The sequence below is a fragment of the Chelonia mydas genome, chromosome 23 (genome assembly GCF_015237465.2).
Source record: "Chelonia mydas isolate rCheMyd1 chromosome 23, rCheMyd1.pri.v2, whole genome shotgun sequence".
Classification (NCBI taxonomy): domain Eukaryota; kingdom Metazoa; phylum Chordata; order Testudines; family Cheloniidae; genus Chelonia; species Chelonia mydas.
This window is the reverse complement of record NC_051263.2, coordinates 5,808,393-5,949,175: the sequence shown is the minus strand read 5'-3', so window position 1 is coordinate 5,949,175 and position 140,783 is coordinate 5,808,393. Positions and strand designations below refer to the sequence as shown.

The 140,783-nt window shown below is 53.2% G+C and overlaps 3 protein-coding genes and 1 long non-coding RNA gene across 6 annotated transcripts in view; 2 read left to right on the top strand and 2 right to left on the bottom strand.

The window, feature by feature from the left end:
* LOC122463685 (maestro heat-like repeat-containing protein family member 7) overlaps positions 1 to 10,176 on the bottom strand; it is a 20,241-nt gene extending 10,065 nt beyond the window's left edge. Inside the window, exons 1-9 of the mRNA XM_043534865.1 lie at positions 10,041 to 10,176; positions 8,930 to 9,030; positions 7,131 to 7,256; positions 5,881 to 5,960; positions 5,181 to 5,304; positions 4,471 to 4,557; positions 4,060 to 4,164; positions 2,738 to 2,873; positions 1 to 17 (exon numbers count right to left, since the gene is read on the bottom strand). The exon at positions 1 to 17 is cut by the window's left edge and continues 93 nt beyond it. Of these exons, the coding sequence (XP_043390800.1) occupies positions 1 to 17; positions 2,738 to 2,873; positions 4,060 to 4,164; positions 4,471 to 4,557; positions 5,181 to 5,304; positions 5,881 to 5,960; positions 7,131 to 7,256; positions 8,930 to 9,030; positions 10,041 to 10,176 (912 nt within the window). The remainder of the gene's footprint in view (positions 18 to 2,737; positions 2,874 to 4,059; positions 4,165 to 4,470; positions 4,558 to 5,180; positions 5,305 to 5,880; positions 5,961 to 7,130; positions 7,257 to 8,929; positions 9,031 to 10,040) is intronic.
* A 6,435-nt stretch (positions 10,177 to 16,611) lies between these two features.
* On the bottom strand, positions 16,612 to 26,392 carry LOC119564341 (peptidoglycan-recognition protein SC2-like). Its single transcript, XM_037884310.1, has 4 exons — positions 26,376 to 26,392; positions 21,555 to 21,758; positions 19,962 to 20,158; positions 16,612 to 16,838 (listed from the first exon to the last, which is right to left on the bottom strand). Exons 1-4 carry the CDS (start codon positions 26,390 to 26,392, stop codon positions 16,612 to 16,614), a joined length of 645 nt encoding a protein of 214 aa, XP_037740238.1.
* A 5,462-nt stretch (positions 26,393 to 31,854) lies between these two features.
* On the top strand, positions 31,855 to 34,573 carry LOC122463707. The gene is made up of 3 exons (XR_006287273.1): positions 31,855 to 32,119; positions 33,533 to 33,534; positions 34,563 to 34,573. It is a non-coding gene; the product is annotated as an uncharacterized LOC122463707 (long non-coding RNA).
* A 7,427-nt stretch (positions 34,574 to 42,000) lies between these two features.
* LOC119564389 (peptidoglycan recognition protein 3) lies at positions 42,001 to 137,948 on the top strand. Of its 3 annotated transcripts, XM_043534761.1 has the most exons (6): positions 42,023 to 43,079; positions 44,625 to 44,850; positions 132,494 to 132,565; positions 134,297 to 134,498; positions 135,926 to 136,044; positions 137,426 to 137,948. In XM_043534761.1, the coding sequence occupies exons 3-6, from the start codon at positions 132,511 to 132,513 to the stop codon at positions 137,530 to 137,532; spliced, it is 483 nt and encodes a 160-aa protein (XP_043390696.1). In that variant the 5' UTR covers positions 42,023 to 43,079; positions 44,625 to 44,850; positions 132,494 to 132,510; the 3' UTR covers positions 137,533 to 137,948. The 3 variants fall into 3 exon arrangements, 1 of the variants encoding a protein (XP_043390696.1); XR_006287241.1 differs by lacking the exons at positions 132,494 to 132,565; positions 134,297 to 134,498; positions 135,926 to 136,044; positions 137,426 to 137,948 and adding exons at positions 45,739 to 45,810; positions 46,985 to 47,438 and having other exon boundaries at positions 42,001 to 44,850; XR_006287242.1 differs by lacking the exons at positions 44,625 to 44,850; positions 132,494 to 132,565; positions 134,297 to 134,498; positions 135,926 to 136,044; positions 137,426 to 137,948 and adding exons at positions 45,739 to 45,810; positions 46,985 to 47,438 and having other exon boundaries at positions 42,025 to 42,319.
* Positions 137,949 to 140,783: the final 2,835 nt, after the last annotated feature.

Sequence of the window (140,783 nt, the reverse complement as noted above, 5' to 3'; positions counted from 1 at the left end):
CTTTGCCAGCGTGGTGCCTGAACCAGGGAGGGGAAACAGACAGCAGGCAATAGAAATCAGAGGTTAACTTTGGAAATGGGAGTTTTGCAAGGAAGTTTAGAGACAAGTACATCTAAGAAACATACTGTAAATTCAGGCCAATAAACTCCGCCCCCCCCCCGCCCCGAACAAAACTAAACAAACTAACGCCCCTGGAAGAGTCAAAATAAACCAGGCAGAAGTGCAGCAGCAGTGTGAGGCTCTCCAGTTGATTGCACTGAATGCAGCATGTAGGATTACCAGCCCTGTGGGCAGCTAGCACATCTGGGCATTTGGCCCAAGGAGCTACTGCCCTCAGAGACCAGGAGGCCAGAGGATCTGAACTGGTGGAGCCAAGGAAGACAGCGAGGTACATAGAGGAGACTTTTAGGGATGCAGTAGAGTGGTCCCACCCCCCGTCTGACAGCCTCTGTGCTGCTGAGGAGGGTGAAAGTTTCTGGGAAGGAGAACATCGAGCTGGAGCAGAGGGAGATGATCCCATAGTTGGGACCCACCTTCCAGATGAAGTCAGGATATTCTCTCACACTGAGGCTGCCCCTCCTGAGGCGGGAAGCCCAGTTACAAAGAAAAGCCAGGTAACAGTAATGAGGGATTCAATCAATAGACATATAAGCAGTTGGGTTTGTGATGAGTGGGAGAACCACATGGTAAATTGCCTGCCTGGTGCAAAGGTTGCAGCTCTCACGAGACATCCAAACAAACTTATGTGCAATGCTGTGGTATGTAAGCTAATGTTTAAATCGGCCTCTGTACAAGATAGCGAATGTGACAGTGAAGTTTATAAAAGTCTCCAGATGTGATCCCTGGCAAGCCTGACTTCAGTACCAGGTAAATTGTTGAAATGATAGGAAAGAACAGAATTATCAGACACATAGGTGAACACAATTTTTTGGGGCAGAGTCAACATGGCTTTTGTAAAGGGAAATCATGCCTCACCAATCTACTAGAATTCTTTGAAGGGGGTCAACAAGAATGTGGAGAAGGGTGATCCAGTGGAAATAGTGTACTTGGACTTTCAGAAAGCCTTTGACAGGGTCCCTCGCCAAAGGCTCTTAACCCAAGTAAGCTGTCATGGGATAAGAGGGAAGGTTCTCTCATGGGTCAGTGGTTAAAAGATAGGAAGCAAACAAGAGGGATAAATGGTCAGTTTTCACAGTGGAGAGAGGTAAAGAGCGGGGCACCCCAAGGATCTGTGTTGACACCAGTGTAGTTCAACATAGTCATCAATGATCCAGAAAACAGGGTAACCAGTGAGGTAGCAAAATTTGCAGATGATACAAAATGACTCAAGATAGTTAAATCCAAAGCAGACTGCGAAGAGCTACATAGGGATCTCACAAAACTGGGGGACTGGACAACAAAATGGCAGATGACATTCAATATTGATAAATGCAAACTGGACACCACAATCCCGACTATACATACACAATTATGGGGTTTAAATTACCACTCAAGAAAGAGATTTTGGAGTCATCGTAAAGAGTTCTCTGAAAACATCCACTCACCGTGCAGTGTCAGTTAAAAAAGCCAACAGATGTTGGGAACCATTAGGAAAGGGATAGATAATAAACCAGAAAAATGTCATAACGCCCCGATACAAATCCAATGTGCGCGCCCACACCTTGAATACCGCGTGTAGTTCTGGTCGCCCCATCTCAAAACAGATATACCAGACTTGTAAAAGGTGCAGAGAAGGGCGACAAAAATGATTAGGGGTATGGAAGAGCTTCCATATGAGGAAAGATTAAAAAGACTGGGGGCAAGTCTACACTTAAACCACTCTATCGCCATAGCTGCACCGGCGCTGTAGCGTTGAAGAGAAGATGGTTCTCTGCCAACAAGCTCTGAATCCACCTCCCGGAGAGGCGCTAGCTATGTCAGTGGGAGGGGTGCTTCTGCCAACAGGGGTGTGGATTTTTCACACCCCTGCGCAATGGAGTGATAACAATATAGGTCTGCAGTGTAGACCTGGGACCATTTAGTTTAGAAAAGAGCTGACTAAGGGGGGAGAGGACAGAGGTCTATAAAATCATGACTGGTGTGGAGAAAGTGACTAGGGAAGTGTTATTTACCCCTGCACATAACACGGGAACTAGGGGTCACTTTCTGAAATTAATAGGCAGCAAGTTAAAAGCAAAGAAAAGAAGGTATCTCTGCACACAATGCACAGGCAACCTGTGGAAATTGTTGCCGTGGGATGTTGTGAAGCCTAAAAGGATAATTGGGTTCAAGATAATTAGGCCGTGCAACCCCAGACTCTGCATGTCCCTAAACCTCTGACTACCAGAAGCTGGGACTGGATGAGAGGGGATGGATCACTCCAAATTTCCCTTTTCAGTTCATTCTCTCTGAAGCATGAGGCACTGGCCGTTATCAGAAGACCCAATACTGGGTAGATGAACTGATCTGAGTCAGTATGTCCATTCTTATGTGAGTTATGAAGAGTAGAATATGGACAGGGGAAGCTAAAGACATCAAGGGAAACTCCATGGCTTGAAGGACTATGGATACTAAGGAGGTTTTTTCAAAAAGTGTATTAGGAACAAAAGAAATCCTAGCAATGGTGTAGACTCCTTACTAGATGGAGACTGTTTAAAAGGATGCAGAAAAGGCAGAAGTGTTCAATAAATATGTTTCCCATGTTTGGAAACCCCATGTCAGTGTATTTAGGAAGGACAAGGGTCTCCAGTGCTCTTACGTTTTTGCCACAGCAGGAAGGCGTAGAGGTGATGAAGTCCCTCCATAGCCGATCGGCAGATCTCCTGCTCCTGCTCAGCACAGCGCAGAGTGAGACAGCCCACCAGCTGGCCCAGGACTCTGAACTCCTCCAGTCCCTGACGGAGAGAGGGAGCAAGGGGAGTCACTCGCCCCTGCAGGCCCAGCGCAGCATGTCCCCCTGGCATTGCACTAGCAAGGGGCTAGAACCGGGGGAGGCAGAGCCCAGCGCAGAGAGACTGGGGACAATGAGAGCAGGAGGAGCCATGGGGCCCATCACCAGGGACTGAGGGAAGCTCAGCAGGGATGGGAAGTCTGGGTAGCAAAATCAGCAAACGTTGCCCTCGAGTGGGGACCTGGGTAAGGAATGAACTAACGTCCAGTCTCCATCTCAAGGGCAAGCTCCTAATCCCAGCCCCTTCTCCTATCCCCCTCCCTCCACTGACCTCAGGTCCAGGAGCGTGAGGTCACCTTGGACTCCTCTTCTCTGTATTGCGCCTCTCTCACTCCATCCTGGAGCTCCCCACAACCCCCACTTTCTGCGCCGCACCCAGCCTGCCGGCTCTCTCCTGCTGGCTCTCTCCTGCAGCCTCCCCCTCTAGCCTCCCCCTCCTGCCAGACCTTCCCTTGCCCCTCCTGCAGCCCCTGCGCTCGCTCCCTGCTCTTCCCCACATTGTCGCACCAAGCCCCTTGCCCTCCTCTCCTGGGGTCTGCACATCCTCCCCTGACCCACTCCCCATTGCTCTGTCTCCTTTGGCCCCTCCCATCCCTTTCACTGTGTCCCCTCCCACCTCCCTCCTTCTCTTCTGCTGCCCCAGCCTCTGGGGACATATCATCCAAGCACCCCCCTCCAGCTGCCGGAGGGGAGGCCCTGCCACAGGGGGGATGGAGCAGCTGGAGCAGCTCAATGGCCCTGAGCACCCAGAGCAGGGGGTGTTCATTTGGCAGCCTGGCAGGAGCTGATGCCAAAGCATCCCGGGGGCAACTGACAAAGGGGGTGAACAGACACCTGGGTTCAGAGGGTGCTCTCAGGGCGATCCTGTGTAAATCCGCTGACCCTGCGGAGCAGACTTTGGTCCTAGGGGAACAGTGGGGAGAGTCCTTGGAGATAGAATTATGGGGCTCCACCCAAGGCCCACCGGAGTCAAAGGACAGACCCGTCCACATCAGGGCTCATTAGATTGGACTCCTACCGAGGATCTTGCTGAGTCACTATTCCAGGCCCGGGTTTTCCCTGCCAGGGAGCGCTGCACCGCGAGGCTGCTCAGTGCAGTTAGGAGACGGCCAGAGTCACAGGCTGCTCACCTTGAATTTGTGTTGACCAGAGATGAATTTGGTCAGCCAGGTGATTCTTCCCACTGCCCTCAGCCGCACATGCACCTCCTTGGATGCGGTCCAGGGGAGCAGGACCTGAGAGAAACAGATTGGGACAAATTGCGAAGGAGAAGTACCAAAAAATAGCACAAGCACATAGCGTGAAAATCAGAAAAGCTAAGGCAAAAATGAGTTCTAACTGGCAAGGGACATAAAAGGCAATGAGAAGCAGCTCTGTAAATGCATTAGGAGCAAGAGAAAGACAAAGGAAAGTGTGGGGCCACTACTCTGAGGAGCAGAAGGCACGGGGGTGTCCCTTGCTTGGGATTAAATGGAGCCTTGGTCCCAGAGCCCCACCCCAGCTACAGGACTCGTCCCCTTCCTGCCCCCATGCCTCCACACCTCCAAGATGTTTTGCAGCACCACAAGGTTGGGCTTCTCCTCCTCGCACACCAAGGCCTTCAACAGCTCATCCATGGTGTTCAGAGTCTGCGTGCAGAGCAGAGGAGAAACCACAGCAAGTGGCGTTACCCAGCCAAGCGATGAACCAATGCCCTGGCGTGTGACCTGCCCCAGGCCATGGCAGCCCCTGCTATTCCAGCTCACCCTCTCACTTGTACCCGCAGGGGACCTACTGCAAACTCTCCTGGCAACAGGACCCCACCCGCTTTTGCTGTCCCCAGGGAGGCCACTGCACACAGTCTAATGCATTAGAAGAGTCAGGAAGGACTCCGCATTTGAGGGGGAGGGGAGATTTCCAGCCAAGCTTCACTTCCCCTGGCCTGTGTGCGTCTCAAGCAGCCGATCTCATGGCCCCCAGCCATGCACTGGGGTGAATGTGCTTGTGAAGGGAGTGTCTGTTCCCCACTAATTGCCGGTGCCTGTGAAGGAGAAATGCCTACTACTGCTACCCTATGAGGGAGTTACTTCTTTATCTGCGGCGGTGGGGCTTGTGCTTTGGTACTGCAGGTCCTGAGCTGAAGCGCTGCCAAGGAGCTGTGATCATTACACTCTTATGCCAGCGCCAGGTAACCCAGGGGGCAGGGACACGAGCGACTTGCAGGATTCTCCCTCGGTTTGGGGCAGCTCCTCATGGCTAGTTTGGGGCTTACGTTGTTGTATAGAGCAGCCTCCACGCCCTGGTTGGTGTTTGCTGGAGGCAGGGAGAAGGTGCTGGCGAAGCAGACGGTGAGCAGGCTGGATAGCTCCATTCCCTGCAGCAGTGGCTTCACTTTGCTAAGAGAAGAGACACGCGCGGATTGGAGGGCTGAGGCGAGACTGATGCACTGATGTTGGCCTCAGGCTCCCAGGACATGCTGGGCAGGCTTCTGGGAAGCTGAGAGCAGGGCGCCAGCGGCACTGAGAGAGAGCCCCCCATGGCGCAGGCTGTGCCACGTGCCAGGACTCAGCCTGCCCAGCCTCTGAGCCACAGGGAGTCGCTGAGCTGCCGGTGTGATGCAGCTGGCACAGCTGGCGGCGACTCCGGTGGCTCCGCTCCAGCAGTGCCCAACTGCCCCTCTCCCCCCGGAGCCATCGCCTGCGGGTCCCAGAGGGGACCGGTCCAACCCCCTCACTCCCTCCCCCACATCTTCACATGGCCACTTGGAGAGGTCGCCAGGCACCGAAGGATACTCCACCACCAACCCACGGGTGCCAGCGCACATGCACCAGCTCCATGGCCTGGTGCCACGTGCCCGGGGGAATCAGAAGACGGGGGAGGAGCAGAGGGGGGGGGAGAACTGGCCATGCCAAGAGGCTGGCGTGTCTGGCTGCACACAGCACTAGCTGGGGCTGCGCGGGCAGGCCGGGTACCTCAGCTCCATGATGGCGAGCATCGCTTGCTGACGCACCCCGCTGGTCAGGGAGTTGACGGACTCAAGATCAATCAGCTCCTGGGGAGACAATGTGGGGAAGTGCCAGCCGGGCTCCGAGCTCCCGTAAGGCTCCGACTGGGGAGCAAAGCGCAGGGCCTGCAACACGTGGCCTCGGCAGACAGGTCGTCCTACTGTGGGCTTGATGGTGTCCAGGGCTCCAGCTGGGGAGCGCAGTGCAGGGCCTGTGGTCAGTGCCCCAGCGTCACGCGCCAGTGCACTGCAAAGGCTCCATCAGCATTAGCACCCAGGGACTCCACCTGAGACCAGGCTCCTTGTGCCAGGTCCTGCACACACACAGTGAGAGCCAGTCCCTGCCCCAGAGAACTCACGAGCTAACTGGACGAGACAAGGCATGGGAGGGAAACTGAGGCACAGAGGGGGAAGTGATTTGCCCAAAGGTCTCACTGAGGAACTGAGCCCCAGCCCACTGGACCACCCACCAGCACACGCTGTCCCACGTTCAGGGAAGGGAGGTAAGCTCCGGAAAGCTTTCTGCAGCGCCGCAGAGCAAAGACTTTCCCAATCTACGGAGCAGATTTGTTGCTAGTTCCCTAGTGGGCACTGACTGCGGAGTTGGGGCTCTGTGCAGGGAGACTGGTGTATACAGAGCGACCTGGTGACTTGGGAAGCTGCGTGCAAGGGAACAATCTACGTTTCAATACAGTGACATGTTCAGGAACAAAGAACGCAGGCCACACTCACAGCATGGGGGGCTCTAACCTGGGAAGCGGTGACTCTGGAAAAGACTTGGCAGTCATGGTAATCAGCTGCACAGGAGCGCCCAGTGCGAGGCTGGGGCCAAAAGGGCTTATGCCATCCTGGGCTGGACAAACAGGGCAATCTCCAGTTGTTAGAGAGGTTATTTTCCCTCTGTATTTGGCACTGGTGCGACCACTGCTGGGATCCTCTGTCCAGGTCTGGTGCCCACAATTCAAGGAGAATGTTGATAAATTGGAGAGGGGTCAGAGAAGAGCCACAAGAGTGACTGAAGGACTGGGAAACATGTAACATGTAACATGTAAGTACCTACACAGGGAGCAAATGCTTGAAAATGGGCTCTTCAGTCTAACAGACAAACGTCCAACACGATCCAGCGATTGGCAGTTGAAGGTAGACAAATCTGCAGATCTCTCCAGGCCAATCACTAAACCCCCCAAGTAACATAGCCCGAGTGTGTGTTTTACTCACCTTTATCTTTTTCACAAGGAGGGCTTTGCCAAGAAAAGCTGCCAGGTTTCTCTCTGGGTGCCTCGTGAGGACGGCCCTGCTGATGGTGATGACACAATCCAAGAATTCAAGTTTCTTGGCCTCCTCCTATGCCCCGCAGAGATTAGACAAAAACAGGAAGGTTAGCGTGGAAAGGAGCTGCCAGCGGGAGAGATGTCAGAAAGCTTCCCCCCAGCGCTGCTCAGGCTTTGATATGCCGAAGGCCAGAAGGCCATTCATCTCCCAACAGGAGTGACTATGTGGGTTGGGCAGGGCAGCTCTGTGTGAAACCAGACCAGAGAGGGAGCAGATCTCACGGGGTAGGTGTCCAAAGAGGAACTGCAACATGGGGGCTAAGGAGCCAGACAGTCTTACTGGGGGGCTTGATAGAGTGGGAGGAACATCTGGGTGTGACACCCTGACACCCCAATATTCGCCACTGTCATCTAATTAGGATATGTTTGGTACCAAGTATGTCTTGTAAGGTATCATTCTAAAAGTCTTTCTCTGCTAGACATTAATGTCTCATTGGATTGCATGTGCTATCGTTGGATGTGACGTTCTGAAGTTCAGCTGTGTATGTGTTCCTGAAAAACACTGTGAGGTTCACAACAGCCTTTCAGGTAGAACAGCAAAAAAGCCAAACACTGGCTCCTGGAGGAAATGCACAAGCATTAGGGCTACCCCAGGAACTGCGTGCAATAGAAACCTCCCCGAGATAACGCGACACAACGGGACCTGTTGGACCCAGGTCACAGCAAAAGAGTTTTCCAGCAAGTGGGAAGAGAAGATAAAAGGGGAACAATGACATCGCGGGGGGGACGGGACGGGACCTCAGACTCCCTGCAATAAGATACCTGGAAACACCTGAGGGACAAAGATTGAACCATGAGAAGTGATGGTCTCAGGCTAGAGAGAGAGATTCCTAGCCTGTGCAAGAAAACCTGGGAAATCCAAGCTGCAAAACCAAGGCAGCTTCTGCCTTAAGAATCTGCCAACCTGTTTATCACTCAGGGAGAATTTGCTAATGTCTATCCTATCTATCTGGTGTGTAAAGCTTCGTTTGTGTGTTTTGTTTATTTACTATGGTAATCTGCTTTGTTCTGTTTGCTATCTCTTATAACCGCTTAAAATCTACCTCTTGTAGTTAATCATCTTGTTTCTTGTTTATACCACAACCCAGTTTGTAGTATAAATTAGTAAGTGGGAGGAGGGGCAAAGAGTTGTTCATACCTCTCTCCACACCGAGGGAGGGGGCGAATGTCATAAAACCTTTGGGTCTGTACTCCAAAGGAGGTGGGCACCAGAGGACTGGGACAAGGCCCTTCAGCTGAGTCTTCCCAGAGCTGATCTCAGTGTCTGTGTCTTTCTGCAGCTGGGCGTGGCCCTGCTTGTGTGTATGGCTGGAAGAGGCTTGTGAGCCGAGCCCAACAAGACAAGGTAACGGGGGCCCAGGCTGGCAGAACAGGCGGGCTCAGTGATAAGCCAGTACATCAGGTGGCACCTCAAAGGGGGGCAACCCATCATGCTGGGGACTGGCCAAATCCAGTGGGCACAAGTGGGCAAGGGGCATGGTGGGTGCCTTTTGTAACTCAAGAGAGGATGTTTTTAAGATGCTCTAGTTTCAACAGGAATTATGTGGGGGCAGGTCTCTGTCCTGTGTTATACAGGAGGTCACAGTGGTCCCGTCTGGCCTTAGAATCCATGCCTCATGCGGAGAAGGACGGATGGTGCATGTGGACAGGGCAGTAGCTGAGAGATCAGAGGAGGGCTCTTGGTACCTGTTCATTGCCCTTGAGAAAGGCGTTGATGTACTCTAGGGTCTCTTTCTCCTGCGAGTCTGGCCCCATAAAGCAGGAGGCATTCCCAGGTGATGGTGAATCTGATCAAAAACAGAGCAGTGATAATACCTGGGGCTGCCAAGCTGCAGGCTGGATGACAGAGATCTTAGCAGAAACCCTTGCCCCCTGCTCCCACCCCAGCAGGGTAGCAGCCCCGATGCACAACAGGGTCTGGCACAGCCATCCCTGGTTTCCCCAACTCTTTGCTGCTCAGCCCAGCAAAGATCCAGTCAGAGCCCTGGTTCCCAGCGGCCACCCCACTTCCCTGCCGCACCCAGCATGCAGGCTGAGCCTGGGGATTTGGGGAGCGCCACACCTGGAAGGAGGCATGATGTCAGGCTGTGAGTGGTGTCCCCGCTCTCCGGGCCATTGCTGGAGGGGGCAGAGGGACTGGCAGTGAATCGGTCTGCTCCCCGCTGCGGGAGAGGGAGGAGCTACCCAGTCTGCACGGGATACGGGGACCCAGGGCCTGCCCGTTCTGCTTCCTCTGACTGCCTCTCTTGCCATTGACAGCCACCGGGTGTAACCTGGGCAGGCCCTGGGCTCCCATCATCAACCCCCCCACCCAAATGCCCTGCGCTGTGCCATGTGTCACTCCCCTGCAAAGGAGCCAGCAGATGGGGCTGCAACATCAGGGGACATCTCATGCTTTGGCCGGCGCCCTGCAATCCTAGGCTTAACAACCCACAGTGCACAGAGCATCCCCTTAGACCGGTGGAAACATCTTCCGACCCCGCAGTGTGACGGATCGGGGTGGGCAATTCAGTCAGTCTCCACCTGATGCTTCTGCTGCCGCCCCTAATGCCCCGATCAGATGCAGGGGCTGCAGCTGCTGCCAGCAGGAGGGGCCATTCCCCCCTGCCTGGGTTTTCCTGTCTCTCCATCTCATGGCAGCCCAGAGTTGTACAAAGGTGATGGAGTCTTCTCCCGCCACTGACACCCTGGTCTTGCAACCCCAACCCCCAGAGGGGCCAAGTCCCACCGCAATGCAGGGCCATGGCCCCTGCCATTTTTGCAGCCCCCTCCGCCCACCCAGGAGGCACCCACTCACCAGCATGGAAGGGCTGAGGCACACACAGCTCCTGCTGCTGCTGTGGCCTCTTCCGCGGACTCTTCCTTCGAGGAGGTCTCGTCTTCTCCCAGGCACGGATGGGTTTCAAGGGGACCTTGCGGACTTCCTCAGCCATCCTGCAAGAAGCCAGGACAAGGCATTGCTTGTGAGGGATGAGAGGCGACTGCCCCGTTCAGCATTAGGGCCAGTCCACGTATTGCCGTTCCACCAGCGCCCACAGCTGCCAGCTGAGATCAGGGCCCTGTTGCCCCAGGTGCTGCAGACAATCCCTGGGCCGTAGGGCTCAGATTCTAACTAGCCAAGGCAGCCAGCAGGGAAACAAGCCAATGGATGTGCTCAAAGTCACCCAGGCAGTCAGCAGTACAGGCAGGATTAGAACCCAGGTCTCCGGACTCCCAGGCCCATCCCGCAGGCCAAACGGCCTCCCCCGGGTCTCTCCCGCCTCTCCTTTTGCTGGTTCACAAACTGCCCAGCAGACAGGCTGCATCCAAGCACTCAGGATTCTTCCTGCCCAGGGAAATTACCCTGATCCCTTCCCCCAGGAATATTGGGGCCGTGGCAGGTCCCAGGTGGGGGAGGCAAGCGGGGTGGGGGAGCGGGGGGCGGGCTGGTGAGCAGCAGGAGTTGCTCTGACACCACCGTGAAGGGGAAGGAGCAGAAGGCGGGAGAGCTAGTCCCCTCCAGAGCTCAAGGGGACTGGCCTGGCATCGGACTGTCCTGGTGAATGGAACAATGGCTCCGGGCAGTCGGAGAATGCCTGTTCCCCCGGCAACCTCAGTGCCATTTCCTCTGGAAGTGATGGTGTCAGCAAAGGTGCTGGAGGTGGTCAGGCCTCGTGGTTGGAGCTGGACTCAGGAGGCGAGGGCGTGGGTGGAGCGAGGCTGGAGCGAGAGCAGGGCTGGAGTAGGACGAGGGGCAGGGCCACCAGCTACCTCCCGGTCTGGGCACTTACCTGACCCCACCATGCCAGTGGCTGAGCACACGGGTGTTGTGGTATTTAGGCTCTCAACCCCCCCGCAGAGCAGGGACCTGTTCTCCCTAATTAGCTGAGGCCCGGAGCGGCGGGGACTCACCTGATCTCACGCAGAAGACTTAGAGAGGAGCGGGGAACTGAACACAGCTCTCCTGGGTCCCAGCCCAATGCCTCATCTAAAACCCTGTGCCGCCTTCCCGTGCCTTCCCACCAGCCCTGCCAAACCCTCCTCCTTGTCTCCGTCCCCTCCGGGCTCGACTGGTGCGACCCCTTCTGTCGAGCCACCCCAGACTCCCTCCTGTGCGCATGCCGCTGCCCGCTTCCTCACTGGCACCAGGCTAGACAGCCGGGACCGGGGCGCTTGGCAGACGTGCGCCGCCCAGCCAGGAGCTCGGGGAAGGCTCGGTGTGGTTGGCGATGCAATGGAAAAGCAGAGGTGGACACTGGAAGATTCTCCTACCTGGAGTCAGAAGTGGGCAGAAGCCTGCGTGTAAATGGGCCACCCACTTTCTGCTGCCGGTGGTGGAGCTGGAACTGCTGGCTCAGCGTTCCCCAGCGGCACGTGCCAGCTCTCGCTCTGCCAGAGCCAAGCCTGGCAGTGAGGGGATGAGGCTGTGCCAGCCAGCAGGGGCGTGTCACAATGGGCAGGCGAGTCACAGGCCAGCCACTGTGTGACTCCCCAGCCCTGGGATGCCCCAGCCCAGACTTGCTCTGGCCTTGCCAAGGCTTTAGAGCCCGTCCTTCCCCACCGGGGTCATGGCAGGGACCTTCCGCTCCCCACAGTCACAGACGTGAGGCCGGAAGGGACCGCTGGGCTCCTCTAGTCCCAGCTCCTGCAGACCCCAGGCCAGAGCCCCTCCCTGCATCCATTGCACTGGAGCCAGGGGGTCTCTGGATCCCCGAGTGGGAGAATCACTTCCATCCCGGTTCCTCCTTCTCATGGCAGTGCAGAAAGGGGATTCATGAACTCTCCCCACCCCCAGCTCCCAGCCCACACGGGAGGCTCTTTCCACTTTCCCAAGCTGCCGGGTGCTTTGGCCATGGGGTGTAAAATGGTCCCATCTCTGCTTCCTCTCCCACCGCTGCAACGACGCAGAAGTTGCTTTAATAGCAGCCCCCCGCCCCCCCGCCCCCACGCCAAACTGAGTCCCAGGCCTTGCTAACGCTCAGTGCCATGACAGCCCCAGGAGATTATTGCTGCGGCGTGTGACGAAGTGGGACTGTTCTTAATGTTTCCTCTGAATAGTGTGGGGGTGCCTCAGCTTCCCCTAGGCAGTTCTTAAGTCTCTAGGTGGTGGGGTAAGGGTGTATGATCCTTGCAGAGCCCTAGAGGGCAGGTATGTGCAGGGGCCTGGACACAGAGAATGGCCGACACCCTGTTTCCTGGGTGCTGATGGCCTGGCCCTTCCCCCCTGCAAGGTGAGAGCTAAAAGGGTTGGAGAACAAAGGAATCAGGTGCCCTCCTGGCCCGGGAAAGGGACAAAGCCCAGAGGAGGAGGGGCTGGAGAGAGTTTCAGTTGAGGCTGGCTGGGGACATGGAGTGAAGTACAGACGTGGTTGTCTGGCTCACTACCTCCCAAAATGGACCCAGCTGAGGGGTCCTGTTCTCTGCACCTACAAGCTCTGTGTTAGACCATGTTCCTGTCGTCTAATAAACCTTCTGTTTTACTGGCTGGCTGAGAGTCATGTCTGATCGCTGAATTGGGGGGCAGGACCCTCTGGCTTCCCCAGGACCCCGCCTGAGCGGACTCGCTGTGGGAAGCGCACGGAGGGGCAGAGGATGCTGAATGCTCCGAGGTCAGACCCAGGAAGGTGGAAGCTGTGTGAGCTGTTTGCCCTGTAGACAGGCTGCTCACAGAAAGGAGACTTCCCCAGAGTCCTGCCTGGCTTCATGGGGAGCAGTTCCAGAGCATCGCCCAGGGACTCCGTGACACGGGGGTCTCGGCCCAGGGGGAGGCAGTGATTCCTAGAAGCAGGGAGAGCAGCAGCACTGTAGATCAGGGAGCTCTGGCAATGCCAGTGGCTGCCTGGGGTCTGGGTCTGCTCAGAGCAGATTGTCAAAGACCAAACCCCTCTCACCACCGACTCTGTAGCTCCCCCTTGCTTTCGGTCTGTCTTAGGCACCATCCTGGCCCTCATCCCCCTGGCATTCGAGCACTACCCAACCTTGATAGCATTTATTCTAACTGCCCCCTTCAGGGCAGGGTCTGGCAGCTACCCCCACTGTACAGACAGGGAACTACAGCACAGAGGGAAGAAGGGACTTGCTCGAAGCCAAACAGAGCATCTGTGGCAGAGCTGGGAAATGAACATGGGTCTCCTGGGTCCCGGGCTGGCACCTTCTCTTCCAACCTCCTGCCCCCTTCGTCCCTGGTTCAGTGGGAGCTGTGGGAGCTCTCTGGGGCACAGGAGCTGGCTGGTGCCCAGATGGAGCTACGTTGCCTATTGCACAGATCTCTCTTTTCCCGAACATTGAAAATGCTGCTCCAACCTTACCAGAGTCTGCCAGGATCCTTGCAGCTGGTCCGTGCTAAATTGTGAACTGTGCCCTGGCCTCCCAGAGCGGGGCAATGGGAGAGGGTGGGGCTGGCCCAAGGCCCTGCTGGATTGCGGCTCATGGGTAAGGAGTCCAAGTGCTACAGACCTCTGTGCCAGGACGGCGCTTTGTGGGGGGTTCGCAGCTCCTCTCTCCAAGGCCTGTGTGGGAGCAGCCGCTGCAGAGAATCCCAGGCCTGATTCCCCCCACGCTGGGTCTCCTGAATGGCCCCTGCCCTGGGGGGCTCCATTCCTCACCCAATGTCTCCTGCTGACTCTCCAGCAGCTGCACGGCAGGCGTCCTAAGGCACCTCTAGTCCTCTCCAGAGCTCAGGGGGACTGGCCTGGCATCGGACTGTCCTGGTGAATGGAACAATGGCTCCGGGCAGCCGGAGAATGCCTGTTCCCCCGGCAACCTCAGTGCCATTCTCTCTGGAAGTGATGGTGTCAGGAAAGGTGCTGGAGGTGGTCAGGCCTCGTGGTTGGAGCTGGACTCAGGAGGCCAGGGCGTGGGTGGAGCGAGGCTGGAGCAAGAGCAGGGCTGGAGTAGGACGAGGGGCAAGGTTTTGGTATTTAGGCTCTCAACCCCCCCCTCTGCAGAGCAGGGACCTGCTCTCCCTCGTTAGCTGAGTCCCAGAGCGGCGGGGACTCACCTGATCTCACGCAGAAGACTTAGAGAGGAGCGGGGAACTGAACACAGCTCTCCTGGGTCCCAGCCCAATGCCTCATCTAACACCCTGTGCCGCCTTCCCGTGCCCTGCCACCAGCCCTGCCAAACCCTCCTCCTTGTCTCCGTCCCCTCCGGGCTCGACTGGTGCGACCCCTTCTGTCGAGCCGCCCCAGACTCCCTCCTGTGCACATGCCGCTGCCCGCTTCCTGACTGGCACCAGGCTAGTCGGCCGGCACCGGGGCACTTGGCAGACGTGCGCCACCCAGCTAGGAGCTCGGGGAAGGCTCGGGGTGGTTGGCGATGCAATGGAAAAGCAGAGGTGGACACTAGAAGATTCTCCTACCTGGAGTCAGGAGTGGGCTGAAGCCTGCGCGTAAATGGGCCACCCACTTTCTGCTGCCGGTGGCGGAGCTGGAACTGCTGGCTCAGCGTTCCCCAGCGGCACGTGCCAGCTCTCGCTCTCCCAGAGCCAAGCCTGGCAGTGAGGGGATGAGGCTGTGCCAGCCAGCAGGGGCGTGTCACAATGGGCAGGCGAGTCACAGACCAGCCACTGTGTGACTCCCCAGCCATGGGATGCCCCAGCCCAGACTTGCTCTGGCCTCGCCGGGGCTTTAGAGCCTGTCCTTCCCCACCGGGGTCATGGGAGGCACCTTCCGCTGTTATACCAATAAAATAAAAACCAGCAGGATCTCATGAAAGGGAAAAAGGCAAAATACCACATTTATTGTGAATACAGAAAGAATCATAGTAAGCAGTTAGTTATAGCTATAACATTCCATTCAATCTCATATTTATTCACACATTCATTCATGCAAACACATACACACAGGTTCTGCAAGGTTGTTATCATAGTTACCAGCCTTAGAGTTGCTTATGCCAAGCCACTGGCCAGGTGGCCTGGACATGAGGAGGGAGCAGGGCCTTGTCAGATGCTCATCTGATGCTCCTGGAAGTTGGTTTGCAGAATCAGACCCCAAAGTTCTCACTTTTTAGAGTCTATTTTTATAGGAATTTCTTCCTATGCCAGTCTATGGGAATTGCTTCATCATGCTGTTGCTGAATCAATCAGCAGACAGTACATTCCTGACGGCTCCGTGCTGCCAGATGTTATCTTGTTCTTTGGTTCTCCCATTCTTGAGTCTGTTGGGTGGATTCCAGTCTGCCCTCCGGGGGTCCTCTGGTTATTTCCACTTGACGCCTTCTTCAGCTGATGGACACTGGATTCTTAGGCTGGCACCTCCCTGATCATTCAGTTATTATCCACACCAAGCATCCATCCACATACATCCTCTATCTCTATTTCAATCACAATTGTTAATACAACAAAAGGGCGGGGAGTCTCTTGGTGCTGTTTCTGTTGTTAGAGTATTGCTTTGAGTCTCTCTCTCTGTGAATTGCTTTGAGAACAGACTCAGTCTTAGAATGTACTAACAGAATTAGCAGCTTGAAAGTTTCACACATAGAGGGAGAGAAACAGCACCAAAAACCAAGAGACCTCTTAATTAGTAATACCCTGGAATTGAAACTATGGGGAATCAAACTCATTTGTGATTTTAATACAGAACTTCTTTAATATGATCCAACATAATCCCCCTTTTGACACTAAGATTTATAATCATCATTGTAACTTTCTATGTAGCCTATTCAAGAGAAAGTACTGTGAGGCAATTTGAGTTTGTGATTCCAATTCATGCCACATACATGATTCTAGTGATGTATCTTTACTACAAGGTTCTATGGCAACAGGCAAGGTGAGGCACACCCACTTTTGAGGAGTCCATTCGGTACAACCTCTAGTGTCCAATAGCTTCCCTCCCTCCCCAGCCCACTGGCTCAAGGTCCAGGGTAGCCAGAAGGATCCCATGTGCAATATGGGGAGTGGGCTAACCTTCAATACCTTTACCTCCAGGGACTGTTGGTGTGCAATTTTGACAACAATTTCTCCCATTAACAAGTCTGGTTTACAATACTGGAAACATATTGCATCCATTCATATTGATAAGTGTCAAACAATGATCTCTTTCTTTTTTAACAAATGCATCAAACCCTTAATATTTCCCAATTTTGTGTTCCAAAGTAGCTAGTGCAAGAAGCCAGCAGGAGCATTGCGGCACCCTGTGCTGCAGAGGCCCCCTCGCTGCATGCAGGCTCAGGAATGCATGTCCTTCCTCAAGGGGAGCCTCGTCCCCGGCCTGCCCTGATCCTTGTCAGCAGGCCTGCAGGACACCAGGGTTCCCACCCTTACTGCCATACGCTCTGATGGAGAATGGGGTAGCAGAGGAAGGCAGGAATGGGGTCACGTCATTTACGACAATCCTTTTTCTGGCTAGGGCCATAGCATAGGTCCCGCTAGCCCACCCGCCAGCCCCCATTCACACGTCTGTGGCTTGCAGGGTGTGCTGCGGGCCGCCAGGCCTTACATCATGAAAGAACGGCAGGAGTTTCTCAGCCACTTGCATAGCCACGGGGCTGGCGCTCTGCCTGTCCATGCCGGCGAGGATGTCTCTCAGCACGGTGATGGCATTGGAGATGATGCCCCTGTCTGCCTCGTGTAGCCGCTCCACGACTGACTGGCTAGCTGACGCTGGAGTTTCCCCACCTGTGTGAAAGGAGGAGCTGCTTTACGAAACACCCTCCGGTGACCCAACAAGCCATTTCCAAAACAACGTCTGCCTCCCCTGGAGACAGAGGCACGGGAACTAGGAGTGCAGGGGGTGCCTGGCCTTTGTCTGTTGTTCTGCAGGGCAGGGCCTGGCTCCTGCGGGGTGCATCTCTGGGTGTGTGCAGCACCTGGCACAGCTGGGCCTGATTGTGTCTGGGGTCTCTGGGATCCAAAGAACCCTAGCACTAGAGTAGCAGCAGAGCTGCGGACTCTAGACCCCCAGGGAATGCTGGCGACACCAGTGATCAGGGACGCCCGGACAGAGCCATTTTGCTTCAATTAGGAACCATTTTTTCCTACGAATCCCCTTTTTAAGCCTCGTATGTTTTAACTGTTGATAATGGAGTGGCTGGTGTAAGATTCAATTAATAAAGAATTAAAGAGGATAATTTAATTAATGCAAATCAACATGGGTGTATGGAAAATATTTCCCGCCAAGATAATTGCCATCTGTTTTTCGATGAGATTACAAGTTTGGTAGATAAAGGAAAGAGCATTGGCATAATGTATACAGACTTCTGTAAGGTGCTTGAGTTGGCCCCGCATGCCAGTTTGATCGGAAACCTAGGACGATACAAAAGTAACGTGGCCCACAACAGCTGGATTATCAACTGGCTGATAGGTCTCAAAATGTAATTGTAAGCTGGGAATCAGTATTGCACTGGTGTGTTTCCAGTGTGGTCCCCGCAGGGATCGGGTCTTGGCTGTATGCCATTTAACATTTTTATCAATGACCTGGAAGAAAACATAAAATCATCACTGATAAAGTTTGCAGATGGCACAAGAATTGGGTGAGTGGTAAATAATGAAGAGGACAAGTCACTGATACAGAGCGATCTGAATCGCTTGGTAAACTGCGGGGGGGGGGCAAGGAAACAGTATGTGTTTTCATATGGCTCATTGTAAATAAATACATCTAGGAACAGGACAGGGGACTCTGTCCTGGGAAGCAGAGACTCTGAAAAGGACTTGGGAGTCCTGGTGGAGAATCAGCTGAACAGGAGCTCCCAGTGTGGCGCTGTGGCCAAAAGAGCTCATGTGATCCTGGGATAAATAACAGAAGAATCTGGAGTGGGAGTATTTGGCACTGGTGTGACCAACTGCTGGGATCCTGGGTCCAGTTCCGGTGCCCACAATGCAAGACAAATGTTGATAAATTGCAGAAGGTTCAGAGAAGAGTCCTGAGAATGATTAAAGGATTAGAAACCATGTCTTATAGTGAGAGACTCAAGAAACTCAATCTATTCAGCTTAACAAAGAGAACGTTGAGGAGTGCCTTGATTACTGCTTATAGGTATCTCCCTGGGGAACAAATATTTAGTATAGTCAAGAAAGTCACACTAGGCATGGATCATTCCTGTCACTGGTAGACCACATCGGTTGCACAGCAGGCCCCACCTCCAGCCTAGGGGCTGAACCCTGGAGAGCGGGGATCTAGGGGTCACAAGCCACACCCGAGCTCCCAGGGCGACGCGAGGACATGCAGGGCTCATGGGATCCTGAGCAGGACAAACAGGGGAGTGGGGGCTAGGGAGGGGATTTTCCCCCTGTGTCCGGCCGTCGGGAGACGGATGCTGGATCCTGCGCCCGGTTCTGGGGCCCATGTGATAAAAGGGACGTGGAAAAAGAGCCACAAACACAATTTGTGGGCTGGAGAAATGGCTGCCAGGGCGGGACAGGCAGAGCTCAGCCCATCCAGGTGATCACCCGGGGAGGAAATACAGGACCTGGCGGGTGCGTTAGCTGCGCGGAGAAAGGCAGAAGAGGAGCCAGGGGCCGAGAGCTGAAGCCAGACAGGGTCCCCAGTCCAAATGTCGAACAGGGAGGGTGATTAGCCAGTGGAGCAAACTCCCCTGGGCCCCCAGAGCCAGCCAGGGGATCCAGTGACGGGCCTCGTGATGCCGTACACAGGTGACCGCCCCCCCCACCTGCTCCTACTCGCTCTCCCCCTCCCTGTACCGCCAAAGGTCACTACAGCTCCAGGGTCCTATGGGCTGCTCCTGCTCAGCTGCTTTCCCTGGCACTAGATCTTTTCTGGGTTGCTGCTTTCCAGGCTCCAGGCCGTAGGTCTGGCCTGAGGTTCTTGGGCCGGATCCCGGCCCTTCTGCTTGGCTGGATTAAACCCCCACCTTGTTTGCTCACAGCCAGCCAGGTCGCTCTACAGCAGTGACCCCTCGTCATTAGTCACCAATTCCTACATCACCGGAAATGGTCCCTGCAGCAGAACCCCCTGTCCCAGGTGTCAGGTCAGCAGGGGAGCACAGGTGTATGGCGGGAGCCCTGCAGACGGGATTCCCAGCTCCCGGCAGGGCCTAGCAGGGAAAAATTGCCAACTTTTCAATTCCAGAAAACTGAACATCCTTGCCCCGAGGCCCCGCCCCTGCCCCGCCCCTTTTCTGAGGCCCCTCCCCCACTCACTCCATCCCCTCTCCCTCTTTCGCTCTCTCTCCCTCACCCTCGCTCATCGCTCATTTTCACTGGGCTGGGGCAGGGAGTTGAGGGGCGGGGAGTGTGAGGGCTCGGGCTTAGGGCTTGGGCTCTGGGGTGGAGCCAGGGATGAGCAGTTTGGGGTGCAGGAGGAGGCTCTGGGCTGTGGCCGAGGGGTTCAGAGTGTGGGAGGGGACTCAGGACTGGAGCAGGGGGTTGAGGTGAGGGAGGAGGTGTGAGGTGCAGGCTCTAGGAGGGAGTTAGGGTGTGGAAGCGGGTTCTAAGCTGGGGCAGGGGTGTGGGAAGGGATTCGGGGTTCAGGCTCCAGGGGGTGCTGTCCTCAGGCAGATCCCGGTAAGCGGCGACATGTCCCCCCGTCTCGGGCACAGCCACGGGGCTCCACATGTTGTCCCCACCCCAAGCACCAGCTCCTCAGCTGCCATTGGCCACGAACTGCAGCCAATGGGAGCTGCAAAGCCAGAGCTTGGAGTGGGTGCAGCGTGCAGAGCCCCGTGGCTGCCCCCAAGCTGGAAGGACATGCCAGCTGGCTCCTGGGAGCCGCACAGAGCCGGGTAGGGAGCTTGCCAGCCCTGCGTCAACTGGACTTTTAATGGCCCAGTCAGCAGTGCTGACCAAAGCTGCCATTGTCCCTCTTCAACCGGGCACCTGGCAACCCTAGCAGGGAAATCTGTACAGATGGGACCCACGTATTGGAGAAGTTGCCCATGAAGCTGATTCCCAGCGACTTATGGCTCCAGTTTCTGGCATGGGCCCGTCTCGTTCTCCAGCCTCTGCCCTTGTAAACTCTGCCGTCCTCGCCGATCAGGAAGCTGCAGGCAGAGCACAGTGTGAGACCCTCACGGGCACGTCGGCTGCACCCTCCCCTCCCCATCGCTCCTGGCAGCTCCCCCAGAGTCGTCGCTGACCCTGCCCGGGTTTGAATCGGGGACCTTTGGAGCTAGAAGCTCAATCCTCTGCCATGCAGCTAAAGACCCACTGAGGAAAGGGACTGGACTGGGGGGGCTAACCTGTATTGCACTCTTTGGCCATTAGGTGGCGCTGTGTGTAACACCCCTTATGGAAGCAGCCCTGGGTCCCTCCTGGACAGAGCCGGGGGGCAAGTGAGGGCTGTAGCAGGCGCCGATGTGGGGCAGGAGAACAGTGCAGGAACCCGCTGCCCAGCAGGAAATTCCCAGCTGAGTTTCCATCCCCCGACGTCACCATCTCAAAACATTTCACAGAGAAAAATCTCCAGCCAGGTTTTCGTTCTGGGCTGTCAGGCTGGCCGCAGGGAAAGGCGTCGAGGACGCCAGCATGGGGCGGTGTCACAGATGAGGAGGGCGCAGGCCATGCGGTGTCTGTCGGCCGAACTCGTGGCACAACCCAGGGGCTCCCTGCGGCCCTCCATCCCCCAACCAGCTCCGTGACTGCCCCCTTCCCATCCCCCGCTCTTCAGGGACTCCCTCAGCCCCCCCCTCCCCCCATTTCCCCCTGCCAGGGGCTCTGTGCCCCTCATCCCCCTCCAGGGCAGGCAGGGCGGGCAGAGCTGTGGGTGCAAACACATCTCTGCACCCGCCATGTTTTCCATCTGCCCCCCCACCCCCAGTGCCTCATGGGGGTGATAGCAGGATGCGGGGGAGGGTCTCGAGCAGCCATCACAGAGCTTGAGGCTGGGCCGGCCCCTGGGAAACAGGCCCCAGCCTAGCCTGGTCCCATTTCCCAGCCTAGGGGAGGGGCAGGAGCATGTGCGGCAGCTGCTGGGGTGGGGCGGGGGGTGGGACATTGCACCAGCACTTGGGCAGGGCTTGCGGGGGCACACAGGGTGCCAGCCGCCAAGGAACTGCCTGAGAAACAGGATCAGGAACTACTGGGTTGGCCCTTCCCAGCCTAGATCTGGTTCCCCACTTCCAAGTGTCAGCACCTCCCCAGGCTCCCCATCATCCCTCAGCCCCCCCTTCACAGGGTGCTTCCCCTCCAATGGAAGGGGCTCTGTATAACCCCTATTTCACCTTCCCCCTGCCAGGGGCACTCTGTGCCCCCTCACCACCTCTCTCCCACAGCTGAGGTGCTGGGTGCACCCCTCCCCCATTCCCACTTTTCAGCCACCCACCCTGCCTCTACCCCTGAGTGTGGTTACTGCTGTCCCCCTGTGGCTGCTTGGGGGCAGTAGCCCCGAATCTGCCCCTCAGCTCTGGGGAGGCCCCCACCCCACCCTGCCGCACTCACGTGTAGCCGATGTCGGGCCAGCGCTGGTAGTCCATGTGGTAATTCTGGATGCCCCCGACCTGCCGGCTGCAGGAGGCTGGTGTGTAGCAGCGATTCCCTGCCGTGTGGTGGAGGATGACGTAGGGCACTGGGGTCCTCAGCGGGACCCTGCTTTTTGGGGGCCGGGCCCCCCACTGTCGGCGTGAGACAATGTGGGGACAGCCTCTGCCATGCAGGGGAGGGGAGAAAGGGCTCGATTAATGTGGGTGCCCCCCACCTGCCCCAGCCCACGCAGCAGGATCGGGCCCAGGGCTGGTGCTCTGAGTGGGGTCGGGGCCACGGCAATGGGGTGGGGTGGGGGCCAGCAAAGGCCATGCACGGCGCAGGGGGGACGCGCAGCCCTGCATTAAATGTGATGGGGCTGGAGAGAGGCCTGGCCGGGAGCCTGCTCGCCCCCGCAGCAGCACCCGCTGCTGGCAGCAAAGGGTTGAACGGGGAGCCAGGCCAGGCTGGAGGGAGGCCAAGCAAGGGCTGGGCTGGAGATGGCGGGTGGGGCTGGTGCTCCGAACTCAGCCCGGGCTGGGGAAGCTCCCGCCCAGGTTGTGTGGCTCAGCGCCCGTCTGTCTGCTCTGCCCCCTCCGGTCATTTGCATCCCTCCCGCCTGTCCCCTCCGCTCTGCAGCCTTTCTGCTGTGTCTGCGTATGGGAGGCCCCTGATCCTTCTGGCCTCCCACTGCTGACCCCCCTGCTCCTCTGCCAGATCCTTTCAGAGGTGGGGGGACCAGGATGGAGTCCAGTGCCCCAGAAACTGGAAGGTCAGAACATCTGACCTGAGAAAAGGCTCATTGGGCACAATCAGCCTGGGGAACTCCCTGCCACTGGCTGTCACTGGGCCAAGAGCAGGATCCAGCAACGGATCAGAGGTTTCTATGGAGAACGAGGACAGCCAGCGTCACAGTGGGTGGGACTGGATGGGTTCCTGCCCCGGGGCTTGGGGCCACTACTTGGGGGGAATAGAAAGGAAATTCCCCTGTGACTGGGTTATTCCATCATGGGCCACAAGGGGGTGTCTGGCAGCTCCCTCTGGAGCATCTGGCACTGGCCGTTGCTGGAGCCGGGACACCGGGGTAGATGGGCCCTGCTCCGATCCAGGGGGCGATTTCTAGGCTGCAGGGACATTCCCAGCACAAATCTTCCTAACAGGGCCTTGGTGTGAGCCAGGAACCAGCTAGTGTTGTTACTGCTTCCCCCACCCCACCCCTCTGTCCCTGCTCTCCACCACCCCAGCCCCCTTTCTCCTTCCCTCCCCACACCGCCTGAGCTCGCTGCCCCTCTGCATGCTGGGAGCTGGCACTTTCTGGCTCTTGGGTGCCCCAGAGCAGTTCGGATGGAGCTGGGCTGGCAGGGGACACGGCCTGGGCCGAGGGTGTGTGACACTCTGGGATCGGCTCCTCGTGGGCAGGGCCAGGGGCCTCATCCCTTGGGCCGATGAACACTAGGACTCTGGGGAACGGGCAGCAGGGGACAACCCAGCCCTGCCTCGTGGAGGGATGGGCTGGATGGGAGCAGAGGACATCTCCAGCTCTGCAGGGGCAGTTCCAGCCCTGGGCGCCAGGCCAGGGGGCATGTTAGTCAGCATGTCTCCGTTGTTAATTTTCCAGGCCTGTGTTTCCACCCCCTCGGTTCTCAGCTGCATCAGGGATTCCCCAGACCAGCAAGAAGAAAAGGAGTTCTTGTGGCACCTTAGAGACTAATAAGTTTATTTGAGCACAAGCTTTCGTGAGCTACAGCTCACTTCATCGGATGCATTCAGTGGAAAATACAGTAGGGAGATTTATATACACAGAGAACATGAAACAATGGATGTTAGTGGATCAGGTAAGATGAGCTATTACCAGCAGGAGAGTTGAGGGCGGGAGTGAGGAAAAAACCTTTTGTAGTGATAATCAAGGTGGACCATTTCCAGCAGTTGACAAGAATGTCTGAGGAGGCGGGGGAGGGAGAAATAAACATGGGGAAATAGTTTTACTTTGTGTAATGACACATCCACTCCCAGTCTTTATTCAAGCCTAAATTAATTGTATCCAGTTTGCAAACTAATTCCAATTCAGCAGTCTCTTGTTGGAGTCTGTTTTTGAAGTTTTTTTGTTGAAGAATTGCCACTTTAGGTCTGTAATCGAGTGACCAGGGAGATTGAAGTGTTCTCCAACTGGTTTTTGAATGTTACAATTCTTGACATCTGATTTGTGTCCATTTATTCTTTTATGTAGAGACTGTCCGGTTTGGCCAATGTACATGGCAGACGGGCATTGCTGGCACATGGTGGCAGATATCACATTAGTAGATATGCAGCAGCATCTTCCTCTCGCTCGGCCCTGTGGGGACACGCGCCCGTCACAGCCGGCCTGCCACCTCCAGGAGGGGGCGCTGCTGGGCCGGAGCCAAACACCCCCAGAACCCCTGGGTAGCAGATCCCCCTGTGCTCAGGCTGCCCCGGGCTCCAAGCCCGGCCTGTCGCCTGACGGCAGCGTCCCAGCCCCACTCAGATCCCCCTTCCCCATGAGCTTCCCGGTCCCTATGGTAGCCCCTTGAGCAGCAGGCTTGGCGGTGGCTCTGGCTGTACTAACAGCCCCCTGCCCAGCTGGAGCTGCGGGGAGAAGAGCCATGCTGGGGGGCAGAGCTGGTCCATGGAGACCGGCGCCCCGTGGGGTTCAGACAGGGGCTGGCATGTGCCCTCCTGGATTCCTGCAGAGCTGGGAGCAGAGTGAGCTCCGGACGCCGGCACCTGCTTCTCTCTATACGTGCCTGGGAGGGTAGTGGGGGCTGGGGTCAGGTAGTTGGTCAATAAATCGTCGTGCTGATGCTGGTGGGAGCCCAGCCACCGAGGAAGGGGGGGGGATTTCACCAGGGGGCTGCAGTTGCTTAAGACAAAGCCAGGCTCGTGCAGCAGGGCTCAGGGGTCTGTAGCAGCATCCAGGCTGACGGACTGCGCGCCAGGTGGGAGGGAACGATTCTGGCCTGGCAGTGCGACCCAAGGGGCAGAACCTTCATCCCAACGTGGGCAAGGCTGGGCACAGAGCACAACCCGGCCTGGGGAGCTGGGGAACGCTGCACCGGGGGGACAGCACGTCAGCCACTGTCCGGGCCGCCATTTCCTGCTCCAACTGATCCAGACACACCGCCTGCCCCAGCTCCCCTGAACTCCAGCTGCAGGGCACTAAGGCAGCGCCTGGAGATCCCAACCTAGCGTTGCCCAGACACACAGTGACCGGGATCGGGGCCCCGTCACGCCAGGCGTCGTTAAGTGCTGAAGGCTGGAATGTCGTTGCCTCAATAACGCTGTTTAGGCTGCCCAGAGTTTCTGTTCTTGGAGCTCAAATGTTACCAACACGAACAGCAGACAAGGCAGGATGTGAATCCAGCAGACCTCAGTGGTAGTTACAAAGAAAGCCCACAGCACGGTCTGTCTGGGGAGAAAGGCCCTCGGCCAGGTTCACTGCCCTGGAGGCACAGTCCTAGCGCCCGGCTCCGTGGTTACCGGTTCACTGACGCGAGTGCCCCGTGGCAAGGAGCGGCTCCGTCAGCAGCGGGAGTCGCCGCTGTCCCCTAGGCCACGCAAAGGCTGACGGCGAGGTTCCCCGAGAGTAACAGCCTGGCACAAACAGCTTACGTCCCCCCTTCTCTGTGTCACAACGTTTGTCTGTTACCTCCCCTGGGTCCTGAGATCTTGGGCAAAACCTTCCTCTTCATTATTTTGTCCAGCCATTTTATCTGGCACTAAATTGACTGTATTTGTCCCAGCTAAGCTACATTTACATAACTCTCTAGTGCCTAGGACACGAGCGACAAGTTTGCCAAGTACCTGAACTGCACAGCAAACTTGTCAGCATTTGGTTTAACCCATGGCCTGACTTTGGTTCACTCACATCTTGCCCCAGGCCCAGTGCTCCCGGCTCTCCGTACTACCCCGGACGCTGCCCAGACACACAGTGACCGAGATCGGGGCCAGGAAGGGATCTGTCCCCACAGCTCCCACCTAGTGGTCAGGTGAGGGCATGACAGACACTCTCTGACCAGGTGCCCCCATAGGTAGCCGCTCCCTCCCTTCGGCTGTCTGTCCCCTCCTGTCTCGCCTTCTGGCTGGGTCACAGGCCGGGTCCAGCCCCTCCGGGGTACGTAAAGGGTCCAACAAATCCTACTTCCGCTGTCCGGCAAAGCGCTTCGGGCATTGCCCGGCCAAAGCCCCAGAGTCAGGACTCTCTGGGATGGGGGATCTGCCTAGTCCTGAGTCGCTAGTGTCAGGGACAGGCCGCGTGCCTCCAGCCCTGGTCGGGGAGCCCTGGGCCATCCTCTCCCCCGGGCTCCAGCAGGGCCCCAAGGCGGGCAGCTGAGACTTGTGTCTGGAGTGCTCTGCATCATCCCCCGCCCCTCCCCGCCCTCCCGGGTCACTTCCCACCGACCTCCCCAAGCCAGAGGGAAAAGCAAAGACTGGAATAAACCCGAGGAGACCTCTCTGACCCTGCAAATGTCCAGAGTCCTTTCCCTTCAGCAGCTCAGGTAGAGCATGAGCGGGGTCTGCCACTGGGCTCCTTCTGCAGAGCTGCGAATCCCAGCCCTGCTCACCTCCGCTGGCGCCTTTCAAGGGAGCTGCTCTCGGCTCCCTGCCAAGCTCCTCCTCCGGCCGGGCAGGGCCCTGCGGGTGTGGCAGGGCAGAGCTGCCCGAAAGGATGGCTGAGGGCTCAAGCCTACATTTTATTTACCAAACAAGGGGTGTTTTCTTAGCACCCCGATGCCACCTCGCCTCCTGAGATTATCATCAACATCATCGACACGCAGGACTCACCTGCCTTCGCTAGGCATCTTTCTTGCTGCATTTTGCAGCACTCAGCAGCTCCCGGTCTTGTTGGATGGAGATGGAAAGATAAGGGACGTCCCTTGTAATAAGGGACACTTGGCAACTCTGCCACCAGGGCCCAGGGCAGTTCCCTAACCCCTCCCTCTCTGGGAGTGGTTTGTGCACCAGTCACAGGGCCCTGTCGTGCCAAGACACACAGTGACCAAGATCAGGGCCCCGTCGTGCCAGGCGCTGCCCAGACACACACAGTGACCGAGATCAGGGCCCCGTTCCACCGGGCGCTGCCCAGACACACAGTGACCGAGATCAGGACCCTGTCGCGCCGGGCGCTGCCCAGACACACAGTGACCGAGATCAGGGCCCTGTCGCGCCGGGCGCTGCCCAGACACACAGTGACCGAGATCAGGGCCCTGTCTCGCCGGGTGCTGCCCAGACACACAGTGACCGAGATCAGGACCCTGTCGCGCCGGGCGCTGCCCAGACACACAGTGACCAAGATCAGGGCCCCGTCGTGCCAGTCGCTGCCCAGACACACAGTGACCGAGATCAGGACCCTGTCGCGCCGGGCGCTGCCCAGACACACAGTGACCGAGATCAGGACCCTGTCGCGCCGGGCGCTGCACAGACACAGTCCATGCCATGGACAGTTTACAATCTTAATAGGCAGGACAGATTATTACCCTGTTTTACCAATGGACACTGAGACACCTGAGACATAGGGAAGGTTAAGTTACTCAAACAAGGAGTACATTTCAGAGCCAGGAAATTGGCCCCAGCTCTCCTGAGCTAGGTGGATTGAAACAATTCAATGTGATTTAAATCAAGAATTTTATTCGTGGTTGAAATCATGTGGGAGAAAAACCTGGTTTGAATCACTGATTTTAATCTTGTTTTGCGTTAGTATCTTTGAGCTAAAAGAAAAGGAGTACTTGTGGCACCTTAGAGACTAACAGGTGCCACAAGTCCTCCTGTTCTTTTTGCGAATACAGACTAACACGGCTGCTACTCTGAAACCTCTCTTTGAGCTATTTTCCGAAAAAAAAAGGGTTGATTTTCATTGCGGGGTAACCATTAAAACATGTTGATTTGCAGCTAAGTATAGCCTGTACATTACATTTTGTACCTTTTGTCATAACCAGGAGGACAGATTATATCTATATGCATTTATTCAAGCAATTATATAGCTGGATAAACATTTATTCAGATTCTTAATTTTTTTATATTATGGCAAATGACTCATTTCTGATTGACTAGATGCTTACTTTTTTTGACAAGCTGCATTTGGATGGAAATTGGAATTCAATTAAAAATGCACAAAAAACTCGCATTTTAAAATTGCTTTCCATTAGTTAAAGAAAACGTCATTAAGTGTGCTGGTTACACCCCCCCAAAACCCAGTAACTTTGTCAAAACATATTTTGCATTTTAAATTAACTGACTTATTGAGCAAAGGAAGGCTTAGCTGTAGTTAATGAATTGTATTGATTGTTTCTGGTGCCCAGGTCCTTCAAGAGTTTAAGAATAGTAGATGTCACCCTCTCCCACCTAGTTTATAGTCACACGTTTGTAAGGAGGGTCTGAATGAGCTCGCCCCTGACATCTAAAGATGGGCTGGTGGAAAAGACTTTGGGAACCACCCTTGTTTGCGCAGACACATGTCTGCTCTGCCTAGGTGCGCAGCATGATGGAGCTGCTTTGCCCAAATGGTCGCTGTTGGATTGCAAGTCACTTTGGTGGTGGGTGCAGGGGTGATGAAAGCGGTTGTCCTTGTTATGTGAGAGGGGTGGGTTGCAGGGCTGCGCTTGGCCTTGATCACTCGTCCACTGTAACCCCTAGGTCCTTTACTGCAGAACTGCTGCCGAGCCATTCGGTCCCTAGTCTGTAGCGAGGCATGGGATTCTTCCGTCCTAAGTGCAGGACTCTGCACTTGTCCTTGTTGAATCTCATCAGATTTCTTTTGGCCCAATCCTCCAATTTGTCTAGGTCCCTCTGTATCCTGTCCCTACCCTCCAGCGTATCTACCTCTCCTCCCAGTTTAGTGTCATCTGCAAACTTGCTGAGGGTGCAGCCCACGCCATCCTCCAGATCATTAATGAAGATATTGAACAAAACCGGCCCGAGGACCGACCCCTGGGACACTCCGCTTGATACCGGCTGCCAGCTAGACATGGAGCCATTGATCACTACCCGTTGAGCCCGACAATCTAGCCAACTTTCTATCCACCTTATAGTCCATTCATCCAGCCCATACTTCTTTAACTTGCTGGCAAGAATACTGTGGGAGACTGTGTCAAAAGCTTTGCTAAAGTCAAGGAACAACACGTCCACCGCTTTCCCCTCATCCACAGAGCCAGTTATCTCGTCAGAGAAGGCAATTAGATTAGTCAGGCATGACTTGCCCTTGGTGAATCTATGCTGACTGTTCCTGATCCCTTTCCTCTCCTCTAAGTGCTTCAGAATTGATTCCTTGAGGACCTGCTCCATGATTTTTCCAGGGACTGAGGTGAGGCTGACTGGCCTGTAGTTCCCAGGATCCTCCTTCTTCCCTTTTTAAAAGATGGGCACTACATTAGCTTTTTCCAGTCATCTGGGACCTCCTCCGATGAGTTTTCAAAGATAATGGCCAATGGCTCTGCAATCACATCCGCCAACTCCTTTAGCACTCTCGGATGCAGCGCATCCGGCCCCATGGACTTGTGCTCGTCCAGCTTTTCTAAATAGTCCCGAACCACTTCCTTCTCCACAGAGGGCTGGTCACCTCCTCCCCATGCTGTGCTGCCCAGTGCAGGAGTCTGGGAGCTGACCTTGTTCGTGAAGACAGAGGCAAAAAAAGCATTGAGTACATTAGCTTTTTCCACATCCTCTGTCACTAGGTTGCCTCCCTCATTCAGTAAGGGGCCCACACTTTCCTTGACTTTCTTCTTGTTGCTAACATACGTGAAGAAACCCTTCTTGACAATGCACCCCCAGCCCCCCCGGACAATGCACCGACCAGCCCCATAGGAGGGCGGAGCCCGGCTCCCGTGGGGCGCGGCTCCACCCAGCCTCTGCCCCGGATCGTCCCAACTCGACCCCCCTTCAGAAACCTTCCCGCGGCCAGGCCGATGCTGATTGACAGCTGTCAATCACACTCCAAGTTTCCCGGACCCCCGGGGCTGGGGAAGCGCCCGAGACTCTCCCCGTGGGCTGCTGCCTCCGGGCCCGGCCGGGGCTGGGCTCCCGGGGCTGGGGCTGGGGTGGGTCCGGGTCCCGCCCGGCTGAGCAGCCCGGGACAGGTTCCGAGCATCCCGCCGGCTGCAGTGGCTCCAGCATCGCCAGTGGCGACCCCCCGGCCCCTCCCCTGCTTGGGAACCAGACTCGTTAACTCCTTCAGCACCGGCTGCACCTGTGGGGGGCAGGGACGAGGGACCTGGCGCACGGGGCACCCCCATCCCCGCAACACCCTGGGTGGGGCAGGGACCGGGCCAGGCTCCGGGCCGGATGCTCAGCCGGGGTTATTGGTATTTACCACCCGTATCCGGCAGTGCCCGGGCCGGGCGGCTGTGCCGGCGGGCAGCAGCTGGGCATCGGGGGCTGAGTGTGGGCGAAGGAGGGAGAGTCCCCGAACAGCTGGGAAACGGAATTGTTCCTTCTCAGTCATCTCACAATCCCCTCGCCCCCTCTGCTGGTAGAGTCAGGCCGGCCCAGGGGGAACACGGAGACCAAGGGGCTGGGGATGGCTTGTGGGGCTGCAGTGACCTGTCCGGAGGGACAGACCCTCCCCTGGGCCGACATTCTGCCCAATTTACCTCTGGCACCACTTACGTCCCACTTCACCCCGGTGGGGTTAGAAGCAGAGGAATTCCCATGATACCTAAATGCCCCACATTAGAACAGAGCCCCGCGTCGCGCCAGGCGCTGCCCAGACACACAGTGACCGAGATTGGGGCCCCGTCACGCCAGGCGCTGCCCAGACACACAGTGACTGAGATCAGGGCCTTGTCGCACCGGGTGCTGCCCAGACACACAGTGACTGAGATCAGGGCCCTGTCGCGCCGGGCGCTGCCCAGACACACAGTGACTGAGATCAGAGCCCTGTCAGGCCGGGCGCTGCCCAGACACCCAGTGACCGAGATTGGGGCCCCGTCGTGCCAGGTGCTGCACAACAGCTCCTGGCATGACAGGGCCCTGACCTTGATTGCTGTGTGGCTGGGCAGAATCCAGCACAGTGGGGTTAACGTAAGAACGGCCACACTGAGTCAGACCAAAGGTCCATCCAGCCCAGTATCCTGTCTACTGACAATGGCCAATGCCAGGTGCCCCAGAGGGAGTGAACCTAACAGGTAATGATCAAGTGATCTCTCTCCTGCCTCCATCTCCACCCTCTGACAGACGGAGGCTAGGGACACCATTCCTTACCCATCCTGGTTAATAGTCATTAATGGACTTAGCCTCCATGAATTTATCCAGTTCTCTTTTAAACCCTGTCATAGTCCTAGCCTTCACAACCTCCTCAGGCAAGGAGTTCCACAGGTTGACTGTGCGCTGTGTGGAGAAGAACTTCCTTTTATTTGTTTTAAACCTGCTACCCATTAATTTCATTTGGTGGCCCCTAGTTCTTATATTATGAGAACAAGTAAATAACTTTTCCTTATTCACTTTCTCCCCACCACTCATGACTTTATATACCTCTATCGTATCCTCCCTTAGTCTCCTCTTTTCCAAGCCGAAAACTCCTAGCCTCTTTAATCTCTCCTCATATGGGACCCGTTCCAAACCCCTAATCATTTTAGTTGCCCTTTTCTGAACCTTTTCTAATGCCAGTATATCTTTTTTGAGATGAGGAGACCATATCTGTGTGCAGTATTCAAGATGTGGGAGCACCATGGATTTATATAAGGGCAATAAGATATTCTCTATCTTATTCTCTATCCCTTTTTTAACGATTCCTTACATCCCCTTTGCTTTTTTGACTGCTGCTGCACACTGCGTGGACGTCTTCAGAGAACTATCCACCATGCCTCCAAGATCTTTCTCCTGATTAGTTGTAGCTAAATTAGCCCCCATCATATTGTATGTATAGTTGGGGTTATTTTTTTCCAATGTGCATTACTTTACATTTATCCACATTAAATTTCATTTGCCATTTTGTTGCTCAATCACTTAGTTTTGGGAGATCTTTTTGAAGTTCTTCACAGTCTGCTTTGGTCTTAACTATCTTGAGCAGTTTAGTATCATCTGCAAACTTTGCCACCTCACTGTTTAACCCTTTGTCCAGATCATTTATGCATAAGTTGAATAGGATTGGTCCTAGGACTGACCCTTAGGAAACAGCACTAGGTACCCCTCTCCATTCTGAAAATTTACCATTTATTCCTACCCTTTGTTCCTTGTCTTTTAACCAGTTCTCAATCCATGCAAGGATCTTCCCTCTTATCCCATGACAACTTAATTTACGTAAGAGCCTTTGGTGAGGGACCTTGTCAAAGGCTTTCTGGAAATCTAAGTACACTATGCCCACTGGATCCCCCTTGTCCACATTTGTTGACCCCTTCAAAGAACTCCAATAGAGTAGTAAGACACAATTTCCCTTTAAAGAAACCCTGTTGACTTTTGCCCAACAATGTATGTTCTTCTATGTGTCTGACAATTTTATTCTTTACTATTGTCTCAACTAATTTGCCCAGTACTAACGTTAGACTGACCGGTCTGTAACTGCCGGGATCACCTCTCGAGCCCTTCTTAAATATTGGGTTCTGATTTTGGTTCTTGTGGCCCACGTCCACAAAGGTATTTAGGTGGCTAAACCGCAGACTGAGATGCCTAAGTTCCAGTTTTGCCTTTGCTGAGATCCATGAAACTCTGGCCAAAGACTGTAGGGGCCTAAACTCACTCATCGCCTCAGATTTTAGTTCTAGCTCCCCGGCTCTAACCACTAGACCCGCCCCCCAGCTAGGAATAGAACCCAGGTGTCCTGGCTCCCAGCCCCCTGCTCTAACCGCTAGACCCCGCTCCCCTCCCACAGCCAAGCCCCTGTATTCAGGGGCCAGACCGACGCAATAACAGCAGAAGGCAGGGCGGTGGCAGGGCCACAAGTTTTCCCCTGTGGATACAGATGTCAATAGCCTTTGGGCCAGGGAAAGAAAGAGTGCGCCTGGCTCTGTAGCCCAGTGGCTAGGGCACCCCTGGGAGGTGGGCGGCCCAGAGTCCAGCTCCCCCCCCCCCCACCTCCAATCCTTCTGTCGTTATTGAGCGCCAGGGGACCGGCTCCAACAGGAGTCCCACGGCTGACAGATGCCCCCTCTCTCCACATGCCAGCCATTTCATCTAGCTCCATGGTTCTCAGCCAGGGCACATGGACCCTGGGGACACACAGAGGTTTCCGGGAGAGGGGTGGGGGGGATGTCATCGAGATATTTGCCTAGTTTTACAACAGGCTCCATAAACACCACTAGCAATGAGGTTTATGCTGCGCTAGGTCCTATATTCAGCGGTTCTCAAATGGTGGGTTGTGACCCCAAAGTGGGTCCTGAGCTCGTTTTAATGGGGCCGACATTAGACTCGCTGCTGCCCGGGGCAGAAAGCCAAAGCCCCAGCCCCGCTACGCTGGGCTGAAGCCGGAGCCCGAATAACTTAGCTTCACGGGGACCCCTGCTTGCCCCCCCCAACGCCGGCCCTGAGCTCAGAGGGAGGATACTGACCTTGGGAACCAGGCTTTGGATGATCTGTTACCTTTTGGGTCAACATCTCTGTGAAGACTCTTTTTCGGCTCTGACTGCCAGCCAGCCAAAGAGCAGGAATAGACTCATTGTTGCTGTCACTCCACCGCCTTGTAAGCAAGTTTGTGAGCTAGTTGTTTGACAGTGAGGTGAAACTTGGGGTACACAAGACAAATCCCCAAGAAAACCTGTTTTATGAAAGGAGACTCAAGGAGCTTGGCTTGTTTAGCTTAACCAAAAGAAGGTTGAGGGGAGATATGATTGCTCTCTATAAATATATCAGAGGGATAAATACCAGAGAGGGAGAGGAATTATTTAAACTCAGTACCAAAGTGGACACAAGAACAAATGGATATATACTGGTCATCGGGAAGTTTAGACTTGAAATTAGACGAAGGTTTCTAACCATCAGAGGAGTGAAGTTTTGGAATAGCCTTCCAAGGGGAGCAGTGGGGGCAAAAGACCTATCTGGCTTTAAGATTAAACTCGATAAGTTTATGGAGGAGATGGTATGATGGGATAACATGATTTTGGCAATTAATTGATCTTTAAATATTCATGGTAAATAGGCCCAGTGGCCTGTGATGGGATGTTAGATGGGGTGGGATCTGAGTTACTACAGAGAATTCTTTCCTGGGTATCTGGCTGGTGAATCTTGCCCACATGCTCAGGGTTCAGCTGATCGCCATATTTGGGGTCGGGAAGGAATTTTCCTCCAGGGCAGATTGGAAGAGGCCCTGGAGGTTTTTTCGCCTTCCTCTGCAGCGTGGGGCACGGGTCACTTGCTGGAGGATTCTCTGCACCTTGAAGTCTTTAAACCACGATTTGAGGACTTCAGTGGCTCAGACATAGGTGGGAGGTTTATGACTGGACTGGGTGGGTGAGATTCTGTGGCCTGCGTTGTGCAGGGGGTCAGGCTAGATGATCATAATGGTCCCTTCTGACCTTCGTATCTATGAGTCTATGAAATCAGGCTCCTGAAAGGGGCACAGGAGCCTGGAAAGGCAGAGAACCACTGATCTAGTTCGTCTCATTGTTCTCCAGTTGCTCAGGCAGCAGCAATGGGATCCAGATTCTGGGCCCAATCCTCAAAAGTATTTTGATGCCGAACTCCCACGGTATCCACACAGCTAGGGGCTGCCAGGGGACAGGGCTGAGCAGTGGGAAAGTCCCCCCCCTTCCCCTCCCCCAGCTTGGCTTTTTCTTATGCTAATGCAATGTGCCCGTAGTGAGGTTCACAGTTGATTGGTGCCTGAGCTTAAGTGCTGCATTTTAAGGAAGTGAAAAAAATGAAACTGTTTTGCACAAATAAAATAATCAAGGAACGGGGAATCCTTCCACCTGGTTTTTCATACCAATACTTTGTAAAGTGCTGTGGGGGCGGGACGGGAGGAGACAGGTGTGACGTTATCTGATTAAAATCTGACCATTGTGACAGGGTCAGGGCAGATGGCTACAGGAGAATGATAGAAGGTAGATATATTAGCTCCAGATTAAGCAGATCCCTTTTCCCTTAGTAAGATAATGGGCTGTTCCAGAACAATCAGGACATTGCTGGAACCAATTAAGGCAGGCTAATTAGGACACGTGGAGCCAATTAAGAAGCTACCAGAATCAATTAGGACAGGCAAGCTAATCAGGGCACCTGATTTTAAAAAGGACCTCACTTCAGTTAGTGAGGTGCGTGCAAGGAGCTGAGAGTGAGTAGGCGTACTGCTGGAGGACTGAGAAGTACAAGCGTTATCAGACATCAGGAGGAAGGTCTGGTGGTGAGGACAAAGAAGGTGTTGGGAGGAGGCCATGGGGAAGTAGCCCATGGAGTTGTAGCTGTCACTCAGCTGTTACAGGAGACACTATAGACAGCTGCATTCCACAGGGCCCTGGGCTGGAACCCGGAGTAGAGGGCAGGCCCAGGTTTCCCACCCCCCACCCAAGCTCCCTATTTGATATAAGAGGAGTTGATCTGGACTGTGGGTCCCACCAGAGGGGAAGCTCTCTGGTCTGTCCCCTGACCTATTAGATGGGCCAGCAGAGACCGCGGGGATTGTTCTCCTCCTTTTCCCCATGCTGGCCAGTGATGAGGTTAGCCCAGGTTTGTGCCACTAACAAAAGGAGCCAAACTGAGGACTGCTGTAAACCTCTGAGGAGAGCAAATCTGCCAGAAAGCGCAGAACCCGCCAAGGCAGAGGAGGAACTTTGTCACACCATATAGATCATTGTTGCAACCACTGTTATATATTTGCAGCAAATCTTGTACAAAGGTTGTCAAGTGAGGTGTCTACGACGAGGTTATGATTTGCTGGTTATGATTACACTATCTGTATGCAGGTATCGTTTTTTGTATTTGAAGTTATAAGTGTCACGTTGCACTCAATATGATTTTATAAAAATATGCTAATGAGTGTGAATATATGTAACTGGAATATGCTTCATGCAAAAGGTCTCTTGTAAGGTGTCATTACAAAGCTTATAATCTACTGAATGTGGTCATCCTGTTTGTATAAATGTATCACTCTTGTATCTGAAGCTAGAAATATGAAATATAACTCTGTGGTCCTATTGTAGTTATGCAAAGCGTGGGCCATTAATGGTGGTTTGGAATCTTAATGACTTCCATTAACCAGGACAATTGACTGTAGATGGCTCTGTTTACTTGTAAGTCTTCCTGTATACGTGTGGGCTGGCAAGTGGGTAATGAAGTTTTACAGTGACATGTGATCATGTCACCTGAACCGGAATCCATCTTTAACCTGGTGCTTTTCCACTGAGAAGGAGGGGTGGGAGCCCAGAGGGACAAAGGATTCCCGCCTTATACAAAAGATATATAAATGGGTGGAACAGAACAAAGGGGGTGGCCATCATGAGAAATCCCCTAGCTACCACCTGAGCTGGAACAAGGGCTGTACCAGGGGAAAGGATGGTGCCCAGGCTAGGAAGCCATCCAGTCTGTGAAAGAAATGTATTGAAACATCTTTGAGGGTGAGATTTTATCTGTATTCAGTTTTATTACTGTACTAGACTTAGACTGATGTGTTTCATGTTATTTTGCTTGGTCATTCACTTTGTTCGGTCTGCTATTACTTGGAACCACTTAAATCCTACTTTCTGTATTTAATAAAATCACTTTTTACTAATTAATTAACCCAGAATATGTATTAATACCTGGGGGGGGGGGAGGAACAGCTGTGCATATCTCTCTATCAGTGTTATAGAGGGCGAACAATTTATGAGTTTACCCTTTATAAGCTTTATATAGGGTAAAACGGATTTATTTGGCATTTGGACCCCATTGGGAGTTGGGCATCTAAGTTTCAAAGACAGGAACACTTCTTAAGTTGCTTTCAGTTAAGTCTGCAGCTTTGGGGCACGTGGATCAGACCCTGGGTCTGTGTTGGAGCAGACTGGCGTGTCTGGCTCCACAAGACAGGGTGCTGGAGTCCCAAGCTGGCAGGGAAAGCAGGGGCAGAAGTAGTCTTGGCACATCAGTTGACAGCCCCAAGGCGGCTTCTGTGATCCAACCCGTCACAATAAATATTGGCTCTGTACGTGGAACTCAATGTTTGCTCATGGGGTAACGCCCATGGGGTAACACCCAGCATGTTCTTGGAAGGACTATTTGAATTAAGTGGCTCATCAAAAGAACATTTAACTGACAATGGACCATGGGAGACGCCTATCTACACTCACTGAAATGTCCTGATGCGACTAGGCAAAATGCATGAACATGGGACTTGCCCAGGTGACTGCAAACTCCATCTTGTTGCTGTAATTTTCCACAGTAAGAACAATGGGTTGCCCTCCACATGGCAAAAGCTATAAAAGGCCCTGGAAACCCCTCCATTTTGTCTTCAATCCTGCTTCTTATCTCTCCTACAAACTGAAGCTCTGAACAAAGGACTGAATGACTGTGATGAAGTGGGACTGTTCTTAATGTTTCCTCTGAATACTGTAGGGGTGCCTCAGTTTCCTCTATGCATTTCTTAAGTCTCTAGGTGGTGGGATAAGGGGGTGTAATTGTTGCAGAGCAAAGGGCCAGGGTACATAAATGGCCCACACTCTGTCTCCTGGCAGCTGATGGCTTGGGCCCTTCCCCCCTGCAAGATGATAGCTAAAGGGTTGGAGAACAAAGGAATCAGGTGACCTCCTGGCCCGGGAAAGGGACAAAGCCCAGAGGAGGAGGGGCTGGAGGGTGAATCAGTTTGGGGCTGGCTGGGACGAAGAGTGAAGTACAGACGTGGCTGTCTGGCTCACTGCCCCCCAAAATGGACCCGGCTGAGGGGTCCTGTTCTCTGTACCTACAAGCTCTGTGTTAGTCCATGTTCCTGTCATCTAATAAACCTTCTGTTTTACTGGCTGGCTGAGAGTCACATCTGACTGCGGAGTTGGGGGGCAGGACCCTCTGGCTTCCCCAGGACCCCACCTGGGAGGACTCGCTGTGGGAAGTGCATGGAGGAGCAGAGGATGCTGAATGCTCCGAGGTCAGACCCAGGAAGGTGGAAGCTGTGGGAGCTGTGTGTCCTGAAGACAGGCTGCTCACAGAGAGAAGACTTCACCAGAGTCCTGACTGGCTTCATGGGGAGCAGTTCCAGAGCATCGCCCGGGGACCCCGTGACAATGACCCATCCCAGCTGTGGATGTTCTCCAGAGACTTGATTTGAGCCTGAAGTTTATTCCGTCTCTGCTACAAGCCTGAACCAAGAACTTTGCCATGACTGTATGTCATTGATTCCATTTAACCAATTTTAACTCTCACCTTTCTTTCTTTCTTTCTTTCTTTCTTTCTTTCTTTCTTTCTTTCTTTCTTTCTTTCTTTCTATAAATAAACCTTTAGATTTTAGATACTAAAGGATGGGCATCAGCATGATTTTGGGTAAGATCTAAATTATACATTGACCTTGGTTTGTGGCTGGTCCTTTGGGATCAGAAGAACCTATTATTTGATGAGACTGGTTGTAAAGAACCACTCATCTCTGAATCCAGTGTTTTTGGTGGTGATATAAGAACTGGAATGCCTGAAGAAATTGCCTTTTTGTTCTCTTGTTAGCCAGTGTGGTGAAAGAGGAGTTTACTTTTGTGGCTGGTTTGGTATATCTTATAAAAGAATAAGCACCTGTTGTGGGTTGTTTGCCCTATTTCTCGCCAGTTGGTCCTGAATTTGGCATCCTCAGTTGTGACCCACTAAGGCACAGTTACAACTGGGAATTAGGACTAAAAATACGTCTACACAGCAAAAAAACAAACAAACCCCACAGTGGTGAGTCTCAGGGCTCTGATCAACTGTCTGTGACTGGCGGGGCTCACAGAAGCATTGTAGATGTTCGGGTTTGGGCTGGGCCCCAGGTTCCGAAACCTGCCCCCTTGCTGGATTTTACAGCCCCGGCTTCAGCCCCAGCGCAAATGCCGGACTGGCTATTTTAGCCCCAGCTGACTCTGAGACTCACTGAGTAGATGTACCGCCATTGCAGAGTGTCAGGCCCCGATCCTCAGGTGGCCGAAATCAGCCTTGCTCCTTTGACTGCACAGCAGCAGATTCCCCCAGCTGCAGATCGGGAGCTTGGACTTTCGCCTCTGGGTCACTGCAGGGATCCAGCATTGGCCAGGAGAGGCAGCGTCAGCACCTCGTGGGAGCTGTTATGCGGTCTGTATGAAATAAGTTGGTCTAGTGGTTAGAGAAGAGAGCTGGGACTCCTGGGTTCTATTCCCAGCCCTGGGAAGGGAGTGGGGTCTAGTGGTTAAAGTAGGAGGGACGGGAAGCCAGGACTCCTGGGTTCTATCCCCAGCCCTGGGAGGGGGATAGGAAGCCCCTACCTGGATACGGCACCATATCACAAAACCCACCACCCCTGGCTCAGATTGAGTGCCCCGGTGTGGATGCTGCCTTGGATTTGCACTCACCAGGGCGCCATCTCACTATTATCTCGCATCACTTGCATTTGTCACTGCACCAGCACGTGGGGGCAGCCCCAGCAGAAATCCCCTTCCGCACGCGACACACACAAGAAGTGCTGGGGGCCGTGCCAGGGGCGATGACAACAGGGGCAGGCATCAGGGAAAGTGGCTGTTGGGTGCTTTGCTGTATTCTGGAGAGACCTCCCCTTCTGCCACCAACCTGCCCCACGGGAGCCCAGCACAGCACCCTCTGCTGCCCATGTCTGCCACCGTCTCTCCGCTCCGCGGAGCTCCCACCATCTGCTAGCCTGGGGCAGTGACAGACCCTCTTGCTCCCTAGTTATAACACCTGGCCCTGAGCTGGCCCCTTTCTCCAGCAGATCTCAGTGTGCTTCACAAAGGAAGTTGGCATCACTATCCCCACTTTATAGATGGGCAAACTGAGGCATGCATGGGGGGACTGACTTAACCAAGGTCACTCTGCAGGCCGGCCATGTCTGTTGGCAAAAGCCTGAGGACTTTAACTGGACCGGTCTAGTTAAAACATTACAAACCTCCGCCTCACCCAGTGGGGATGCTGTTATACCAGGACAAAGGTTTGTTGACTGGTAGGTCAAATTACTATCTGACCTCAGGCCTACTGGTGACCCAGACACCCAAGATACTTTGGGAATGCTGCTAAACTCTCACTGGCTGTGAAAAATGCCAATTTGCTAACATTTTTAGCCTAGCGCCCTGTTATTTGCGTTGCCACGCGACTGTGCGAGAAATGTACCAACTGCAAACAAATGGAAATGTATAAATAACATAGTGATGGTAAAAGTTTATGTTTAAGCAGCAGATGTGTAATGGTGTGCTGGGAAGTCTATGAAATTTACCAGACACAGATGGATTTGTAGCCTTGTATTGGGAAAGAGGAAGTGATAAGCTGGAACTAAGTTACCTATAAATAGTCCAAGCTGTATGCAAGCAGTGGCAAAAGACATCACGGGGATCAGTCTGTCGTTTACATCAACGGCTGCAAGGTTTGGTTCAGCAGACTTGGTAATGGATCTGCCTTTCTGTTTGGGCGCTGTGCTATTAACTAATAAGATGTAAGCAGTGTCAGGATGAGCTCCAACTTGACATCTGGTGGTGAGGTGTGGCAAGTTGTGGAAAAAAAAAACTTCAGGGGCCGATCTCATTTGCATAGGCACACCCACCCCGCCTAGAATGAGGCCATAGCTGCCCAAATGGTCACTTTGGCTGCTGTGGGATCCCCAGTGTCTCTGTTATTGGGGCAGGAAGAATAAATTGTTATTACCCTGATTATGGGAACTGTGCTTGGAACTGTACTTGGCCTTTTGTTATGATGGAGGGACTCACCATCAACTAAGTAGCACTCGCTAGGCAAGGGTCATGGGTTCCAAAACTCTGCGAACTGAGAGAGGCTGGGGATAAGTATTAATACTTGGTGGCATGGGCCCCTTGGTGAGGGCCTTACATGCTAATTGCACTTCCTCCTCTCTCCACTGTGGAATATCAGAGCTAATTTTGATTTCATTAGAAGTCTAGTTACAGGCTGCTGAGCTCACTTTGGGCTAACAGTGCACCAGCACTGAGGCTCCCCTACTACAAGCTGAATTCACCTAAGAGCTGAAATCACTGAGCGTTGTGTTAAGTAGTGGGGGAGCCTGAAGATATATTGTGGAGCAGTTTGCGGGATGGCTGGATTGCCTTGTGGACAGGCTGGTGGAGCAGTTCGTAGGATGGCGGGAGCTGCTGGTGGGATGCGGAGCAATTCGTGGGCCGCGAAGCGAAGGAGTTCGTGGGGCGGCTGGCGGAGCGGAGCAGAGCGAAGCGAAGGCCTATGGAGCTGTGGGGCGGTCAGCTTCAGATCATGTAAGGTGCCTCTTACCCCCGTCCCATCTCCACCCAGGGTGGGAGGTAAAGCTCCGTAGATAAACTTTTGAACTCTGGGGCTGCCCTTACCAGAGACAGAGACTTTTGGGTCATTGGACTTTTGGGACTTTGGGTGATTTGGGGTTGCTGGACTCAAGAACCAAAGGGAAAGGGGCATGCCCCAAATTGCTTGGGGTGGGGTTTTTTTGCTCATGGATTGTGTTATGAATCCTGTTGGTGGTGTTTCCCCAACATAATGCCACATTGTTTCTCTCTGTTATTAAAAGGCTTTTTGCTACACTCAGACTATGTGATTGCGAGAGGGGAAGTATTGCCTCTTGGAGGCGCCCAGCGGGGGTGGTATATATTTGTCCCAGGTCACTGGGTGGAGGCTCGAGCCGGTTTGCATTGTGTTATTGGATTGGATCCCCTAGATATTGAACCCGGCCCTTGTTGCTGCCAACTCTGACGGGCAGAAGGGTTACACAAGCAGTGGCAAAAGACATCACGGGGATCAGTCTGTCGTTTACATCAACGGGTGCAAGGTTTGGTTCAGCAGACTCGGTAATGGATCTGCCTTTCTGTTTGGGCGCTGTACTAATAACTAATAAATACTGGCCGGGGCTTGGGTCCTTGAGGTCTCTTTAAGTAGGAAGTAAGATTGAAGCTGAATTGGTAATAAATCTGCTTCCCTGGGGGATCCTCCAACCCAAGTTTACTGGCTGGAACCGGACCGGGCAGGGTCACAACCTCTGTGTCGGGAGTAAAGACCTAGCCGTGTGTGGAGACTCTGGCTGGGACGGTCTAGGGGCCTACAGGGGAGGGGAAAAGTTTGAAGAACAGATGTAAGATTAGATCCAGCAAAACGTTAACTCCATCAAGAGTAAAATGAGGGCGAAGAATGGCCCAAATAGTAAAGGAGGGCTTGGATTGTTTGTAAAGAAACGTGCTGTTACGCATGGAGGTTCTGGGGCCGCACCGCGTCCGGCCGGCCCGTGGGATCACACGTGTGCGCTGCTTGTCTCTGAGGCTGGCCAGAGAGTGGAGGGGAAAGCGTGACCCGGGGCGGCAGCTCAGCATCGGGCGCGCGAGGCTTTTAATCAGCAGCTTAAGGAAGTGACAGAAAATGCTCAGAAAGGGAAGCCGCAGAATGGGGAAGTCAACGGGCGGCTGGCGAGCGCCACAAGGAAAGGGGAAGGCGGGCGAGGGGAAGGAGCCGAGGAGACGGTGCAGACGTGGGGTTGTCAGAAACGGGCGGAGGACGGTGGAAGGGCTCATCGGCCAGCACAGGAGCAATTGGCTGCGGAGACACTGGGAGCACCGGGGAAGCCGGCTGAGTGCAAGGAGGACCCGGAGGATGTGATGGAGCAGGACAAGCCTCAGCGTTAATAAGGCAGCCGAGCCGTGTCGGAAGTTAAGAAAATGAACTGCGTGCTGGAAGGAAAAGGTTTGGGGGCACCCAGGGTAAGGAGGGGCGTGGAAGAGATCGGCCCAGGGGCTCTAGAGAGAACTGGGGCAGGAGGCTGCCAGCCGACCGGGCGGGTTTGTGAAGGCCAGGTGCTGGCGTGATGGCAGAATGCTTCTTAAACACAACATTGAAACGTGACATTGTGACAGGCCATGGCAGAAAGGCCAGGCAGGGGAGAAACTTGTCCAGGCACTAAGTCAATGGGTTCCCCAAGGGTGCCGGACAGCACCTGGTTCCACCCAGTTCTGTAGGGGGAGATGGGCCAGAGACAGCAGTTTCCTCCCAGACCCTGCACAAAGCAGGTTGGACGAAGTATGGGTATTTTCGGAGTTCACTGTATTCCAAATGCGAATGGGTCTGGAGTCTGGGACGTGATTCCTCTGGGGGAGACGTGACTCCAGCAAACCCTGGGAAGGGTCAGGACTGTCACAGGACACTTGTAAAGCAACCGACCAGCCAAGGAGGAGCTGTTGGGCCAAACAAAGCAATGGGTTTCTAGGAAATCCCTGTGGGGTGGGGATGCAAATTCCCACCTCTGCCCCCGGCCTTTCAAAGTGATGCCCTGAGGAGTGAGCCAGTGGCTGCGAATGACCTGTTCCCAGATCGAGGGACCGGCCTGCAGCACTCACAGATTCCCAGGGGACGTGTTCACAGCAGAAGCTGTGCTGAGCTTGGAAGCACTGAAAAGCCCCTGGGTGGGTTTGACGGTCTGCATCCCAGCCGGAGCCCTGGCTGGAGTCAGGGGAGGGATCCCTGGTAAGCCTAGTAGCAGGCGGGTGGGTTCACTGATTGGTTTAACCCGTGTTCTCGACAGTGCTGTCACCATAAGCACCGAGGTGCTGCTTGGGGGAAGCTTGGTGGGGCCGAAGCTGTGGGGCTCACGGGGCTTGTAGCCTTGGAGGGGGCAGAAAAGCGGCCGGCTCGGCCAGTCTGATTTGGTGGGGATATCACAGTGCCAACAGGAAACCGGGAAGCCTGGAGCACCCGGCAGGAGGGAGAGCGAGACGGGTCCTGCCCATGAGAGGTGGCGGCTGGCATGCCAGGAGCCCAGGGCGGGTGCCCTGGCTGGCCTACGGAGGCGCAGGACCGGTGCAGTTGCCCTGAGTGGCGACACCGTCATCGCCCCTTCCTCAGCTACATGGAGCTCCGGCCATCTCCTAGCCTGGGGTGGCTACAGCCCCCGCTACTGGGCTGTGAGGCTCACAGCACCTGGCACTCGACTGCCCTTCTCCCGAGCGATCTCACTGGGTTGTGCAAGCGAGGCCGTGTCATTATCTCCACTTCAGAGAGGGAAACTGAGGCACTGGACAGGGCCGGGACTTGGCCAAGGTCACCCCATGGGCAGCCCGCGTCCACACACAAACGCTGTAGGAGTGTAACTGTACCAGGCTAGTTAACACATTACAGCCCCGGTGGGGGTACAATTATAGCCCTGCAACCGGGCTAGAACTATTCCCGGATGAGAAGAGTAGACGGGTCTGACCCTGGTACCAGGCACCTGTATCCTGGTGTCACTGCACACACACTGCTGTTGTACTGGTATAACTGTATCAGCAAAACCGACCCCACCTGGACAAAAGTGTATGGGGTAGACTGGAAACTTTGGGACAGGACTGTGTCTCGCTCTGTGTCTGCAGAGCCTGGCACAAAAGGACTTGGTCACTGTGTGTCTGTGCAGCGCCTGGCACGACGGGGCCCTGATCTCAGTCAGTGTGTGTCTGGGCAGTGCCCAGCCCGACGGGGCCCCGATCTCAGTCACTGTGTGTGTGGGCAGCGCCCAGCCCGATGGGGCCCCGATCTCGGTCACTGTGTGTTTGGGCAGCGCCCGGCGCGACAGGGTCCTGATCTCGGTCATTGTGTGTATGGGCAGCGCCCGGCGTGACGGGGCCCTGATCTCTGTCACTGTGTGTGTATGGGCAGTGCCTGGCACGATGGGGCCCTGATCTGGGTCACTGTGTATCTTGGCAGTGCCTGACATGACGGGGCCCTGTGACTGGCACACAAACCGCCCCCGGAGAGGGAGGGTTTAGAGAACTGCCCTGGGCCCTGGTGGCAGAGTTGCCAAGAGTCCCTTATTACAAGGGACGTCCCTTATCTTTCCATCTCCATCCAACAAGACCGGGAGCTGCTGAGTGCTGCAAAATGCAGCAAGAAAGATGCCTAGCGAAGGCAGGTGAGTCCTGCATGTCGATGATGTTGATGATAATCTCAGGAGGCGAGGTGGCATCGGGGTGCTAAGAAAACACCCCTTGTTTGGTAAATAAAATGTAGGCTTGAGCCCTCAGCCATCCTTTCGGGCAGCTCTGCCCTGCCAAACCCGCAGGGCCCTGCCCGGCCGGAGGAGGAGCTTGGCAGGGAGCAGAGAGCAGCTCCCTTGAAAGGCGCCAGCGGAGGTGAGCAGGGCTGGGATCGGCAGCTCTGCAGAAGGAGACTGGAGGCAGGCCCAGCGGATGCTCTACCTGAGCTGCTGAGAGGGAAGGACTCTGGGCATTTGCAAGGTCGGAGACATCGCCTCAGGTTTGTTCAGGTCTGTGCTTTTCCCTCTGGCTTGGGGAGGCGGCAGGAAGTGACCCAGGAGGGTGACGAGGGGCGGGGGATGACACAGAGCTCTCTGGGGGCAGGGTTCAGCTGCCCGCCTTGTGGCCTGGACGGTGGCTGACGTGCTGTCCCCCCGGTGCGGCGTTCCCCAGCTCCCCAGGCCGGGCTGTGCTCTGTGCCCAGCCTTGCCCACGTTGGGATGAAGGTTCTGCCCCTGGGGTCGCGCTGCCAGGCCAGAATCGCGCCCTCCCCTCGGCGCGCAGTCTGTCGGCCCCGGTGGTGCTGCAGACCCCTGAGCCCTGCTGCACGAGCTCTGCTGGGTCTTCAGCAACTGCAGCCCCCTTGTGAAATCCCCCCCGACTCCTTCCTCCTCGGTGGCTGGGGCTCCCAAACAGCATTGGCAAGACAGTTTATTAACCAGCTACCTGGCCCCACGCCCTGTCGCCTGCCTACGTGCTTATAAAGAGAAGCAGGTGCCGGCGCCCGGAGCTCACTCTGCTCCCAGCTCTGCAGGAACCCAGGTGGGCACATGCCAGCCCCTCTCTGCACCCCACGGGGCGCTGGTCCCCATGAACCAGCTCTGCCCCCCAGCACGGCTCTTCTCCCCACAGCCCAGCTGGGGCTGTTAGTACAGCCAGAGCCACCGCCATGCCCGCCGCTCAAGGGGCTGCCATGGGGACCCGGGGAGCTCGGGGAGAAGGGGGATCTGGGCAGGGACAGGATGCTGCCCCCAGATGATAGTCCAGGCTTGGAGCCCGGGGCAGCCTGAGCTCAGGGGGATCTGCTACCCAGGGGCTCTGGGGGTGTTTGGCTCCAGCCCAGCAGTGCCCCCTCCTGGGGGTGGCAGGCCGACTGTGACGGGCTCGTGTCCCCACAGGGCCGAGCGAGAGGAAGATGCTGCTGCTGACGTCGGTCGTGTGGCTCTTAGCGCTCTGCACCGTGTCACTCGGTGAGTTCGGATCCCCAGGGCTGCGGGTTCAGGGCAGGGCCTGGAATCCCTGAAGCAGCTGAGAACTGAGTGGGGAGGGCAGGGGAAATGGGGCTGGGGAGTGGGAGATCAGGGACAGAGGGGAGGGGTGGGAGAAGCAGTGGCAACACCAGCTGATCCCCAGCTTCTACCAAGGCCCCGTTAGGAGGTTTCATGGTGAGAATGTCCCTGCAGCCTAGACGTCGCCCCCTGGATCGGAGCAGGGCCCATCTACCCCGGTGTCCCGGCTCCAGCAGCGGCCAGTGCCAGATGCTCCAGAGGGAGGCGCTACGCACCCCCTAGTGGCCCATGATGGAATAACCCAGCCACAGGGGAATTTCCTTTCTGTTCCCATCAGTTAGTGGCCCCAAGTCCCAGGGCAGGAACCCGTCCAGTCCCACCCACTGTGAAGCTGGCTGTTCTTGTTCTCCACAGAAACCTCTGATCCGTTGCTGGATCCTGCTCTTGGCATCCGTCTCCCCATGGCTGGACACAGGGGGAAAATCCCCTCCCCCCCATTTCCCTGATCTCATGAGCCCTGCGTGTCCCCATATCACCCTGGGAGCTAGGCTGTTGCTTGTCCATTGTGACTCCTAGATCCTGCCCAGAGCCCGGCTCTCCAGGTGCAGCCCCCAGGCTGAAGCTGGAGCCTACATCCCTCGAGCTGTGACTGTCCGTGGGGCTGGATAAAATGCATTTGGTTTGCCTGGGCCCAGCGCACACTGTAGGACAGTCCTGGCCTCACCAGGCAGAGAGAGCCTGAGCTGGGCACTCGCAGGAAGGCTGCAGCTGGGGACGCTGGGCACCCGGTGCCCCCTCCCAGCTGAGAGCTTGGGGCGAGGGATGGGATTCAGGGAGAGATCTGCCCCTGGGCTAACCCAGCTGGCCTCACCGCCATCCCGCTGGGCTCCGCCACGGTCAAGCTCCCCGTACGAGGGGCACCAGGCTGGGGCACGGGGCCAGGAAATGCAGCAGGTGGGAGGTTGCATTACCCAGCGCAATAAGGGGCGGAGGGGGAGTGACATTGACACGGCCAATCGAGAGCATGGGCAGAGGGGGGGTTATTTATTCAGGCCACAGTCACATCCCCTGAGCAGAGAGGGGCCAGGGGCCAGGGCCCAGGGTGAGATTAACAGGGGGTTACTCTATCCTACAGGGAGAGTCCCCAGCTCTGCTGCCCTGAGCGCTGCCAGGCGCCTGATCCAATGCGCCGTCTCCAGGGGTTTCCTGAGCCGCAGCTTCACCCTGAAGGGGCACCGCAACGTGAACCCGACCAGCTGCCCCGGGAACAGCCTCTACAGGGTCATCAGCCAGTGGCCCAGGTTCAAAGCCTGAGTCCCTGCAGCCTCGGGGCAGCCCCTGCGCCCATCGCTGACCCCATCCGCAGCTTCTGCCTGTTCGAGCAGCACCTCCGCCCCCCAGCAGGGGGCAGCCCCCCGCTTCTCACCTGCCGGCCTGGGAAGGACCCGTTGGGTGGTTCGCACAGTCCTGCAAAGGGGTTTTTAATTCAAGTGTAGTTTGCCTTTAACCCAGCGCCCCAGCAGCTTAGCGGTTGCTTTGCTTGGGAGCTACTGAGCAGTGACAATAAACCAGCTTCTAGCACATGAAAAGTTGAAGTGCTGGGAATCATTTCATCTCCTGTTAAATCATAAGCACCCCCCAGCCGCTGGGCTGGGCTGGGAGAGCTCAGAGGGTGTGATTATGGTCTGTCGGATCCGCACTAAGAGGCCCCACTGCGCTAGGTGCTGGACACACAGAGCATGAGACAGACAGTCCCTGCCCTAAAGAGCTCCCAGTCTAACTAGACCAAGGGTGGGAGGGGAAACTGAGGCATGGGTGGGGAAAAGGGATTTGCCCAAGCTCACAGTCAGTCAGCCCCATGGCTGCAATCCACTGCTCTGCCCACTGGCCTGTGCTGCCTCTCAGTCCAACTGTAAGACAAATAAGGGGGGTGGGGGGAAGGTTAAGGCAGGGGTTCTCAAACTGGGGATCGGGACCCGTCAGGGGGTCACGAGGCTATCACACGGGGGGGTCACGAGCTGTCAGCCTCCACCCCCAAACCCCGCTTTGCCTGCAGCATTTATAATGGTGTTAAATATATAAAAACGTGTTTTTAATTTATAAGGGGGGGGTCACACTCAGAGGCTTGCTGTGTGAAAGGGGTCACCAGTGCAAAAGTTTGAGAGCCTCTGGGTTAAGGGAAACAAGGGCCCCACCCCATGGGCAGGGCTGGCCCTTGACCAAACGGTGCCACAAAGCTTCATTTTTATCGAAGCTGATAGACACTGGTTTTATTTTCAGACTAACTGCCATGTTCTACCGTGAAGAAATTGGTCTGTGCCCCAACCGTGGGTGGGCCAGTGTTAAATAGTGTTACCGCAGGTGAGGGCGTTAGAAGGGGAACCCTCGTCCTTTCGTTCCCAAAGGTGTTGGGGTGACCAGCTGCCTGGCTGCCCCCGTCAGGGCAAGAAATGAAATAAGCGAATGGAGCAACGACCTGGGGCGTGTCCCGTTGCGCTGGCAGCCACAGAGTATGGCAGGATCTGGGCAGGGCACCGCGTCACTAGGATATTGTGTGACAGAGAGGGCCCTACCCAGCAGAAGCTCACACTCGAAGGGTCTGAACTTTGATAGAGTCCAACCCTAACCACTAGACCCCCCTCCTCTCCCAGAGCCAGAAATAGAACCCTGGCGTCCAGGCCTCCCTCCTAAGAACTACGCTAAACCCCCACTCCCTTCCCAGAGCTGGGACTGCAACCCAGGAGTCCTGCTTCCCAACCCCACACATGGTTTCCCACTGCTTTGAGCTAGGATCAGTCAGAGGCTATTCTAACACTGGCTGCCCTCGCTTGGGGGCAAAGCTCAGCAGGTCCCAACAGCATCCGTGTGGCAGATCCACATTCCTCTGGCACTGCCGCACCAGCCTGGCAGCTGGGCACGGTCTCTGGTTAGGAGGTGGAATTTGGGGGCTTGGATACGGAGCCCAGCCACAGCCGTCAGGCTCCAGGCCCAGGTCTGGAGTTTAGATCTCACCTGGGCCTCTAGCGCCTACCGATCCACCATTCTGGTGTGCCCGCCTGGCGCAGGCATCCCCACTCTGGAGCTGCACCCCACAAATCCTCAGGAGAGTAACAACAAAATCTGCAGCTGCCCAAGCTGATCCAAGTCATCTGAGCTTTCGGGGGCCTCCCGTTTGCCCATTTCCTCTGCAGCCCCCAAGTCTATAGTCTTCTCTTATGAGCTGGGTGCATCCTAGTTATTGGCTGGGTTAAACCCCCATTGAGGTTGGTGGGGGTGATTGTGTGTGTGTGTGTGTGAGAGAGAGAGAGAGAGAGAGAGAGAGAGAGACCTTGGAAAAAGCTGGAGAGAGCGATGTTGGGTCTGGTGTTGGCTAAAGAGGCCTGTGTACGTTCTTGGTCAGAGAACAAGGCTGCATCAAAGAAAATCACAGATTCCATCCATTCCTATTTCCATCTGGAAGGTCCCCAGGGTCCCAGCCTTTGACGAACCGCTCGACTTCCTTCTTTAAAGAAGAGGTGACTCAGGCCCTCCCAGGATCCCAGGAATCTGGGCGGTGGGGCTTTTCAACACTCCCCCCCAATAACAGAGCCATGAAACCCATAAGAGTCGGCAACGCGGCCCATTGCAGGGCAGGAGCCTTTGGTGACAGCTGCTGAGCCAGTGCATATGGGCAGGTGGGGGCCACCCGCTAACCCGCCTGATGCGTTTAACAGCCCATCCTGGCTCTAGTGCCCGTCTCGCTAGAGCTGGATCCCGTCAAGTGCTAGGCCCCGATCCAGCCGGGCACCTGTTTCTCCCCACTCTCAGCCCTTTCGGTGCAGGGAAGTGAAGAGTTAATCGGGGCAGCGCCGTGTTATCACAGCAGTGAGTCCCCACAGAGATCCCACCGCTCACACCATCTGTTCCCTTATCTCTCCATATCCTTGTCCCGCATCTCTCAGTGCGGTGCCGCCAGGATTAACCATTAACCAGAACTTGTTGTTTGCTGCCAAATGAAGCAGGACTGAAAAGGGGAACAAGAGAGAGAAAAAGGAGAAGAAAGGCCAATGCAAAGCTGGTGCAGGGTGCTTATTAGCGTGGCACCCGCTGGCATCCCTGGCCCAGGGACTGGTGTCCATAACACCCTGCAATAGGGCTTGGAGACAAGGGCTTGGGGGAGAGGGATAGCTCAGTGGTTTGAGCATTGGCCTGCTAAACCCAGGGTTGTGAGTTCAATCCTTGAGGGGGCCATTTGGGATCTGGGATTTTATGGGATTTTACCATAGTAAAAACAGGAAAATGTTCCACAGTCATTTTTATTAGATTTAACTCATGTTTTAAAATCATCACATAAAGTAAAGTTGGCTACTCAAGCCTACTATGAAGCACTACGTCTACGTCCTTCTTGGTTTCTCCTTGTAATTTTGCAGAACTCTGTTAATGAACTTCTCAAATGAGTGCGTTCATCTGTGGTGGCTTCTCGTGTGTCTGGTACTTCCAGTCCTCCATGATATGCTCATGATCCAGCAGAAGGTGACGTCTTTCAGAACATAAAATTCTGTTCAATGAGGAAAAAGGAACGCTCAGCTGTAGCTGTTGTGACTGGGAGTAGCAAGAGATGAATTCCTACTTCTTTCATCCCAGAAAACGTAGCACAAAGATTGGGTCGAGCCACTAGTGATGATAAAGAAGTTGAAGTCAAATCTTCATTCATTTGTCATATGATATTCCACTCTGTGTTCAAATTCTCTATTCTGTCCTGAGCACCCCCATTGCTGGCAATGCCTCACTCCACTCAACTGTCGGTGTTTTAATAAGACTGGGACGATTCAGTTTGGAAAAGAGACAACTAAGGGGGGATATGATAGAGGTCTATAAAATCATGACTGGTGTGGAGAAAGTGAATAACACAAGAACTAGGAGTCACTAAATGAAATTCATAGGCAGCAGGTTTAAAGCAAGCAAAATGAAGTATTTGTTCACACAACACACAGTCCATCTGTTGAACTCCTTGCCAGAGGATGTTGTGAAGGCCAAAACTATAACAGGGTTCAAAACAGGTCTAGATAAATTCATGGAGGATTGGTCCATCACTGGCTATTAGCCAGGATGGGCAGGGATGCAACACCGGGCTCTGACTGTCCCTAGCCTCTGTTAGCCAGAAGTTGGGAGCGGATGACAGGATATGGATCACTCAATGACTGCCTGTTCTCTTCGTTCCCTTTGAAGCACCTGGCATTGGAAAGTATCTAAAGACAGAATACTGGGCTGGATCATAGGTGCAGTTTGACTTCTATATTTGTGGGGGGCATGTTATGGGACACTGGTTAAGTTTAAAATTGTAATGTCTATTCTTATTCAGATACGCTTACTAAAGTCAGAAGACACCATTGAGATCATCCAGTGTGACCTCCTGCACGTCACAGGCCACAGAACCTGACTCACCCACCCCTGTAACAGACTTCTAAGCTCCGGCTGAGTTACCGAATCCTTAAATCATGGTTTAAAGACTTCAAGTTACAGAGAATCCATGATTTACATTAGTTTAAACCTGCAAGTGACCCAGGCCCCATGCTGCAGAAAAAGGGGAAACTCCCCCACATTTTCTGCCAATCTGACCCAAGAGAAAATTCCTTCCTGACCCCAAATATAATAATCAGTTAGACCCTGAGCATCTGGGCAACATCCACCAGGCAAATACCTGGGAAAGAATTCTCTGTAATAACTCAGAGCTCTCCCCATCTAGTGTCCCGCCTCCAGCCGTTGGGGATTTTTGTTACAGGCAGTCGCCGATGGGACACACACCATTGCAGGCAGTCCTGTCATCCCATCCCCTCCATAAACTTATCAAGCTCACTCTTGAAGCTAGTTAGGTTTTTTGCCCCCACTGCTCCCCTTGAGAGGCTGCTCCAGAACTTCACTCCTCTGATGGTTAGATACTTTCACCTAATTTCAAGCCTAAACCTGTTGATGCCCAGTTTGTATCTATTTGTTCTTGGGTCCACATTGATGCTTAACTTAAATAACTCCTCTCCCTCTCTGGTATTTATCTCTCTGATGTACTTCTACAGAGTAATCATATCTCCCTCAGCCTTCTATTGGTTACACTAACAAAGCCTACAGGGTTCAAAAAAGAACTAGGTAAGCTCATGGAGGATCATCAATGGTTATTAACCTGGATTGGCAAGGATGGTGGCCTTTTTCATTCCCTCTGGGGCACCTGGCATTGGCCACTGTTGGAAGACAGGATACTGTGCTAGATGGACCTTTGGTCTGACCAAGAATGACTGTTCTTATGTTCTCATGGAAGCCAAGCTCTTTGAGTCTCTTCTGAAAAAACTGGTTTTCCATTCCTCAGATCATCCTAATAGCCTTTCTCTCCACCAGCTCCAGTTTGAATTCATCTTTCTTAAATATGGAAGACCAGAATTGCACACAATATTCCAGGTGAGGTCTCACCAGCATGGTCACTTGGGAAACACAGCTCTGTCTGCTGGATACCAAGGCAGAAGAGGTGCATTCATGTAAATGCAGGCTGGTCCTGAAGCCTTTCCCCATTCCTCCCCATCCTCCGCCCATCACGAGCTGTCAGGGAAGAGCTCATTCAGACCTTGATAACAAATCATAATTTGAAATTATGAGGTTGGGCAATTTTGCCGAAACAAATGTGCCAACGCTGACATAAAAAACAACAGCTGTAGCTCCTGTCTGCAGGGCCCTGGCCCTTTACAGCACTATGACCGCTGATAATGGCCCTCGGCAAACAGCTTGTAAATGTCTCCGAGGTGTTTGTGGAGAGGCTGGGCTTGTGGGGGTGTGGGGAGGGATGGGACGGGTACAGCAGAAAAAGGTGGAACTCCCCCACGTTCTCTGCCAATCTGACCCAAGGGAAAAGTCCTTCCTGACCCCAAAGATGATGATCAGTTCGACCCTGAGCATGTGGGCAACATCCACCAGGCAGATATCTGGGAAAGAATTCTCTGTAATAACGCAGAGCTCTCCCCATCTAGTGTCCCGTCTCCAGCCGTTGGGGATTTTTGCTACAGGCAGTTGCCGATGGGACACACACCAGTGCAGGCAGCCCTGTCATCCCATCCCCTCCATAAACTTATCAAGCTCACTCTTGAAGCTAGTTAGGTGTTTTGCCCCCTCTGCTCCCCTCTGCTCCAGAACTTCGCTCCTCTGATGGTTAGAAACTTTCACTTAATTTCAAGCCTCAACTTGATGGCCAGTTTGTATCCATTTGTTCTGGGGTCCACATTGATGCTTAACTTAAATAACTCCTCTCCCTCCCTGGTATTTATCCCTCTGTTGTATTTCTACAGAGTAATCATATCTCCCTCAGCCTTCTATTGGTTACACTAACCAAGCCTACAGGTAAGTAAAAAAGAACTAGGTAAGTTCATGGAGGATAGGTCCATCAATGGCTATTAACCAGGATTGGCAAGGATGGTGGCCCTTTTCATTCCCTCTGGGGCCCCTGGCATTGGCCACTGTTGGAAGACAGGACACTGGGCTAGATTGACCTTTGGTCTGACCAAGAATGACTGTTCTTATGTTCTCACGTAAGCCAAACGCTTTGAGTCTCTTCTGAGAAAATTGGTTTCCATTCCTCAGATCATCCTAGTAGCCTTTCTCTGCACCTGCTCCAGTTTGCATTCATCTTTCTTAGACATGAGAGACCAGAACTGCACACACTATTCCAGAGGAGGCCTCACCAGTGCCTTGTATAACGGTTCTAACACTTCCCTGTCTCTGCTGGAAATCCCTCGCCTGATGCACTCCAGGACCACATTAACCTTTTCCTGGCTGCATCACATTGACGGCTCATAGTCATCCTGTGATCAACCAATACACCCAGCTCTTTCTCCTCCACTATCACTTCCAAAAGTCCCCAGCTTAGAGCAAAAATTCTGGTTGTTAGTCCCTAAATGCATGGCCTTGCACTTTGCACTATTAAATATCATCCCATTTCAATTACTCCAGTTTACAAGGTCATCCAGTTCTTCTTGTATGGTATTCCGGTCCTCCTCGATATTAGCAATTCCTCCCCACAGGCAGGCATCCGATGAAGTGAGCTGTAGCTCACAAAACCTTATGCTCAAATAAATTTGTTAGTCTCCAAGGTATCACAAGTACTCCTTTTCTTTTTGCGGATATAGACTAACACGCCTGCTACTCGGAAACCTCCCCACTTTGTGTCTTCTGCAAATCTGGTAACAATGTGTTTGTGGAGAGGCTGGGCTTGTGGGGGTGCGGAGAGGGATGGGACGGGTGCAGCAGGATGCAGCCTCCTCTGGGGAGGGAAGGGCTCCTACGCCTCCCCCTGCAAAGCTCTCCCTGTGCTGGCTCCCCCCAGATCTCCAGCAGGGAGATGGGTTGCAGGGTGCACCCCCAGCCAGGGGCCCCCAGATCATTGCTCAGCTGCTGGGCACCTGGACCCTGCAGCCAACACCCATCAGCGGGCCCTGCCCAGGGCGGTTTCACTGTGGTGGTGGTTTGATCCTGCTCTCACTAGCTAATTGAAGCCAGGGATCCACCCCCTGAGCAAACAGCAGCTGCTGATGTAAAAGGCTTGATAGCAGGCGGGGAGCTCCCTGCTCAAAGGGGGGCACCTCACTGCAGGGCTGGAGGCTTGGGGCTGGATGCTGCTCCTGGTGGGAAGGTGCAACCCCTATTGTGGTCCTGGTGAATTTAGGCTGCCGGTTAACCATTAACCCTGCTGCAGTTAGCTCTGGCTGGGAGCGTTGCCAGCACCCACGGGCAGGCTGGGGTTGCCGAACTGCTGGGAGGTGGCCACCACCTTCCTCCAGGGCCTCACGTCTTCCTCCCCTGTTCTGGAGGTGGCTTCAAGCCCATCTCCAGATGGATCATTAGTGCCCTGGCAAGGTACATACAGCGATGTACGTGGATCCCTGTACAGACGGGATCCACGTACTGGAGAAGTTGCCCAGGAAACTGAATCCCAGTGACCTTGGAAAAAGCTGGAGAGAGCGATGTTGGGTCTGGTGTTGGCTAAAGAGGCCTGTGTACGTTCTTGGTCAGAGAACAAGGCTGCATCAAAGAAAATCACAGATTCCATCCATTCCTATTTCCATCTGGAAGGTCCCCAGGGTCCCAGCCTTTGACGAACCGCTCGACTTCCTTCTTTAAAGAAGAGGTGACTCAGGCCCTCCCAGGATCCCAGGAATCTGGGAGGTGGGGCTTTTCAACACTCCCCCCCAATAACAGAGCCATGAAACCCATAAGAGTCGGCAACGCGGCCCATTGCAGGGCAGGAGCCTTTGGTGACAGCTGCTGAGCCAGTGCATATGGGCAGGTGGGGGCCACCCGCTAACCCGCCTGATGCATTTAACAGCCCATCCTGGCTCTAGTGCCCGTCTCGCTAGAGCTGGATCCCGTCAAGTGCTAGGCCCCGATCCAGCCGGGCACCTGTTTCTCCCCACTCTCAGCCCTTTCGGTGCAGGGAAGTGAAGAGTTAATCGGGGCAGCGCCGTGTTATCACAGCAGTGAGTCCCCACAGAGATCCCACCGCTCACACCATCTGTTCCCTTATCTCTCCATATCCTTGTCCCGCATCTCTCAGTGCGGTGCCGCCAGGATTAACCATTAACCAGAACTTGTTGTTTGCTGCCAAATGAAGCAGGACTGAAAAGGGGAACAAGAGAGAGAAAAAGGAGAAGAAAGGCCAATGCAAAGCTGGTGCAGGGTGCTTATTAGCGTGGCACCCGCTGGCATCCCTGGCCCAGGGACTGGTGTCCATAACACCCTGCAATAGGGCTTGGAGACAAGGGCTTGGGGGAGAGGGATAGCTCAGTGGTTTGAGCATTGGCCTGCTAAACCCAGGGTTGTGAGTTCAATCCTTGAGGGGGCCATTTGGGATCTGGGATTTTATGGGATTTTACCATAGTAAAAACAGGAAAATGTTCCACAGTCATTTTTATTAGATTTAACTCATGTTTTAAAATCATCACATAAAGTAAAGTTGGCTACTCAAGCCTACTATGAAGCACTATGTCTACGTCCTTCTTGGTTTCTCCTTGTAATTTTGCAGAACCCTGTTAATGAACTTCTCAAATGAGTGCGTTCATCTGTGGTGGCTTCTCGTGTGTCTGGTACTTCCAGTCCTCCATGATATGCTCATGATCCAGCAGAAGGTGACGTCTTTCAGAACATAAAATTCTGTTCAATGAGGAAAAAGGAACGCTCAGCTGTAGCTGTTGTGACTGGGAGTAGCAAGAGATGAATTCCTACTTCTTTCATCCCAGAAAACGTAGCACAAAGATTGGGTCGAGCCACTAGTGATGATAAAGAAGTTGAAGTCAAATCTTCATTCATTTGTCATATGATATTCCACTCTGTGTTCAAATTCTCTATTCTGTCCTGAGCACCCCCATTGCTGGCAATGCCTCACTCCACTCAACTGTCGGTGTTTTAATAAGACTGGGACGATTCAGTTTGGAAAAGAGACAACTAAGGGGGGATATGATAGAGGTCTATAAAATCATGACTGGTGTGGAGAAAGTGAATAACACAAGAACTAGGAGTCACTAAATGAAATTCATAGGCAGCAGGTTTAAAGCAAGCAAAATGAAGTATTTGTTCACACAACACACAGTCCATCTGTTGAACTCCTTGCCAGAGGATGTTGTGAAGGCCAAAACTATAACAGGGTTCAAAACAGGTCTAGATAAATTCATGGAGGATTGGTCCATCACTGGCTATTAGCCAGGATGGGCAGGGATGCAACACCGGGCTCTGACTGTCCCTAGCCTCTGTTAGCCAGAAGTTGGAGCGGATGACAGGATATGGATCACTCAATGACTGCCTGTTCTCTTCGTTCCCTTTGAAGCACCTGGCATTGGAAAGTATCTAAAGACAGAATACTGGGCTGGATCATAGGTGCAGTTTGACTTCTATATTTGTGGGGGGCATGTTATGGGACACTGGTTAAGTTTAAAATTGTAATGTCTATTCTTATTCAGATACGCTTACTAAAGTCAGAAGACACCATTGAGATCATCCAGTGTGACCTCCTGCACGTCACAGGCCACAGAACCTGACTCACCCACCCCTGTAACAGACTTCTAAGCTCCGGCTGAGTTACCGAATCCTTAAATCATGGTTTAAAGACTTCAAGTTACAGAGAATCCATGATTTACATTAGTTTAAACCTGCAAGTGACCCAGGCCCCATGCTGCAGAAAAAGGGGAAACTCCCCCACATTTTCTGCCAATCTGACCCAAGAGAAAATTCCTTCCTGACCCCAAATATAATAATCAGTTAGACCCTGAGCATCTGGGCAACATCCACCAGGCAAATACCTGGGAAAGAATTCTCTGTAATAACTCAGAGCTCTCCCCATCTAGTGTCCCGCCTCCAGCCGTTGGGGATTTTTGTTACAGGCAGTCGCCGATGGGACACACACCATTGCAGGCAGTCCTGTCATCCCATCCCCTCCATAAACTTATCAAGCTCACTCTTGAAGCTAGTTAGGTTTTTTGCCCCCACTGCTCCCCTTGAGAGGCTGCTCCAGAACTTCACTCCTCTGATGGTTAGATACTTTCACCTAATTTCAAGCCTAAACCTGTTGATGCCCAGTTTGTATCTATTTGTTCTTGGGTCCACATTGATGCTTAACTTAAATAACTCCTCTCCCTCTCTGGTATTTATCTCTCTGATGTACTTCTACAGAGTAATCATATCTCCCTCAGCCTTCTATTGGTTACACTAACAAAGCCTACAGGGTTCAAAAAAGAACTAGGTAAGCTCATGGAGGATCATCAATGGTTATTAACCTGGATTGGCAAGGATGGTGGCCTTTTTCATTCCCTCTGGGGCACCTGGCATTGGCCACTGTTGGAAGACAGGATACTGTGCTAGATGGACCTTTGGTCTGACCAAGAATGACTGTTCTTATGTTCTCATGGAAGCCAAGCTCTTTGAGTCTCTTCTGAAAAAACTGGTTTTCCATTCCTCAGATCATCCTAATAGCCTTTCTCTCCACCAGCTCCAGTTTGAATTCATCTTTCTTAAATATGGAAGACCAGAATTGCACACAATATTCCAGGTGAGGTCTCACCAGCATGGTCACTTGGGAAACACAGCTCTGTCTGCTGGATACCAAGGCAGAAGAGGTGCATTCATGTAAATGCAGGCTGGTCCTGAAGCCTTTCCCCATTCCTCCCCATCCTCCGCCCATCACGAGCTGTCAGGGAAGAGCTCATTCAGACCTTGATAACAAATCATAATTTGAAATTATGAGGTTGGGCAATTTTGCCGAAACAAATGTGCCAACGCTGACATAAAAAACAACAGCTGTAGCTCCTGTCTGCAGGGCCCTGGCCCTTTACAGCACTATGACCGCTGATAATGGCCCTCGGCAAACAGCTTGTAAATGTCTCCGAGGTGTTTGTGGAGAGGCTGGGCTTGTGGGGGTGTGGGGAGGGATGGGACGGGTACAGCAGAAAAAGGTGGAACTCCCCCACGTTCTCTGCCAATCTGACCCAAGGGAAAAGTCCTTCCTGACCCCAAAGATGATGATCAGTTCGACCCTGAGCATGTGGGCAACATCCACCAGGCAGATATCTGGGAAAGAATTCTCTGTAATAACGCAGAGCTCTCCCCATCTAGTGTCCCGTCTCCAGCCGTTGGGGATTTTTGCTACAGGCAGTTGCCGATGGGACACACACCAGTGCAGGCAGCCCTGTCATCCCATCCCCTCCATAAACTTATCAAGCTCACTCTTGAAGCTAGTTAGGTGTTTTTGCCCCCTCTGCTCCCCTCTGCTCCAGAACTTCGCTCCTCTGATGGTTAGAAACTTTCACTTAATTTCAAGCCTCAACTTGATGGCCAGTTTGTATCCATTTGTTCTGGGGTCCACATTGATGCTTAACTTAAATAACTCCTCTCCCTCCCTGGTATTTATCCCTCTGTTGTATTTCTACAGAGTAATCATATCTCCCTCAGCCTTCTATTGGTTACACTAACCAAGCCTACAGGTAAGTAAAAAAGAACTAGGTAAGTTCATGGAGGATAGGTCCATCAATGGCTATTAACCAGGATTGGCAAGGATGGTGGCCCTTTTCATTCCCTCTGGGGCCCCTGGCATTGGCCACTGTTGGAAGACAGGACACTGGGCTAGATTGACCTTGGTCTGACCAAGAATGACTGTTCTTATGTTCTCACGTAAGCCAAACGCTTTGAGTCTCTTCTGAGAAAATTGGTTTCCATTCCTCAGATCATCCTAGTAGCCTTTCTCTGCACCTGCTCCAGTTTGCATTCATCTTTCTTAGACATGAGAGACCAGAACTGCACACACTATTCCAGAGGAGGCCTCACCAGTGCCTTGTATAACGGTTCTAACACTTCCCTGTCTCTGCTGGAAATCCCTCGCCTGATGCACTCCAGGACCACATTAACCTTTTCCTGGCTGCATCACATTGACGGCTCATAGTCATCCTGTGATCAACCAATACACCCAGCTCTTTCTCCTCCACTATCACTTCCAAAAGTCCCCAGCTTAGAGCAAAAATTCTGGTTGTTAGTCCCTAAATGCATGGCCTTGCACTTTGCACTATTAAATATCATCCCATTTCAATTACTCCAGTTTACAAGGTCATCCAGTTCTTCTTGTATGGTATTCCGGTCCTCCTCGATATTAGCAATTCCTCCCCACAGGCAGGCATCCGATGAAGTGAGCTGTAGCTCACAAAACCTTATGCTCAAATAAATTTGTTAGTCTCCAAGGTATCACAAGTACTCCTTTTCTTTTTGCGGATATAGACTAACACGCCTGCTACTGGGAAACCTCCCCACTTTGTGTCTTCTGCAAATCTGGTAACAATGTGTTTGTGGAGAGGCTGGGCTTGTGGGGGTGCGGAGAGGGATGGGACGGGTGCAGCAGGATGCAGCCTCCTCTGGGGAGGGAAGGGCTCCTACGCCTCCCCCTGCAAAGCTCTCCCTGTGCTGGCTCCCCCCAGATCTCCAGCAGGGAGATGGGTTGCAGGGTGCACCCCCAGCCAGGGGCCCCCAGATCATTGCTCAGCTGCTGGGCACCTGGACCCTGCAGCCAACACCCATCAGCGGGCCCTGCCCAGGGCGGTTTCACTGTGGTGGTGGTTTGATCCTGCTCTCACTAGCTAATTGAAGCCAGGGATCCACCCCCTGAGCAAACAGCAGCTGCTGATGTAAAAGGCTTGATAGCAGGCGGGGAGCTCCCTGCTCAAAGGGGGGCACCTCACTGCAGGGCTGGAGGCTTGGGGCTGGATGCTGCTCCTGGTGGGAAGGTGCAACCCCTATTGTGGTCCTGGTGAATTTAGGCTGCCGGTTAACCATTAACCCTGCTGCAGTTAGCTCTGGCTGGGAGCGTTGCCAGCACCCACGGGCAGGCTGGGGTTGCCGAACTGCTGGGAGGTGGCCACCACCTTCCTCCAGGGCCTCACGTCTTCCTCCCCTGTTCTGGAGGTGGCTTCAAGCCCATCTCCAGATGGATCATTAGTGCCCTGGCAAGGTACATACAGCGATGTACGTGGATCCCTGTACAGACGGGATCCACGTACTGGAGAAGTTGCCCAGGAAACTGAATCCCAGTGACCTTGGAAAAAGCTGGAGAGAGCGATGTTGGGTCTGGTGTTGGCTAAAGAGGCCTGTGTACGTTCTTGGTCAGAGAACAAGGCTGCATCAAAGAAAATCACAGATTCCATCCATTCCTATTTCCATCTGGAAGGTCCCCAGGGTCCCAGCCTTTGACGAACTGCTCGACTTCCTTCTTTAAAGAAGAGGTGACTCAGGCCCTCCCAGGATCCCAGGAATCTGGGAGGTGGGGCTTTTCAACACTCCCCCCCAATAACAGAGCCATGAAACCCATAAGAGTCGGCAACGCGGCCCATTGCAGGGCAGGAGCCTTTGGTGACAGCTGCTGAGCCAGTGCATATGGGCAGGTGGGGGCCACCCGCTAACCCGCCTGATGCATTTAACAGCCCATCCTGGCTCTAGTGCCCGTCTCGCTAGAGCTGGATCCCGTCAAGTGCTAGGCCCCGATCCAGCCGGGCACCTGTTTCTCCCCACTCTCAGCCCTTTCGGTGCAGGGAAGTGAAGAGTTAATCGGGGCAGCGCCGTGTTATCACAGCAGTGAGTCCCCACAGAGATCCCACCGCTCACACCATCTGTTCCCTTATCTCTCCATATCCTTGTCCCGCATCTCTCAGTGCGGTGCCGCCAGGATTAACCATTAACCAGAACTTGTTGTTTGCTGCCAAATGAAGCAGGACTGAAAAGGGGAACAAGAGAGAGAAAAAGGAGAAGAAAGGCCAATGCAAAGCTGGTGCAGGGTGCTTATTAGCGTGGCACCCGCTGGCATCCCTGGCCCAGGGACTGGTGTCCATAACACCCTGCAATAGGGCTTGGAGACAAGGGCTTGGGGGAGAGGGATAGCTCAGTGGTTTGAGCATTGGCCTGCTAAACCCAGGGTTGTGAGTTCAATCCTTGAGGGGGCCATTTGGGATCTGGGATTTTATGGGATTTTACCATAGTAAAAACAGGAAAATGTTCCACAGTCATTTTTATTAGATTTAACTCATGTTTTAAAATCATCACATAAAGTAAAGTTGGCTACTCAAGCCTACTATGAAGCACTACGTCTACGTCCTTCTTGGTTTCTCCTTGTAATTTTGCAGAACCCTGTTAATGAACTTCTCAAATGAGTGCGTTCATCTGTGGTGGCTTCTCGTGTGTCTGGTACTTCCAGTCCTCCATGATATGCTCATGATCCAGCAGAAGGTGACGTCTTTCAGAACATAAAATTCTGTTCAATGAGGAAAAAGGAACGCTCAGCTGTAGCTGTTGTGACTGGGAGTAGCAAGAGATGAATTCCTACTTCTTTCATCCCAGAAAACGTAGCACAAAGATTGGGTCGAGCCACTAGTGATGATAAAGAAGTTGAAGTCAAATCTTCATTCATTTGTCATATGATATTCCACTCTGTGTTCAAATTCTCTATTCTGTCCTGAGCACCCCCATTGCTGGCAATGCCTCACTCCACTCAACTGTCGGTGTTTTAATAAGACTGGGACGATTCAGTTTGGAAAAGAGACAACTAAGGGGGGATATGATAGAGGTCTATAAAATCATGACTGGTGTGGAGAAAGTGAATAACACAAGAACTAGGAGTCACTAAATGAAATTCATAGGCAGCAGGTTTAAAGCAAGCAAAATGAAGTATTTGTTCACACAACACACAGTCCATCTGTTGAACTCCTTGCCAGAGGATGTTGTGAAGGCCAAAACTATAACAGGGTTCAAAACAGGTCTAGATAAATTCATGGAGGATTGGTCCATCACTGGCTATTAGCCAGGATGGGCAGGGATGCAACACCGGGCTCTGACTGTCCCTAGCCTCTGTTAGCCAGAAGTTGGGAGCGGATGACAGGATATGGATCACTCAATGACTGCCTGTTTCTCTTCGTTCCCTTTGAAGCACCTGGCATTGGAAAGTATCTAAAGACAGAATACTGGGCTGGATCATAGGTGCAGTTTGACTTCTATATTTGTGGGGGGGCATGTTATGGGACACTGGTTAAGTTTAAAATTGTAATGTCTATTCTTATTCAGATACGCTTACTAAAGTCAGAAGACACCATTGAGATCATCCAGTGTGACCTCCTGCACGTCACAGGCCACAGAACCTGACTCACCCACCCCTGTAACAGACTTCTAAGCTCCGGCTGAGTTACCGAATCCTTAAATTCATGGTTTAAAGACTTCAAGTTACAGAGAATCCATGATTTACATTAGTTTAAACCTGCAAGTGACCCAGGCCCCATGCTGCAGAAAAAGGGGAAACTCCCCCACATTTTCTGCCAATCTGACCCAAGAGAAAATTCCTTCCTGACCCCAAATATAATAATCAGTTAGACCCTGAGCATCTGGGCAACATCCACCAGGCAAATACCTGGGAAAGAATTCTCTGTAATAACTCAGAGCTCTCCCCATCTAGTGTCCCGCCTCCAGCCGTTGGGGATTTTTGTTACAGGCAGTCGCCGATGGGACACACACCATTGCAGGCAGTCCTGTCATCCCATCCCCTCCATAAACTTATCAAGCTCACTCTTGAAGCTAGTTAGGTTTTTTGCCCCCACTGCTCCCCTTGAGAGGCTGCTCCAGAACTTCACTTCCTCTGATGGTTAGATACTTTCACCTAATTTCAAGCCTAAACCTGTTGATGCCCAGTTTGTATCTATTTGTTCTTGGGTCCACATTGATGCTTAACTTAAATAACTCCTCTCCCTCTCTGGTATTTATCTCTCTGATGTACTTCTACAGAGTAATCATATCTCCCTCAGCCTTCTATTGGTTACACTAACAAAGCCTACAGGGTTCAAAAAAGAACTAGGTAAGCTCATGGAGGATCATCAATGGTTATTAACCTGGATTGGCAAGGATGGTGGCCTTTTTCATTCCCTCTGGGGCACCTGGCATTGGCCACTGTTGGAAGACAGGATACTGTGCTAGATGGACCTTTGGTCTGACCAAGAATGACTGTTCTTATGTTCTCATGGAAGCCAAGCTCTTTGAGTCTCTTCTGAAAAAACTGGTTTTCCATTCCTCAGATCATCCTAATAGCCTTTCTCTCCACCAGCTCCAGTTTGAATTCATCTTTCTTAAATATGGAAGACCAGAATTGCACACAATATTCCAGGTGAGGTCTCACCAGCATGGTCACTTGGGAACACAGCTCTGTCTGCTGGATACCAAGGCAGAAGAGGTGCATTCATGTAAATGCAGGCTGGTCCTGAAGCCTTTCCCCCATTCCTCCCCATCCTCCGCCCATCACGAGCTGTCAGGGAAGAGCTCATTCAGACCTTGATAACAAATCATAATTTGAAATTATGAGGTTGGGCAATTTTGCCGAAACAAATGTGCCAACGCTGACATAAAAAACAACAGCTGTAGCTCCTGTCTGCAGGGCCTGGCCCTTTACAGCACTATGACCGCTGATAATGGCCCTCGGCAAACAGCTTGTAAATGTCTCCGAGGTGTTTGTGGAGAGGCTGGGCTTGTGGGGGTGTGGGGAGGGATGGGACGGGTACAGCAGAAAAAGGTGGAACTCCCCCACGTTCTCTGCCAATCTGACCCAAGGGAAAAGTCCCTTCCTGACCCCAAAGATGATGATCAGTTCGACCCTGAGCATGTGGGCAACATCCACCAGGCAGATATCTGGAAAGAATTCTCTGTAATAACGCAGAGCTCTCCCCATCTAGTGTCCCGTCTCCAGCCGTTGGGGATTTTTGCTACAGTCAGTCGCCGATGGGACACACACCAGTGCAGGCAGCCCTGTCATCCCATCCCCTCCATAAACTTATCAAGCTCACTCTTGAAGCTAGTTAGGTGTTTTGCCCCCTCTGCTCCCCTCTGCTCCAGAACTTCGCTCCTCTGATGGTTAGAAACTTTCACTTAATTTCAAGCCTCAACTTGATGGCCAGTTTGTATCCATTTGTTCTGGGGTCCACATTGATGCTTAACTTAAATAACTCCTCTCCTCCCTGGTATTTATCCCTCTGTTGTATTTCTACAGAGTAAATCATATCTCCCTCAGCCTTCTATTGGTTACACTAACCAAGCCTACAGGTAAGTAAAAAAGAACTAGGTAAGTTCATGGAGGATAGGTCCATCAATGGCTATTAACCAGGATTGGCAAGGATGGTGGCCCTTTTCATTCCTCTGGGGCCCCTGGCATTGGCCACTGTTGGAAGACAGGACACTGGGCTAGATTGACCTTTGGTCTGACCAAGAATGACTGTTCTTATGTTCTCACGTAGCCAAACGCTTTGAGTCTCTTCTGAGAAAATTGGTTTCCATTCCTCAGATCATCCTAGTAGCCTTTCTCTGCACCTGCTCCAGTTTTGCATTCATCTTTCTTAGACATGAGAGACCAGAACTGCACACACTATTCCAGAGGAGGCCTCACCAGTGCCTTGTATAACGGTTCTAACACTTCCCTGTCTCTGCTGGAAATCCCTCGCCTGATGCACTCCAGGACCACATTAACCTTTTCCTGGCTGCATCACATTGACGGCTTGTCACGGAGTCCCTGGGCGATGCTCTGGAACTGCTCCCCATGAAGCCAGTCAGGACTCTGGGGCAGTCGCCTTTCTGTGAGCAGCCTGTCTTCAGGACACACAGCTCACACAGCTTCCACCTTCCTGGGTCTGACCTCAGAGCATTCAGCATCCTCTGCCCCTCCATGCGCTTCCCCCAGCGAGTCCGCTCAGGCAGGGCTCCTGGGGAAGCCAGAGGGTCCTGCACCCCAACTTCGCAGTCAGACTTGACTCTCAGCCAGCCAGTAAAACAGAGGTTTATTAGATGACAGGAACATGGTCTAAAACAGAGCTTGCAGGTGCAGAGAACAGGACCCCTCAGCTGGGTCCATTTTCGGGCGGGGGGGGGGGGGCAGTGAGCCAGACAACCACGTCTGCACTTCACTCCATGTCCCAGCCAGCCCCAAACTGAAACTCCCTCCAGCCCCTCCTCCTCTGGGCTTTGTTCCTTTCCCGGGGCCAGGAGGCCACCTGATTCCTTTGTTCTCCAACCCTTCAGCTCTCACCTTGCAGGGGGGAAGGGCCCAGGCCATCAGTTGCCAGGAAACAGGGTGTCGGCCATTCTCTGTGTCCAGACCCCTGCACACACCTGCCCTCTAGGGCTCTGCAATGATCATACACCCTTACCCCACCACCTAGATACCTAAGAACTGCATATGGGAAACTGAGGCACCCCCACAATATTCGGAGGAAACATTAAGAACAGTCCCACTTCGTCACATCTCTCCCCCCTTCGAGATCGAACTGAGCGGGGTCACTTTACCCGGTGACCTGGGGAAGTTCGAAGCCACCAACGTTCCCATGGATGCCCCAGCATCTCTCCCATTCCTTGCTAGGAGTTACACCAGGCCCTTCCAGTTTCACGCCCTCCCTTAGGTCAGGGGTGGTCGATAGCACTCGCAGGCCGCATGTGGGAAGGTTTCTGCGACCCGTGCCCTTTGGCCACCCCAAAACCCCAGGGGGTCAAACTGGGATTGGGTCTTCTCCCCGACAAGCTGGCCATCACCTTCCCCTCCCACTGGGGGGTCCGAGGGCCTGGCCCCAGGAAACTCCACACAGACATATAGGTTTGGGGTCGGGAGTGGGAGCCTGTCCACCTCCCCACCCATCTGGCTGACGGAGTCTACGGCCTTGGGACCCAGCAAGGGAGCTAGACACCGGGGCTTTTCCGCAGGATCCCCTGGTTAAAATCTCCAGCCTGCTCATAAGGCAGTGAGGTGGGCATCCACATCCCCCCCCTCCTTAACCAGGGGCAGCAATTTAGTCTCGAGGTTCCCTGCGGAGCTGGCCCCCCGGGGTCTATCCCCACTCACACCTGGGAGGTCCCCTAGGCCTCTCCGCTCCCCCACCGCCAGTTCATGCTGCTGCTGCTTCTGCAGCTCTTTCTCGGGCTCTCGCTGTCTCCTCACAGTCCTCTGGCTCTCTCGGACTCAGCTCCAATCCCGTCCATCTCCGATCCCCGGATGGGGAACCCGATCGTGAAGACCCTCGTCTGGTCGGGGACAGGAGTCTTGGCGATGCCTGGCTCCCACTCCAGCTGCTCCCAGATCCTGCTATAGCCCCATTTGGGTCAGGAATCTGTTCCTTAGAGCGGTCATCCTCCTCCAGCTGCACGATTAACTGTGCTTTGTTGAACTTTCCAATGCTCAACCCTCTCTTTCTGCACAGGGTTACAATGTCCTTCTTAAGGAGATGGTGACAGGCCATCACTCTGCTCTTCCCAAGTTGTTGTGGACTCACAGGCCTGTGTGCTCTCAGCTCCCCACGGTTTCCAGGGAGAACCCCTAGTGTGCCAGCCCTTCTCCGAGGTCACCATCTCTTGCCAGGGTCGAGCTGCAGACTCCTCCGCCCCTTGGAACCGCTCGCTGCAATCCCCGGGGGACCACTGTTTACTGCAAAAGTCCTCCTCTCTGGTCACACACTTCCAGGAGTTAACCACCCCCTGAAACCGTCTCTCTCTGAATCTTCAGCACGCCTGGTCCCCGTCAATCACCCCTTCTTTTACTGTTCCCAGTCACTACTGCAGGAAGCGCCGTCCACGGGGTGCAGTATATCCCCACCGCTGCCACCAGTTGTCACGGAGTCCCTGGGCGATGCTCTGGAACTGCTCCCCATGAAGCCAGTCAGGACTCTGGGGCAGTCGCCTTTCTGTGAGGCAGCCTGTCTTCAGGACACACAGCTCACACAGCTTCCACCTTCCTGGGTCTGACCTCAGAGCATTCAGCATCCTCTGCCCCTCCATGCGCTTCCCCCAGCGAGTCCGCTCAGGCAGGGCTCCTGGGGAAGCCAGAGGGTCCTGCAACCCCAACTTCGCAGTCAGACTTGACTCTCAGCCAGCCAGTAAAACAGAGGTTTATTAGATGACAGGAACATGGTCTAAAACAGAGCTTGGCAGGTGCAGAGAACAGGACCCCTCAGCTGGGTCCATTTTTCGGGCGGGGGGGGGGGGGGGCAGTGAGCCAGACAACCACGTCTGCACTTCACTCCATGTCCCAGCCAGCCCCAAACTGAAACTCCCTCCAGCCCCCTCCTCCTCTGGGCTTTGTTCCTTCCCGGGGCCAGGAGGCCACCTGATTCCTTTGTTGCTCCAACCCTTCAGCTCTCACCTTGCAGGGGGGAAGGGCCCAGGCCATCAGTTGCCAGGAAACAGGGTGTCGGCCATTCTCTGTGTCCAGACCCCTGCACACACCTGCCCTCTAGGGCTCTGCAATGATCATACACCCTTACCCCACCCACCTAGATACCTAAGAACTGCATATGGGAAACTGAGCACCCCCACAATATTCGGAGGAAACATTAAGAACAGTCCCACTTCGTCACACGGCTCATAGTCATCCTGTGATCAACCAATACACCCAGCTCTTTCTCCTCCACTATCACTTCCAAAGTCCCCAGTTAGAGCAAAATTCTGGTTGTTAGTCCCTAAATGCATGGCCTGCACTTTGCACTATTAAATATCATCCCATTTCAATTACGCCAGTTTACAAGGTCATCCAGCTTCTTGTATGGTATTCCGGTCCTCCTCGATATTAGCAATTCCTCCCCACAGGCAGGCATCGATGAGTGAGCTGTTAGCTCACAACACCTTATGCTCAAATAATTTGTTAGTCTCCAAGGTATCACAAGTACTCCTTTTCTTTTGCGATATAGACTACACGCCTGCTACTTCGGAACCTCCCCACTTTGTGTCTTCTGCAAACTGGTAACAATGTGTTTGTGGAGAGGCTGGGCTTGTGGGGGTGCGGAGAGGATGGGACGGGTGCAGCAGGATGCAGCCTCTCTGGGGAGGGAAGGGCTCCTACGCCTCCCCTGCAAGCTCTCCCTGTGCTGCTCCCCCCAGATCTCCACAGGGAGATGGGTTGAGGGTGCACCCCCAGCAGGGGCCCCCAGATCATTGCTCAGCTGCGGGCACCTGGACCCTGCAGCCAACACCCATCAGCGGGCCCTGCCCAGGGCGTTTCACTGTGGTGGGGTTTGATCCTGCTCTCACTAGCTAATTGAAGCCAGGATCCACCCCCTGAGGCAAACAGCAGCTGCTGATGTAAAAGGCTTGATAGCAGGCGGGGAGCTCCCTGCTCAAAGGGGGGCCCTCACTGCAGGGCTGGAGGCTTGGGGCGGAGTGCTCCTGGTGGGAAGTGCAACACCCCTATTGTGGTCCTGGTGAATTTAGGCTGCCGTTAACATTAACCCTGCTGCAGTTAGCTCTGGCTGGGAGCGTTGCCAGCACCCACGGGCAGGCTGGGGTTGCGAAACCTGCTGGAGGTGGCCACCACCTTCCTCCAGGCCTCACGTCTTCCTCCCCTGTTTGGAGTGGCTTCAAGCCCATCTCCAGATGGATCATTAGTGCCCTGGCAAGGTACGTACAGCGATGACGTGGATCCCCTGTACAGACGGGATCCACGTATGGAGAAGTTGCCCAGAACTGAATCCAGTGACCTTGGAAAAGCTGGAGAGAGCGATGTTGGGTCTGGTGTTGGCTAAAGAGGCCTGTGTACGTTCTTGGTCAGAGAACAAGGCTGCTCAAAGAAAATCACAGATTCCATCCATCCTATTTCATCGGAAGGTCCCAGGGTCCAGCCTTTGACGAACCGCTCGAACTTCCTTCTTTAAGAAGAGGTGACTCAGTCCCTCCAGGATCCCAGGAATCTGGGAGGTGGGCTTTTCAACACTCCCCCCCAATAACAAGCCATGAACCCATAAGAGTCGGCAACGCGGCCCATTGCAGGGCAGGAGCCTTTGGTGACAGCTGCTGAGCCAGTGCATATGGCAGGTGGGGCCACCCGCTAACCCGCCTGATGCATTTAACAGCCCATTCCTGGCTCTAGTGCCCGTCTCGCTAGAGCTGGATCCCGTCAAGTGCTAGGCCCCGATCCAGCCGGGGCACCTGTTTCTCCCCACTCTCAGCCCTTTCGGTGCAGGGAAGTGAAGAGTAATCGGGCAGCGCCGTGTTATCACAGCAGTGAGTCCCCACAGAGATCCCACCGCTCACACCATCTGTTCCCTTATCTCTCCATATCCTTGTCCCGCATCTCTCAGTGCGGTGCCGCCAGGATTAACCATTAACCAGAACTTGTTGTTTGCTGCCAATGAAGCGACTGAAAAGGGGAACAGAGAGAGAAAAAGGAGAAGAAAGGCCAATGCAAAGTGTGTGCAGGGTGCTTATTAGCGTGGCACCGCTGGCATCCCTGGCCCAGGACTGGTGTCCATAACACCCTGCAATAGGGCTTGGGACAAGGGCTTGGGGGAGGGATAGCTCAGTGGTTTGAGCATTGCCTGCTAAACCCAGGTTGTGAGTTCAATCCTTGAGGGGGCCATTTTGGGATCTGGGATTTTATGGGATTTTACCATAGTACAAACAGGAAAATGTTCCACAGTCATTTTTTTAGATTTAACTCATGTTTTAAAATCATCACATAAAGTAAAGTTGGCTACTCAGCCTACTATGAAGCACTACGTTACGTCTCTTCTTGGTTTCTCCTTGTAATTTTGCAGAACCTGTTAATGAACTTCTCAAATGAGTGCGTTCATCTGTGGTGGCTTCTCGTGTGTCTGGTACTTCAGTCCTCCATGATATCTCATTGATCAGCAGAAGGTGAGTCTTTCAGAACATAAAATTCTGTTCAATGAGGAAAAAGGAACGCTCAGCTGTAGCTGTTGTGACTGGGAGTAGCAAGAGATGATTCCTACTTCTTTTCATCCCAGAAAACGTAGCACAAAGATTGGGTCGAGCCACTAGTGATGATAAAGAATTGAAGTCAAATCTTCATTCATTTGTCATATGATATTCCACTCTGTGTTCAAATTCTCTATTCTGTCCTGAGACACCCCCATTGCTGGCAATGCCTCACTCACTCACTGTCGTGTTTTAATAAGACTGGACGATTCATTTTGGAAAAGAGACAATAAGGGGGATATGATAGAGGTCTATAAACTCATGACTGGTGTGGAGAAAGTGAAATAACAAGAACTAGGAGTCACTAAATGAAATTCATAGGCAGCAGTTTAAAGCAAGCAAAATGAAGTATTTGTTCACACAACACACAGTCCATCTGTTGAATCCTTGCCAGAGGATGTTGTGAAGGCCAAAAACTATAACAGGTTCAAACAGGTCTAGATAAATTCATGGAGGATTGGTCCATCACTGGCTATTAGCCAGGATGGGCAGGGATGCAACACGGGCTCTGACTGTCCCTACCTCTGTTAGCCAGAAGTTGGGAGCGGATGACAGGATATGGATCACTCATGCTGCCTGTTCTCTTCGTTCCCTTGAAGCACCTGGCATTGGAAAGTATCTAAAGACAGAATACTGGGCTGGATCATAGGTTGCAGTTTGACTTCTATATTTGTTGGGGGGCATGTTATGGGACATGGTTAGTTTAAAATGTAATGTCTATTCTTATCAGATACGCTTACTAAAGTCAGAAGACACCTTGAGATCATCCAGTGTGACCTCCTGCACGTCACAGGCCACAGAACCTGACTCCCCACCTGTACAGACTTCTAAGCTCCCGGCTGAGTTACCGAATCCTTAAATCATGGTTTTAAAGACTTCAAGTTACAGCGAATCCATGATTTACATTAGTTTAAACCTGCAGTGACCCAGGCCCCATGCTGCAGAAAAGGGGAAACTCCCCCACATTTTCTGCCAATCTGACCCAAGAGAAAATTCCTTCCTGACCCCAAATATAATAATCAGTTAGACCTGAGCATCTGGGCAACATCCACAGCAAATACTGGGAAAGAATTCTCTGTAATAACTCAGAGCTCTCCCCATCTAGTGTCCCGCCTCCAGCCGTTGGGGATTTTTGTTACAGGCAGTCGCCGATGGGACACACACCATTGCAGGCAGTCCTGTATCCCATCCCCTCCATAAACTTATCAAGCTCACTCTTGAAGCTAGTTAGTTTTTTGCCCCCACTGCTCCCCTTGAGAGGCGCTCAGAACTTCATCCTCTGATGGTTAGATACTTTCACCTAATTTCAAGCCTAAACCTGTTGATGCCCAGTTTGTATCTATTTGTTCTTGGTCCACATTGATGCTTAACTTAAATAACTCCTCTCCCTCTCTGGTATTATCTCTCTGATGTACTTCTACAGAGTAATCATATCTCCCTCAGCCTTCTATTGGTTACACTAACAAGCTACAGGGTTCAAAAAGAAACTAGTAAGCTCATGGAGGATCATCAATGGTTATTCACCTGGATTGGCAGGCTGGTGGCCTTTTTCATTCCCTTATGGGCACCTGGCATTGGCCACTGTTGGAAGACAGGATACTGTGCTAGATGGACCTTTGGTCTGACCAAGAATGACTGTTCTTAATGTCTCATGGAAGCCAAGCTCTTTGAGTACTTCTGAAAAAAACTGGTTTTCCATTCCTCAGATCATCCTAATAGCCTTTCTCTCCACCAGTCCAGTTTGAATTCATCTTTCTTAAATATGGAAGACCAGAATTGCACACAATATTCCAGGTGAGGTCTCACCAGCATGGTCACTTGGGAAACACAGCTCTGTCTGCTGGATACCAAGGCAGAAGAGGTGCATTCAGTAAATGCAGGCTGGTCTTGAGCCTTTCCCCATTCCTCCCCATCCTCGCCCATCAGAGCTGTCAGGGAGAGCTCATTCAGACCTTGATAACAAATCATAATTTGAAATTATGAGGTTGGGGCAATTTTGCCGAAACAAATGTGCCACGCTGACATAAAACACAGCTGTAGCTCCTGTCTGCAGGGCCCTGGCCCTTACAGCACTATGACCGCTGATAATGGCCCTCGCAAACAGCTTGTTAATGTCTCGAGGTGTTTGTGGAGAGGCTGGGCTTGTGGGGTGTGGGAGGATGGGACGGTACAGCAGAAAAGGTGGAACTCCCCCACGTTCTCTGCCAATCGACCCAAGGGAAAAGTCCTTCTGACCACAAAGATGAGTGATCAGTTCGACCCTGCGCATGTGGGCAACATCCACCAGGCAGATATCTGGGAAAGAATTCCTCTGTAATAACGCAGAGCTCTCCCCATCTAGTGTCCCGTCTCCAGCCGTTGGGGATTTTTGCTACAGGCAGTCGCCGATGGACACACACCAGTGCAGGCAGCCCTGTCATCCCATCCCCTCCATAAACTATCAAGCTCACTCTTGAAGCTAGTTAGGTGTTTTTCCCCCTCTGCTCCCCTCTGCTCAGAACTTCGCTCCTCTGATGGTTAGAAACTTTCACTTAATTTCAAGCCTCAACTTGATGGCCGTTTTGTATCCATTTGTTTCTGGGGTCCAATTGATGCTTACTTAAATAACTCCTCTCCCTCCTGGTATTTATCCCTCTGTTGTATTTCTACAGAGTATCATATCTCCCTCAGCCTTCTATTGGTTACACTAACCAAGCCTACAGGTAAGTAAAAAAGAACAGGTAAGTTCATGGAGGATAGGTCCATCAATGGCTATTAACCAGATTGGCAAGGATGGTGGCCCTTTTCATTCCTCTGGGCCCCTGGCATTGGCCACTGTTGGAAGACAGACACTGCTAGATTGACCTTTGGTCTGACCAGAATGACTGTTCTTATGTTTCTCACGTAAGCCAAACGCTTTGAGTCTCTTCTGAGAAATTGGTTCCATTCCTCAGATCATCCTAGTAGCCTTTCTCTGCACCTGCTCAGTTTGCATTCATCTTTCTTAGACATGAGAGACCAGAACTGCACACATATTCCAGAGGAGGCCTCCAGTGCCTTGTATAACGGTTCTAACACTGCCTGTCTCTCTGGAAATCCCTCGCCTGATGCACTCCAGGACCACATTAACCTTTTCTGGCTGCATCACATTGACGGCTCATAGTCATCCTGATCAACCAATACACCCAGCTCTTTCTCTCCACTATCACTTCCAAAAGTCCAGCTTAGAGCAAAAAATTCTGGTTGTTAGTCCTAAATGCATGGCCTTGCACTTTGCACTATTAAATATCATCCCATTTCAATTACTCCAGTTTACAAGGTCATCCAGTTCTTCTTGTATGGTATTCCGGTCCTCCTCGATATTAGCAATTCCTCCCACAGGCAGGCATCCGATGAAGTGAGCGGCTGTAGCTCACAAAACCTTATGCTCAAATAAATTTGTTAGTCTCCAAGGTATCACAAGTACTCCTTTTCTTTTTGCGGATATAGACTAACACGCCTGCTACTCGGAAACCTCCCCACTTTGTGTCTTCTGCAAATCTGGTAACAATGTGTTTGTGGAGAGGCTGGCTTGTGGGGTGCGGAGAGGGATGGGACGGGTGCAGCAGGATGCAGCCTCCTCTGGGGAGGGAAGGGCTCCTACGCCTCCCCCTGCAAAGCTCCCTGTGCTGGCTCCCCCCAGATCTCCAGCAGGAGATGGGTTGCAGGGTGCACCCCCAGCCAGGGGCCCCCAGATCATTGCTCAGCTGCTGGGCACCTGGACCCTGCAGCCAACACCCATCAGAGGGCCCTGCCCAGGGCGGTTTCACTGTGGTGGTGGTTTGATCCTGCTCTCACTAGCTAATTGAAGCAGGGATCCACCCCTGAGCAAACAGCAGCTGCTGATGTAAAAGGCTTGATAGCAGGCGGGGAGCTCCCTGCTCAAAGGGGGGCACCTCACTGCAGGGCTGGAGGCTTGGGGCTGATGCTGCTCTGGTGGGAAGGTGCAACCCCTATTGTGGTCCTGGTGAATTTAGGCTGCGGTTAACCATTAACCCTGCTGCAGTTAGCTCTGGCTGGGAGCGTTGCCAGCACCCACGGCAGGCTGGGGTTGCCGAACTGCTGGGAGGTGGCCACCACCTTCCTCCAGGGCCTCACGTCTTCCTCCCCTGTTCTGGAGGTGGCTTCAGCCCATTCCAGATGGATCATAGTGCCCTGGCAAGGTACGTACAGCGATGTACGTGGATCCCTGTACAGACGGGATCCACGTACTGGAGAAGTTGCCCAGGAACTGAATCCCAGTGACCTTGTCAAAAGGGAGAGAGCGATGTTGGGTCTGGTGTTGGCTAAAGAGGCCTGTGTACGTTCTTGGTCAGAGAACAAGGCTGCATCAAAGAAAATCACAGATTCCATCCATTCCTATTTCCATCTGGAGGTCCCCAGGGTCCCAGCTTGACGAACCGCTCGACTTCCTTCTTAAAGAAGAGGTGACTCAGGCCCTCCCAGGATCCAGGAATCTGGGAGGTGGGGCTTTCAACACTCCCCCCCAATAACAGAGCCATGAAACCCATAAGAGTCGGCAACGCGGCCCATTGCAGGGCAGGAGCCTTGGTGACAGCTGCTGAGCCGAGTGCATATGGGCAGGTGGGGGCCACCGCTAACCCGCTGTGCATTAACAGCCATCCTGGCTCTAGTGCCCGTCTCGCTAGAGCTGGATCCCGTCAAGTGCTAGGCCCCGATCCAGCCGGGCACCTGTTTCTCCCACTCTCAGCCCTTTCGTGCAGGGAAGTGAAGAGTTAATCGGGGCAGCGCGTGTTATCACAGCAGTGAGTCCCCACAGAGATCCCAACGCTCACACCATCTGTCCCTTATCTCTCCATATCCTTGTCCGCATCTCTCAGTGCGGTGCCGCCAGGATTAACCATTAACCAGAACTTGTTGTTTGCTGCCAAATGAAGCAGGACTGAAAAGGGGAACAACGAGAGAGAAAAAGGAGAAGAAAGGCATGCAAAGCTGGTGCAGGGTGCTTATTAGCGTGGCACCCGCTGGCATCCCTGGCCCAGGACTGGTGTCCATAACCCTGCAATAGGGCTTGGAGACAAGGGCTTGGGGAGAGGGATAGCTCAGTGGTTTGAGCATTGGCCTGCTAAACCCAGGGTTGTGAGTTCAATCCTTGAGGGGGCCATTTGGGATCTGGGATTTTATGGGATTTTACCATAGTAAAAACAGGAAAATGTTCCACAGTCATTTTATTAGATTTAACTCATGTTTTAAAATCATCACATAAAGTAAAGTTGGCTACTCAAGCTACTATGAAGCACTATGTCTACGTCCTTCTTGGTTTCTCCTTGTAATTTTGCAGAACCCTGTTAATGAACTTCTCAAATGAGTGCGTCATCTGTGGTGGCTTCTCGTGTGTGGTACTTCCAGTCCTCCATGATATGCTCATGATCCAGCAGAAGGTGACGTCTTTCAGAACATAAAATTCTGTTCAATGAGCGAAAAAGGAACGCTCAGCTGTAGCTGTTGTGACTGGGAGTAGCAAGAGATGAATTCCTACTTCTTTCATCCAGAAAACGTAGCACAAAGATTGGGTCGAGCCACTAGTGATGATAAAGAAGTTGAAGTCAAATCTTCATTCATTTGTCATATGATATTCCACTCTGTGTTCAAATTCTCTATTCTGTCCTGAGCACCCCCATGCTGGCAAGCCTCACTCCACTCAACTGTCGTTTTAATAAGACTGGGACGATTTCAGTTTGGAAAAGAGACAACTAAGGGGGGATATGATAGAGGTCTATCTATAAATCATGACTGGTGTGGAGAAAGTGAATAACACAAGAACTAGGAGTCACTAAATGAAATTCATAGGCAGCAGGTTTAAAGCAAGCAAAATAAGTATTTGTTCACACAACACACAGTCCATCTGTTGAACTCCTTGCCAGAGGATGTTGTGAAGGCCAAAACTATAACAGGGTTCAAAACAGGTCTAGATAAATTCATGGAGGATTGGTCCATCACTGGCTATTAGCCAGGATGGGCAGGATGCAACACCGGGCTCTGACGTCCTAGCCTCTGTTAGCCAGAAGTGGGAGCGGATGACAGGATATGATCACTCAATGACTGCCTGTTCTCTTCGTTCCCTTTGAAGCACCTGGCATTGGAAAGTATCTTAAAGACAGAATACTGGGCTGGATCATAGGTGCAGTTTGACTTCTATATTTGTGGGGGGCATGTTATGGGACACTGGTTAAGTTTAAAATTGTAATGTCTATTCTTATTCAGATACGCTTACTAAAGTCAGAAGACACCATTGAGATCATCCAGTGTGACCTCCTGCACGTCACAGGCCACAGAACCTGACTCACCACCCCTGTAACAGACTTCTAAGCTCCGGCTGAGTTACCGAATCCTTAAATCATGGTTAAAGACTTCAAGTTACAGAGAATCCATGATTTACATTAGTTTAAACTGCAAGTGACCCAGGCCCCATGCTGCAGAAAAAGGGGAAACTCCCCCACAATTTCTGCCAATCTGACCCAAGAGAAAATTCTTCCTGACCCCAAATATAATAATCAGTTAGACCTGAGCATCTGGGCAACATCCACCAGGCAAATACCTGGGAAAGAATTCTCTGTAATAAACTCAGAGCTCTCCCCATCTAGTGTCCCGCCTCCAGCCGTTGGGGATTTTTGTTACAGGCAGTCGCCGATGGGACACACACCATTGCAGGCAGTCCTGTCATCCCATCCCCTCCATAAACTTATCAAGCTCACTCTTGAAGCTAGTTAGGTTTTTTGCCCCCACTGCTCCCCTTGAGAGGCTGCTCCAGAACTTCACTCTCTGATGGTTAGATACTTTCACCTAATTCAAGCCTAACCTGTTGATGCCCAGTTGTATCTATTTGTTCTTGGGTCACATTGATGCTTAACTTAAATAACTCCCTCCCTCTCTGGTATTTATCTCTCTGATGTACTTTTACAGAGTAATCATATCTCCCTCAGCCTTCTTGGTTACACTAACAAAGCCTACAGGGTTCAAAAAAGAACTAGGTAAGCTCTGGAGGATCATCAATGTTATTAACCTGGATTGGCAAGGATGGTGGCCTTTTTCATTCCTCTGGGGCACCTGGCATTGGCCACTGTGGAAGACAGGATACTGTGCTAGATGGACCTTTGGTCTGACCAAGAATGACTGTTCTTATGTTCTCATGGAAGCCAAGCTCTTTGAGTCTCTTCTGAAAAAACTGGTTTCCATTCTCAGATCATCCTAATAGCCTTTCTTCCACCAGCTCCAGTTTGAATTCATCTTTCTTAAATATGGAAGACCAGAATTGCACACAATATTCCAGGTGAGGTCTCACCAGCATGGTCACTTGGGAAACACAGCTCGTCTGCTGGATACCAAGGCAGAAGAGGTGCATTCATGTAAATGCAGGCTGGTCCTGAAGCCTTTCCCATCTCCCCATCCTCCGCCATCACGAGCTGTCAGGGAAGAGCTCATTCAGACCTTGATAACAAATCATAATTTGAAATTATGAGGTTGGGCAATTTGCCGAAACAAAGTGCCAACGCTGACATAAAAAAACAACAGCTGTAGCTCCTGTCTGCAGGGCCCTGGCCCTTTACAGCACTATGACCGCTGATAATGGCCCTCGGCAAAAGCTTGTAAATGTCTCCGAGGTGTTTGTGGAGAGGCTGGGCTTGTGGGTGTGGGGAGGGATGGGAGGGTACAGCAGAAAAAGGTGGAAACTCCCCCACGTTTCTCTGCCAATCTGACCAAGGAAAAGTCCTTCCTGACCCCAAAGATGATGATCAGTTCGACCCTGAGCATGTGGGCAACATCCACAGGCAGATATCTGGAAAGAATTCTCTGTATAAACGCGAGCTCTCCCCATCTAGTGTCCCGTCCCAGCCGTGGGGATTTTTGCAACAGGCAGTCGCCGATGGGACACACACCAGTGCAGGCAGCCCTGTCATCCCATCCCCTCCATAAATTATCAAGCTCACTCTTGAAGCTAGTTAGGTGTTTTGCCCCTCGCTCCCCTCTGCTCCAGAACTTCGCTCCTCTGATGGTTAGAAAACTTTCACTTAATTTCAAGCCTCAACTTGATGGCCAGTTTGTATCCATTTGTTCTGGGGTCCACATTGATGCTTAACTTAAATAACTCCTCTCCCTCCCTGGTATTTATCCCTCTGTTGTATTTCTACAGAGTAATCATATCTCCCTCAGCCTTCTATTGGTTACACTAACCAAGCCTACAGGTAAGTAAAAAGAAACTAGGTAAGTTCATGGAGGATAGGTCCATCAATGGCTATTAACCAGGATTGGCAAGGATGGTGGCCCTTTTTCATTCCCTCGGGGCCCCTGGCATTGGCCACTGTGGAAGACAGGACACTGGGCTAGATTGACTTTGGTCTGACCAAGAATGACTGTTCTTATGTTCTCACGTAAGCCAAACGCTTTGAGTCTCTTCTGAGAAAATTGGTTTCCATTCCTCAGATCATCCTCGTAGCCTTTCTCTGCACCTGCTCAGTTTGCATTCATCTTTCTTAGACATGAGAGACCAGAACTGCACACACTATTCCAGAGGAGGCCTCACCAGTGCCTTGTATAACGGTTCTAACACTTCCCTGTCTCTGCTGGAAATCCTCGCCTGATGCACTCCAGGACCACATTAACCTTTCCTGGCTGCATCACTTGACGGCTCATAGTCATCCTGTGATCAACCAATACACCCAGCTCTTTCTCCTCCACTATCACTTCCAAAAGTCCCCAGCTTAGAGCAAAAATTCTGGTTGTTAGTCCCTAAATGCATGGCCTTGCACTTTGCACTATTAAATATCATCCCATTTCAATTACTCCAGTTTACAAGGTCATCCAGTTCTTCTTGTATGGTATTCCGGTCCTCCTCGATATTAGCAATTCCCCCCACAGGCAGGCATCCGATGAAGTGAGCTGTAGCTCACAAAACCTTATGCTCAAATAAATTTGTTAGTCTCCAAGGTATCACAAGTACTCCTTTTCTTTTTGCGGATATAGACTAACACGCCTGCTACTCGGAAACCTCCCCACTTTGTGTCTTCTGCAAATCTGGTAACATGTGTTTGTGGAGAGGCTGGGCTTGTGGGGTGCGTGAGAGGGATGGGACGGGTGCAGCAGATGCAGCCTCCTCTGGGGAGGGAAGGGCTCCTACGCCTCCCCCTGCAAAGCTCTCCCTGTGCTGGCTCCCCCAGATCTCCAGCAGGGAGATGGGTTGCAGGGTGCACCCCCAGCCAGGGGCCCCCAGATCATTGCTCAGCTGCTGGGCACCTGGACCCTGCAGCCCAACACCCATCAGCGGGCCCTGCCCAGGGCGGTTTCACTGTGGTGGTGGTTTGATCCTGCTCTCACTAGCTAATTGAAGCCAGGGATCCACCCCCTGAGCAAACAGCAGCTGCTGATGTAAAAGGCTTGATAGCAGGCGGGAGCTCCCTGCTCAAAGGGGGGCACCTCACTGCAGGGCTGGAGGCTTGGGGCGGATGCTGCTCCTGGTGGGAAGGTGCAACCCCTATTGTGGTCCTGGTGAATTTGGCTGCCGGTTAACCATTAACCCTGCTGCAGTTAGCTCTGGCTGGGAGCGTTGCCAGCACCCACGGGCAGGCTGGGGTTGCCGAACTGCTGGGAGGTGGCCACCACCTTCCTCCAGGGCCTCACGTCTTCCTCCCCTGTTCTGTTAGAGGTGGCTTCAAGCCCATCTCCAGATGGATCATTAGTGCCCTGGCAAGGTACGTACAGCGATGTACGTGGATCCTGTACAGACGGGATCCACGTATGGAGAAGTGCCAGGAAACTGAATCCCAGTGACCTTGGAAAAAGCTGGAGAGAGCGATGTTGGGTCTGGTGTTGGCTAAAGAGGCTGTGTACGTTCTTGGTCAGAGAACAAGGCTGCATCAAAGAAAATCACAGATTCCATCCATTCCTATTTCCATCTGGAAGGTCCCCAGGGTCCCAGCCTTTGACGAACCGCTCGACTTCCTTCTTTAAAGAAGAGGTGACTCAGCCCTCCCAGGATCCCAGGAATCTGGGAGGTGGGGCTTTCAACACTCCCCCCCAATAACAGAGGCCATGAAACCATAAGAGTCGGCAACGCGGCCATTGCAGGGCAGGAGCCTTGGTGACAGCTGCTGAGCCAGTGCATATGGGCAGGTGGGGGCCACCGCTAACCGCCTGATGCATTTAACAGCCCCATCCTGGCTCTAGTGCCCGTCGCTAGAGCTGGATCCCGTCAAGGCTAGGCCCCGATCAGCCGGGCACCTGTTTCTCCCCACTCTCAGCCTTTCGGTGCAGGGAAGTGAAGAGTTAATCGGGGCAGCGCCGTGTTATCACAGCAGTGAGTCCCCACAGAGATCCCACCGCTCACACCATCTGTTCCCTTATCTCTCCATATCCTTGTCCAGCATCTCTCAGTGCGGTGCCGCCAGGATTAACATTAACCAACTTGTTGTTTGCTGCCAAATGAGCAGGACTGAAAAGGGGAACAAGAGAGAGAAAAAGGAGAAGAAAGGCCAATGCAAAGCTGGTGCAGGGTGCTTATTAGCGTGGCACCCGCTGGCATCCCTGGCCCAGGGATGGTGTCCATAACACCCTGCAATGGGCTTGGAGACAAGGGCTTTGGGGGAGAGGGATAGCCTCAGTGGTTGAGCATTGGCCTGCTAAACCCAGGGTTGTGAGTTCAATCCGTGAGGGGCCATTTGGGATCTGGGATTTTATGGGATTTTACCATAGTAAAAAACAGGAAATGTTCCACAGTCATTTTTATTAGATTTAACTCATGTTTTAAAATCATCACATAAAGTAAGTTGGCTACTCAAGCCTACTATGAAGCACTATGTCTACGTCCTTCTTGGTTTCTCCTTGTAATTTTGCAGAACCCTGTTAATGAACTTCTCAAATGAGTGCGTTCATCTGTGGTGGCTTCTCGTGTGTCTGGTACTTCCAGTCCTCCATGATATGCTCATGATCCAGCAGAAGGTGACGTCTTTCAGAACATAAAATTCTGTTCAATGAGGAAAAAGGAACGCTCAGCTGTAGTGTTGTGACTGGAGTAGCAAGAGATGAATCCTACTTCTTTCATCCCAGAAAACGTAGCACAAAGATTGGGTCGAGCCACTAGTGATGATAAAGAAGTTGAAGTCAAATCTTCATTCATTTGTCATATGATATCCACTCTGTGTTCAAATTCTCTATTCTGTCTGAGCACCCCCATTGTGGCAATGCCTCACTCCACTCAACTGTCGGGTTGTTAATAAGACTGGGACGATTCAGTTTGAAAAGAGACAACTAAGGGGGGATATGATAGAGGTCTATAAAATCATGACTGGTGTGGAGAAAGTGAATAACACAAGAACTAGGAGTCACTAAATGAAATTCATAGGCAGCAGGTTTAAAGCAAGCAAAATGAAGTATTTGTTCACACAACACACAGTCCATCTGTTGAACTCCTTGCCAGAGGATGTTGTGAAGGCCAAAAACTATACAGGGTTCAAAACAGGTCTAGATAAATTCATGGAGGATTGGTCCATCACTGGCTATTAGCCAGGATGGGCAGGGATGCAACACCGGGCTCTGACTGTCCCTAGCCTCTGTTAGCCAGAAGTTGGGAGCGGATGACAGGATATGGATCACTCAATGACTGCCTGTTCTCTTCGTTCCCTTTTGAAGCACCTGGCATTGGAAAGTATCTAAAGACAGAATACTGGGCTGGATAATAGGTGCAGTTTGACTTCTATATTTGTGGGGGGCATGTTATGGGACACTGTAAGTTTAAAATTGTAATGTCTATTCTTATTCAGATACGCTTACTAAAGTCAGAAGACCCATTGAGATCATCCAGTGTGACCTCCTGCACGTCACAGGCCACAGAACCTGACTCACCCACCCCTGTAACAGACTTCTAAGCTCCGGCTGAGTTACCGAATCCTTAAATCATGGTTAAAGACTTCAAGTTACAGAGGAATCCATGATTTAACATTAGTTTAAACCTGCAAGTGACCCAGGCCCCATGCTGCAGAAAAAGGGAAACTCCCCACATTTTCTGCAATCTGACCCAAGGAAAATTCCTTCCTGACCCCAAATATAATAATCAGTAGACCTGAGCATCTGGCAACATCACCAGGCAAATACCTGGGAAAGAATCTCTGTAATAACTCAGAGCTCTCCCCATCTAGTGTCCCGCCTCCAGCCGTTGGGGATTTTTGTTACAGGCAGTCGCCGATGGGACACACACCATTGCAGGCAGTCCTGTCATCCCATCCCCTCCTAAACTTATCAAGCTCACTCTTGAAGCTAGTTAGGTTTTTTGCCCCCACTGCTCCCTTGAGAGGCTGCTCCAGAACTTCACTCCTCTGATGGTTAGATACTTTCACCTAATTCAAGCCTAAACCTGTTGATGCCCAGTTTGTATCTATTTGTTGGGTCCACATTGATGATAACTTAAATAACTCCTCTCCCTCTCTGGTATTTATCTCTCTGATGTACTTCTACAGAGTAATCATATCTCCCTCAGCCTTCTATTGGTTACACTAACAAAGCCTACAGGGTTCAAAAAAGAAAACTAGGTAAGCTCATGGAGGATCATCAATGGTTATTAACTGGATTGGCAAGGATGGTGGCCTTTTCATTCCCTCTGGGGCACCTGGCATTGGCCACTGTTGGAAGACAGGATACTGTGCTAGATGGACCTTTGGTCTGACCAGAATGACTGGTTTATGTTCTCATGGAAGCCAAGCTCTTTGGTCTCTTCTGAAAAAATGGTTTTCCATTCCTCAGATCATCCTAATAGCCTTTCTCTCCACAGCTCCAGTTTGAATTCATTCTTAAATATGGAAGACCAGAATTGCACACAAATTCCAGGTGAGGTCTCACCAGCATGGTCACTGGGAAACACAGCTCTGTCTCTGGATACCAGGCAGAAGAGGTGCATTCATGTAAATGCAGGCTGGTCCTGAAGCCTTTCCCCATTCCTCCCCATCCTCCGCCCATCACGAGCTGTCAGGAAGAGCTCATTCAGACCTTGATAACAAATCATAATTTGAAATTATGAGGTTGGGCATTTTGCGAAACAAATGTGCCACGCTGACATAAAAAACAAAACAGCTGTAGCTCCTGTCTGCAGGGCCCTGGCCCTTTACAGCACTATGACCGCTGATAATGGCCTCGGCAAACAGCTTGTAAATGTCTCGAGGTGTTGTGGAGAGGCTGGGCTTGTGGGGGTGTGGGGAGGGATGGGACGGGTACAGCAGAAAAGGTGGAACTCCCCCACGTTCTCTGCCAATCTGACCCAAGGGAAAAGTCCTTCCTGACCCAAAGATGATGATCAGTTCGACCCTGAGCATGTGGGCAACATCCACAGGCAGATATCTGGGAAAGAATTCTCTGTAATAACGCAGAGCTCTCCCCATCTAGTGTCCCGTCTCAGCCGTTGGGGATTTTTGCTACAGGCAGTCGCCGATGGGACACACACCAGTGCAGGCAGCCCTGTCATCCCATCCCCTCCATAAACTTATCAAGCTCATCTTGAAGCTAGTTAGGTGTTTTGCCCCCTCTGCTCCCTCTGCTCCAGAACTTCGCTCCTCTGATGGTTAGAAACTTTAACTTAATTTCAAGCCTCAACTTGATGGCAGTTTGTATCCATTTGTGTTGGGGTCCACATTGATGCTTAACTTAAATAACTCCTCTCCCCACTGGATTTATCCCTCTGTTGTATTTCTACAGAGTAATCATATCTCCTCAGCCTTCTATTGGTTACACTAACCAAGCCTACAGGTAAGTAAAAAAGAACTAGGTAAGTTCATGGAGGATAGGTCCATCAATGGCTATTAACCAGGATTGGCAAGGATGGTGGCCCTTTCATTCCCTCTGGGGCCCCTGGCATTGGCCATGTTGAAGACAGGACACTGGGCTAGATTGACCTTTGGTCTGACCAAGAAGACTGTTTTATTTCTCACGTAAGCCAAACGCTTGAGTCTCTTCTGAGAAATGGTTTCCATTCCTCAGATCATCCTAGTAGCCTTTCTCTGCACCTGCTCCAGTTGCATTCATCTTTCTTAGACATGAGAGATCAGAACTGCACACACTATTCCAGAGGAGGCCTCACCAGTGCCTTGTATAACGGTTCTAACACTTCCCTGTCTATGCTGGAAATCCCTCGCCTGATGCACTCCAGGACCACATTAACCTTTCCTGGCTGCATCACATTGACGGCTCATAGTCCATCCTGTGATCAACCAATACACCCAGCTCTTCTCCTCCACTATCACTTCCAAAAGTCCCCAGCTTAGAGCAAAAATTCTGGTTGTTAGTCCCTAAATGCATGGCCTTGCACTTTGCACTATTAATATCATCCCATTTCAATTACTCCAGTTTACAAGGTCATCCAGTTCTTCTTGTATGGTATTCCGGTCCTCCTCGATATTAGCAATTCCTCCCCACAGGCAGGCATCCGATGAAAGTGAGCTGTAGCTCACAAAACCTTATGCTCAAATAAATTTGTTAGTCTCCAAGGTATCACAAGTACTCCTTTCTTTTTGCGGATATAGAGACTAAAACGCCTGCTACTCGGAAACCTCCCCACTTTGTGTCTTCTGCAAATCTGGTACAATGTGTTTGTGGAGAGGCTGGGCTTGTGGGGGTGCGGAGAGGGATGGGACGGGTGCAGCAGGATGCAGCCTCCATCTGGGGAGGGAAGGGCTCCTACGCCTCCCCCTGCAAAGCTCTCCCTGTGCTGGCTCCCCCCAGATCTCCAGCAGGGAGATGGGTTGCAGGTGCACCCCCAGCAGGGGCCCCAGATCATTGCTCAGCTGCTGGGCACCTGGACCCTGCAGCCAACACCCATCAGCGGCCCTGCCCAGGGCGGTTTCACTTGTGGTGGTGGTTTGATCCTGCTTCACTAGCTAATTGAAGCCGGGGATCCACCCCCTGAGCAAACAGCAGCTGCTGATGTAAAAGCTTGATAGCAGGCGGGAGCTCCTGCTCAAAGGGGGGCACTCACTGCAGGGCTGGAGCAGCTTGGGCTGGAGCTGGCTGCTGCATCGGCTGGATCGGGGTGAGACCGCTGCTCCTGGGGGGGAAGGTGCAACCCCTATTGTGGTCCTGGTGAATTTAGGCTGCCGGTTAACCATTAACCCTGCTGCGGTTAGCTCTGGCTGGGAGCGTTGCCAGCACCCACGGGCAGGCTGGGGTTGCCGAACTGCTGGGAGGTGGCCACCACCTTCCTCCAGGGCCTCACGTCTTCCTCCCCTGTTCTGGAGGTGGCTTCAAGCCCATCTCCAGATGGATCATTAGTGCCTGGCAAGGACTAGGGGTGCTGTGCTCCCCACCCACCACGCCCCATTTCTCTGGGCCCTGGAGCTCCCCCATCTCCTCCATAGCAGCCAGGCTGAGAGTCCCTTTATGCACCCCAGTTCTCTGACTCCCAGGCAGCAACTATGTCCAGTAGAGTGAGAACTCTGCTCACATATACAAAATGTTCTTCTGATCCCCAAAGGGCCGGCCACGTTACCAGGTCAGTATTAGTTAGGATCTTACCCAAAATACCATGCTGCCAGCCAATCCTTAGTGTCTAAAGCTAAAGGATCATTATAAAAGAAAAGAAATAACAAGAAGAGAGTTGTTAAATGGTCAAAGCAATCAGATACCTATGTAAGACTTCAAAGTCCATATATCAGGTTCTTAGCAGTATTGGTGAGTTTGCTGGCTTGAAAGTCCTCTGGAACACATCCACAGCTTGGGTGGGTCATTCAGGCCCTGTTCAGAGCTTCAGTTTGCAGAGGAGTGAGTCCAGAAGCAGGATTGAAGACAAAATGGAGATGACGCAGCTCCATGTGGCTTGTACTTCCTGTGTCCCAAACACAAACTGCCCAACACATGGCAAGGAAAAGACTTATAGTTCCCTGTCCATAGGCATGCCCCTACATGTCTTCCGGACTCATAAGATTTAGCCCCTTGTGGCTTCTTTCAAGGGCACATTGTACAGCTGATGTCCCTTGATGGGCCATCAAGCAGGCTTAGTTCTGATGCCATTCTGTCTGGGGTCTCACCCAGACCACAGCACAAGTTGAGATACAAACATACCATACATATTTATAACTTACCAAACAAAGATGAAATATACATATGTTGATTTAATTGGGGATTAGTCCTGCTTTGAGCAGGGGGTTGGACTAGATGACCTCCTGAGGTCCCTTCCAACCCTGATATTCTATGATTCTATGATTCTATATAAATGTGATGATCATATTTAGTGAATTATAACTTTTCCACTGATAGTTTACACGGCATATCTGGTAAGATTCATTGCAATTCTATACTATTGGTATCAATAATATCATAAAGTGTTTCACATGTTCCATGCAGCATCACAATGATGATGACGATGTTAATATCAGGAGGTGGGGTGGGGCAAGGGTGCTAAGAAAACAGTCTGTTATTTGTGAAATACAGTGTTGACAAGCCTACCTGGCAGCTGTCCGCCACACCTGCAGCGCCCTGCCCGGCCGGAGGAGGAGCATGGGTGGGAGCAGAGAGCAGCTCCCTTGAAAGGCACCAGTGGAGGTGAGCACAGCTGAGATCTGCAGAAGGAGCCAGGTAGCAGACCCAGCTGATGCTCTACCTGAGCTGCTGAGTGGGGAGGACTCTGGACATTTGCAAGGCCGGAGAGATCTCCTTGGGTTTCTTCAAGTCTTTGCTTTTCCCTCTGGCTTGGTAAGGCCCGTGGGAAGTGATCCGGGGGTTGGGGAGGGTGGCACAGAGCACTCCAGGGGCAGATCTCAGTTGCCCACCTTGCGGCCCTGCTGGAGCCTGTGGGAGAGGTTGGGCCAGAGCTCCCCAGCCGGGGCTGGAGGCACATGGCCTGATGCAACGACTCAGGACTAGGGAGACCCACATCCCAGAGAGTCCCGACTCTGGGGCTTTGGCCAGGTAATACCCGAAGCCCATTGCCAGACAGTGGAACTATATTTGTTGGACCCTTTATGTACTCCAGTGTGGGGGGAACACAGCTTGTGACCCAGCGGGAGAGTTCGTCACGGGAGGGGACAGACAGCCGCAGGGTGGGAGCAGCTACCAAAAGGGGGCATCAGGACAGAGAGGGCCTGTCACACCCTCGCCAGACCACTAGGTGGGAGCTGTGGGCAAAGATCCCTTCCCTGGCCCCGAATCTCGGGCACTGTGTGTCTGGGCAGCGACTGGGTAGTACGGAGAGCCTGGAGCACGGGCTGGGGCAAGATTTGAGGCCTGAATCAGAGGCTGTGAACCAAAGTCAGGCCATGGGTTAAAGCAAATGCTGACAAGTTTACTGTCCGGTATAGGTACTTGGCAAACTTGCCACTAGTGTACTAGGCACTAGAGATTTATGTAGATGTAGCTTAGCTGGGACAAATACATTCAATTTAGCGCAAAATAAGATGGTTCGACAAAATAATGAACTGGGTGTTTTGTCCAAGATCTCAGGACCAAGGGGAGGTAACAACGAATGTTGTGAAACATGTAAGGTGGTACATGTCAGCTGTTTGTCTCAGGCTATTACTCTCGGGGAACCTCGCCATCACCCTTTGTGTGGCCTAGGGTATAGCAGCGATCCTGTTGCTGACTGAGCTGCTCCTTGCCATGGGGCACTCGTGTCAGTGAACCTGTAACCACGGAGCCAGGGTGCTAGGACTGTGCCTTCAGGGCAATAAACCTGGCCGAGGGATTTTGTCACTGGACCGTGCTGTGGTCTTTCTTTATAAGTAGCATTCCGGTCTTATAAATTCACATCCTGCCTTGTCTGCTGTTAGTGTTGATAACACTGGAGCTCCAAGAACAGATGTTCTGGGCTGATCTAGGTTGGGACCTCCAGGCACTGCCTTAATGCCCTGCAGCTGACGTTGAGGGGAGCTGGGGAAGGTGGCGTGTCCAGATAGGTCACAGCAGGAAATCGTGGCACGGTCCGTGGCTGACGTGCTGTCCCCCCTGTGCGGCGTTCCCCAGCTTTCCGAGCCAGGTTGTGCTCTGTGCCCAGCCTTGCCCAGGATGGGATGAAGGTTCAGCCCGTGGGATTGCACTGTCAGGCCAGAACTACTCCCAGAATTACTCCCAGACCCCTGAGCCCTGCTGCACGAGCCCTGCTTCGTCTTAAGCAACTGCAGCCATGGGTGAAATCCCCCCCCTCGATGGCTGGGCTCCCACCAGCAACGGCACAACGGTTTATTGACCAACTACTTGTCCCCACCCCCTGCTGCCCTCTCAGGCGCTTATAGAGAGCAGCAGGTGCGGGTGCCCGGAGCTCACTCTCCTCCCAGCTCTGCAGGAATCCAGGTGGGCACATGCCAGCCCCGTGCTGCACCCCACGGGGCGCCGGTCTCCATTGACCAGCTCTGCCCCCCAGCACGGCCTTCTCCCTGCAGCCCCCGCTGGGCAGGGGGCTGTTCGTACAGCTGGGGCCACCGCCGAACTTGCTGCTCAAGGGGCTGCCATGGGGACCCGGGGAGCTTGGGGGGAAGGTGGATCTGGGCAGGGCTGGGATGCTGCCCTCAGGCGACAGGCCAGGCTTGGAGTCCGGGGCAGCCTAAGCGCAGGGGGATCTGCTACCCAGGGGCTCTGGGGGTGTTTGGCTCCGGCCCAGCAGCGCCCCCTCCTGGGGGTGGCAGGCGGCTGTGACGGGCGCGTGTCCCCACAGGGCCGAGTGAGAGGAAGATGCTGCTGCTGTCGCGGGTCGTGTGGCTCTCAGTGCTCTGCGCCGTGGCGCTTGGTGAGTTCAGATCCCCGGGCTGGGGGGGGGGGCAGGGCTGGGAACCCTGAAGCCGCTGAGAATGGAGGGAGGGGGTAAATCCAGGCGTGGGAAATTAATGATGGAGTCACCCATCAAACCCGCCCCCTGGCCCAGCGCCTGGGGCTGGACCTGTCCCTGCAGAGCCAGAGATGCCCCTCGGCTCCGGTCTGGCCCATCCCTTCATGAGGCCGGGCTAAGTCACCCCTGCCGCCCGTTCCCCAGATCCCTAGTGTTCATCGGTCCAACGGACAAGGCCCCTGGCAATGCCCAAGGGAGCCGATCCCAGAGTGTCCCGTCCCCCCCCCGCCCAGGCCGTGTCCCCTGCCAGCCCAGCACCATCCGAACTGCCCTGGGGCACCCACCCAGCATGCAGAGGGGCAGTGAGCTGAGGCAGTGTTGAGAGGGCAGGGAAAGAGGCCTGGGGAGGGGGAGAGCAGGGATGGGGCGTGGGGAAAGTAACAACTCTAGCTGGCCTCCAGCTCCCACCAAGGCCCGCTAGCAGGATTCCCCATTAGCAGGTTTTGTGCTGGGAATGTCCCTGCAGCCTAGACGTCGCCCCCTGGATGGGAGCAGGGCCCATCTACCCCGGTGCCCCGGCTCCAGCAGTGGCCAGTGCCAGATGCTCCAGAGGGAGGCGCTAGATACCCCCTAGTGGCCCATGATGGAATAACCCAGTCACAGGGGAATTTCCTTCCTATTCCCCCCAGGTAGCGGCCCCGAGCCCTGGGGCGGGAACCCATCCAGTCCCACCCACTGTGACTGGCTGTCCTCGTTCTCCATAGAAACCTCTGATCCGTTGCTGGATCCTGCTCTTGGCCCAGTGACAGCCAGTGGCAGGGAGTTCCCCAGGTGATTGTGTCCGATGAGCCTTTTCTCAGGGTCAGATGTTCTGACCTTCCAGTTTCTGGGCGCTGGACTCCATCCTGTTCGTCGTGTCTCTGAAGGGACCAGGCCGAGGGGCAGCGGGGTCAACAGTGGGAGATCAGAAGGATCAGGGGCCTCCCAGATGGAGAGAGAGTGGAAAGGCTGCGAGCAGAGGGAACAGGTCGTAGGGATGCAAACGACCAGAGGGGTCAGAGAAGACAGACGGGTGCTGAGCCGCACACCCTGGGCAGGAGCATCCCCAGCCCCGCATGGTCTCCAGCCCAGGCCTTGCTTGGGCTCGATCTAGCCTGGCCTGGCTCCCCGTTCACCCCTTTGCTGCCAGCAGTGGGTGCTGCTGCGGGGGCGAGCAGGCTCCCGGCCAGGCCTCTCTCCAGCCCCATCACATTTAACGCAGGGCTGCGCGTCCCCCCTGCGCCGTGCATGGCCTTTGCTGGCCCCCACCCCCACCCCATTGCCGCGGCCCTGACCCCACTCAGCGCACCAGCTCTGGGCCCGATCCTGCTGAGTGGGCTGGGGCAGGTGGGGGCACCCACATTAATCCAGTCCTTTCTCCCTCCCCCGCATGGCACAGGCTGCCCCACCATCGTCCCGCTCCCAGTGGGGGGGCCGGACCCCAAAAAACAGGGTCCCGCTGAGGACCCCAGTGCAGTATGTCGTCCTCCACCACACGGCAGGGAATCGCTGCTTCACACCGGCCTCCTGCAGCCAGCAGGTCAAGGGCATCCAGAATTACCACATGGACAAGAGGGGCTGGGACAACATTGGCTACAAGTGAGTGCGGGCGGGGTGGGGTGGGGGCCTTCCCATAGTTATGGGCAGACTCAGGGCCGCTGCCCCCAAGCAGCCACATGGGGGCAGCAGAGACCACACTCAGGGGTAGAGGGGACTTGTCCACAGTAGAGATTTGATTTTTATGTTTAATATTTTGGGGCTGAAAAGGGGGTATTGGGGGAGGGGTGCACCCAGAGTCTCTGCTGTGGGGGCGGGGGAGTTAGGAGGCATAGAGCCCCTGGCAGGGAGAGACTGGGGGGGCTGAGGGAGCCCCTGAAGAGAGGGGGATGGGAAAGGGGGCAGTCAAGGAGGTCGTGGGGGGATGGAGGGCCGGAGGGAGCTCCTGGGTTGTATCAAGATGCCACGCGGCCTGTGCCCTGCTGGTCTGTGACACCGCCCTGTGCTGGCGTTATCGATGCGTTTCCCTGGAGCCAGCCTGACGCCCCGGGACTAAAACCTGGCCAGAGATTTTACTCCATGAAATTTTTTTGAGATGGTGTCGTCGGGAGATGGAAACCCAGCTGGGAATTTCCCGTGGGGCGGCAGGTCCTAGTGCTGTTCTCCTGCCCCAGATCTGGGTCCGCTACAGACCTCGCTTGCCCCCCAGCTGTGTCCAGGCAGAGGCCAGGGCTGCTTGCATAAGGGGTGTTACACGTAACGCCACCTAATGGCCAAACAGTGCAGTACAGGTTAGCCCCCCAGTCCAGTCCCTTTCCTCAGTGGGTCTTTAGCTGCATGGCTGGATTGAGCTTCTAGCTCCGAGGGTCCCAGGTTCAAACCCGGGCAGGGCCAGCATTGACACTGGGGGAGCTGCCGAGAGTGATGGGGAGGGGAGGGTGCGACTGACGTGCCCGTGCGGGTCTCACACTGCGCTCTGCCTGCAGCTTCTGATCGGCGAGGACGGCAGAGTCTACGAGGGCAGAGGCTGGAGCACCATGGGGGCCCATGCCAAGAACTGGAACCAGAAATCACTGGGATTCAGTTTCCTGGGCAACTTCTCCAGTACGTGGATCCCGTCTGTACAGATTTCCCCAGCTAGGCCCCGAGGGGAGCTGGGAATCCCTCCTGCCGGGCTCCTGCCCACAGCGGCTCTCCCTGCTGACCTGACGCCCAGGGCGGGGGGTTCTGCCGCAGGGACCATCTCCGGGTGACCTAGGAATTGGTGACTAATGACGAGGGGTCACTGCTGTAGAGCGACCGGCTGGCTGCGAGCAAACAAGGTGGGATTTTAATCCAGCCAAGTGGAAGGGCCGAGATGGGGCCCAAGACCTATGGCCTGGAGCCTGGAAAGCAGCGACCCAGAAAGGATCTAGGGTCAGGGAAAGCAGCTGAGCAGGACCAGCCCGTAGGACCCTGGAGCTGTAGTGCCCTTTGGCGGTACAGGGAGGGGGAGAGAGTAGGAGCAGGTGGGGGGGTCACCTGTGTACGGCATCACGGGGCCCATCGCTGGATCCCCTGGCTGGCTCTGGTGGCCAGGGGAGTTTGCTCCACTGGCTAATCACCCTCCCTGTTCGACATTTGGGCTGGGGACCATGTCTGGCTTCTACTCCCAGCCCCTGACCCTCTTCTGCCTTTCTTCGTGCGGCTAACGTGCCCGCCAGGTCCTGTATTTCCTCCCCCTGTGATCACCTGGATGGGCTGAGCTCTGCCCGTCCCGCCCTGGCAGCCATTTCTCCAGCCCAGGGATTGTGTTTGTGGCTCTTTTCTCCCCCTAGACAATTTTTCCACATCCCTTTTATCATGTGGGCCCCAGAGACAGGCCAAGGATCCAGCATCCGTCTCCACACAGCCGGACACAGGGGGAAAATCCCCTCCCCCTCATTTCCCTGATCTCATGAGCCCTGCGTGTCCCCACATCACTCTGGGAGCTAGGCTGTTGCTTGTCCATTGTGACCCCTAGATCCTGCCCAGAGCCCGGCTCTCCAGGTGCAGCCCCCAGGCTGGAGGTGGGGCCTGCAACCCTCGAGCTGTGACTGTCCGTGGGGCTGGATAAAATGCATTTTTTGCCTGGGCCCAGCACGTGTGTAGGACGGTCCTGGCCTCACCGGCAGAGAGAGCCTGAGCTGGGCACTCGCAGGAGGGCTGCAGCTGGGGACGCTGGGCACCCGGTGCCCCTCCCAGCTGAGAGCTTGGGGCGAGGGATGGGATTCAGGGAGAGATCTGCCCCTGGGCTAACCCAGCTGGCCTCACCGCCATCCCGCTGGGCTCCGCCGCACGTCGAGCTCCCCGTGCGAGGGGCACCAGGCTGGGGCACGGGCCAGGAAATGCAGCAGGTGGGAGGTTGCATTACCCAGCGCAATACAGGGCGGAGGGGGGAGTGACATTGACACGGCCAATCGAGAGCATGGGCAGAGGGGGGGTTATTTATTCAGGCCACAGTCACATCCCCTGAGCAGAGAGGGGCCAGGGGCCAGGGCCCAGGGTGAGATTAACAGGGGGTTACTCTATCCTACAGGGAGAGTCCCCAGCGCTGCTGGCCCTGAGCGCTGCCAGGCGCCTGATCCAATGCGCCGTCTCCAGGGGCTTCCTGAGCCGCAGCTTCACCCTGAAGGGGCACCGCAACGTGAACCCGACCAGCTGCCCCGGGAACAGCCTCTACAGGATCATCAGCCAGTGGCCCAGGTTCAAAGCCTGAGTCCCTGCAGCCTCGGGGCAGCCCCTGCGCCCATCGCTGACCCCATCCGCAGCTTCTGCCTGTTCGAGCAGCACCTCCGCCCCCCAGCAGGGGGCAGCCCCCCGCTTCTCACCTGCCGGCCTGGGAAGGACCCGTTGGGTGGTTCGCACAGTCCTGCAAAGGGGTTTTTAATTCAAGTGTAGTTTGCCTTTAACCCAGCGCCCCGGCAGCTTAGCGCTTGCTTTGCTTGGGAGCTACTGAGCAGTGACAATAACCAGCTTCTAGCACATGAAAAGTTGAAGTGCTGGGAATCATTTCATCTCCTGTTAAATCATAAGCACCCCCCAGCCGCTGGCTGGGCTGGGAGAGCTCAGAGGGTGTGATTATGGTCTGTCGGATCCGCACTAAGAGGCCCCACTGCGCAAGGTGCTGGACACACAGAGCATGAGACAGACATTCCATGCCCTAAAGAGCTCCCAGTCTAACTAGACCAAGGGTGGGAGGGGAAACTGAGGCATGGGTGGGGAAAAGGGATTTGCCCAAGCTCACAGTCAGTCAGCCCCATGGCTGCAATCCACTGCTCTGCCCACTGGCCTGTGCTGCCTCTCAGTCCAACTGTAAGACAAATAAGGGGGGTGGGGGGAAGGTTAAGGCAGGGGTTCTCAAACTGGGGATCGGGACCCCTCAGGGGGTCACGAGGCTATCACATGGGGGGGTCGCGAGCTGTCAGCCTCCACCCCCAAACCCCGCTTTGCCTGCAGCATTTATAATGGTGTTAAATATATAAAAACGTGTTTTTAATTTATAAGGGGGGGGGTCGCACTCAGAGGCTTGTTGTGTGAAAGGGGTCACCAGTGCAAAAGTTTGAGAGCCTCTGGGTTAAGGGAAACAAGGGCCCCACCCCATGGGCAGGGCCAGCCCTCAACCAAACGGCGCCACAAAGCTTCATTTTTATCAAAGCTGATAGACACTGGTTTTATTTTCAGGCTAACTACCATGTTCTACCGTGAAGAAATTGATCTGTGCCCCAACCGTGGGTGGCCCAGTGTTATATAGTGTTACCGGCAGGTGAGGGCGTTAGAACGGGAACCCTCGTCCTTTCGTTCCAAGGGCGCTTCTCTCGCCTCTGCCCTCACTAAACTGACGCTCACCGCTCGCGACTGTCAGCGGCCGTGGGAGCAGAATCCTGGAAGCTCCCCACACGTGAGGGACAGCGTCCTGCGGCTCTGCATCGTGCATGAATTGGAGAACTGGGAGGGGAGAGCGCTTCCCGTGGGGCAAAGTGTGATGGGTGTTGGCCAATTCAACATAGGGCCTTTATCACGGACGGCCAAACCTTCCCCATGTGTCAGTGTCTGGTGAATTGTTCAGGAGTGTTCTCCTGTCCGCCGACAGCTTACTCAGGTCACACAACCCCCACCCTCCTCCCCCCCGAGGTCTTTTCATGGTGCTTCATTTGTCCAATCCTTTCTTCGATGGAGGCTCGCGCAGTGTCCCCCGATGGAGTCGCGCCGCCCTCCGAGCCTGGCCTGCAAGGCCTCTTGCCTGGCGACATTACCCCGTGCTGGGCCCTCTGCCCAGGCCCCCCCCAGCTCTCCTCAGCCGCTCGCCGCGCTCGGCTGCAGGGCCCCGTGTGGCACGGCCGGGGCCCGCTGTCCCGGCTCTGGGCCCGCGGCTCCCGCTGCAGCTCGGCCCTGGCTCCCCGTCGGCGCGGCTGGTCTGCGCTGCCCCAGCTCCCGGCTCCAGGCCAGCTCAGCCCCCTGGCTCTGCTCTGCCCCCAGCCCAGCTGCGCTCCCCTTAGCTCTGCCCTGCCCTGCCTCAGGCAGCCCCAGCTCACACAGAGGATGGGGCCCCGGGCGCCTGACTCTCTCACTGGCCTGCTGGCCTGTCAATCGGGAAGGCAAGGTCGTTGGCTGCTCCCCATTGGCCCTGGGCACTGTCAATCCCAGGATCGTGATTTCTCTTCGGTCCCTTCCCCTTTCTCCTGGCATTGGGACAGGGCAGCCAGAGCCCCACTGAGTGACGGTGAGGGGCCAGCAGCCCCTGACACATGGGCAGGGGGTTCCTCTGGGTTTCACCGCACACTCGCTGGCCCCCAGCCCCGAATGGGTGAGACGAGCCCAGAGCATGAGGGCAGAGGCCGGCACGGCTCAAGAACCCGTCAGAGCCTTCAGCCTCGCTGGCACCAGCCCGCAAAGGAAACCACTTCCCCAGCCCCACCCCGTTTAGCCAGCCTCAGTAGCACCCTGCGTCGGTGCTGCCCCCCTGTGGGGACGCATGGGCAGCAGCGCCCCTGGTGCTGCAGTGAATAAATGGGGGTGTTGGGGTGGCCAGCTGCTCGGCTGCCCCCGTCAGAGCAAGAAATGAAATGAGCAAATGGAGCAACAACTGGGGTGCGTCCCGTTGCGCTGGGAGCCCCAGCGATTGGCAGGATCCGAGCAGGGCGTCCCGTCGCTAGGATTTGTGTCACGGAGAGGACACTACGCAGCAGAAGCTCACACTAGAAGGGCCTGAACTTTGATAGAGTGTGACTGTAACCACTAGAAACCGCCCACCCCCACCAAGCCAAAAATAGAACCCCGGCGTCCGGGACCCCAGGCCTCCCTCCTAACAACTGCCCTAAACCCCCACTCCCCTCCCAGAGCTGGGACTGCAACCCAGGAGTCCTGGTTCCCAGCCCCACACATGGTTTCCCACTGCTTTGAGCCAGGATCAGTCAGGGGCCATTCTAACACTGGCTGCCCTCGCTTGGGGGCAAAGCTCGGCAGGTCCCAGCAGCAACCGTGTGGCAGATCCACGCTCCTCTGGCATTGCCGCACCAGCCTGGCCTGGGATCTGCCGGCTGCATTGGAGCAGCTGGGCGCAGTCTCTGGTTAGGAGGTGGATTCTGGGGGCTTGGCTACGGAGCCCAGCCGCAGCCATCAGGCTCCAGGCCCAGATCTGGAGTTTAGATCTCAGCTGGGCCTCGAGCGCCTACTGATCTCCCATTCCGGTGTCATTTCCAGTCTGCTCCGCTGGCCCCTCTCCCAGGCACGTGGCAGTGTCAGTGCAGAGCAGCGACAGTCATTCCTCTGAGCCTTCCCTGCCCCGACTGTGTGACCCAGGGCTTCAGGCAGTGGCAGGGGAGCCAGGACTCCTGGGTTCTACTCCCAGCTCCGCCACTGGCTTTTTGCTCCTATGTGCCTCAGTTTCCCCTCTGCCCGATGGAGGCTAATGCCCCTGGCCTGGGTGCAACGCTGCAGGCGCTGCGTGGCTGAGCCGAGCAATGTCGACGCGGGGGGTTACGCCGGCCTGGCTAGAGCTGTGTAATGACTGTGGTGGATGGTTTCCCCCTGTGGACCAGCCTTTCCCAGCACCCCGCAGGGACTAGGAGCACTCGATCAGCTGCGAAATCCGTTTCCAAGAGACGCTTTTGTGCAAAAGATCAGAGGTGCTGATCCCCATGTGAGTCTTCGTGCCACGAATTCAGGGTAGGGCCTTAGCTAACCTTTGACCTTGTCACCTCCAGTGGAGATCAAAGGACAGCACAGTCTCCTGTCCCTCCCTCTCCTGCCCCAGTAGATCCCTCCCCCTCCCCCTTCAGTCACAGTCTCTCAGGCCTCTGCAGCCCTGGGGTCGTGCTGGCCTATGGGGCCAAGGGGCCAACCGGACACAGATCAGGACCCTCCTTCCCTTGGTCAGGCTAAGCCAAACGGATGGGGTTCTGGGTTACCTGCCTCCAGCCCCAGACACCCCTCCCTTCTCCCAGGGAGCGGCCGCAGACTCCTTCCCTCCAGCCCCTTCTGTTGCCAGCCTCCTGCTTACATAGGCCCCCCAGCTGAGCCTGCTTCCAGTCATTTCTCCGCTCCCTTCTCCAGGTGCTGCCTGTACAGTCAATTGGGCCTAATTTACCCTGTCAGGGCCCAGCGTGGGGAGCACACCCCAACACCCCTCTCGATCACTAGACTCCCCTCCAGAGCTGGGAATAGAACCCAGGAGTCCCTGGCTCCCAGCCCTGCCTGCTTTAACCAGTGTACCTCACCCCCCACCCAGACCTGAGAATAGAACCCAGGAGTCCCAGCTCCCTGCTCTCACCACTACACCAACTCATTTCACCGTGGCCATGGAGCAGCTCTCACCAGGTGCTGACACTGGCCCTGCTGCCCTTGGCTGGGTCCCCCAGTGACCTAGAGGTGACAGTCCAAGCTCCAGATATACCGTCTGGGGGATATCAGCTGCCATGGGTCAGCAGAGTGACACTGATTTCCACCAGCTCAGGAGATGGGCCTGACAAACTCTGTCTGGTTTCTGCCCCAGCTTCTTCCACCTCACCCACCCTCCTCCCCAGCTCGCTAAAAATTCCTGCTATTAAAAGTCGGGTGGAAGATTCCCGGCTCTTCCATTTGTTACAATCAGGCAATTTTTTTCAGTTCATTACAATCAGTCAGTTAAACCCTGACAACAATCGATGGTGGAAATTCACTCAAGGTAAATTGCCTGAGAAGAATCATAGAAGTGTATGACTGGAAGGGACCTCAAGAGGTCATCTAGTCCAGTCCCCTGCACTCAAGGCAGGACTAAGTATTCTAGGCCATCCCTGACAGGTGTTTGTCCAACCTGCTCTTAAAAATCTCCAATGATGGAGATTCCACAACCTCCCTAGGCAATTTATTCCAGTGCTTCACCACCCTGACAGTTAGGAAGTTTTTCCTAATGTCCAACCTAAACCTCCCTTGCTGCAATTGCTTCTTGTCCTGTCTTCAGAAGTTAAGGAGGACAATTTTTCTCCCTCCTCCTTGTAAACAACCTTTTATGTACTTGAAAACTGTTATCATATCCCCTCTCCGTCTTCTCTTCTCCAGACGAAACAAACCCAATTTTTTCAATCTTCCTTCATAGGTCATGTTTTCTAGATCTTTTATCACTTTGTTGCTTTTCTCTGATTTTCTCCAATTTGTCCACATCTTTTTTGAAATATGGCGCCCAGAACACAATACTCCAGGTGAGGCCTAATCAGCTCTGAGTAGAGTGGAAGAATTACTTCTCGTGTCTTGCTTACAACTCTCCTGCTAATACATCCCAGAATGATGTTTGCTTTTTTTTGCAACACCGTTACACTGTTGACTCATAGTTAGCTTGTGGTCCACTATGGCCCCCAGATCCCTTTCCGCAGTACTCCTTTCTAGGCAGTCATTTCCCATTGGTGTGTATCTGACTGTTCCTTCCTAAGTGGAGTACTTTGCATTTGTCCTTATTAAATTTCATCCTATTTACTTCAGACTGTTTCTCCAGTTTGTCCAGATCATTTTGAATTATAATCCTCTCCTCCAAAGCACTTGCAACCCCTCCCAGCTTGGTATCGTCTGCAAACTTTATAAGTGTACTGTCTATGCCATTATCTAAATCACTGATGAAGATATTGAACAGAACCGGACCCAGAACCCAATCCCTGCGGGACCCCACTCATTATGCCCTTCCAGAATGACTGTGAATCACTGATAACTATTATCTGGGAACAGTTTTCCAACCAGTTCTATTCCCACCTTACAGTAACTCCGTCTAGGTTGCATTTCCCTGGTTTGTTTATAAGAAGGTCATGCAAGACAGTATCAAAATTAAAGTCAAGATATACCACATCTACCACTTCCCCCCTATCCACAAGGCTTGTTATCCTGTCAAAGAAAGCTATCAGGTTGGTTTGACATGATTTGTCTTAACAAATACATGCTGACTGTTACTTAATTATATTCTAGATGTTTGCAAATTGATTGCTTAATTATTTGCTCCATTATCTTTCTGGGTACAGAAGTTAAGCTGACTGGTCTGTAATTCTCCATGTTGTCCTTATTTCCCTTTTTGTAGCTGGGCACTATATTTGCCCTTTTGCAGTCGTCCGGAATCTCTCCCATCTTCCATGACTGTTTGAAGATAATTGCTAATGGCTCAGATATCTCCTTGGTCAGCTCCTTGAGTATTCTAGGATGCATTTCATCAGGTCCTGCTGACTTGAAAACATCTAACTTGTCTAAGTAATTTTTAACTTGTTCTTTCCCTATTTTAGCCTCTGGTCCTACCTCATTTTTACTAGCATTCATTAGGTTTGACGTCCAATCACTGCTAACGTTTTTGGTGAAAACTGAAACAAAAAAAGTCATTAAGCACCTCTGCCATTTCCACATTTTCTGTTATTATCCCCCCCTCCACTCCATTGAGTAATGACCCTACCCTGTCCTTGGTCTTCATCTTGCTTCTAATGTATTTGTAGAATATTTTCTTGTCACGCTTTATGTCTCTAGCTAGTTTACTCTCGTTTTGTGCCTTGGCCTTTCTAATTTTGTCCCTACATACTTCTGTTATTTGTTTATATTCTTCCTTTGTAATTTGACCGAGTTTCCACTTTTTGTAGGACTCTTTTTTGAGTTTCAGATTGTTGAAGATCTCCTGCTTGAGACAGGGTGGTTTCTTGCCATACATTCTATCTTTCCTACACAGTGGGATAGTTTGCATTGTGCCCTTAATAACGTCTCTTTGAAAACTGCCAAATCTCTTGAACTGTTTTTCCCTTTAGACTTGCTTCCCATGGGATCTTACCTACCCAACTCACTGAGTTTGCTAAAGTCTGCCTTCTGGAAATCCATTATTTTTATTTTTCAGTTTTCCTTCCTACCATTCTTTAGAATCATGAACTCTATCATCTCATGATCACTTTCACCTAAACTTGCCTTCCACCGGTCGCCACCCCATTGCCATCTGGTGCACTGCCTTGTGGGAGATTTATGCAGGGCATTGTGGGACACCAGCCCCCCCAGGGAACAGAGGGAGCTTCAGGGGCAATTCCTCTGCTCCATCCCCTGATCTGCCCCTTTTGGGCTGTTTTAGAATCCCCGCAGTTCCACGCTCCCCCCGGCTCGCCGGCAGAGGCCTGGGTATTGGACGGCCCAGTAGAGTTCCTGTGGCTGGACTAGAGACAGGCCCTGAGTCCCTGCTGCAGCCAACTGCCACAGCGGCAGGCACGCAGCCATGAAACTGGGGAAACTGAGGCATGGCCGATGCCCACTCTGACCCCTGCCTGGCAGCTCTGTTCCCTGTGTGCCCGCCAGAGCCAGACCCGCCGGCCCCGCCCACGATCATTTCCGCCCATCAGCACCACAGGGCGAATCCAGCTCCGACTGGGCGAGGCAGAGCACAGCCTGGCGCAGGCATCCCCACTCTGGAGCTGCACCCCAAAATCCTCAGGAAAGTAAGAACAAAATCCAGGGCTGCCCAAGCTGATCCAAGTCATCTGAGCTTTCGGGGGCCTCCTGTTTCCTCTGCAGCCTCCAGGGCTAGAATCTTCCCTTATGAGCTGGGTGCATCCTTGTTATGGGCTGGGTTAAACCCCCATTGATGGTTGGTGGGGGCGAGCGTGTGTGTGTGTGTGTGAGACACACCCCGTAAAAAGCTGGAGAGAGTGATTTTGGGTCTGGTGTTAGCTAAAGAGGCCTGTGTATATTCTTGGTCAGAAACAAGGCTGCATCAAAGAAAATCCCAGACTCCATCAATTTCTACTTCCAGGTGGAAGGTCCCCAGGGCCCCGAACTTTGACAAGCCGCTTGACTTCCTTCGTTAAAAAAAGGACAACTCAGGCCCTCCCAGGATCCCAGGAATTCGGGAGCCTGGGGTTTTCAACACCCCGCCCCCCACCCAAATAACAGCACCATGAAACCCATAAGAGTCGGTGACGCGGCCCCCAGCAGGACGGGGCTGAGTCCTCGGTCGCTGGGCACAGGGCTGTGTGCTGGGGGGCTCAGAGCTTTGCTGGGATAACCAGCCGCTGGGGCGAAATGCCAAGCACAGACAGCTCAGACTGGACTAGCTGGCACATCTGGTTTAAATGGCACCTAAGTGGCATCAGGCTCTTGTGCCAGCTTTTGCCATGGTGCGGCAGGGAGAGTTTTGCTGAGCGCATTGGGATCTGGGGTGGCCTCTTCTCACTGGGGAATGAGCATGGGGGTGCAGTTCCCTCCTGACTCCACCAGGGGGCGATAGCCCATTGCATGGCAAGAGCCTTTGGTGACAGCCGCTGAGCCAGCGCATGTGGGTAGGTGGGGGCCATCCGCTAACCCGCCCAGCCTGGCACTAGTGCCCGTCTGGCTAGAGCTGGATCCCCCTGAGTGCTAGGCCCCGATCCACCCGGGCACCCGTTTCTCCCCACTCTCAGTCCTTTCAGTGCGGGGAAATGAAGAGTTAATCTGGGCTGTGCAGGGGCGGGTCACCGTCTGTTCCCTTATCTCTCCATGTCCTTGGCCCGCACCGGTCAGTGCAGTGCGTCCAGGGTTAACCATTAAGCAGGACTTCCTGTTTGCCGCCAAATGCAGCAGGACCGAACAGGGGAATTAGTAGGGTTGTTAGGGGTCTGGTTTTCAACCAGTACGCCTGGTCGAAAAGGGACCCTGGAGGCTCCGGTCAGCACTGCTGATCGGGCCATTAAAAGTCCTGTCGGTAGTGCAGCAGGCCTAAGGCAGGTTCCCGGCCTTCCCTGGCTCTGCACAGCTTCCAAAAGTGGCCAGCTCCCAAGCAGAGGGGCGGCCAGGGAAGTTCCGCATCTCGTCCGCAGCTCCCATTGGCCAGGAACCACGGCCAATGGAAGCTGCATGGGCGAGGTGCGGGCAGTGCGCACTGCGCAGAGCCGCCTGACCACACCTCCACCTAGGAGCTGGACATGACATCCGCTTCCGGGAGCAGCGTGTAGCCAGAGCAGGCAGGGAGCCTGCCTTCGCCCCACTGTGCTGCCAACCAGGAGCCACCTGATGTAAGTGCTGCCCGCACCCTAAACCCTCTGCCCCAGGTCAGAACCCCCTTCCACAACCTAACTCCCTCCCAGACCCCACAGCCCCTGCCCAGCCCTGAGTCTAGGGTGACCAGATGTCCTAATTTTCTAGGGACAGTCAAATATTGGGGGCTTTTTCTTATGTAGGAGCCTATTACCCCCTACCCCCATCCCAATTTTTCACACTTGCTAGCTGGGCGCCAAACCTGAGCCCCATCCCACACTCAAACTCCCTCCCAGAGCCCACACCCTGAACCCTCTCCTGCACCCCAATCCACTGTCTCAGTCCTGAGCCCCTCCTGTACCCCAAGCCCCTCATCCCCAGCCCCACCCTCAGCCGGAGCCCTCACCCCCTTCCACACCCTAACCCCCTGCCCCAGCCCAGAGCCCCTTCCCACACTCTATCTATCATATCTATTCAGGGGACACCATCACAGGGCCTAATAACATCAGCCACACTATCAGAGGCTCGTTCACCTGCACATCCACCAATGTGATATATGCCATCATGTGCCAGCATTGCCCCTCTGCCATGTACATTGGTGAAACTGGACAGTCTCTACGTAAAAGAATAAATGGACACAAATCAGATGTCAAGAATTATAACATTCATAAACCAGTCGGAGAACACTTCAATCTCTCTGGTCACGCAATCACAGACATGAAGGTCGCTATCTTACAACAAAAAAACTTCAAATCCAGACTCCAGCGAGAAACTGCTGAATTGGAATTCATTTGCAAATTGGATACTATTAATTTAGGCTTCAATAGAGACTGGGAGTGGCTAAGTCATTATGCAAGGTAGCCTATTTCCCCTTGTTTTTTCCTACTCCTCCCCCCCCCCCCCCCCCCGATGTTCTGGTTAAACTTGGATTTATGCTGGAAATGGCCCACCTTGATTGTCATGCACATTGTAGGGAGAGTGGTCAGTTTGGATAAGCTATTGCCAGCAGGAGAGTGAGTTTGTGTGTGTGTTGGGGGCCGGGGGTGGTGAGAAAACCTGGATTTGTGCTGGAAATGGCCCACCTTGATTATCATGCACATTATAGGGAGAGTGGTTACTTTGGATGAGCTATTACCAGCAGGAGAGTGAGTTTGTGTGTGTATGGGGGTGGGGGGGTGAGAAAACCTGGATTTGTGCTGGAAATGTCCCACCTTGATTTTCATGCACGTTGTAAGGAGAGTGGTCACTTTGGATAGGCTATTACCAGCAGGAGAGTGAGTTTGTGTGTGTGGTTTTTGGAGGGGGGGGAGGGGGTGAGAGAACCTGGATTTGTGCAGGAAATGGCCCACCTTGATTATCATACACATTGTGAAGAGAGTGGTCACTTTGGATGGGCTATTACCAGCAGGAGAGTGAGTTTGGGGGGGGGAGGGCGGAGGGTGAGAAAACCTGGATTTGTGCTGGAAATGGCCCAACTTGATGATCACTTCAGATAAGCTATTACCAGCAGGAGAGTGGGGTGGGAGGAGGTATTGTTTCATGGTCTCTGTGTATATAATAATGTCTTCTGCAGTTTCCACAGTATGCATCCGATGAAGTGAGCTGTAGCTCACGAAAGCTCATGCTCAGATAAATTGGTTAGTCTCTAAGGTGCCACAAGTACTCCTTTTCTTTTCCCACACTCTGAAGCCCTCATTTTTGGCCCCACCCTGGAGCCTGCACCCCCGGCTGAAGCCCGCATCCCCCTGCACCCAAACCCCCTGCCCCAGCTCAGTGAAAGCGAGTGAGGCTGGGGGAGAGTGAGTGATGGAGGGAGGGGGGCTGGAGTGAGTGGGGGCTGGGGCCTCAGAGAGGGGTGGGGCGGGGCCGCAGGAAGAGGCGGGGTATGGGGTGGGACAAGGATGTTCGGTTTTGTGCAATTACAAAGTTGGCAACCCTAGGAACGAGAAAGAGAAAAAGGAGAAGAAAGACCAATGCAAAGCTGATGGGGGGTGCTTGTCCAGCTGGCACCCACTGGCATCACTGGCCCAGGGACTGGAATCCATAATACCCTATAATAGGACTTGGAGACATGGAAACAATGATGCCAGCTGGAGACTGGCAAGCAAATAGAAAGGTGTCAGATTCTGAGATACAGGAAAGTCCATGGTTTTCCCCAGGAATTGAAATTAGGGAGGGTGTTTGAATTTTCAGGGGGGTGAGGGCCGATGCGTGGTGAGACTGTGAGGGTGGACTGTATGGCACCATAGTGAAAACTGAAAAATGTTTCACACTCATTTTATTAGATTTAACTCATGTTTTAAAATCATCACACAAATTAAAGTTGGCTACTCAAGCACTACATCTACATCCTCCTTGGTTTCTTCTTGTAATTTTGCACAACTCTGTTAATGAACTTCGTGCAGTGTGTTCATCTTTGATGGCTTCTTGTGTGTCTGGTGTGACATTCTATACCTTGGGGGAGTGGCCTGTAACCCCCATACTCCTTATTTATATGCAATTGTGATCTTGCATATAAAGCATGGCATGTAAGATATCAGGGTAAATGTTATGATCTGCTGAAACCCACTGTTCCATCTAAATATATGTATCATTAATTCATATGAAGTTATGAGAATGCGTTGTATGGTTGTCAGTAAAACATGCTGCAAGTTGGGGAATCGGCCAGATATTAGCTCCCCACAGACAACAGCAAGGAAAGTAATCAATGCCTGGGCAGGTGTCAAAGAGCCGTCAACAGCCATTGTCCAGCAAGGGAGCTACAATTCAATGACTCACCTGCATAAGGCCAGACCAGGGGAATTGCTCAATCTTCTCTGGGGACTGAGAAATGCCCACCGGACATGCCTGGACTTGTGTTCTCCAAGCACATGGATTGAGGGCTGCAAGCAACAAAGACACTGAGAAAACTGAAGACTCCAACAGAGGAGACTGGCCCAGGTTTCAAGGGTGAAACCTGTATACTATGAACTGTAATATCCAGGGGGGTGAGAAAAACTACTTAATCTAGATGTTGCCCAGTCTAATAGGGTTGAGAGTTTAGACTGCATGCTTATATTTTATTTTCCTTTGGTAACCAGTCTGACTTTTTACCTACCACTTATAATCACTTAAAATATATCTTTTGTAGTCGATAATTTTGTTTAATTGTTTATCTTTACCAGTGAGTTTGCCTGAAGTGTTTGTTAAGGGTGTTTGCTCAGGTTTACAAAGGCTGGGGTATATCTGCTTTCCACTGATGAAGTGGTGAACCAGTTAATAAACTTGCACTGCTTGTCTTGAGCAGTGCAAGACAGTATATTCCTGAGGTACAAGGCTGGGAACTGGGGGGATTTGGCTGGTGTCTTCCTCTGTGTGATTCAAGAGTGGCTCTGGGAGCATTCATGCAATCTAGCTGGGTGAGGGGTTCCACATGCAGTTATGCTGAGTGATCACAGCACCTGGAGGGGTTTGCTGCTTGTCACTAGCAAAGCATTGTGAGAGACAGCCCAGGCTGGAGAGTTAAGGAGGCATAGCAGTCTCAGGCTTCACCCTGGGGATTTCGTCACAGTGTTGTAGTCAGCAGGATGAAATACACAGCTTGTTGTACTGAGCATGATTTGCACTTCACACACTGGTGTAAAGATTTTAAGTGAGGCTTTAGGTGTGGTGGCTAAGGACAGTCAGGAGGAGGCTACAGCTTTGTTATTTTCTGTTTGCTTATTTTGTGAAAGGGAAGAAGGGACAGAAAAGCAGGAAAATGAGTGAAAGCAGCGAAGCCATTACAAAGGTGGAGTTTTTGGAGTGCAGTTTGCAGAAAAAGAGAGAGAGGACCAGAGACTATTGTAACTGAAAGAACTGGAGATAAAAACGAGAAGGGAAGTGAGCAGGAGGAAAGAGAAAGACAGAAGGAGGAAAGAGAAACAGGGCAAAAACACCAACTGGACCTGCTAGAGAAACAGACCCAGAATCCACCAACTCCAGCGATTCCCATCACACCAAAAATCCACAACTGGGACCATTTATGTTTTGCATACAATGAGGCGGACAATATTGCTGAATATCTGACTACTTTTTGAAAGGCTGTGTGCAGTACATGAAATCCCTGACGCTAAGACAGTTCCTACCCTGATTGCAACCAGTGGTTTTCAAAATGTGGATCGGGACCCCAAAGCGGGTCACAACCCCCTTTGAATGGGGTCGCCAGGGCTGGCTTACACTTGCTGGGGCCCGGGACTGAAGCCCGAGCCCCACTGCCCAGGGCCGAAGCCAAAGCCCGAGAGCTTCAGCCGTGGGTGGCAGGACTCAGGTTGCAGGCCCCCTGCCTGAGGCTGAAGTCCTTGAGCTTCAGCTTTGCCCGCCCCCTCACCCGAAGCAGTGGGGCTCGGGCTTTGCCCCCTCCCCGCACCTGGGAGAGTGGAACTCAGGCAGGCTCGGGCTTCGGTCCCCGCTCCTGGAGTCGTGAAGTAATTTTGTTGTCAGTAAGGGGGTCCCGGTGCAATGAAGTTTGAGAACCCCTGTTTCAGACTATTGTAAATTCAAAACCACTGTTTTACAAAGGTTTCAGATTACCCCTGAAATGTACAGAGTTAAATTTAGGACTCTTAAGAGGGATATGTGAACAAAATGAAAGATTTGATGGGAAAGTGGGTGAGGGACAGAGGTGTTACAGGCGTTGAAGGAATGTTGGATCTTGTTACTCAAGAGCATTTCCTAGGCGTATGTAAGGCTGATGTAACCAGTGTCTGTGGGACAAAACGGTAAAATCTGGGAGGAAGCAGACAATCAAGAGCTCCTGTTAGTTCCTGTCCTCAACACAGACACCCCCCCACCCCCACAGGTGATCAAAACCTATGATATTGGTTTTGTGAGATTAGCCTCTGCGGAACCAGATATGGAGCATGTTCAGGTTGTCCAAATTAATCGCAGGGAATACTTGTGGCAGAAGGATACAGGGGCCCAGATCTCTCTGGTGAAGCAGAGTGTGGTCCCAAAGGCTACTATTTACCTGGCCAAATGGCAGAGATTGTGGAGGGTGGGCAAAACCAGATTCCTCATACCCCTAGCTAAAATCCATGTGGGGTGGGAAGATTTGGAAAGTGTTTTGACTGTGCGGGTAATAGGACACCTCCTAGTTGAGATGCTTCTTGGTAATGATTTTTTCCGTGTAGCTCAGGTTAAGGTATTTGCCTGCCGCAAGAAGGAGTTTTATGCTGGGACCCCCTGAGGGAAAGGGTAAGGTCTCAGGAACTGCTGAGAGAATGGGAGACAGTGTCCTTGATTCTTCTGCAGCAGGGGGAAGCCACATGCTTCCAGGTGTGGGAGTGGTTGAGACCAACTCCTGCATTGCAGCTGGTGGCAACACCATCTCAGGAAGGGGTGCGGGTGTAATGCCTTCCAGGGAGAGAATTCTCCAGGTTGTTAGCTGCCAGCAATCTGCAGATGAACTAGAGACAGACCCTTCTCTAGGGACCATAGGGAGATGTGTCCCAGAGGAGAGCCCAGGGAACGGTGATGGAATCTCAGAAACCACAGGAGTGGGTGAGGATTCCTGGGACATTGTAACGCAGGGAAGCAGGCTGCTTCCAAGTATGGGAAGGGCTGAAACTAGCTCCTTTCCAAAAAAAGGCAACACACCCTCAGGATCAGGGGCAGGAGAGATGTTGTCAGTGATTAAGGAAACTATTCCAGTTGTTAGCTGGCAGAATTTTGCAGATGAAGAAGGGACAGATGACCAACCGCGCCTGGCTTTAGCAAAGGGTTTAATTAGCCCCCACAACCATCTTTTCCCCGCCTGCAGATTAGTGAGCTCAGCCCAAGCAGCCCGGGAATGCGATTCCTTCCAAGGACATGCTCAGTTGAGACCTAATGACATTGACTTGGTGGGCAACAGAATGTAAAGAAGAGCATGGCATGGATTTTATTAACACTACTGAGCTGCTTGTCAATGATCTTGTGACTATACCTGCCTGGGGGCGCACATACGTAAAACTCCCGGGGGGGATTCTGGGCGACTGCGGGCATGCATAATTAATGAGCCAGACTTTTTTGATTTTTTGAGCCAAAAAGAGCTTCGGCCGAAATGTTGTTGCAGTTCTGCCTTTTGCCCACCAGAGGACGCTGTGTCCGATTCCTACATAAAGAAAGAGCGAGGCGGCCGGTGGCACCTTAAAGACGACCAGATTTATTTGGGCATAAGCTTTCGTGGGTAAAAGAAAACCCCACTTCTTCAGATGCATGGAGTGAAAATTACAGATAGAGGCATAAATATGCTGGCACATGAAGAGAAGGGAGTTACCCTCCAAGGGGAGAACCAGTGCTGACAAGGCCAGTTTAGTCAGGGTGAATGTGGTCCACTGCCAATAATTGATGAGGAGGTATCAATCCCAAGAAAGGGAAAATTGCTTTTGTGGTGAGCCAGCCACTCCCACGTCCTATTCAAGCCCAAATTAATGGGGTTAAGTCTGTGAATGAATTGTCGCACGGCGGTTTCTCTTTCTCTGGTTTTGAATTTTTTTTTGTTGAAGGATGGCTACTTTTAAATCTGTTCTAGAATGCCCAGGGGGATCGAAGTGGTCTCCTACTGGCTTTTGTATGTTACCATTCCTGATGTCTGATTTGTGTCCATTTATCCTTTTACATAGAGACTGTCCAGTTTGGCCGATGTACATGGACTAGAGAACCAAGTGTCAACCCTCCATTGCAACAGAGAAAATGAAGATTTTCTGGGTAGAAGTCAGTGTTTGGTTCTGGAAGCACAACATGCTGAAGAATCAGAGAGGACAGTGCAGAACGGGGAAGAATATTGGCAGCATGTGACCTCCAGAGGAAGAAAGAGGAGAACCTATGAACCCCCAATACAGATAGAGGTGCGAAACCGTTTTCAGGCTCTCTGCACAGGTACTACTGTGGAGAAGGATTTGGAAGAGCCCTCTGGGGGAAGGGATCAGAAGGAGACCCATCAGCCGGAAGGCATGGGATGCATTGTCCTAGAGATGGGGGTTCCATGACCACCACTCCCAAGAGGAGGACACGGGTCGTGGTGGTGGTTGGGAACTCCCTCCTAAGGGGGATGGAGTCATAGAATCATAGAATCATAGAATATCAGGGCTGGAAGGGACCTCAGGAAGTCATCTAGTCCAACCCCCTGCTCAAAGCAGGACCAATCCCCAATTAAATCATCTCAGCCAGGGCTTTGTCAAGCCTGACCTTAAAAACTTCTAAGGAAGGAGATTCTACCACCTCCCTAGGTAACGCATTCCAGTGTTTCACCACCCTCCTAGTGAAAAATTTTTTCCTAATATCCAACCTAAACCTCCCCCACTCATCCAGTCATCCATCTGCTGACCAGACCGGGAGATTCGAGCAGTGTGCTGCTTGCCTGGAGCTAGAATCCAGGATATGACAGAATGTCTGCCGAGACTGATCAAGATCTCGGACCGCTACCCCTTCCTACTTCTCCATATGGGCACTGATGATACTGCCAAGAATGACCTTGAGCGGGTCACTGAGGACTACTTGGCTCTGGGAAGAAGTATAAAGGAGTTTGAGGCGCAAGTCGTGTTCTTGTCCATCCTCCCTGTTGAAGGAAAAGGCCCAGGTAGGGACCATCAAATTGTGGAGGTAAATGCCTGGTTATGCAGATGGTGTCGGAGAGAGGGCTTTGGATTCTTTGACCATGGGATGCTGTTCCGGGAAGAAGGATAGCTAGGAAGATATGGGATCCACCTGATGAAGAGAGGGAAGAGCATCTTCGCAGGCAGGGTTGCTAACCTAGTGAGGAGGGCTTTAAACTAGGTTTGCCGGGGGATGGTGACCTAAGCCCAGAGGTAAGTGGGGGAGTGGGATACCGGGAGGAAACACAAGGAGGCGGTTTCAGAGTGGTAGCCGTGTTAGTCTGTATCAGCAAAAAGAACGAGTACTTGTGGCACCTTAAAGACGAACAAATTTATTTGAGCATAAGCTTTCGTGGGCTACAGCCCACTTCATCGGATTAATGCAGTGGAAAATACAGTAGGAAGAAATATATATACACAGAGAGAACATGAAAACAATGGATGTTGCCATACACACTATAGTGAGAGTGATCAATTAAGGTGAGCTATTATAAGCAGGGAAAAAAAACCTTTCAACGGGTCACTTGCTGGAGGATTCTCTGCTCCTTGAAGTCTTTAAACCACGATTTGAGGACTTCAATAGCTCAGCCATAGGTGAGAGGTTTTTTGCAGGAGTGGTGGGTGAAATTCTGTGGCCTGCGTTGTGCAGGAGGTCAGACTAGATGATCATAATGGTCCCTTCTGACCTAAATATCTATGAATTTTGTAGTGATAATCAGGATGGCCCATTTGCAACGGTTGACAAGAAGGTGAGAGTAACAGTGGGGCGGGGAGGGGAATAAGCATGGGGAAATAGTTTTACTTTGTGTAATGACCCATCCACTCCCAGTCTTTATTCAAACCTAATTTAATGGTGTCCAGTTTGCAAATTAATTTCCATTCAGCGGTCTCTGGTTGGAGTCTGTTTTTGAAGGTTTTTTTGTTGTAATATTGCCACTTTTAGGTCTGTAATCGAGTGACCAGGGAGATAGAAGTGTTCTCAGACTGGTTTTTGAATGTTATCATTCTTGATGTCCATTTATTCTTTTACGTAGAGACTGTCCGGTTTGGCCAATGTACATGGCAGAGGGGCATTGCTGGCACATGATGGCAGATATCACATTGGTGGATGTGCAGGTGAATGAGCCTCTGATAGTGTGTCTGATGTGATTAGGTCCTATGATGGTGTCCCCTGAATAGATATGTGGACAGAGTTGGCAACGGTTTTGTTGCAAGGATAGGTTCCTAGGTTAGTGTTTTTGTTGTGTTGTGTGTGGTTGCTGGTGAGTATTTGCTTCAGGTTGGGGGGCTGTCTGTAAGCAAGGACTGGCCTGTCTCCCAGGGTCTGTGAGAGTGAGGGATCGTCCTTCAGGATAGGTTGTAGATCCTTGATGATGCGCTGGAGAGGTTTTAGCTGGGCGCTGAAGGTGACGGCTAGTGGCGTTCTGTTACTTTCTTTGTTGGGCCTCTCCTGTAGTAGGTGACTTCTGGGTACTCTTCTGGCTCTGTCAATCCATTTCTTCACTTCAGCAGGTGGGTATTGTACTTGTAAGAAAGCTTGATAGAGATCTTGTAGGTGTTTGTCTCTGTCTGAGGGATTGGAGCAAATGCAGTTGTATCTTAAGACTTGACTGTAGACAATGGATCATGTGGTGTGGTCTGGATGAAAGCTGGAGGCATGTAGGTAGGAATAGCGGTCAGTAGATTTCCGGTATAGGGTGGTGTTTATGTGACCATCGCTTATTAGCACTGTAGTGTCCAGGAAGTGGATCTCTTGTGTGGACTGGTCCAGGCTGAGGTTGATGGTGGGATGGAAATTGTTGAAATCATGGTGGAATTCCTCAAGGGCTTCTTTTCCATGGGTCCAGATGATGAAGATGTCATCAATGTAGCACAAGTTAGGGGACCAGAGCTGAGGAAGCGTTGTTCTAAGTCAGCCATAAAAATGTTGGCATACTGTGGGGCCCTGCGGGTACCCACAGCAGTGGGAAGCCTCCTGATTCATACTGAGAAAGTAGGGCAATCAACAGGTTATCTTAGGTGCTTGTACATGAATGCAAGAAGCCTGGGAAAAAAGCAGGAAGAACTAGAAGTTCTGACACAGTCAAGGAGCTATGATGTGATTGGAATAACAGAGACCTGGTGGGGTAACTCACTTGGCTGGAGCACTTTCATGGATGGGTACAAACTGTTCAGAAAGGACAGGTACGGGAGGAAAGGTGGAGGAGTTGCATTGTATGTAAGGGAGCGGTGTGATTGCTCAGAGCTCCAGTATGAAACTGGAGAAAAGCCTGTTGAGAGTCTTTGGGTTAAGTTTAGAGGTGAGAGCAACAACGCTGATGTCATGGTGGGCGTGTGCTATAGACCACTGGATCAGAAGGATGAGGTAGACGAGGCTTTCTTCGGACAACTAACTGAAGTCTCCAGGTCACAGGCCCTGGTTCTAATGGGGGACTTCGATTACCCAGACATCTGCTGGAGAGCAATACAGCAGTGCACAGACAATCCAGGAAGTTTTTGGAGAGTGTTGGGGACAACTTCCTGGTGCAAGTGCTGGTGGAACTGACTAGGGGCCGTGCTCCTCTTGACCTGCTGCTGACAAACAGGGAAGAATTGGTAGGGAAAATAGGAGTGGGTGGCAACCTAGGCAGCAGTGACCATGAGATGGTTGAGTTCAGGATCCTGACAAAAGGAAGAAAGGAGAGTAGCAAAATACCGACCCTGGACAGAAACCCAGACTTAGACTCCCTTAGGGAACTGATGGGCAGGATCCCCTGGGAAGCTAGTATGGGGGGGAAAGGAATCCAGGAGAGTTGGCTGTATTTTAAAGAAGCCTTATTGAGGGTGCAGGAACAAACCATCCCGATGTGCAGAAAGAATAGCAAATATGGCAGGCGACCAGCTTGACTTAACAGTGAAATCTCTGGTGAGCTTAAACTCCAAAAGGAAGCTTACAAGAAGATTAAATTTGGACAGATGGCTAGGGAGAAGTATAAAAATATTGCTCGAGCATGCAGGGGTGTAATCAGGAAGGCCAAAGCACAACTGGAGTTGCAGCTAGCAAGGGGTGTGAAGGGTAACAAGAACGGTTTTTACAGGTATGTTAGCAACAAGAAGAAGGTCAGAGAAAGTGTGGGACCCTTACTGAATGGGGGAGGCAACCTAGTGCCAGATGATGTGGAAAAAGCTGAAGTACTCAATGCTTTTTTTGCCTCTGTCTTCACAGACAAGGTCAGCTCCCAGACTGCTGCACTCGGCAACACAGCATGGGGACGAGGTGAGCAGCCCTCAGTGGTGAAAGAACAGGTTAAGGACTATTTAGAAAAGCTGGACATGCAGAAGTCCATGGTGTGATGGGTTGGATCACAGAAACCCCCTTGGGAAAGCCATTTGATGTGCCAAGACTACTTCTGCCCCTGCTTTCCCTGCCAGCTTGGGACTCCAGCACCCTGTCTTGTGGAGCCAGACACGCCAGTCTGCTCCAACACAGACCCAGGGTCTGATCCACGTGCCCCAAAGCTGCAGACTTAACTGAAAGCAACTTAAGAAGTGTTCCTGTCTTTGAAACTTAGATGCCCAGCTGCCAGTGGGGTCCAAATCCCAAATAAATCTGTTTTACCCTCTATAAAGCTTATACAGGGTAAACTTATAAATTGTTCGCCCTCTATAACACTCATAGAGAGATATGCAGAGCTGTTTGCCCCCTCTGCCCCCCAGGTATTAATACCTACTCTGGGTTAATTAAGAAGTAAAAAGTGATTTATTAAATACAGAAAGTAGGATTTAAGTGGTTCCAAGTAGTAACAGACAGAACAAAGTGAATTACCAAGCAAAATAAAATAGAACACGCAAGTCTAAGTTTAGTACAGTTAATAAAACTGAAAACAGATAAAATCTTACCCTCAGAGATGTTTCAATAAGTTTCTTTCACAGACTGGACTCCTTCCTAGTCTGGGCACAATCCTTTCCCCTGCTACAGCCCTTGTTCCAGCTCAGGTGGTAGCTAGGGAATTTTTCATGATGGCCGCCCTTTGTTTTGTTTTACCCACTTAGATATCTTTTGCATAAGGCGGGAATCCTTTGTTCCTCTGGGTTCCCACCCCTCCTTCTCAATGGAAAAGCACCAGGTTAAAGATGGATTCCAATTCAGGTGACATGATCACATGTCACTGTAAAACTTCATTACCCACTTGCCAGCACACAGGTATACAGGAAGACTTACAAGTAAACAGAGCCATCTACAGTCAATTGTCCTGGTTGAAGAGAGCCATTAAGATTCCAAACCACCATTAATGGCCCACGCTTTACATAACTACAATAGGCCCTCAGAGTTATATTTCATATTTCTAGTTTTAGATACAAGAGTGATACATTTATATAAACAGGATGACCACACTCAGTAGATTATAAAGCTTTGTAATGATACCTTACAAGAGACCTTTTGCATGAAGCATGTTCCAGTTACATTATATTCACACTCATTAGCATATTTTTATAAAATCAGATAGAGTGCAACGTCACACCCTCCTCCTGAACTTACTGCCAGAGGCTTGGACACTGATCGTGGCAGAGGCAGTTTACCTGAAATTTGTTTTTGGGCTCCTATCTGGGGCAGACACTCCTGTGTCCCCCAAAAGGGAAAGAGGCCCGGATCCAGCTGTGGGCTCATAGCTACCAGCTATGACAGACCTTTCACTGGCCAGCAAAATCCCACCCCCCTTACACTGAGGTTGGGCTTGCTTTTAGCTACAGAGTTCTTGGGCTTTGTTCCCACTGCAGCAGTTACCAGAACCCCCACTTTCAGCTCCAGGATACATGTCTCTATGCACCTTTTCCACTTCATTACAGCCAGTTTGTGCTTCTGGGTCTCAATTTGCTTTTTTTTTAAGTCCAGGGTTTGCTGGTGGGCAGCCTTTTCTTTTGCCAGGGCAGCCTTTTCCCGGCCAAATTGCCCATCAATTTCCATTCGTTTTTCCTTTAGACCGTCACTCGATGAGCTGGGATATCACAGAGAACCCCCTGCTGCCAGAACAAGCACCCCTCCACTCCTGTCTTGCTAAGTTAGACACTCCAGTCAGCTTCAGCACAGACACAGAGGTTGGGCCACACCCATCTGCAGTTTGCTGAAACTGAGATGCCCCCAGCTCAGGGGATTCTTAGTTAACAGAGATTTTCCCAGTGCCCAGTGTTCAGCCTTTCTGGGCAATTTGCAACTTGTGTCGTTCTAGCTTCCTCTGATCTTCACTCTTACTTATTTTGCTTCCTTTTCTGTCCCTATTTCCCTTACCTGAAATAAGCAAACAGAAAATAACAAACCGGTAACCACTTGGTCTGTTTTTCAGCCACCACACTTAAAACTCACTTAAAATCACTACCAGTATCTTAAAGCAATTAGCTGTGCACAGATCCGGCCGACTTCGCCACTGTGACGGGTTGGATCACAGAAACCTCCTTTCAGAGTAGCAGCCGTGTTAGTCTGTATTCGCAAAAAGAAAAGGAGGACTTGTGGCACCTTAGAGACTAACCAATTTATGTGAGCATAAGCTTTCGTGAGCTACAGCTCACTTCATTGGATGCATAGAATGGAACATATAGTAAGATAGATAGATATATACATACAGATAAGTTGGAATCAAACTTTGAGAGGCTAATTAGTTAAGATGAGCTATTATCAGCAGGAGAAAAAAACTTCTGTAGTGATAATCAAGATGGCCCATTTAGACAGTTGACAAGAAGGTGTGAGGATACTTCACATGGGGAAACAGATTCAATTTGTGTAATGACCCAGCCACCCCCAGTCTCTATTCAAACCCAAGTTAATGGTAGCTAGTTTGCATATTAATTCAAGCTCAGCAGTTTCTCGCTGGAGTCTGTTTTTGAAGCTTTTCTGTTGCAAAATTGCCACCCTTAAGTGTTTTACTGAGTGGCCAGAGAGGTTGAAGTGTTCTCCTACCGGTTTTTGAAAGTTATGATTCCTGATGTCAGATTTGTGTCCATTTATTCTTTTGTGTAGATACTGTTTCTAGTTTTAGATACAAAAGTGATACATTTATACAAATAGGATAACCACACTAAGTAGATTATAAGCTTTGTAATAATACCTTACAAAAAACCTTTTGCACGAAGCATATTCCAGTTACATTATATTCACACTCATTAGCATATTTTTATAAAATCATATAGAGTGCAACATCACACATGGGTCCAGATTTAATGCATCCGAGGGTGCTGAGGGAGTTGGCTGATGTGATTGCAGAGCCATTGGCCATTATCTTTGAAAATTTGTGGTGATCAGGGGAGGTCCCGGACGATTGGAAAAAGGCAAATATAGTGCCCATCTTTTAAAAAGGGAAGAAAGAGAACCCGGGGAACTACAGACTGGTCAGCCTTACTTCAGACCCCGGCAAAATCATGGAGAAGGTCCTCAAGGAATCCATTTTGAAGCATTTGGAGGAGAGGAAGGTGATCAGGAACAGTCAACATGCATTCACCCAGGGCAAGTCATGCCTCACCAACCTGATTGCCTTCTATGATGAGATAACTGGCACTGTGGATATGGGGGAAATGGTGGATGTGATATATCTTGACTTTAGCAAAGCTTTTGATACGGTCTCCCACAGTATTCTTGCCAGCAAGTTAAAAAAGTATGGATTGGATGAATGGGCTATAAAGTGGATAGAAAGCTGGCTAGATTGTCGGGCTCAATGGGTAGTGATCAATGGCTTGATGTCTAGTTGGCAGCTGGTATCAAGCGGAATCCCCCAGGGGTCAGTCCTGGGGCCGGTTTTGTTCAACATCTTTATTAATGATCTGGATGATGGGATTAATTGCACCTTCAGCAAATTCTCAGCTGACACTAAACTGGGGAAAGAGGTAGATATGCTGGAGGGTAGAGATAGGGTCCAGAGTGACCTAGACAAATTGGAGGATTGGGCCAGAAGAAATCTGATGAGGTTCAACAAGGACAAGTGCAGAGTCCTGCACTTAGGACGGAAGAATCCCATGCACCGCTACAGGCTGGGGACCGACTGGCTAAGCAGCAGTTCTGCAGAAAAGGACCTGGGGATTACAGTGGATGAGAAGCTGGATATAAGTCAGCAGTGTGCCCTCATTGCCAAGAAGGCCAATGGCACATTGGGCTGTATAAGTAGGAGCATTGCCAGCAGATCAAGGGAAGTGATTATTCCCCTCTACTTGGCACTGGTGAGGCCACAGCTGGAGTATTGCGTTCAGTTTTGGTCCCCCCACTACAGAAGGGATGTGGACAAATTGGAGAGAGCCCAGCAGAGGGCAACGAAAATGATTAGGGGGCTGGGGCACAAGATTTACGAGGAGAGGCTGAGGGAAGTGGGCTTATTTAGTCTGCAGAAGAGAAGAGTGAGGGGGGATTTGATAGCAGCCTTCAACTACCTGAAGTGGGATTCCAAAGAGGATGGAGCTCGGCTGTTCTCAGTGGTGGCAGATGACCGAACAAGGAGCAATGGTCTCAAGTTGTATTGGGGGAGGTCTAGGTTGGATATCAGGAAACACTATTTCACTAGGAGGGTGGTGAAGCACTGGAATGGGTTATCTAGGGAGGTGGTGGAATCTCCATCCTTAGAGGTTTTTAAGATCAGGCTTGACAAAGCCCTGGCTGGGATGATTTAGTGGGTGTTGGTGGGATTGAACTAGATGACCTCCTGAGATCTCTTCCAACCCTAATATTCATTATTCTATTCTATGATTCTATGGCAGAGGGGCATTGCTGGCATATGATGGCCTATAACACGTTAGTAGATGTGCAGGTGAATGAGCCCCTGATGGTGTGGCTGATGTGGTTCGGTCCTGTGATGGTGTTGCTAGAGTAAATATGGGGACGGAGAAGGCAATGGGGTTTGTTGCAGGGATTGGTTCCTGGGTTAGTCTTTCTGTGGTGTGGTGTGTAGTTGCTGGTGAGTATTTGCTTCAGGTTGGAGGGCTGTCTGTAAGTGAGGATTGGCCTACTTCCTAAGGCCTTTGAGAGTGCGGGATCATTTTCCAGGCTAGGTTGTAGATCACTGATGATGTGCGGGAGAGGTTTTAGCTGGGGGCTGTACATGACAGCCAGTGGTGTTCTGTTATTTTCCTTGTTGGGCCTGTCCTGTAGTAGGTGACTTCTGGATACCTGTCTCACTCTGACAATCTCTTTTCTCACTTCTCCAAGTGGGTATTGTAGTTTTAAGAATGTTTGATAAAGATCTTGTAGGTGTTTGTCTCTGTCTGAGGGATTGGAGCAAATGCAGTTGTATCTTAAGGCTTGGCTGTAGACAATGGATCGTGTGGTGTGGTCTGGATGAAAGCTGGAGGCATGTAGGTAAGTATAGCGGTCAGTAGGTTTCTGGTATAGGGTTGTGTTTATGTGACCATCACTTATTTGCACTGTAGTGTCCAGGAAGTGGATCTCTTGTGTGGACTGGTCCAGGCTGAGGTTGATGGTGGGGTGGAAATTGTTGAAATCCAGATGGAATTCTTCAAAGGCCTCCTTCCCATGGGTCCATATGCTGAAGATGTCATCAGTGTAGCACAAGTAGAGGAGGGGCGCTAGGGGATGAGAGCTGAGGAAGTGTTGTTCTAAGTCAGCGATAAAAATGTTGGCATACTGTGGGGCCATGCGGGTGCCCATAGCAGTGCCCCTGACTTGAAGGTATAAGTTGTCCCCAAATCTGAAATGGTTGTGGGTGAGGACAAAGTCACAAAGCTCAGCCATCAGGTGTGCCGTGGCCTCCTCAGGGATTGGCCTACCTCCCAAGGCCTGTGAGAGTGGGGGATCGTTTTCCAGGATAGGTTCCTAACAGCCTGTACTCCATCCTCATGTGGAATGTTGGTGTAGAGGGCTTCTACATCCATGGTGGCCAGGATGGTGTTTTCAGGAAGATCACCAATGCATTGTAGTTTCCTCAGGAAGTCGGTGGTGTCTCAAAGATAGCTAGGAGTGCTGGTCACGTAGGGCCCGAGGAGAGAGTACAAATAACCAGATAATCCTTCTGTAAGAGTGCCAATGCCTGAGATGATGGGGCATCCAGGATTCCCAGGTTTGTGGATCTTGGGTAGCAGATAGAATACCCCTGGTTGGGGCTCTGGGGGTGCGTCTGTGTAAATTTGTTCCCCTGCTCTAGCAGGGAGTTTCTTGAGCAGATGGTGTAGTTTCTTTTGGTACTCAGTGGGATCGGAGGATAGTAGCCAGTAGAATGTGGTGTTGGAGAGTTGTCCGGCAACCTCCTGTTCATAATCCGACCTGTTCATGATGACTACAGCACCTCCTTTGTCAGCCCCTTTGATTATAATGTCAGAGTTGTTTCTGAGGCTGTGGATGGCGTAGCATTCTGTACGGCTGAGGTTATGGGGCAAGTGATGCTGTTTGTTCACAATTTCAGCCTGTGCATGACGGTTGAAGCACTCTATGTAGAAGTCCAGTCTGTCATTTCGACTGTCAGGAGCAGTCCATGCAGAATTCTTCTTCTTGTAGTGTTGGTAGGAGGGTTCCTGTGGGTGAGTTCGCTGTTCAGTGGTGTGTTGAAATATTCCTTGAGTCAGAGACAGCAAAAGTAGGCTTCCAGATCACTGCAGAAATGTATCATGTGCATGGGGGTGGTGGGGCAGAAAGAGAGTCCCCGAGATAGGACAGACTCTTCTGCTGGGCTAAGTGTGTGGTTGGATAGATTAACAATATTGTTGGGTGAGTTAAGGGTACCACTGTTGTAGCCCCCTGTGGCATGTAGGAGTTTAGATGGTTTACTGTCCTTTTCCCTCTGGAGAGAAGTAACATGTGCATTGTAAATGGCTTGTCTTGTTTTTGTAAAGTCCAGCCACGTGGAAGTTTGTGTGGAAGGTTGGTTTTGCTTACTCTGTCCCCATATCTACTCTAGTAACACCATCATAGGACCCATCCACATGAGCCACAGCATCAGGGGCTCATTCATCTGCAGATCTATCTACTAATGTGATATATCCATCATATGCAGGCAATGCCCCCGGCCGTGTACAATGTCCAAACCGGACAGTCTCTACATAAAAGGATAAATGGACACAAATCAGACATCAGGAACGGTAACATACAAAAGCCAGTAGGAGACCATTTCAATCCCCCTAGGCGTTCTAGAACAGATTTAAAAGTAGCCATCCTTCAACAAAAAAACTTCAAAACCAGAGAAAGAGAAACCGCCGCGTGACAATTCATTCACAGACTTAACCCCATTAATTTGGGCTTGAATAGGACGTGGGAGTGGCTGGCTCACTACAAAAGCAATTTTCCCTTTCTTGGAATCGACATCTCCTCATCAATTATTGGCAGTGGACCACATTCATCCTGACTGAACTGGCCTTGTCAGCACTGGTTCTCCCCTGGTAGGGTAATTCCCTTCTCTTCATGTGCCAGCATATTTATGCCTGTATCTGTAATTTTCTGATATATAAAGAAAGAAAATTAAATAAATAGACCCATTCAGCCCGAATACTAACATGTTCTGATACCTTGTGTCAAGTCACTTAAGGGACCCTGGTTAGGTTTAACATTGGAAAGTCTATTCCTACTCTTCAATACAACAGTTGAAATCGGGGCTCCAGTTTCTGGCGTATTCTGAACAGGGCTGAGCACACAAATGATGCCCAGCGGACAATCCAAATGGAAGAGTGTGTTGGCATGCTGGCTGTACGTTCAGACAGATTAGGGGCAAAGGGGGCACAGGTGGGGGGCAGGGACACAGTGCAGGGGTTCGGGAATCCATGGGGGCTAGGGGGTGCCAAAATACAAATTTGCCCAGATGCCATTTTCCATAAGGCCGGCCCTGATTTCAGCTGGCCGTGCAGGAGCCTCCCTGCTAGGGCGGGCTGGGCAGGCTCTGTCACCAGAAAAACTGTCCCATGGCCACTGTAACGCTTCGACCCAGTGACCAGCGATCTCAGCTCTACTGAGCTGCAGCAAAAGCCTCTGGACGGAGGCTAATCAGCTTAGTCATCACACACTGGAGAAAGGGGGGGTCCGATGTTGTCTAGGACCCTTAGGCAGAACCCACAGCCCCAAACACCTGCCAACCTCTCTGGCTCTCCCTCCTCTGGGCCTGCCAGGCATCACTCCCTCATCCCAGGGAGTAGCTGTGGCCTACTTTCCTCCAGGCCTAGATTGTTGCCAGCCTCCTGGTTATATAGGACCCTCCAGCTGAGCCTCCTACCAGTCAATTCCCTGCTCCCTGTCTCCTTCTCCAGGTGCAGCTGGTGCAGTTAACAGGGCCTCATTTATCCTCTCAGGGCCAGGTTAGCCCCCACAAACTTCTTTTCCTCGCCTGCAGATGAAAGTGAGCTCAGCCCAAGCAGCCCGGGAATGCGATTCCTTCCAAGGACATGCTCAGCTGAGACGTCATGACATTGACTTGGTGGGCAACAGAATGCCGTAAGAAGAGCACGGCATGGATTTTATTAACACTACTGAGCTGCTTGTCAATGATTTCGTGACTATACATACTGGTGACTTCTTTCTCTAATTGTCACTCTAATTGGCGGTGGAAGTCACTAGATTTGTCACTGGACACTTTGACACTTATTTTCTCACTAGCCAAACCAAAACGTCAGTCAATCTAGTGACAAAGTAGCTACACGAGCAACACCCGGTGAGATGGGAGAAGCTGGGGCAGGAACAAGACAGAGTTTGTCAGGCCCATCTAGCAGGGAGGCTCCCCCACGACCAGCCGAAATCAGGGCCAGCCTTATGAAAAATGGGCACATTTGTATTTTGGCGCCCTCTGGCCCCCGTGGGTCCCTAACCCCTGCTCTGTGCCCCTGTCCCACTCCTGTGCCCCCTTTGCCCGCAATCTTAGAGATAGCATGCCGACACACTCTTTCCCAACACACACTTTCTCTCTGTCGCCCCCCCCCCCCCCACACACACACACTTCAGCTGAAAAGCGACTGGCAATCTAGTAGGATGCCCATGGAACGATGGGCTCAGGAAACCTGCAGCATGTGAGGCTCTGCCTGCCCCATGAGGCATTGCAAACCCTTCTCAAAGCAGCTGCAGCCAGTTGCCCAGTGGGATAGCTACCCACCGTGCACTGCTCTCTGTGTCGAACGACGCAAGAGCTGCTAGTGCGGATGGGCTCTGCCGACACAAGGGGCACAGTGTGGGCACGTAACAGTGCTTTAATTACAGCACTTTCATTACACAACGTGACTTTTGGTGACAAAACTCTGCCGTGTAGACATAGCCCAAGAGAATAATGGAAGGAAAAGCCAGGGGCCCATTTACGGGGCACCTCCTAGCCCCAAGTGGGGTCTTCGCTGGGTGTGAAATGTGAGCGCTGCAGAGGACAGGTGCTGCTCCCAGCCTGTGCCAGGGAGTCAGGATTTTGTTTGCACACAGAGGCCGGGTGACGAAGATAAGAGAGGGCTGGTGATTATATTAGGGATCTGGAAGCTTTATATGAGGCTGTGACACAGGAATCCCTGGGCGGGAAAGGGAGGGGTTTGGAGACAGATCGCAGGGGACTCAGAAGACCTACAGCCACGGCTACGGTGAGAAAAGGGGGAGATTTGGGGGCAAAGGTGAAAAGAAGGGGCCAAAGCCCAGGGAAGGGTGTCCCGTGTATAGAGAAGTTCCCACTCTGCCTGTGGTACTTATGTGGCCCCTTCACAGTAGTATCTGAGCCTCGCAAGGTCTAACCAATTTCTCCTCCCAGCCCCGGTGCGGTCGAGCCGGGCTGCTCTCCCCATTGTACAGATGGGGCACTGAGGCACACACAGACTAAAGGCCAGATCTTCAAAGGTATTTTGGCACCTAGTGGGATTTTCAAAAGCACTTAGAAGGTTTTGGTGCTTTGTAAACCCCACTAGATACCGAGCTGCATCTTTGGTGCCTAAAAGCCTTTGAAACTCTGCCCTTAAAGCCCTGGCCTGAGCTCAGACAGGAAGCCCATTGGGGAATTAGAACCGGGTCTCTCCGCGCGAGCTCCCTATGCACTGGGCAAGCCTCTCTCTGCTGCATGCTGCAAAACAAGGACTCAGATAGATGGGAGCGAACCCAAGGTGGCCAGTTCTCTGAGCCTGCAGCAATCAGTGCGGGGCAATTGGGAAGGATGTCGTGGTTTACAGCGTGAAAAGCAGCCCAGATGTCAGAAAGGATGAAGAAAGAGAGAGAACGATAGTAGATCACTGAGCCCCCCACGGGTGGCAGGTTCTGCCCCAGGCCTGGCTGCAGAGCAATGGCTGCTGTGCAATTTTCCATTTACCTGAAAACCATTGTGTTTTTTCATTCTGTGTTGTGAGTGTGAGAGATGGAAGGAATGAGAAGGTGCCAGATGAGGATCAGAGGTGATTATGCCTCAAATTCTCCGGCTTTCTGCTGTATTCAGGCCAATTCCAGAACAAAGACCAGAAATTGCATCCACAGAGTCCATAAAGTCAACGATTATTGTCATGATTTGTGTTATTCACTGGGCACCATCTGTGTGCTCAGCCCTGTTCAGAATACGCCGGAAACTGGAGCCCCGATTTCAGTTGTTGTATTGAAGAGTAAGAATAGACATTCCAATGTTAAACCTAACCAGGGTCCCTTAAGTGGCTTGACACAAGGTATCAGAACATGTTAGTGTTCGGGCTGAAAGGGTCTATTTATTTAATTTTCTTTCTATCTATAGGAATTAGATACAGTGCTCCTTTCAGCTCATTTCTAAGTTATTCTCTGCAAAAATACCAGAGTTTTCAGGTGCCTAAGTAGCCCTGGAATCAGAGTTAAAGTTGCCCCCCAGATCCCCACCTACCAAAATCTGAAACGGCGACCCTGGGAAAAGTGCCTCAAATAGATGGAGGAGCTCAGTAGAAGTACAGTGTAGCCAGACAGCCAGCCTCCCCCCCTCCAGACCAGCATTGCTGGGAATACAAGAGGAAGCCGGAACAGGGCACTTAACATATATTCCAGCACAGCCTTTGAAGCTGTGAGAAGCACAGGTGTGCTGCTACAATGTGCCTCTGGGAACATATACAACGATTAGGCTCACAGCAGGCAGAGGCGCTGTGACAGACATGGCTCTTAGCCCCTACTAAATAGCATGATGCACACACACCAACATCCTAGGTGGGAAAATATTTACCCTGATAAAAGAAATGTCCAGTAGTCGAAACTTATTGTTTCTCCCTTGCAAGTGTGAACTACTCTTGCGAGAGCTGGCGTCACCCCGACAGACCAGCCCCAATTTGGCATAGAAAGGAGAAAGAGAATAAAGGAGTACAGAGGTATAAGTAGGGGACCTACAGCACCATGATTTTTGAGTGCTTTTCACTATCTATCTGCTGGTCAGATAAGTGACAGCCTCCGAAGGCTTCTGCAGCTAAGAGGGTCCCTAAGCCTTGTCCCTTATTCGTCTTTCCGCGGAATTGAGTGACCGATCCTGGCTTGGCACCGCTGGAATCGAGAGATGCAAGGAGGGTAAGAAGCACCCACACCTGATCTCCTATCTTTAGTGTACACGTATTTTGAAATAGAGCTCTATATACTTTGTTTTCTTTCTTTGGGATTGTGGCTTCAGTTTTGTAACTTGTTTGTGTGTGTAACATCTCTACATTTAAATAAGTAGGCACTAGCAATTTTGTAACCACATGATTACAATCTAGTTTAATAAATTTTGGTAACCATTTGTGCATAAGCCTGACTTGTTTCTCTGGTTTACTGTAAAGCAGCCAACACAATTAAAGAACCTCAGCCGTTTTGGCTATAAAGCCTGGCCATTAGGTGAGAGTACCAAGAGCCTAGCGTTGAGTTGTGCCGCCTCCACGGGGCAAACTCTTGGGGCACCTGTCAGTCAATCCTGACTGCCCGCTGCGAAGGAGCTCTGAGCTCTAGCAGTAAAAGTCACGGGTGGTTAGGACCTTGGGGCATCCGTCAGCCTAGCCCGGGCTGCCCGCCGCGAAGGGACAGTGCGTCCTAGCGGTTAAAGTCACGGATGGTATAAAACGGGCATAGCTGGCACCTCACCAAACATCCCTGGCCATCGGCTAACATACGGGGGCAGCGTCACCTGCCCAGGAAATCCCAGCGAGCAGAGAGGCAATTGTGGGTGGCTGCCGTGAAGGAGACGTTGTGACGTTATTGACAGAATCTGTAACCGTATAGATCGCTGTTGCAACCACTGTTATATATTTGCAGCGAATATTGTACAAAGGTTGTCGTGTGAGGTGTCTATGGGAAGGTTATGATTTGCTGGGTATAATTATGCTATCTGTATGTGTGTATCATTTTTGTAGTTGAAGTTATGAATATTGGCTCCATACTGTCTGTATTTCAAACTTATGCTATGCTTCTGGGTGACACCCCAGACAAGTTGGTGTCAGCTCTGCCTAGCCTGCTTGATGGCCCATTAAGGACCATCAGCTACACAATTGACCCACTGAGAGAAGGCAGACGCGCCTTGGGACTCAGGAAGGCCTGCAGGGACCTGCCTATGGACAGAACTCTAAGGTTTTTTCTTGCCATGTGCCCAAATGCTTGTCTTTGGAACAAAGAAAGCAAAGGCCACATGACAAGAGACTATAAAAAGCTATTGCAGCTCCTCCATCTTGTCTTCAATCCTGCTTCATCCCTCTGGAGGGACTTTGCTACAAACGGAAGCTCTGTACAAAGGACCGAATGACCCATCCCAGCTGTGGATGTTCTCCAGAGACTTGATTTGAACCTGCCGTTTATTCCATCACTGCTACAAGCCTGAACCAAGAACTTTGCCATGACTGTATGTCATTGATTCCATTTAACCAATTCTAGCTCTCATCTGTATCAATTTCCTTTTATGAATAAAACTTTAGATTTTAGATTCTAAAGGATTGGCAACGGCATGATTTGTGGGTAAGATCTGATTTGTATATTGACATGGGTCTGGGGCTTGGTCCTTTGGGATCAGGAGAACTGTTTTTCTTTTACTGGGGCATTGGTTTTCGTAACCATTCACCCCCATAACGAGTGGCACTGGTGGTGATACTGGGAAACTGGAGTGTCTAAGGGAATTGCTTGTGTGACTTATGGTTAGCCAGTGAGGTAAAACCGAAGTCTTCTCTGTTTGGCTGGTTTGGTTTGCCTTAAAGATGGAGAAACCCCAGCCTTGGGCTGTAACTGCCCTGCTTTAAGCCGTTTGTCCTGAATTGGCACTCTCAGAAGTGTCCCACCAAGGGCAGCATCGTTACAGACGTCAAAGAGGAGAAGTAAAATGAAAGATTCTCTGGAGAAACTTGGAATAAAACCCAAGCCAGCCCGATGGGAGATCCAGAGACAGCTCCAAGAAGGAAGCTGTAATATTAACCCTCTCCTAACCAAAACCATTAGTGTGACACTTCTATAAACTCTTCCCAGGCAACCTGAAATCAGGGTTAACAGCAAAAACTCCCCGAAATATAACCACAGCTGGGAAACAGGCCGAAACAATGTGCAGATAGTCAGTCGGGGTTTGATAGAAAATCTAACAGGGCTGGAATGGGAGCAGAGGACAGGGATCGGGCCCAAGCGGAGACCCACCCCTGGGAGGGGGGACACCACCTCTGAGAAGCTCTGGGGTGGGCAGAGCAATGTGCCATATGTGGCCCCTGGGCTCGCTTTGCCTGCGGTTGCCCCAGAGTCGCGACGCAGTGCTGGGAAAGCTGGCTACCCCCTGCTCCCACAGCGTTCCCCATGTGACTGAGCCTCCGGAGTGAGGGGTCACCCAGCCAGCTTGACAGTGGTGTAGGTTTCCGAAGCTGAGCTTTCACACCCCAACTCCCAACCCCCGCATGTCACGATGCACCCTACAGGGGGCAGCCCCATCGGCTCCGAGGGGGAGCGGCAGGTGGGAGTTCAGGGGAGACGCTCACTGGATGGAGAGATCCTGGCACTGCTGAGAACATCGTTAACCCCATGTCGCAATGCCCCATCAAATGCCCCCCGGGAGTGAAATGTGGGTTGATGTTCCCGGTGCAGAATCCTTCCCTCTGCGACAGCCCAGATCTCTGGCAGCCCCGGGAAGGGTCGGGGGCTGGGTGTGGGTGTTGCCAGGTAACTTTTGGGGGGGATATTAGGGCTCCGAAAGAAAACGGGGGAATTGGACTCCTCAGTTAGCTCCAGGCTGCATGGGACTGGATGAGAGAAATGCCCATCGAACAGCTGGCCAGGAGAAGGGCGGGTCCCGGAAAGCTCATTAGCAGGTGGGTGGGTTCGCTGATTGGTTTAATGCCTGTTCTCGGCAGTGCTGTCACCGTAAGCACCAAGGTGCTGCTTGGGGGGAACTGGTTGCCGGTGGGTGCAGAGCACCCACTAATTTTTCCCCATGGGTGCTCCAGCCCCAGAGCACCCACGGAGTTGGCGCCCATGCTCCAGTCCCAGACACAACCCCAGGAACCTCCATCTTGCGGTGTCCAGTTATGGCCACTGGACACTGCAAGCTTATATGAGTTCGTCAATTTAACAAACAAATTGAAATGCACCAGGCTTGTTATCCCAAGGGGACTCTCTGACACACTTCAAACCAAATGCACTGCTTCAGGTAGAATAAACAAACAAATTTATTAACTACAAAGACAGATTTTTAAGTGATTATACTTCACAGCATAACAAGTCAGATTTGGTCAAATGAAATAAAAGCAAAACGCATTCTAAGCTGATCTTAACACTTTCAATGCCCTTACAAACTTAGATGCTTCTCACCACAGGCTGGCTGGTTGCCCTTCAGCCAGGCTCTCCCCTTTGATCAGCACTTCAGTTGCTTGGTATGGTGTCTGTAGATGTAGGTGGAAGAGAGAGGAAGAGCATGGCAAACATCTCTCCCTTTTATCATGTTCTTTCTTCCCTCTTGGCTTTGCCCCACCCCCATCCCCTTCAGAGTCAGGTGAGCATTACCTAATTGCAGTCCCAAACTGACCAAAGGAAGGGGAGTGACTCACTCGAGAGTCCAACAGATCCTTTGTTGTTGCCTAGGCCAGTGTCCTTTGTTCCTGTGAGGCTGGGCTGGGCTTGTCCCATCCATGCCCTGATGAGATGTGAACTGCCTCTCTGCTCTTGGGGAGTTTTTTCCTGGGCTTGCTTTAAGCCATAAGGAGACATTTTTCAGCCTCATAACTATATACATGAAATTACAACCTATCACGTTACTGTAACATCACTATAACAACAATGCTCAGTGCACCATGAGCCTTCTGAAAACACCCAACATGACAAACTTTGCATTGGATACCACACAATCATTTTACAAGGATGAACATGGGGGTGCTGGGTGTTCCCCCAAAGTACAGAGCGTCACACAATGGGGCCCTGATCTCGGTCACTGTGTGTCTGGGCAGCGCCCGGCCCGACGGGGCCCTGATCTCAGTCACTGTGTGTCTGTGCAGTGCCTGGCGCGAGAGGACCCCGATCTCAGTTGTGATACTACTCCCCATATTCTTCATAGAAATATTGTTATAATATGAATGTGGCATAACTGAGATGTGTTTTATGCAAGATGGGTCATGTGAGATATCCTTGGAAAGGTTATGATTTACAGAATATGATTATCCTATTTGTATGCATGTATCCTTATTATATGTAAAGTTAGGAATATGGACTATGTATCAATTACAAAAGTGTTTGCACCTGGGGAACGCGCTCCAGATAAAATGCGATCAGTCTGGCTGGTTAGTCAATGGGCCATTAGGGAAAACAATAGGACTCTGAAGATGCTAATCTCCCACCTTGCTGAGAAGCTTCCCGAGAAGCTGCTTTGACACTGCAGGGTCATGTGATCATGTCACCTGGTACTGGACCCCATCTTGGCCTACTAGTATTTTTCCACTAATAGGGGGGTCAGGACCAAACTGGGAAACAAAGGATTCCCGCCATGTGTAAATGCTATTTAAGGTAGGGACGTGAGTAAACCCTGACCAAGATGACCGCTGAAAACATCTGAGAAACAAAGACAACAGGGGGAAGAATTGCTGAGCCCGGGATGGAAAAGGTGTCTGGCCGGTGAAAGAAATACCTGGAGTCCTAAGCTGCAAGCAAGAGCAGTTTGTCATCAAGAAACTCTGCAAAACTCCTTAAAACAACATTTTAGGGTGAGAAATTACTACTTGTAGCCAGTTTCTTTAGTGTATTAAGCTTAGTTTCCGTGTTTGCTTTATTTGCTCAGTGATCTGCTTTGATCTGTTTGCTATCCCGTATTATCCCTTTAAATCTACCTGTTTTAGTGAATAAACATGTTTTTGTTTATTATAAAACCCAGTCTGTGGAATTCATAACTGGGGGGAGGGGCAATAAGCTGTGCATATCTTCCTCCACATTGAGGGAGGGAGCAAATTTCATGAGCTTACGCTGTACAGTTCTCTGTGCAGCCCAAGACAAAACAATTTTGGGTTTGCACCCCAGAGGGGGTGTGTACTTGAGTGCTGGGCTATTCTCGAGCTGAGTCTTCCCACGCTGAGCTGATTTCAGGGTCTGTGTCTTTCTGCAGCTGGGTGTGTCCCTACTTGTGTGTATGTGCTGGAGGAGGTTGAGGGCCTGGCTCAGCAGGACAGTGTAAGGGAGCCAAGGCTGGTGCAGCAGGTAGGCTCAGTGGTACCCCAGTACATCAGTTGGCACCCCGGGGGGGAGGGGGGCAACCTATCACATAGGTCACTGTGTGTCTGTACAGCACCTGGCACGATGGGGCCCTGATCTCGGTTACTGGGTCTCTCTGTAGTGCCCGGCACGATGGGACCCTGGTCTCGATCACTGTGTATCAGTGCAGCACCTGGCATGACGGGGCCCTGTGATGGGTGCACAAACTGTCCCCAGAGAGGGAGGGGTTAGGGAACTACCCTGAGCCCGGTGGTAGGGTTGCCAACAGTCCCTTATTACAAGGGACGTCCTTTATCTTTTCATCTCTGTCTAATTAGATTGGGAGCTGCTGAATGATGCAAAAACCAGCAAGAAAGATGCCTGGAGAAGGTAGATGAGTCCTGCTTATTGATGATGCTGATGATAATCTCAGGAGGTGGGGCAGGGCAGAGGTGCTAAGAAAACAGCCCCTTGTTGGGAAATACAATGTAGGCATGAGCCACCCTTCCTGGCAGCTCTGCCCTGCCAAACCCGCAGGGCCCTGCCCGGCTGGAGGAGGAGCTTGGCAGGGAGCCGAGAGCAGCTCCCTTGAAAGGCGCCAGCGGAGGTGAGCAGGGCTGGGATCGGCAGCTCTGCAGAAGGAGCCCAGTGGCAGACCCCGCTCATGCTCTACCTGAGCTGCTGAGGGGAAAGGACTCTGGGCATTTGCAAGGTCGGAGACATCGCCTCAGGTTTGTTCAGGTCTGTGCTTTTCCCTCTGGCTTGGGGAGGCGGCAGGAAGTGACCCAGGAGGGTGACGAGGGGCGGGGGATGACACAGAGCTCTCTGGGGGCGGGGTTCAGCTGCCTGCCTTGGGGCCCTGCTGGAGCCCGGGGGAGAGGATGGCCCAGGGCTCCCTGGCCAGGGCTGGAGGCACACGGCCTGTCCCTGACGCTAGCGACTCAGGACTAGGGAGATCCCCCATCCCAGAGAGTCCTGACTCTGGGGCTTTGGCCGGGCGATGCCCGAAGCCCTTTGCTGGACAGTGGAACTAGGATTTGTTGGACCCTTTACGTACCCCGGAGGGGCTGGACCCGGCCTGTGACCCAGCCAGAAGGCGAGACAGGAGGGGACAGACAGCCGAAGGGAGGGAGCGGCTACCTATGGGGGCACCTGGTCAAAGAGTGTCTGTCATGCCCTCACCTGACCACTAGGTGGGAGCTGTGGGCGCAGATCCCTTCCCTGGCCCCGATCTCGGTCACTGTGTGTCTGGGCAGCGCCCGGGGTAGTACGGAGAGCCGGGAGCACTGGGCCTGGGGCAAGATGTGAGTGAGTCAGGCCATGGGTTAAAGCAAATGCTGACAAGTTTGCTGTGCAGTTCAGGTACTTGGCAAACTTGTCGCTCGTGTCCTAGGCACTAGAGAGTTACCTAAAAGTAGCTTAGCTGGGACAAATACAGTCAATTTAGTGCCAGATAAAATGGCTGGAGAAAATAATGAAGAGGAAGGTTTTGCCCAAGATCTCAGGACCCAGGGGAGGTAACAGACAAACGTTGTGACACAGGGAAGGGGGGACGTAAGCTGTTTGTCTCAGGCTGTTACTCTCGGGGAACCTCGCCGTCAGCCTTTGCGTGGCCTAGGGGACAGCGGCGACTCCCGCTGCTGACGGAGCCGCTCCTTGCCACGGGGCACTCGCGTCAGTGAACCGGTAACCACGGAGCCGGGCGCTAGGACTGTGCCTCCAGGGCAGGGAACCTGGCCGAGGGCCTTTCTCCCCAGACAGACCGTGCTGTGGGCTTTCTTTGTAACTACCACTGAGGTCTGCTGGATTCACATCCTGCCTTGTCTGCTGTTCGTGTTGGTAACATTTGAGCTCCAAGAACAGAAACTCCGGGCAGCCTAAACAGCGTTATTGAGGCAACGACATTCCAGCCTTCAGCACTTAACGACGCCTGGCGTGACGGGGCCCCGATCCCGGTCACTGTGTGTCTGGGCAACGCTAGGTTGGGATCTCCAGGCGCTGCCTTAGTGCCCTGCAGCTGGAGTTCAGGGGAGCTGGGGCAGGCGGCGTGTCTGGATCGGTCGGAGCAGGAAATGGCGGCCCAGACGGTGGCCGATGTGCTGTCCCCCCGGTGCGGCGTTCCCCAGCTCCCCAGGCCGGGTTGTGCTCTGTGCCCAGCCTTGCCCACGTTGGGATGAAGGTTCTGCCCCTGGGGTCGCGCTGCCAGGCCAGAATCATTCCCTCCCACTTGGCGCGCAGTCCGTCAGCCTGGATGCTGCTACAGACCCCTGAGCCCTGCTGCACGAGCCCGGCTTTGTCTTAAGCAACTGCAGCCCCCTGGTGAAATCCCCCCCCCCCCGCTTCCTCAGTGGCTGGGCTCCCACCAGCATCGGCACGACGGTTTATTGACCAACTACCTGACCCCAGCCCCCGCCACCCTCCCAGGCGCTTATAGAGAGAAGCAGGTGCCGGCGTCCGGACCTCACTCTGCTCCCAGCTCTGCAGGAATCCAGGAGGGCACATGCCAGCCCCTCTCTGCACCCCACGGGGCGCCAGTCTCCATGGACCAACTCTGCCCCCCAGCACGGCTCTTCTCCCCGCAGCCCCAGCTGGGCAGGGGGCTGTTAGTACAGCTGGGGCCACCGCCGAGCCTGCTGCTCAAGGGGCTGCCATGGTGTTAGCCGATGGCCAGGGATGTTTGGTGAGGTGCCAGCTATGCCCGTTTTATACCATCCGTGACTTTAACCGCTAGGACGCACTGTCCCTTCGCGGCGGGCAGCCCGGGCTAGGCTGACGGATGCCCCAAGGTCCTAACCACCCGTGACTTTAACTGCTAGAGCTCAGAGCTCCTTCCGCAGCGGGCAGTCAACACTGACTGACAGGTGCCCCAATGGCAGCACTCAGAGCCTCTCCACACCCGTGACTTTAACTGCTAGAGCTCAGAGCTCCCCTACTTATACCTCTGTACTCCTTTATTCTCTTTCTCCTTTCTTATGCCAAATTGGGGCTGGTCTGTCTGGGCGACGCCAGCTCTCGCAAGAGTAGTTCACACTTGCAAGGGAGAGAAACAATAAGTTTCGACTACCGGACATTCCTTTTATTAGGGTAAATATTTTCCCACCTAGGATGTAGGTGTGCGTGCATCATGCTATTTAGTAGGGGCTAAGAGCCATGTCTGTCACAGCGCCTCTGTCTGCTGTGAGCCTAATCGTTGTATATGTTCCCAGAGGCACATTGTAGCAGCACACCTGTGCTTCTCACAGCTTCAAAGGCTGTGCTGGAATTTATGTTAAGTGCCCTGTTCTGGCTTCCTCTTGTGTTCCCAGCAATGCTGGTCTGAGGGGGGGGGGGCTGGCTGTCTGGTTACACATGGGGACCGGGGAGCTCAGGAGGAAGCGGGGTCTGGGCGGGGATGGGACGCTGCCCTCAGGCAACAGTCTGGGCTTGGAGCCCAGGACAGCCTGATCGCAGGGGGATCTGCTACCCAGGGGCTCTGGGGGTGTTTGGCTCCAGCCCTGCAGCGCCCCCTCCTGTGATGGCTGTGACGGGCACGTGTCCCCACAGGGCCGAGCGGGAGGAAGATGCTGCTGCTGACGCGGGTCGTGTGGCTCTTAGCGCTCTGTGCCGTGGCGCTCGGTGAGTTCGGATCCCCAGGGCTGGGGGTGCGGGGCAGGGCTGGGAATCCCTGATGCAGCTGAGAGCCCAGGGGGCGGAAACGCAGGCGTGGGAAATTAACAATGGAGGTGCCCAACTAACTCGCCCCCTGGCCTGGTGCCAAGGGTTGGGCCTGCCCCTATAGATCCGGAGACACCCCTCGGCTCCAGTCCAGCCCACCCCTCCGCGAGGCAGGGCTGGGTCGGGTCATTCCCTGCCACCCACTCCCCAGAGCCCTAGTGTTCATCGGCCCAAGGGACGAGGCCCCTGGCTCTGCCCATGGGGAGCCGATCCCAGAGTGCCCCCCCCAGCCCCCCCCCAGCCCAGGCCACGTCCCCTGCCAGCCCAGCTCCATCTGAACTGCCCTGGGGCACCCAAGAGCCAGAAAGTGCCAGATCCCAGCATGCAGAGGGGCAGCGAGTTGAGGTGGTGTGGGGAGGGCAGGGGAAAGGGGGGCTGGGGAGGGGGGAGCAGAGGCAGAAAGAGGGTGGGGGAAAGCAGGGGCAGAGGGGTGGGGTGGGGGGAGCAGTAACAACACTAGCTGGTCCCCAGCTCCCACCAAGGCCGTTAGGAGGATTCGTGCTGGGAATGTCCCTGCAGCCTAGAAATCGCCCCCTGGATCGGAGCAGGGCCCATCTACCCCGGTGTCCCGGCTCCAGCAGCGGCCAGTGCCAGATGCTCCAGAGGGAGGCGCCAGACACCCCCTAGTGGCCCATGATGGGCTAACTCAGCCACAAGGGAATTTCCTTCCTATTCAGGAACAGAAACACAGAATATCAGGGTTGGAAGGGACCTCAGGAGATCATCTAGTCCCTGCTCAAAGCAGGACCAATCCCCATTTTTTGCCTCAGATCAACTTAACAACCCCCTCAGGGATTGAACTCACAACCCTGGGTTTGGCAGGCCAATGCTCAAACCACTGAGCTATCCCACATCCCCCAGGTAGCGGCCCCAGGTCCTGGGGCAGGAGCCCATCCAGTGCCACCCACTGTGACGCTGGCTGTCCTCGTTCTCTGATCCGTTGCTGGATCCTGCTCTTGGCCCAGTGACAGCCAGTGGCAGGGAGTTCCCCAGGCTGATTGTGCCCAATGAGCCTTTTCTCAGGGTCAGATGTTCTGACCTTCCAGTTTCTGGGGTGCTGGACTCCAGGCTAGTCACCCTGTCTCTGAAAGGATCTGGCAGGAGGTGCAGGGGGCTGAGCAGTGGGAGGCCCGAAGGATCAGGGGCCTCCCAGATGCAGAGAGAGCAGAAAGGATGCAGAGTGGAGGGGACAGGCTGGAGGGATGCAAATGACTGGAGGGGGCAGAGGAGACAGACAGGATTAGAGCTGCACATCCTGGCTGGGAGCTTCCCCAACCCAGGCTGAGTTCGGAGCACCAGCCCCACCCGCCATCTCCAGCCCAGCCCTTGCTTGGCCTCCCTCCAGCCTGGCCTGGCTCCCCGTTCAACCCTTTGCTGCCAGCAGCGGGTGCTGCTGCGGGGGCGAGCAGGCTCCCGGCCAGGCCTCTCTCCAGCCCCGTCACATTTAACGCAGGGCTGCGCATCCCCCCTGCACAGTGCCCCGCCTTTGCTGGCCCCCACCCCACTCCATTGCTGCGGCCCCCACCTCACTCAGCGCACCAGCCCTGGGCCTGATCCTGCTGCGTGGGCTGGGGCAGGTGGGGGGCACCCACATTAATCGTAGCCCTTTCTCCCCTTCCCCGCATGGCACAGGCTGCCCCCGCATTGTCTCACGCCGACAGTGGGGGGCCCGGCCCCCGAAAAGCAGGGTCCCGCTGAGGACCCCGGTGTCCTACGTCATCCTCCACCACACGGAACGGAAGCGCTGCTACTCAGAGACCACCTGCATCCAGCAGGTCAGGGCCATCCAGAACTACCACATGGACAAGAGGGGCTTGGCCGACATCAGCTACAAGTGAGAGGGGCAGGATGGGGTGGGGGCCTCCCCACAGCTGAGGGCAGACTTGGTGCCACTGCCCCAGGCAGCCACAGGGGGGCAGCAGAAACCACACTCAAGGGAGAGCTGGGGCTGGTGGGAATTTAATATTTTTGACCAAAAAGAGGGAATGGGGGAGGGGTGCACCCAGAGCCCCAGCTGTGGGGGAGGGTGATGGGGGGGGCACAGAGCACCCCTGGCGGGGGGGAAGGTGAAATGGGGTTTATACTGAGCCCCTTCCATTGCGGGGGCGGGGAAGCACCCTGTGAAGTGGGGGAGAGAGCCAGGGAAGGTGCTGAGACTTGGGGGGTGGGAACCAGGTTCAGGCTCGGAAGGACCAACTCAGTAGCTCCTATCGCTGTTTCTCAGGCAGTTCCTCGTGGGACCCCATGTGCCCCCCCCCACACACCCTGCCCAAGTGCTGGTGCAATGGCCCATCCCCTGCCCCACCCCAGCAGCTGCCGCACGTGCTACGGCCCCTCCCCCAGGCCGGGACCCGCGGGGGCTGGAAGACGGGACCAGGCTGGGCTGTGGGCCTGTTTCCCAGTGGCCAGCCTAGACCCAAACACTGCCGTGGCTGCTCCAGCCCCTCCCCCAAGTCCTGCCCCGCCATGAGACACTGGGGGGTCCGGGGCGGGTGGAAAACATGGCCAGTGCAGAGATGTGTTTGCACCCACAGCTCTCCCAGTTCTGCCAACCCTGCCCACTATGAAGCAGGATGGGGGGCAGAGAGCCCCTGGCAGGGGGAGATGGGGGGAGGGGGGGCTGAGGGAGTCCCTGAAGAGCGGCGGATGGGAAGGGGGCAGTCATGGAGCTGGTTGGGGGATGGAGGGCCGCAGGGAGCTCCTGGGTTGTGCCACGAGTTCGGCCGACAGACACCGTACGGCCTGCATCCTCCTCGTCTGTGACACCACCCCATGCCGGTGTCCTCGATGCCTTTCACTGGGGCCGGCCTGACGCCCCACCACGAAAACCTGGCCGGAGATTTTGCTCCGTGAAACATTTTGAGATGGTGACGTCGGAGGATGGAAACCCAGCTGGGAATTTCCCGGGGGGCAGCAGGTCCCAGCGCTGTCCTGCCCCAGATCTGGGCCGGCTACCGCCCTCGCTCGGCCCCCACCTGTGTCCTGGAGAGGCCCAGGGCTGCTTCTATAAGGGGAGTTACACACAGCGCCACCTAATGGCCAACCAGTGCAATACAGGTTAGAGCCCACACACACATCCCAGTCCCTTTCCTCAGTGGGTTTTTACCTCCATGGCAGAGGATTGAGCTTCTGGCTCCAAGGGTCCCAGGTTCAAACCCGGGCAGTGTCAGCGACGACCGTGGGGGAGCTGCCGAGAGTGACGGGGAGGGGAGGGTGAGGCCGACGTGCCTGTGTGGGTCTCACACTGTGCTCTGCCTGCAGCTTCCTGATCGGCGAGGACGGCAGAGTCTACGAGGGCAGAGGCTGGAGAACGAAGGGGGCCCACACGAAACTCTTCAACTCTAGGTCCCTGGGACTTGCCTTCCTGGGCACCTTTTCCAGTAAGTGGGTCTCTTCTATAGGGATTTCCCCAGCTAGGCCATGAGGGGAGCTGGGAATCTCTCCTGCCGGCCTCCCGCCCACAGCGGCTCTCCCCTGTTGACCTGATGCCCAGGGCGGGGGGTTCTGCCGCAGGGACCATCTCCGAGTGACCTAGGAATTGGGGACTAATGATGAGGGGTCACTGCTGTAGAGCGACCTGGCTGGCTGCGAGCAAACAAGGTGGGATTTTAATCCAGCCAAGCAGAAGGGCCGGGATTGGGTCCAAGGAACGCAGGCCAGACCTACGGCCTGGAGCCTGGAAACCAGCGACCCAGAAAGGATCTAGGGCCAGGGAAAGCAGCTGAGCAGGGGCAGCCCATAGGACCCTGGAGCTGTAGCAACCTTTGGCGGTACAGGGAGGGGAAGAGTGAGTAGGAGCGGTGGTGGGGGGGTCACCTGTGTACGGCATCATGGGGCCCATCGCTGGACCCTTGGCAGGCTCTGGTGGCCATGAGGAGTTTGCTCACTGGCTAATGGCCCTCCCTGTTCGACATTTGGGCTGGGGACCCTGTCTGGCTTCAGCTCCCGGCCCCCGGCCCCTCTTCTGCCTTTCTCCGCGTGGCTAACGCGCCCGCCAGGTCCTGTATTTCCTCCCCGGGTGATCACCTGGATGGGCTGAGCTCTGCCCGTACTGCCCTGGCAGCCATTTCTCCAGCCCAGGGATTGTGTTTGTGGCTCTTTTGTGGGCCCCAGAGCCGGGCGCAGGATAGAGCATCCGTCTCTCCACGGCCAGACACAGGGGGAAAATCCCCTCCCTCCGATTTCCCTGATCTCATGAGCCCTGCGTGTCCCCACATCACCCTGGGAGCTAGGCTGTTGCTTGTCCATTGTGACCCCTAGATCCAGAGCCCAGCTGTTCAGGTTGCAGTCCCTGGGCTGGAGCTGGGGCCTGCGTCCCTCGAGCTGTAACTGTCCATGGGGCTGGATAAAATGCATTTGGTTTGCCTGGGCTCAGCGTGCGCTGTAGGACGGCCCTGGCCTCGCCAGGCAGAGAGAGCCTGAGCTGGGCACTCACAGGAGGGCTGCAGCTGGGGACGCTGGGCACCCGGTGCCCCCTCCCAGCTGAGAGCTTGGGGCAGGGGATGGGATTCAGCGAGAGATCTGCCCCTGGGCTAACCCAGCTGGCCTCACCGCCATCCCGCTGGGCTCTGCCACGGTCGAGCTCCCCATGCGAGGGGCACCTGGAGATGCAGCAGGTGGGTGGGGGGGAGTGACATTGACGTGGCCCGTCGAGACGGGGAGTATGGGGGGGGTTATTTATTCAGGCCACAGTCACATCCCCTGAGCAGCAGACACGGGACAGAGGTCAGGGTGAGATTAACAGGGGGATGCTCTATCCAGCAGAGACAAAGCCCAGCGTCGCCGCCCTGAACGTCACCAAGAGACTGATCCAATGCGCCGTCTCCAAGGGCATCCTGAGCCCCAACTACACTGTGGTACGCGGTTAAAACTGACTGGCCCGGCACTGACCTCTCGGGGAGCATCAGCAGAGGGCCCAGGTTCAACGCCTGAGTCCCTGCAGCCTCGGGGCAGCCCCTCCGCCCATCGCTGACCCTGCCCGCGGCTTCTGCCTGCTCGAGCAGTACCTCCGCCCCCAGCAGGGGGCAGCCCCCGCTTCTCGCCCACCTGCTGCCTCCTGAGGCCTGGAGAGCAGGGCTCTGAGAGTTGGGGTTATGCTCCCGTCTCCCCTGGGCTCTGCTGCCCTCCCCCGGGGCTCAGATTTCTAATAGCACCTGGGAGCCACCTGCCTCCCCCAGGCTGCTTCCTTCGGCAGACGCCAGGCCTAGCCCCTCGCTCCCGCCCGCAACGGGCATGTCAGCTTAGCCCGGGTCCCCACACAGCCAGGCCCAGGGTCTTTCAGCGTCCAGGGGGGTGGGGCTAAACCTCAGCCGAGCTCCGTGGTGACGGCCCTGCCAATCCCTGGGCAGCTCAGGAAACGTCGCCTCCATTCCCGTGTGAAACGTCCGAGCAATTCTCAATCCCAGAGTCAAATCCGCCTCTGCCCCCAGCCCCCCCGAGCTCTGCAGTGAAGATTTCATCTGGAATCCCCCAGAAACCGGTCGCTAGTTAACCCCCCACAAAGGGAACCCAAGTGTCCCTGAGCCCCGACACTCGGCTCTGCCTGGCCCCCGCAGGGTCTGGCTCTCAAAGCTTTCAGCCCTCGCCCCTTTCGCCTCGACAGTCCGTTCCCACGAGCCTCTCTTACCGAGGGGGGCAAAGTGTTTGGATCTTCACACAGCAGGCGCCGGGGAAGGACCCGTCGGGTGGGTCGCAGAGTCCCACAAAGGGGTTTTTCATTCAAGTGCAATTTGCCTTTACCCAGCGCCCCGCGGCTTAGCGCTTGCTTTGCTTGGGAGCTACTGAGCAGTGACAATAAACCAGCTTCTAGCACATGCAAAGTTGAAGCGCCGGGAATCATTTCATCTCCTGTTAAACCATAACCACCACCACCCTGCCGCTGGGCTGGGCTGGGCGAGCTGAGAGGGTGTGATTATGGTCTGTCAGATTAGCACTAAGAGGCCCCCTTGGGCTAGGTGCTATACACACAGAACATGAGACAGACAGTCCCTGCCCTAAAGAGCTCACAGTCTAATTGGACAAAGGATGGGAGGGGAAACTGAGGCACAGGGAGGGGAAACGGGTTTTACCCAAACTCACAGGGCCAGTTAGTGGCAGAGCGTGGAACAGATCCCATGGGTGCAGTCAAGTGCTCTGCCCACTAGGCTGTGCTGCCTCTCAATCCAGAGGGAGGAGGGGGAGAGAAACCAAGGGGGCGCTGGTTCCACATGGGTCACACACAGACAGGCCCGGCAGGAAGGGGAGGGGAGCTGGGGTTTGCTCCTGGTGATGGGGAGCTGGGGCTGCGGCTAGCGACCGGCGGGAGGGGGCCGGAGCAGAGGGAACAGCCATGCCCCACAATGCCCAGGGCTGCCCAGCATGTGGGGGCGCTATGGGAAGGGGGCAGCAGCACTGACGGGGCAGCTCTTTGTTACGAGAGTCGCTGTGGAGCAGCCCCCGAGCGAGGCTGGGAGCCCGGCACCCCAGGGCTGGATGGGCCCCGTAAACAGGAGCAGCCCCTGGTGGGCCGGCAGCTGGAGGCCGCGCTGCCGAGAGCGCAAGTCTGGCCCCCCCGCAGCCCCCGGTGTCCTGCCCCTGGCACAGTCCGGGTTCAGCCCAGTTATTCCGGCTTCTGAGCCGTGGGCCTCGGGGGACGCGACCAGCTGGGATCCAGGCCCCCCGCTGGGGAAGCTGGAGCTGCAGAGAATGTGTGAAAGCCCCCAGGAAGGGAAGGCCCAGCCCACTGGGCATCGGCCTCTTCAGAGAGTGAGACCTCCAGGGGCTCAAGCAAGAGGTTTCATTTCTGGGCCAGCCCCAGTCCTGCTGCAGCCACCGACCCTGGCCAAGGCAGGGTCTCAACACAATCTCCCTTCCCGTCCTCTCATCATAACACCTTCTCCGGCCCCTGCAGGGCTGCCACAGCCCGGGGCCCCCAAGCCACAAGTTGCCTTGCCTGGTCCCTTGGCTGTTTTGGCCACTGGCTCCATGGAGCTCAGCCCAGGAGGGGCGAAGGGTCCTGTAAGGCCCAGGGAGGGGTTGGTCCCCTCGCCAGGGGAGGCTCTGTGCAGTCACAGCCACAGGTACTCGGCCAGGAAGGCAGCCAGGATCTTGCAGAGGTTCTCCACGGCCGGGGGGTGCAGGTTCTGCTCCGTGTCCTCCATCGTGTGCCAGACCCACGGGAAGGGAGTTGTGATGAGGTGCAGCACCGGCACTCCTGCGGCCAGACAGATACACGGACGGTCAGCGGGGATCCAACCTGGGACCTGCAGTGCTGGAAGTGCATCTCCAATAGCTGTCAGCAGTAGTAGGCTGTTATCCCCATGTGGCCCAGCCACTAGAGGGCGACATGTGCCACATTCTAAACCCACACACGGCCTCAGCAGATGTAGCCAGGCCCTCAGGCACCAGGGCACGACCTGACCTTACGTCCAGGAGCCGCCTGCTCCCCTGGCCTTGCATGGAACAGATAGCCAGGTGCATTATGGGACAGGGTGGCCAGGTCCAGAGACTAGATAGCAATAATGTAACTATAAAGTATTTTGCCTCCCAGGAGCCCAGAGCCCACATTAATAACACCACCACCTACCTCTTTTCAATAGTGGATCCCAAAGCACTTTAGAAAGGAGGGCGTTCTCATTATCCCCATATTACTCATCGGGAAACTGAGGCATGGTGAAGGGAAGGGTTTTGGTCAAGGTCATCCAGCAGATCAGCGTGAGTGCTGGGACTACGACCCAGATTTCCTGGGTCCCAGACCATTGCTCCATCCAGTAGGCCACCCTGTCAGCATTCACACACAGCCACCTCTGGGGTGGTGTGCGCCAGACAGGCCCCCTGCAACGCTTAGCAATCGCACCACACTTGTCCCCAGTGGGTCCCAAAGCCAGCTCAGCCTTGGGCTCAGCGGGCGGGCTGAGCTGCAGGGACTGATGGGGTCGAGAGGGCTGCGGAGTGGGATTGGAAAGCGCCAGGTCAGTGCCTAGAGCTACATGGGACTTTTCAGTCATAACTTTTCTCACACATTTTTAAAATGAAGGGTTCTTCCCCCACCTCCCCCCCTCACCAGCTCCCATTCCTCCCAAGGGCAAATTTCACCCTGCCCTTGGTCTCTCGTTCACAGCAGCTACCCCCAAGAGGCCCT

Bases quoted from the DNA above. Each gene is read 5' to 3' on its own strand.
- LOC119564341 (XM_037884310.1), bottom strand. The intron at 20,159-21,554 runs GTGAGTGCGGCA...CTCTGCCTGCAG, and splicing joins TGGCCCGACATCGGCTACAC to CTTCCTGATCGGCGAGGACG. The intron at 16,839-19,961 runs GTCAGCACTGCT...CCTTTCACACAG, and splicing joins GAGGGACAATGGCAGCTTTG to GTGGGGAAACTCCAGCGTCA.
- LOC119564389 (XM_043534761.1), top strand. From the start codon at position 132,511: ATGCTGCTGCTGACGCGGGTCGTGTGGCTCTTAGCGCTCTGTGCCGTG. The intron at 134,499-135,925 runs GTGAGAGGGGCA...CTCTGCCTGCAG, and splicing joins TTGGCCGACATCAGCTACAA to CTTCCTGATCGGCGAGGACG. The intron at 136,045-137,425 runs GTAAGTGGGTCT...TGCTCTATCCAG, and splicing joins CTTCCTGGGCACCTTTTCCA to CAGAGACAAAGCCCAGCGTC.